The sequence below is a fragment of the Populus alba genome, chromosome 3, assembly GCF_005239225.2.
Source record: "Populus alba chromosome 3, ASM523922v2, whole genome shotgun sequence".
In the NCBI taxonomy this organism is placed as follows: domain Eukaryota; kingdom Viridiplantae; phylum Streptophyta; class Magnoliopsida; order Malpighiales; family Salicaceae; genus Populus; species Populus alba.
In genome coordinates, this window is record NC_133286.1 from 15,761,787 (window position 1) to 15,900,139 (window position 138,353).

A 138,353-nucleotide genomic window follows, 5' to 3' on the forward strand; every position below is an offset into this window, starting at 1 on the left:
AAAGAATTTATTTCTAGGAATCCGATTTTTTAAAGGGAAGAAAACCGAAAAATATATATCATATTATAAAATCTTCAATGAATGGGAGTTGGGGAAAAGAGGAATGAATTTTCTAGGGGTGAATATTTTTGGTTCGGTTTGATTTTTTATAAAAAAAAAGTCAAATCAAATTTTTTTTAAAAAAAAAACAACCGAAATCAGTTCAAACCAACCAATTTCAGTTCGGTTTTTTTTAGAAAAAACCGGTTCATACCGGTTTGGCTTGTTTTTTTTTGTTTTTTTCAGTTTCAAACTTATAAAACTAAAACTGAACCGATTAATTTCTTTTTAATTCTAATCGGTTGAATTGGTTTTTTTCGCAATTCTATTTTTTTAGTTTTTTTTTTCTGGTGTTTTTGGTTTAATCAGTTTTTTGTTTTTTTGTTCACCCTCAGAATTTTCCATTCCTAGACCTTGGGGTGGTTAAATATGTGTAAGAAAAATCAATAAGAGAAAAAAAATCACGTCCGTGAGGATCAAACTAGAATTATTTTAAAGTGGAGATAGAAAACAAATTATATTACAAATTTACGAGGCAGGATTTTCATGCTTAGGAGGGCTCTTATAATTTTTTAAAAAGAAAAAAATTAATTTCATTAATACTAAAATATCGGTTCCGTCTCCAGAGAATCCCACACATTTATTATGACCATTATAAAATGATAACTTACTCTCGTACATTAGAGTAAGTGACATTTTGCCTATTGTTTTAATTTAATGGCACTTGATTGCTTTACTTTCAATGATAATTAAAGCAAGGTTTCTATACAATAAAAGGTAGTGTCTTCAATTATATGTTTTTTTTTATTAATATACATATCCGAACTAAGTTGCGTGCATCTCAACTTTATATTATATATATATATATGTTACATAATAAAAAAAAGGAGATGAGAAAAGGAATTTGGATGAAAAATTTGTACAGTATTTTTATTTTATTGTTAATTATTTTTTGTTTCGACTAAATGAAAGTTAGTAGTATAAGCTTTCTTCAAAGAATGCGTTTTACTTCAAAGCTAAATAAGGCACTACGTACGTAGTTCTTTAAAAATTAATTGTTTTGAGACAGAAAGTAATGCTTGGTCTGAAAACATGGAACTCCGAGCGCAAGAAATGAAAAACGAAATTGCCTTTTCAATGATGAAATCCTTCGCCTATACATTGCACGTGGCCTTCATCTCATGGCAAATTTCATGAGCATCCCTCTGCTGGAAAACCTTACCATATATATATTTCAACACGGATATCGATTGCTTGCACGAAAGGCAATTACGAGAGTGACTGCAAAATGTTGTGGGAATAATATATATATATATATATTATATATATATATATATATATATATATATATATATATATATATTTGCTTGCCTGGTTGCGTCAATCCTCCAATCCACACGAAATTAACAATTATATATAAGCACCAAGCCACCGAGTAATTAAACCGAGCTTGCCTAACGTCTCAATCTCTCAAAGATTGTCTGATTAATTGGGGCCATGCATGCATATGATCTTACTTTGACATTAAAATTTAAAGATATTCATGCTTCAATAGATGTTCTTGCGGAGGAGGAGTCCAGTCTCTTAAGAAAACCAGATTTATTTATTTATTTGTTGTATCAGGGTCGTGAATCCCAATGATCTTTTAAGGATATTTGTAAAAGTTGAGCAAATTGTGATTTTAATAAAAAGAAGTATCAAAATTCATATGAAATGTTGCGTATGTTAATAAAAAAGAATAAATTACGGAAACCTGCCTCCCCTTATATATATATAATCCCCTTTTATCAGAAATTAACATCCATGATATTTTTTTAAAATCATACCCTTTAATTAATTAAACAATAAGGAAATTCTATAAATGTTAAGGGAATTTTATGTGCTAAGGAGGATCTATAACTAATGCTTTAAGACTCTTAGATGGTGTTTGTAATTTCATAATACTATAAAGGGTTATGGTTGTTGCTACCCAATTTTTGATCCATGTTTTTTATATATTTTTAAAAAATCCAAAAATAGAGAAAAACAAAGAAAATCCAAAAAATATGTTTTTTAATATATTTTCGTCATTTTAGCATTTTCAACGTCGTTTAAAAAGAATTTAATTTCTCAAAAGATTTTCAAACGCGTTCGACTTTTCACGCGTCGTTTTTAAATCATTGATTTTCCTCATCGAGTCGACGTTGATATTGCTCGTTTTTCAAAAAATACAAAAAAACAAGAAAAATCAAATTTTACAAAAAAGAAAGTTAAGGGACCAATTTTGAAAAACTTGGCAATATTTTTTGCCTATAAATACTGGTTTTCCAACACTTACAAAGGGGGGGCAATTTTTGATACATGAGGGCAATTTTGAAATTTGAGGGAGAGGCAGCTGAAACCCTAAAAGCTTAGCTTTTTCTCTCCCTCACCGAAAGGCAGCCGCTAGCCTCCCCCCCCTGAAGTTTTTTTTTCCATCTTCCTCTTCCCCGGCTGGCTTGCCAACAGCCACAGCCTTTTTCCCATCTCCTCGTCATCTCTCTTTTGGCCATTTTCATTTTTCTCAAGGCAACCGCCCCCTACCCTTGACATTTTTTTTTCTTCTTCTTTCGAAACCAGCCAAACAGCCCCTGCCCCCAAACAGCCGCTCATTTTTTTTCTCTTCTTCCCTTTGAGCCCAAACTTCCCCCCCGGATTATTTTTCTTCTACACACCGGTCGTCCCTGCCATTTTTCAGACTCTCCCCAGCACGCCGGAGCCACCACCACTGGACCTTCCACCTCTGCCTCTCCCCCCACAGCCGCCGGTCACCAGAACTCTCTCCCTCTCGGCCGCTCCTTCTTCCCTCAGCAACAGCACCAGCACCAGCAGAGACACCCACCGAAGCCAGCCACCGCCAGATTCGTCCGCCGTCTTCATCCAGCTCCTCCTCCACCACAGAGCAGCCCCATCATCTTCTCAGACCACCACGGATCTGCCCCTAGGCAGCACCGAAGGCATCCCCTTTCTGCAGCAACCTCGCCGCCACCGATCTGTCCATTCCTCCGCCTCAACGCCGCCAGCAACTTCGCCCATCTCCGCAACAACTCCAGGGGCCACGGGCTGCAGAAGACAAAGCCATAGCAAACCGACCCACCTGAAACAGAAAAGGGAAGGGGCAGAGAAACGGAGTGGATCTAAAAAAACCGAAGCCGATTTCAAAGACAATGAAATAAAAAACTAAAATCAATTGTTTGTTGTGGCTTTGGTTATTTTTCAGGTCATCCCCGTAGAAAAACGAAGAGGGGAGGAAGCCACCCAATCCCCCTGCTCCACGTTCTTTATTCTGGGCGGCGCGTGAACCCACGCACCGCCAGTGGCGGCGGTTGCGTGAGGTCCACGCGCCGCCACTGTTCAGATGACACCCAGGGCTGTGCAACACTGTTCCCGAGGATTTCCTTTTTTCCTTTTTTGTAATTTCTAGATGCTGTGTGTATTTAGATTTTATTGTATTTGATTTGTTTTGAATTTTTGTTATTTGTTCTATTGTATAAATGTAATGTAAAAAGAAAAAAGAAAAGAAAAGAAAAGAAAAGAAGAAAAATAAATAATAAAAAGAAGGTTGTGTGTGTGTTTGTTTTTTTATTTTATTTTTATTATGTTATAAAAATAAAAAATATAAAAAGAATTATTTGTTAATTTAAATATGGTTAAATATCTCAAGGACAAATAAAATCAAGTTGTATTTTTTCATGAAAATATGAGGACAAGTTTCTACATATATTCGGGGATTTAATAACTGATTTATTCAAGCCTAAGAATTTAATTAATATTTTAAATTTTCAAATCACATCAGAACACGAAGCAGCTTATCTCAGGTAGGGTGTGTTAGGGGTGCTAATACCTTCCCTAACCACAATCAGTACCTTACTCATGATCTCTGACAAGACCAGTACATCAGGTTTCCTAGTAGCCCTTAATAAATTATTAGGTGGCGACTCCCACGAACAAATTCAAAGCAAACGCTACAACGAGAAAAATCGCCAGCCGATGCCGTGCGCCAGGATTTTTTTTTTTTGGGTGCGACAATGGTGATTTAACTTAATAAAATTATTTGTGGTTGTTTCGAATTAATTTTCAAAAGAAATGCTTGGAGTTACTCGAAATCAAATGTTATCCAAATTCAGAACAAGGAATTAATAAGAGGAGACTAGACGGATCCCTAATTTCTCAGGATCATTAATTTGCTCTTTTTTCTCTCTTTTTATTTTCATAAAATGAGTTAAATATATCATACGTACCAAGTACAAAGACTATGTAACCACAACTTCATTTTATTTATATAAATTAATATATATCATACGTACCAAGTACAAAGACTCGTGTATTTGCCTAGTTAATTGGCAGCTTATATTACATACAGAGTAACTATATATATATAAAACACAAACTCATGATCACTCCGTCGACCCGGCCCATACTAGTAGTAGTACATGCATGTAAGAAACTAGAAAACCTGACAGATATACCAGCGATGATTTCCCAGGACAAACACTCTAAAGTGTCCACGCGGCAAAAATCTGCTGGCCTTTGTAAATCAGTGGTAACATGTATTCACCAATAATTATATTCCTTTAAGAAACAGGAGTGGTCGATTCAATCCCGCAAGCATGATTGCTATTTGTAAGAGCATTTTTGCGTACCCTTTCCAATATAGGCCCCAGGTCCCTTGGGTGCACGTTAACCATCAGACCATACTTCATAAACAATGTCAGTGACATTTTTTGCTCAACACGGTGGCCCGGCACCACTGAGATCCGGTGGCGCAACAACAAAGCTGCCGCGATTGACTTCATTTGCAAATAAGCCAAATCCTTGCCTAAACAAATCCTTGGACCTGCATTAAACGCGACAAACCTATAAGAATCCGGCACCTCGATTTTCTTGCCATCCAAGGACAACCATCTTTCCGGCTTGAATTCTAGGCAATCATCACCCCAGATAAATTCCATCCGACCAATTGCATATATTGAATAGGTTATGGATGATCCTGCCGGAACAAAAGCTCCACTGGGCAAAACATCATCGGCAACTACATGCTTCGAGTCTTGTGGCACAGATGGGTAAAGCCTTAAGGTCTCAGATAATGCTGCCCTGAGGTAGGTCAGTCGGTCAACTTCTTCAAACACTAATGGCTCCTCCAACCACTTGCGCGTATCATTGCCACGTGTCTCCATCAAAACGGCGCAAATTTCAATGAGGATTTTCTCTTCCACTTTTGGATTCTGACTCACAAGCCAGAAGAACCAGCTCAGCGCCGTTGATGACGTGTCACGTCCAGCTAGGATAAAATTCAATGCCACGTGTTGAAGAAACTTGTCCGAGTAGGATTCCTTCTTCTTCATAAACCTAGACAACAAGTCGTCATGTGGGTTCTCATTGCCACCTTTCTGCTGATTAACCAATTCGAGCTTTCGTGTATTGATGATGTCAGACAAGTATGCATCTATGTGCTCAAGGCTTTGGGTCAAGCTCATTTCCATACCAAGCCGAAGACTTTTCCTCAACTTCCACACTATTTCTGGCAAAATGAAGCGCTGCAATGTGGCTTCCGTGGCTGTGTCGAAAGACACTGCAAAGCCATTCTCAGGAAATTCCAGTGACAGTGTTTGTGGATCCTTGCCAAAAGCCAATCCACAAATGTTATCAAAAGTGAGTCTAAGTAGCATGTCTTGAAGATCGACCGGCTTGGCCTGTTGTTGAGCCGACTCGAGTATAGGGCAAAAGCGGTGCTTGATGGCTCGGCTCACCCACCTTGCCATGGCTTGGCGTAGTGTCCGGGTGGTAAATTCAAGCGCGGCCGTCTTACGCTGGAACAACCACGTTTCACCATCTGAGTTGAAGATGCCATCACCAAGCAAATCATGGAACACGGACTGCCAATTGGGTCCTTTTGGGTAATTATCAAACCTGGCTTTCAAGATGTGCTCTAGGTTCTTGGGGTCGCACGTGACTGTCACGAGGCTTTGCTTCCGGGCTACTAAGGGAATCGCAACCACGCATGTCTGGTACGTGCCGCCACACTTGCGGAGGTTGTCTGCGATCCAATCATGCATGCGACTAGAGTGCCATATGAGACCAGGAAGGCTGCCCAATAGAGGCCATACACGTGGACCCTTCATTGACCGCGAGATGAAACTCAGCCAAATCAAGTAAGTCACCACTGCTGTTAGAATCATCAAGGCCGTCGATATATCCATGCCCCAAGACTCAAACAGCTTGAATATATAATAAGACCAAAATCAAACTAGTACGTCACCCAAAAAAAAGAAGCGAAAATGTGGAGTCTGGTGGGGTGCAGCTCTCAAGCTTGGACCAGTAAATTTGAAGCTAAGAATGGAAAACGGGCAAAAAGAAACAAAACCCAGATCAGATATGGAAAAAACAAAAGAAAAGGTTTGTTTCTTGAATCGATCTTTTTTTCAAGAAGTACGTACTCTCAAGAATGGAAGGTACGTAGGGCATGAAGGTATGTGATGCACGGAGGAGGGCAAGGAAACATAGAGTTTATGGAGGAAGGAGAAGGGGAATTAGAAGAAATGAGAGGAAGAAGGAGAGATGTGTGAGTGATGAAAAGGAAAGTGAAATTTTATATAGTGATCAAGAGTGGTTGGAGAAATCAACAGAGAAGCAATAAATAATGCCAGAATATGTTGTTGAATTTCAAATCATTTATCGTCTACCATTCTCTCTCACTAGACCTCATTGGTTCACTATGATATATAAATTATAAATCCGGCCATTAATTGCCAACAGAAGTCGTTGAAGAGTTTTACAAGGCAAAACCACTACCCCTGCTTTCAAAACAAAAAACGACCAACAATCTATATATGGTCATTGATAAGAGCTCTAGAAGAAAGATTTTGATTTTTTTATAGTTTTATGTTGGAGTCTTGAGATCATTAAAATTTACCTGGTTATTAATTATAAAGTACATGAAAATTAATTGAAATAAATACAAATTAACTCAAATAACCTACATAAATTAAAAAAACCCAGATAATATTTAAGACCTCACAAGTTTATTAACCAAAAAAAAAAAAAAACATCCCATGCCATGCACGTTAACACAAATCATGACTAGTCAATATCCTTTTCTTTACTTTAACCTGAAAGGACATTGTTGGATCAAATTTTCAGACTTTAAGATTAAGTTTTTTTTCTTAAGTTCAAAAACAAGTATAAAGAAGGAGAAGATATTTATTCAATATTGAAAATCAATAGTAAGATCTATTTGGAGGACAATAATACGTGATAAAGGGAGGTAGACGGAGGCTGCTTTTATGGCATCCCATGACTTTTGATTGTATAAATCGATACTTCTCCATGTGACTGGTTTAATCGACCGGCTAACATTTAATTCCTGCAAACCCGTTTCAACGGTGTCATTTTATTGCCGAAAACGACTGGTCATTTTTTTTAATCAAAGATGTGTAATGGTGTGCTTGGTAATAAAAAATAGTTTTTCTTTTCCTTTTTCAGTTTTTATTTTCTTAATAAGATTTGAAAAACGTATTCATTTGTTGAAAAAAAAAAAACTGTTTTTTTTTTTCACTGAGAAAATAAGAATTGCATGAAAACTACAGGTATTTTTTATATATATAAAATCAAAAACCATAATTTTTAATAGCCATTCTAATATTTTATATTTGTGACAATCTAATTGTAAAGTATTACTTTTATTTTATTAAAATTAAAAATGAAGGAAAGAATGTCCTTGTGGATGTATTGAAATTTATGATGCTCATAATAAGCCTTACACTGCACTGTAATTGTAAAATGAATCACACTTTTCCATTCAATAACTTGTAATCTTTATACAGTCCTAAGAGCTTAATTGCAGGAATTCAAATGTTTGTAACTGACTAATATTGATTACAGGAATTCAAATGTGTAACTAACTAATATTGATTGCAGGAATTCAAATGTGTAACTGACTAATATTTACATACATAATTAATAGCAATATCTTCAGGAATAACCGACTGATTCTGCAGTTATGAAGAGCACACAATCTGGCATTTCTTCTGGTGACAGCTACGCATCAGTATCCTTGATACGCCCCCGCAAGAACGGGCTACCATCAGATAGACCGATCTTGTTACGTAAGAATTCTGTTCGTTGCCTAGAAAGGGGCTTGGTGAGCAGATCAGCTAGTTGATCAGAGGTGTGGACATGATGAACAACAAGAACATTCTTCGCAACCAAATCACGGACAAAGTGAAGGTCAATCTGTATATGTTTCATCCTAGAATGCTGAACAGGATTAAAACTCAGTTGTGTTGCACCCAAATTGTCACATAACAAGAGTGGTGGTTGAGAAAGAGTGAACTGCAGTTCTTGAAGCAAGGATAACAGCCACACGGATTCAGCTGCAGCCATTGCCAAAGCTCGATACTCTGCTTCAGTTGACGATCGGGCAATGGCACGCTGCTTTTTAGAACTCCAGGAAATGGGTGTGTTGCCAAGAAATAATAGATAGGCTGACGTTGATTTTCTGTCGTCCAAACTACCAGCCCAGTCTGCATCAGAAAAATAAGTCAGTGTTGTCTTAGATTTGTTGCTAATAGTAACACCATGAAAGATGGTGTTCTTCAAGTAGCGCAGCAATCTTTTTGTGGCCGTCCAGTGAGTCTGTGTGGGTTGATGCATAAATTGGGATAATTTGTTGACCGCAAAGCTGATATCAGGTCTTGTGAGAGACAGGTATTGCAAGGCTCCAATGACTTTACAGTATTCTGTAGAATCAGCAGAAGAAGAACCATCATGCAGTTGTAGAGGAGTCAATGTTGAGAGAGGAGTAGTAACATCCCTTGCACCTTCCATACTGGTTTTGGCAAGTAAATCACGGATGTATTTATGCTGACTCAGAAATAACCCAGCTGCAGTAGGGATAACCTCAACACCAAGAAAAAAATGCAGTGATCCCAAGTCCTTGATAGAAAATTTTGTTCCAAGATGATCAATAATACTTGCAACAAAAACTGAATCACTGCCTGTGATAATTAAATCATCAACATATACCAAACAGTAGGCAAGAGTGGCACCAACATGATACACAAACAAAGAGGAATCAGATTTAGAATTGATAAAACCGAACTCTGTTAATGCATTTTTAAGAGCAGAATACCAAGCACGAGGTGCTTGTTTCAGACCATAAATGGCCTTAGTAAGACTGCAAACATAGTCAGGATAGTCTGGATTTCGGAAACCTGGCGGTTGCTGCATATACACTCTGTCAGTGAGATGCCCATGAAGAAACGCATTATTAACATCTAACTGTTTCAAAGACCAACCCTGCATCACAGCAATAGCCAATACAGTTCGAATGGTGACCGATTTAACAACAAGACTAAAGGTCTCCTTATAATCCACTCCGGGTCGTTGATTGAACCCTTTAGCCACTAACCGGGCTTTAAACCGATCAACTGACCCATCAGCATGCCTTTTAACTCTATACACCCACTTACAACCAACAGTATTACAATCGGGCGGAGGGGGAACCAATTGCCAGGTATTGTGACGCATTAAGTGAGTCAATTCTGAGGACATGGCTTCACGCCATCTAGAGTCAGCTAATGCCTGAGTAACACTTGATGGTTCTAATGAGGATGGAAGTGGATGTTTGGTAACAAGAAAGGATTTTTTGGGTTTATAGATGTCATTCATTGACCGGGTGACCATGCGATGAACTCGAGACTCAGTGGTAACAGGATTTGGAAGACTAATTTCAGACATACTAGGAGCATGCAATTCAATTGAGGAATCTGAATTTAAAGGCAGGGGAGGAGGCGAAGTACTTACCTGGTGAGAAGACGGTGCAGAGGGTGATCCATGCTCAGATACTGGTAGGTTAGCAGTACCCACATCCGGAGACTCACTGAGATCAGTAAAGGAAAGTTTTGGCAACGAGATCTGGACTGATGAGTTGTGTCCAGTAGATGAAGCAGGAGTGGAACGGCGATGATCATCTTGATGGAAAGGAAAAGACCCCTCATGAAAAATGACGTGGCGCGAGGTGATCATTTTTTTAGTGGAAATATCAAAACATAAGTATGCATTTTGGGAAAGACTGTAACCCATGAATGAACACGGTTTTGATTTTGGCTCAAGTTTATGCTGATTGTATGGTCGAGTTAACGGGTAATAGAGACATCCAAATTGTTTGAGTTTGAGATAATTAGGCTTTTGATTGAATGATTTTTCAAACGGAGATTGATTATTCAAGGAAGCAGTAGGCATTCGATTAATGAGATAGACAGCAATTTGAAATGCATAAGGCCAATAAAAAAGCGGCATGTGGGCATCAGTGAGTAAAGTCAGACCAGTTTCAACAAGATGACGATGTCGCCGTTCAGACATACCATTTTGTTGAGGAGTGTGGGGAGCAGTGGTGTAGTGACCAATTCCATGAACAGAAAGATAAGTTTTTAGTGCAATGTATTCCCCACCATTATCAGAATAAAGACTTTTAATTTTGGTGTTGAATCGATTTTCCACAAGATTACGAAATTGTGGAAAAATGGTCTGAACATTTGATTTATGAGTCATGGGATAAATCCAAATATATTTGGTATAATGGTCAACAAAAATAACATAATATTTTGAGCCATTAATCCCAATATCGTGAGATGGTCCCCAAACATCTGTATAAATCAATTCAAGTGGAGAATTGCTAGTAAATCCATGAGTGCTGAAAATCTGACGATGGGCTTTATTTTGAGAACATGAAGTGCATAATGAGGAATGACCATTTTTATTGGTAGGTAAAGAAAAAGCATGAATAAGATGATTAACTAATTTGGACGATGGATGACCAAACTGTTTATGCCATCCATCGGGTGTGGTACGTTCATGAACATAGGCAACAATATTTTTCTTGGAAAGTGGTAGATACTCCGGAAATGGGTACACGCCATCTTCACAAGCGCCTTTGAGCATAATCGCCCCCGTGATCCGATCCTTCACCAAAAAATAAGTAGGATGAAATTCAATGGAAACATTGTTATGCTTGGTGAAATTATGAACAGAAATAAGATTTTTATGAATGGTGGGAACACAAAGAGTGTCACGTAAATGAAAAGTATGATTGGACGATTTAAGAGACAAGGACCCAACATGAGACACAGGCAAACCTGTTCCATCACCAATTACCACCTCATCAGTACCATCATATTCAGAGTTAATCATCAGATTAGACAGATCCGTAGTCATATTGTGAGATGCTGCGGAATCAACAAGCCACTTGTGATTTTTTTGTTGAGAAGAGGCGGCATAATTTGCAGTGAAATCAGAATTGGACATTTTTGGGCATTGTTTGGCAGTATGACCCATTTGATCACACCATTGGCATTTCGGTTTGAATCTTTTGTGACCCGAATGAAATGAATTATTTCGGTGAGACCCACTTTGGTCACGAGGAGGACGAGAATTAGCTGGGGGATGCCATTTAGGGTGTCTGAAATTAGGCGAAAATTGAGAGGACTGAGGACTCCACCGATTTGAGTAATTAGCAGTGGGTACAAACGAGGGAGCAGATTGATGATCAAGACGCCGAAGATAGCTTTCATGACTAACAAGAAGATCATGTATTTCTTCAAACTTCAGAGAAGTCTCACGGGCACGAATAGAAGATGCAATTTCTCTGAATTCAATACCCAATCCATTGAGTATGTATAAAGTTAAATCATCATCTGAGATCGGATGATCAATAACTGCTAGTTCATCAGCAATTACTTTGATGCCGTGCAGGAACTCAGTAATAGTGTGAGACCCACGAGTGCTCAAGGTTAAATCTTCTTTGAGCTGCATCACACGAGTTCTAGATTTGCCCGCATATAAACGGGCAAGTGCTGTCCAAGCTTCATAGGAGGTTTTATAGGCAGTAAGAAGAGGAGTAATGGTGGTGGAGGTGGAGGCAAGGATGACGTGTAAGATGAGTTTGTCTTGACGAATCCAGTGGGAATTCGCAGCTTTGGATGCAGTGAAATTCAGAGCATCAATGGCAGGACATTGGTGTATACCCGTGACAAAATCAATAAGGTCATAGCCAATGAGTAAGGCTTCAAATTGAGCCCTCCACTGCGGAAAGGTGGAGGGGATGAGTTTTTCATTGATTGTTGTGGCTGCATTGATTGTGATGATGGGTGAGGTTGGTGATTCGGTGGATGATGAAGGGTGAGTGGTCATGTTGCAGGAAGCAGATAAAGAAGGTAAGAAGGATGAATACTCGTTAGAGTGTTTTAAGCTCTGATACCATAATAAGCCTTACACTGCACTGTAATTGTAAAATGAATCACACTTTTCCATTCAATAACTTGTAATCTTTATACAGTCCTAAGAGCTTAATTGCAGGAATTCAAATGTTTGTAACTGACTAATATTGATTACAGGAATTCAAATGTGTAAGTGACTAATATTTACATACATAATTAATAGCAATATCTTCAGGAATAACCGACTGATTCTGCAGTTATGAAGAGCACACAATCTGGCATTTCTTCTGGTGACAGCTACGCATCAGTATCCTTGATAGCTCATGTTGTTATGATATTAATCAATGACTAATTCATTAATTTTCTTATCCTATGACAAATTAATAATTTAATAATCAAAGATAGACTACATAATTAGCATGAGTACAAATGCATCAACCAAATATTTACATTAATTGATTAAATTAAAATAACTAATTATTTTGCTCCATAATAAAACTATTGCATTTGTCGGTAATTATAATAAATATTCAGGAACTTGTAAATTAAATTGATTTTTTACAGCATAACTAACTAACTAATTAACATTAATATAGATTAATATTAAAAGTCTGACATAAATCACACAAAACACAATAAAATACCATCACTTTTCAACTCCCTGTATCCTAGTTTAAACCAATGCAAATAACACCTACACATACATTTTACCCTCGATTAATATATATTGGAAAGGAGCTCAAAAAAAATTTGTAAACAAAGCTGCAATGTTTACACCCTTTAGGTCTTCCACGATTTCTGTCGCTGGAAAACACCTAAAACTAGCGAAACAAGTATTAAAATCCATAACAATAGCAATGAAAAAGCACTTCTAGGCATTTGACATCTTAAGTTATTTTAATATATAATTTATATTATTTTTTAGTATATTTTTTTAAATAAAAACCATATTATCTTGAGTTATTAATTAATTTTAATTAGAAAAGAGACCAAGAATGATTAAATTTAAACTCATAATCTTTTAGTTAATAAAACTTTGATATAAAGAAATCAATTAAATCTAAAATTTTAAATTATTAAATAATATTTTAATGTATAAGTTATATTATTTTTTAATAGAAATAACAAGAGGAATACGCGTGTACTATGTTGTGAGTTGATTTTTAGAGAAGATAGAGCAGGCTTCGGCCATGAATTTAAAAATTAATGCCAACCGTCTCTCTCCCATCTGTAATATATGTTGATAAATTTGGAATCCCAATAACTTACACAGCAGTATCAACAGCAAAGTGTGATTGGCACAAATAGCTGGTTTAAATTCATAAGCTATTAGAATTTTTAATATATGTTGGTTATTTACTTGCAAGAGCATACGTGCGGTCGATAATATATTAAAACTAAGTACCAACCAATTTATTTTTTTTTTTTTGTCAAGCAATCGCACAATAAAAACTTGTGATATTAAGAAGAAAGAGCCATCAAGTCTACATTCATATTCTAGGTTTTATGAGTATGGATAAATGACACAAGATTGTGTTAATATTTATATTATATACATGTAATAAAAAAGGGTGGCAAGGCCACCACACAACGTCGAAGTTTCCATGCATAAATATTGTATAAAGGCGAGGCCGGTCCCAGCAAAGGACCGATGAAGTACCAGCGTTTCTGGTACCATCGACTTATGATAGCAGCACTGGTTTTTAGGGGGATGATCCTTGAACACATTTACAGGCTCCCAATCGATCAAAGAGAGCAAATTAAATGGAAGCTATGGCTGGCTATATTGATTGTGTTCTTCTTTTCCTGGAAGTTGCTCATTTTTGCAGAAACAGAGGATCGAGGTAATTCAGTTCTAATTAACTGAGAAATGGTGGGAGCCTGGACGTTCATTGAATTGCTAATACAGTGAATGGATTCTAGCTGGTACTTGTTTGTGGCCCTAATCACATTTCTATGAACTAACTAGGTGTGTTGAATGTACATTATGGTGCAGGCACTCAGCTAAGCGGACCCGTTAATCCCTGCCCGTCGTCATGTATGCCTTGTTGTGGAATATTAATGAACCGTCAACCCATAATTTTGGCTATTCCAAGGTTCTTAATTATTTTTCTTTCTTCCCAGCTGTCTATGATCCATTAAATCCATTTACTTTGTTCAATAGGTGGATGGGAGAGAGCCTTCACTTCAAGTCAGAAAAATGCAGGAATCTAATCCTTATCATCTTGGTTCCTGTAGTCATTTGCTACTGTCATGTTATTTTCCTAATATATGTAATAGAAGAGTTAATAATACCTAGTAGATACATAAAACCCGATTAGGTTTGGTGATCGAGTTTCGAGTTTAGATATCAAAAACTTATACTTTTCAGGTATGGATAATAATTTTGAATTCAAATCTAGATACAAATATAGTGTTCAACCCAATCCATAGATATTCTTTGTCATCCTTGTAAACAATACGAAAATATAACAAAATGATGGTGTGAAAAAAAAAAAGATAAAAAAAAAAAAAAGAGATAAACATGGATTTTATAATGATTCATCATCACTAACTGCCTATTCCACTCCCTAAGCAATAAACTTATGCATTGGAACAAGTTCTTTTACCGGTTTAATTTAGAACTTAACCTCTTGCAACAATCATTTTACACCAAGTTCAAGAACAAACTCACCTGGCCTTTTTTCACATGCTCAAGACCAAAACCTACCAATCTTTTCGTGGAATAGAGATTGAAACCTAATCGATCTCTTTGTGAGCTCAAAGTTGAGACTTCTGTGATCTTTTGCACATGGTTGTAGTGCTACCTGCACTTTAGCAATAAGATTTACTAAAAAATAATGAACACAAATACACCCACAAGAATGGATTACAAATTAAGGAATAAGCTCTAAGTTTTCTTTTTTCTTTTAATTTCATCCTTAAGTATTTTATTGACTTTTCATTGATCGTTATAATTTATTTTCGTTTACTTTTAATAAAGTTATCACAATTTTAAATAAATCTCATAGTATTTGATTGATGCTAAATTTTATAAGTGTTTATTTTTATTATTATATAATTAAATAAAAAAAGTTTTTTAAAATAAAAATTTAAAACCCAATGAATTCCAGGATACAGGTCGTGGGTTTTGCAAGTTAAGCCTCAAAGCCTAAGGTTAATTTAATATGTTGTTGTCTCAACATTAAAAAAAATATCTTCTTGATTTTTTAAATATATTTTTTAAAATCAAACCACGCTTTTACCTGGTATCCAAAATGTCTTTGAACCCATCAAATTAACCAGGTCACCTAGACTCAACTTCCTTGCAAGTTAATTTAAACTCAAGTTAAGTAAGAAATTGGGTCGAAAGGTTTCAGGGTTGATTCATGGGGTGAAGTTTAATAACAATGTCAAATATATTTTTTTCTTGTTAATTCTACCTTCCAATTTTTTTTCAACTGATCTTTTTATTAGTTTTTGAAATTAATTTTATCCTTTAAAAATTGGTTGATTTTGAATAAATATTCATAATTTATTTTGAATTGTTTTCTATGAGATTATCTCAATTTCAAACAAATATTCTGACATTTAGTTGATGTTTAATTATGCAAATATATATTTTTGTTATCATATTATTAAGTAGAAAATAAAAGTTGTTAAACTTATTGGAGTCCATGATTCAGATCACGAGTTTTTCAGCTTAAATCGTAAAGTTCAGATTGTCTAATATGTCACCATCATAATATTAAAAAAAAAATTATCTTAAAAAAATTAAGCTATATTTTTTATGATTATTCAAATTATTTTTGAACTTATCAAATTAATTAAATTATATCAATATAACTCTTTTATAATATAATTTAATTTAAAACTCAAGATGATATTTTAAAGTTAAAACTCGGGCTCAGAACAGAGGTAGCCACAGTGAGTTTGTATTGTCGAAATAAAAAAGGATAAGAAACTAGAAAGCATCCCGAGCTCTGTCATTAACTGGACCAGTTAGACCTGACATAATCAGATTCGGGACCATGCACGGATGAGAGTGCGTTGACATCACGGCCAGTTGGGCCTGCGGGTGGGTTGTGTAATCAATTACAGCAACCTATTTACATTCTAGAGTTTGACTTTTCCACACATTCTGATATATCTTGTTAGCTGTCTTATCTTTCGACTAAAATAAATCTGTTCCCACTCCCATCTTTCTATTCCTGCTCTCTCACTGCAAATGCAGTGACGAGGTTTTTTTCTTATTATTTTATTTTCAAAATACTACTTTCCCCCAAAAAGAAATAGTGAGAAAATTAGGAAAGCAGCATTTACTATTTTTTTTCTTTTATGAAAATAACATATTTACTGAATTGCGTCGTTGAAAACAATTATATCATGTTGTTTCCAATAGCACAATAGACATAACCCATTGAAATATATATTTTTTAGTTTAATTTAAAATCTTAAATATTACCTAGGCTTGTATACTTAAAAATATGGTTGTGATTGCTTTTTAAAATATTTTTCACTCAAAAATGCATCATAATAATATTTTTTTTATTTTTTAAAAAATTATTTTTTACATAAGTATATTAAAATGATTTGAAAACACCAAAAAATATTAATTTAAAATAAATAAAAAAATTTAATTTTTTTTAAAATACTTTTTAAAATACAAAAATAAACAGGATTGACTCAGTAGAAATCCATTTAAATATTAATATAATTACATGACTTTTATAGGTTAACTAATAATTATAATAATTATCAATCAGTTGTAGTCAAATTAAGATTCAACGGATGAATAAGACTTTGATAATAAAATGACATTAATAAATAATTTGTTCTGATAACTAAAGACTTTGAAAAAAAAAATCTAATAGAGAACTAAAAATCATTAACATGTGAAAAAATAATTTTTTTTATAAAAGGTAAGGATGGGATTTGAATTTATATTTATCTAATATATCATTAATTTTAATGACATAACTAAAAATTAAGAAAAAAAATTTATATTTTTTTTTAGAAAATTAAGTTGAGCTGATAGAGCAAGATAGTGTTGTTTCTAACAACCGTGCAAAACCCATTTAGTATAGTGTTTTGACAGAAATTACTGCATTAAAAAGAAAAGAGAGAGAACTTTCTAACCAATCAGACAACTCCGACGAGTGCATTCCATGCATGGAATCTGAACACATAGTCGAGAATGGCTCGGCACACTTCTTAAAATATGTTTTATAGTAATGATTGTTTTTTCAAATAATTTTTCATGTTAAAATACATGTTAATAATATTTTTTATTTTTTAAAAATTATTTTTAACATCAGCATATCAAAACGATCCAAAACATATAAACCATATTAAATTTCAACAAAAAAAAAATTGAATTTTATGTTCCCAAACGCACTCTTAATCAACCCTTTACAAGTGTTAAGCCAATAGCAGTGTAACTGGGCCGGGCACGAGGAGCCTGTTTGCACACAGTTAGAGGTTTCCAGCAACTGTGCTAACCCATGCCAGGACGAGCCAAGCTTTCTTCTCCTCGTTAGGAGATACTGCAATGGCAGAAGCTGCAACCTTTGCTCCAAGAAAAAAACTAACATTGAGCCTGCATGTTTGAAGCTTTGATCGATCGATGTTATACTCTTGGTGTTAAAAGAAAACAAGTACACATTGCTTTCAAACATTTTCTTCGATTTTTTTCTTCAAAATTCGAGTTGCCTGGGGGGTAAAGAAAACCAGAAATATCGTCTTCACTCCAAAGTCTTGTAAATGGTAACAGGCTTATTTATTTTCCTTTTGAAGCAAGAGACCTGCAGCCAAATTTTCTTAACCATGTTTCAATGGATGATATCTCCTTGAAAGAGTGCATGTTCAAGTTGATTATCTCAATGAATCAGAAATGTTTTAAGGCTGCTCCCTTCTTGAAACCCATTGAACAGGATTTTTCACCCCCACCAAACCCTCTCCTCCAACAACAAAATAAAAAAAAAATAATAATAACAAGCAAGTTTTGTATAAAATGGTTGCTGGCATCTAACCACTAGTTCTAAAACAAGTACCAGATGGAGACCTCAAATGTCTACCATAAGTGATATTAACTGGGAATTACTATTGCGCTTCTATGATGAATTCGGGGAGAAAGACGATTGACCACGAGAGAAAAAACACAGGTCAATGACAAGAAACAAATAAATTCTAAATTACCAGCACAGTGAAATGAAACAAGAAAAGAAAAGGAAAAAAAAAAGGAGAAAAGAAAAGAAAAATCAGGGCATCAACTTACCAGTGGGTACATTTGAAGCAACATCTGAGAGAAGAAGAATTAAAAAGGCCAGCACAGCAATCCCACGAGCATGATTGATTCATGCATGAGGCTCCAATAAGTTCCAGAGACTGCAAGGCATTCTTATTCTATTGAAGCCATGTTCAAGCCCATTAGAAAAGCAACCAGCATTCCAACAGTAACAAGGTAAACACACATCTTCCATGGCGATCTCTTCCATCTTTCCAGCAGGTCTTTCCTTTCCATGTTGCGGCCCAGACTCTATACCAGTCATCATTTCCGTAGTCCCTTGTACCCCATCCCTTGCAAACCTTTACTCCATTTCCTCTACTATTTGAGAAAACATATCATCAGTTGCCTCCTCTTCTGCAACGACTAATTTCTACAGTTCGATTAACCACTGGAATCTCTGCACATATCTAATTCACTCAATCTGTTGTTAAGAGTATTGGAATGACCTCCATCCCTATTTATATCAATGAACTCAGGGAGTTTATAGATTCTGATGGACAGCTGAATCTTCCTCAGCAATCATTTCATCCAAAGCATCCTCCTCCTGAACATCAGAGAACAACCTCCAAAACATGCATATAAGAATTAAAGCATTCACAAAGTAAACAGTCTTATGAGGTGAGGACAATTCAGTTTCTTATCAGTCTTTTGAGAATCTTGATGCGGTCCCAAAAATATTTCCTATCATAAAAAGAAGTGAGAGAGGTACTACTGAGACATTATTTGACAAAGTAAACAGTGTAGGACTTGTGTGTGCAGGTCGGTTTTAGATATTTGGACATTTTATAAACTCAAAGTATCTCGAAATAGTATGCTAAACAGTAAAGTTGACATAATCTCCAGTTCAGAAATACTGCCTTAAAGGCTCTACATACCTGATCCTTGCATGAGCAATCTTCATCCATGTAACATCACCAACACAAATCGATAGTCTGTATTCAAGCAACAGCTCCAGGAAAATAGAGTGCATCACCATAACAGGGTTGTATCATGCGCCTGCTTTTTTATTCATAGATCTATCTATTCATTTATGATTTCATAATAACATCACGCTTATTCACTGATTATCATCCTCCCAGTTTTCCAGATGAGCTTGGCTTATTAAGCTTCCAACTTCTTAACAGGGAGTCTTAAAGCTGCTGCAGGTTCCCACTGAGCTATGTCTTTGGAGCAATTTGACAATAAAATGTATATATGTAAGCTCGCAATTAGCCTGTCAACCTAATTGAGCACTGGGCTCCTGTCTTGCTCCATTGAAACTCAAAATGTAACAAAATGATTTTGAAAGCAAAATGATGATTCATCGAAGCACAAGCTGATGACCCAGTGACTTGACCAAAGGAAAACCAGAATGGTGCCATGCAAACCTGCGAGACTTTCTGTTTCTCAACAGATCTGCTACCGTTCAAATTTAAAATTTAAAGCATTGAAAACACCATATCATACTATGAAGTAATAGAAGGTAACCACAATTAAGATCCATTAATCAACTCAAGAACAGAGCAAGGTGACCAAAAATTAATTCATCTTTCCACAGAATGAAAACATCGAATCAACATTTAACTTAATCCACACTTGAAACAAAGCAAAGTCGTGTGTTGTATGACAACCTAGTTCTTTTTTCAGGTAGAACCTATTCCTGAGAAATGGTACAAGCTAGTCATGAAATAATAAGGATTAATTCAATAGTTTAGCATCATCCCAACTATAGCTCATGTGCCAATTTTGATGTACTCAGCCTCTCAAATGGTGTGCCTAGAGTTTCTGCAAACATGCTACCCTTCACTTTCCCTAGAAACGCATCAAAGAATCTTCAATAAGTAGTTGTGAAACATGCATTAAGAAGTACTACCATAATAGTAAAGTGACTAGGAATCCAAAGCCAATCTGTGGTACTTTAACCAACAAAGTCTCAACATCAAAACTCCTCAAGAAAGATCGAGGAAATACTTTCTACATGTTGAGAACTCCAAACAGAAATGAGAGATACACGAAGAAGGGGAAAAAAAATCAAATTATTGATTTATAAAGCCATATAGACATAGAAAGGTGGACATATTTAGCTATAGAATTATAAGGTGTACAGCCAGAAAAAATTCCTCCAAGGCGATGCTGCTCCATGAAAATGAAACAATGCTAGGTATTGCAATTTTAAATTGATCATTGATGAAATCCTAATGTCAACTTTGATAGAGTGCAGAAATAATGATCACTTCAGATTCTGATATGGTAAAAACAGACATTCAAACTCCAACATTCCAATATTGTGTTGCAGTTCAAACCTAAGGAACTCTGTTAAATATCTTATCAGTGGTGATCTTCTGCATATTAATTTAAGTAAATAAAACAGAAAACAACGAATTGTTTACCCCATACAAATCTCATTCAATTAACCATTTATAAACAATTAGAGGCTTGATAAAATACAAGGCCATTTACAAAAATATCAACTATCAAACAAACTATGCCCTACAGCAACGACAACAAACCCCTAATATACAAAAAAGAAACAAGATACTGCCAACTTTCAAATAGTAACATGCAGTCTTACAATTAATCCAGAAGTGTCAAACCCATTTTTGAAATCAAAATCCCCTGACAGAACTTTGCCAAACCTCAACGGACTGCTGATCCTTCCTCGTCACAAACAATTTGTTCCCTCCAAAAGCTAAATTTGTAACCCTTGAGCCTTCCATGTCCTTCACTCTCCCCATCAAATTCTTCCTAAACACCCTTTCTGGCAATCCCTCTTCTCTCTTCCTCAACGAACCCATCACCACCTCAGACCAAAGCTCAATATCACCACCCTTACTACAGAACACTTGATTCCCATGAGACTCAATCCTACACCCAACCCCTTCTTTCCTCACATTCCCCACCTTCCTATCGTCACCTAAACAAACCCACGAATCATGCCCCTCGCTCCCTAACTTCCTCAAATCTGCATTAAACACCTCTCCAGAATTCACCCCAACTTTAAAAATCGATGACAAACTATCTGAAACAGTAATATCGGAAAAACAATCAACTTTTTCCTTGAATTCCCAAACCACATTTCCACTCCTTATATCCCAGAACTTCACATTCCCTAACACGCCTGACGGTCCACTGTGAGACCCTGCCGCCATTACCACATTGTAACTCTCTACCCACTTCAATTTCGTGGCTGGTATAGCAGAATCCAAATCAGCACCGAATATTTCATAATGACCAATCTCAGTAACTGGAGAAAAAGTCTTTAAATCATAAACCATTATCGAATTCGAGTTTCGCCTACTTGATTCGAAACTCGTAAACAACATATCATTAGATGACCCAATTGCTTGTACTGTTGACCCTGATTTAGTCACATTTTCCCAATTCAATGTCTCCAAGACAAAACCATTTTTCTCAAGATCCAAAATTTGCAACCCCGAGAAGTCAGTAGCCCCAGCAGCCACCAAGTTTGGGGAAATCGCTAACATAGAATCAATTGCAGTGAATTGGGTCAAAGTCGTTGACTTTCTCTGCAATGACCAGTCAAAAGATGTGATCTTGCTACCATGAGACACGTGCAAGGTACCATACGGTGTCGTAGCAACCGTTGACGCCGTGTCCCGGCCTATTCAAGGGCAAAATTAGGGTTTTCTGGAGGTTAAAAGGGTCGAATTGAGATGGGTTTGAGAGGGAATTAACCAATAAAGATTCAATCTTGTAAAACTTTGACTCTTCAATCAAATCTTGGAGATCATAAGACTTGGCCTTTGACGGGAGATTTCCGGTTCTTAAGAGGGATAAGAGGATAGAGAACAACTCGGGGTCTCGGTCTATGAAATGGGGGCCGAGATGAGTCAACTCGGAGAGCTGGGAAAAGAGGGAACTTGGACCTGCTAGAGTTAGAGTTTGATCTGTTGTTTGAAAGATTTGCCCACCGACGTTAATTGTTACTATGCTTGATCCTGTTGATGGATTGAGCATGAGTTTCTGGGGATTTAGGTTGTCGTTTCGAGAGGCCATGGTAGTTGTTGTAAAGGTAGGCATTGCTTTTGTATTTTGTAATTTTTTTCTTCTATGCCTTCAAGAAGAAACTCTAAATCCCAAAAATTGAGAAGGTGATGGTGGGCTAGTGGTGGCGGTGGAGGAGGGGGCGGGGGTGATTGTGTTATACAAGTTCAAGCAAGGTTGGTCTTTGATTTGTTAAAAAATAAGTGGCCATGAAGGTTATTTTGATGGCTAGGGTCTACAAGGGTTTTTTTTCTCAACGTTTAAGGGTTTTATTTGTTTGAAATTAAAATAACGGTGGAGCCATGAAAGATGATAGACCATTTACTTGATTTATCCTGGAAGTGACGACACCAAGCTGAAAGGGCACAAATGCAAAACAAAATCAGACAGAAGATGATCCAAAATATAAAAATTCGTATAATGGTTGTTGAACAGATGAGAATCTACATGTTTGACTATTGTAATCTTGCTGGTGAAATTTGTTTCTGTTAAACAGATCAGGAGAATTGTGTTTTGACCAATACTCTAGCATTTCATGCTAATAAATCTTGTAATTTGTAAAAACAAAAACACAAAATTATATTTTTTATTTTAATGTAACCTTCAGTTATGTATCAATAGGTAACAAAATAATAGGCCTTTTAGCCCAACGAACACAAGTAAATGGGCTTTGTTGGAAGGGCAATATCCAGATATCCTGGATATAAAAATAAATGCTTGCAAACTTACGTGGTAAAATCACATTGTGCTAAAATAAAATATTAAAAAATAAGTCATCAACTCTAATTTTCCAGCATCGCTAAAATACGAGAAAAAATAGGTGATATATCTTTTCACTTTATTCTTTAAAAGAAAATTTGGGGATGAATGTCATGTGTTTTATTATTTCACTTTAATCTTCAACTTAAATAATCATATAAATTATATAATTATGATTTCCTCAAAATTGTTCCCAATTTTCATTTTTGATATGAGATTTATTTTGTTATTTTTGTCCACATTTGCAAAAAACAAGAAAAACATCGCTTGATTCTAGCAAATAAAAAAAGGTTTTTGGATTAAAAGGATATAAACTTTAATTTTTAACCTCCACAATAGCTAGAATATTAGCAAAAAGGTGACACCTTGTTTGCGGCGGCGACGCGTGGTTTATTACGGTGCATGAATGGTTACCAAATCCAAGTCACTTGGTTTTACATTGCTATTAAATATTTTTCAATATTTTTTTTATATTTAAATAATAATAATAACCCAAGCACGGTATAAATATACTAGCATTATAAAAAAACATTGATCCATCTTCAAGTGAGTGAGGAAAAAAAGGCAAAATAGCCAATGAAGAGCGGACTGGAAAGTTTTTACGAAAACGTAGTAGCCTCATCGAGGAGGATCTTCTCCAACGAGGGAAGAACTGGGGTCGATGCAATTGAGGTTTTTTTATCTTTGCGATAGATACCACTTTCGAATCACTTTCTTCCATAAGCAAAAGAAAGAGGACGCTTAAAATTCAAGCCATGAAAGTGAATTTTTGGATTAGAAACATAGCCTCGATCGGAGACCTTTTCCTAAAGTGCATCGAAGAGTTTGCTAGACATTGCTTCTCCAATAATGTCCCTTGGGCAAAAGGGCACCATTCTAGTGAGGTGTTATTTCTTAAACATCGAAACCCTAATTCTTCTCCATAACGAATAGGAAAAATATTTCCATCTAGATATTTGTAAAGGTGAACAACAACCAAATAATAATTTCATAAAACTCAAGTTTAAATTAAATATTTTTACATTTTTTTATGTTTCGTTCTTATTATAAACAGTAATAAGATAAATTAAATTATGTTTTGTCTATCACATTAAATATAAAATAAATCCCATCCTCAATTTCTCATCTCATACGCTTTCATCTTTGTTGCTCACAATTCCATCCAATGCGGCATTCCAAACCCAATCTTAAATCTTTGTGGAAAAATATAATAATTGTTGCATGTCAAATATTTCTTTAGTCATGAAAATGAATCACATAAAAATGACACATTATTTTTGCATGTTAAATCCATATATCCTCAATGAATAATGATATTCTTTTTGGCACTATAATGAGTTATTTTAATTATACTTGTATTTTTCTCAAGTTATATATTCACTTGAAAGTTAAATTATAATCTAGATCGAATCTTATTTAGATCAACCTAAATTTTGAATTGTTTTTTTTTTAACTCGAAATAATATCATTTAAAAAAAAAATACTCAAAAATGTCAGGGCCAAGCGGATCTTTTAACAAGGATTGTGTTTGTTTAAATTAAAGTATTTTCAACATAAAAGAAGAAAGAAAGAAGAAGAAGAAGAAAGGTCTCATTTTCTACATCAACAGCTCTTCGTCCATGCACGGTTTAGTGAGGAAGGGCCAACAAATGATAGAGCTTCTAGCCCAGCGATACCAATAGTTAGAGGGTTAGCTTAGCTGGGCTTGAGATACAATAGTTGCAGGCACAAAATCGTATTTTGACACGACACGAAAAATAACAAAATAAAAGAATTCGTAAATGTAAAATCGTAAGGAATTTTTTTTCCATACATAATTCAAGCACTTTAAAATACATGTTTCAAATAAAAAATCATATATCAAACATTTTTAAATATATAGCTAATAATTTTGGTAAAGGAATGGCTGCGTCGGCTAGAAAATTTATCTGTGTAATTCTATTCTCTTCCTCTTCAAAATGTTGTTTTGTCATCATGAAGCATGCTTTAATGTGTCTATAGGCATCCTAAATCAGCACATTGATCCAGCAGCTTTAACAAGGAAAAAACCCCAATAGTGTTGTCAATAATCACTACAAGAACAAATGTCATTCTTGAAGTGGTGAAAGCGGCCAAAATCTCTAACAACAATCTTGCATCCTACAATCTTTGACAAAAGCTTAATAACAGAGTGACAATCCCTATATACACGAAGATTCTTCATAATTGTTATTGTGCTACCCTCCACAATGCTCACTAGCCCAAACGCAATAACAAGCCCTCTCGTTTGAAAAACAAACATCTCTTCCTTCTGCCCATCCTCGACATATGTAGAGCAAATTTTTTATTGAGAACAACAAAAACCAATTCTTCAAACTTTTTCCCCAACCTATTCCAGCTTCTCATATATTCTCTCACTTAGAGGATGAGATCTGTCTACAAAAAGAAACTCATGTTTATTTCCTCTCAAAACTACCCAACTGGATCCTGGTTGTTTCGCAAGTCCTCCCTATTACATCTTCACTCTCATTCTAGAGACATCAGCCATCTACCAGCAAATGCATATATTATATTAGAGTCTTAATATAATTCTTTTCCACCCAGATAGAAATTGAGAGATGGAAAGAGAGGTAGATTGTACAAAAGTGGAATTTGGAAATTGTAAGTTACGAAGAGATGGAAATTTGAAGAGATTGGAAAGTATGGAACACTGGATGGTAACTTACTTAAATGTTGCAGAGACTTGATTTGTTTTGAATTTGGAAATTGGAAGTTTGGCATTGGAAAACTGAAACCAGACGACATTGAGAAGAGAGAGCGCTAGGGAGACGCAGGTTTTTTTACTTTTTGGGGCTAAATGGATTTACTGTAGTGCAAAACTGCAGTATATATACATTTCTTTTAAACACGTAAAAATAGTGGTTTCAAAAATGTGATTTTAAATGTTTTCATCCGATTTCAATGTTTTTTATACGATTTTGGGTACGATTTTATCATTTTTTCGAGTTTACAAGCCGATTTAACATGATAACATATATACATAACATCGTAAAAATTACAATTTACGACGTTTAAAAACAAGATTTTAATATAACCTTGGTTGCAGGGGTGATGACCGGTCATACCCTTTCTGACTAAGGATTATATAATTTATTAATTATTGTATATGAATACACTATTCATGCTTAAAAAAACCCCCAAAAAACTATCATCTGCCCCTGTTTTTCATGGGTCACTCGAAGGACTCAATTATTATATTTTTTTCAGGTCAATCGACTCATTATTAATTAGTGTTTGTTTCTGCTTAACCCCACAGTGTATAGGGTACTGGTCTACCTTCCTTTCATCGACGGCAGATGGAAAAAATCACTCATAAACTGGCTTCGAGTAAGTTATATGGGCTTTGCTTTTCCGGACGTTTTTTTTACATAAAAATCCTTTCATTTATGGTCAGGTTTTCTACAAGAGTAGGGAGTGAAGAGGTCTATTTATGCAACTACCTAGCTAACATCGACTGCACCACACGAAGAAGGACCAGTTCTTGTTGCTTCACCCTCCTTCTCAATAACACTTCCATCTAGCCACCAGTTCGAAACTACTTGGTTTGTGTGAATCTTCTTCATCAGCATTGTCAAAGTTAAATTCATTAACAGAGCCAAGAGTGATGGGCTGTTGCTTTCGATGCTGTGGTTGCCTTCCCCATCTGTTGAAGGTGTCTCTGGTGTATCACTAGAATGTGTCACCAGATCGACCTCAAAGCTTTTGTATCAATTCACCATAATTCTCTTCTTCTTTAGCTTTTTTTCCATTTTCCACATATTCTAGCACAGTTTTAATGGAACATGCTGGCTTCTCTTCCACACATCTTGAGGCATCTTCGACACTTAACTCGAAAGAGAATCTATGATTAACAACTTGATCATCTTCGTGTCCATTTTCTGAACGAGGATGTGAAGCAACATCAGAAAACTGACGATGCAGGAGAAAGTTGGGCGATCCGTGCCTCACAGAATCTGGAGTCAGAGCCCCTGAATCTTGATAGGATCCCCATTCACGGGTGGAAAGCTTACCAAGGCTCAAGAGCTTTGGAGGTTCACCCATTCCGAATTCAGGAGAATGAGGACCACCAACAGCAAATTCACCATCAGGGAAAGGAGATGATGTGCCTGAGCCTGAAATGCCAGAGCTAGGTGAAATGAGTTGGCCAACTGAGCTTCCAGGATGAAACTGATAAGACTGAAAATCAAATGGGAATCTCAAACCAGTAACACCATTTCGCAGGGTAGGGTCAATGAATTGAGCGAAAGGCACCTCAGGGGAGGAAGGAGTAGTCAAGTGGACAGACTCGGGAGGAGGAGTGAAAGGAGCAGTTGATGGTTCAGTGGTAAAAGTTGAGAACACAGGTGGTGGTGAGACTAACTGGGTTTCATGGGCATAAGGACCAATAGCAAAAATAGAGGCAGGTCCACTGGGAGAGTACATGCTAGCAGATATAGAGGTGCGGGACACTAAACCTGCCGGTGATTGTGTAACAGAAGGGGGTTCTGATTGAAAGAAAGAGGCAGGGGAGGAGGGAGGTGCAACAAAGGGGAACGTGACTTCTGGTGCTTGGGCTGAATTTTCAGCCGCAGGAGCACCGCTTCCAGGAGCTGGTGGTTCAGGAAAAAGGACAGCATGCCCAATTTGCCTTTTGCGCTTCTGATATCCAAAACACCAATATACGCTCCAGCGGCTTCTCCATCTTCGCTTCTGTTACACAAAACTAGCATCAGAAAACTGATATTGAACATGAAATCATACCAAATATCCTCTCCAGCAATTCAGGGTTACTTTTATATTTCTCATGATAAGAGATTCAGAGAAACTCTCATGCACTAACCATGAAGGAAACCATGAATATAATTCCATGTTTTAACACACTGAGCAACTCTATCGATTACGAATCAAAACAAGACATGTTATGTTTGCTTTTGACAGATTGACGAACAATAAATCACTATAGAGAAAAAATAGCTTCCATTTATATATTACTCCGCTGCTGCTGCTACAACTGTAATAAACAGAGCTCATTATGCCTAAACACTTCAAATTTTATTGATCGCTACCCATCACAAGAAAAAAAAAAAAGGAGTTGATAAGTAATGATATAGATACAAATAATAAAAATCATCAAGCATCGAAGAACGATAATAAAGAAATTACTAACCAAGAATCCCTCTTTGAAGCAGCAGGTTAGGCGAAAGAGAAAAAATGAGAAAAACTGTCATCAAGTGCAGGAAATGGCTTAAAGTAAAAGTAATAAGCAACATCTAGTTTGATTCAAATCACATTGGTTGAGTATCGAAACAACTTTATCAAACAGCTCCCCTCTTATCTGGACCATGAAACCGCAAATCCTTTCAGTTGCACGAAATCTCTGCTCTTAATCTATAGATAATCCCAAGTCTATATGATACATTTATAAGAAGAAGAGAGATTAATTTCAACTAAAAAAAGGCACTTTCATATATTCTCTTAGCAAAATCAAACTTGAACCAGATAAACAACAAGTTTTTGCTAAACAAAGCTAGACAAAGAAAACACAACATGTAAAGCAACATTCCTTATCCAACCAAAATTTGCTTTGATTTTGCTTCGGAAAACTTAAATAAATGAAATCAAGATCACAGGAATCACCACTTGATCTTAATTTAAAACTCCTAATCTCAAGCATTATAAAATTATTAAAAACAAAATTAATCACAACTACCTGAACCGTAGCTTGAGGCACACGGTTCTCAGCAGAGGCGATCGCAGTAGCGGCAGCGTTTATAGTCTCTAGAGTATTGTTTGCAGCTCTCGACTCTCCATTCACGTCTCTCATCTCTGCTTATTTTCTTTCCTCTCTCTGCTGTCCCGGAAAATGTTAGCGTTCGGGCGAGAAAACTGAATCGAAGGAGAGAAAATTCGAGTGGAGAGAGAGTGATGAAAAGAAAACTAGAAAACTATCTCTTCCTTTAGTTTTTGGTTATGAAATTTTATTATCTCTCTCTCTGTTATTCTGTATGTAAACAGAGAGAGAGAGAAAGAGTCCGCGTCTGTGTTTTAAGTATTCTCTTGTGGTTTTAGAGGTCAAACACGGCAATTGGGATCAATTAATTTTCTTCGACGATGACCGGACGTTCTGCTTTTCTGGTATTTTGCTAAGGAATAACTATGGTATTTATTAAATCTAATTTTACCATTTTAGCCTTGTGATCCACTCCAATTTTCTCCCCTGATGTTTCCTTTTGGACATTGCACATGGTTTGGAATACAATGGGAAGGAAGGAAAGGGTGTAATTGTTTTGTTATTATTATTATTATTATATAATTGTTAAAATGAATGCACGTGTGGCCATCCCACTTCTAGATGGTGCGCCACCCCGCGGCCCGCCTCCCTCAACAAAACTTGCACGGCTCCCTCCCTCCCTCCCTCCCTGAAGTCTTAACCCCTAAAAATATCTTATTTCTCAATCACCACAACCACAATATATTCTACATTATAGTATAAAGCAAGGCTACAATGGTGGCATCCACATCATTTACCTAGGAAGATGACGTATTTGATTTCTAGATATCATTATTATACCAATTTCTCCCTTTGTATATAATAATTCCATATATATATATATATAAAAGGAGAGCCTGGTGAGCATAATCACTGATCTATACAGTCCTTGATGGTGAATGCATTTATTGTTCGTCGCCCTTTTTTAGCTGTAATTAGGGTTCTATCATCGTCTCAGCACACGCATATTGCAATAAATATCTATACTTTCTTGTCAAAAGTAGTCATCTGCGGATCTAAGAGGGTGTTTGGGAGTGTGGTAGCTGTTCTTTCAAATAGCTTTTCGTGCCGAAAAGTATGACAATAATGTTTTTTTATTTTTTAAAAATCATTTTTGATATTAGCACATCAAAACGATCTAGAAAGTACAAACCGAACTCAATTTTAGCAAAAAAAAAAAAATTTAAAATTGTGCAAAAAACCGTTTGGACCGCAGTACCAAACGGCCCCTTAGAGCCGTTTGATATTAAATATTGTAGTTTTTTTCTTTTTCCATTTTAATTTGTTTTCAGTTTTTAAAAACTAGAAACTTGATTGATGGAACAAGTCTTTTCTATTTTTTACGGGATACTTCTTTGAATATTCAACTATTGAAATAAATACTTTATCCAAAGTCAATGGTATAATTTTACTATCCATTCAATCCTCAACCACACAAATCTTGATACACGGGATGTCTTGAGCCTAGGCTAGTTTGACTCCAAATATCGCGTCTTAACATAGGTGTTCTAAACCCAACGAAATCCTGACTATTTCTGGTAGCCTCCAACATGATCTTAACTTATTATATTGCCATACGAATCAAAATTTATATTTTATTTATTTTTGTATTTTTTTTTAAAAAAAAAATTATTTTTTATTATTTTAAATTAATATTTTATTATTGTTTAAGATAAGTTAATATCAAAAATAATTTTAAACAAAATATTATTTTAATATATTTTAAAGTAGAAAACACTTTAAAAATAATTGTGACTACATTTTCAAACATTTTCTTAATCTCAGTCCAACCCTTGAGCATTTTGACTCTTTAACCTAAATCTTAAATCACAGGTTAAATCATAGGTTAATAATGCAAAAACAAGTTTTGATTTTGCAAGTTTTGAAAATAACCTTTAAGAACCACTTTTATATTTTCTAAAAATTTCAAATGTTGTTGCTTGTTCTTATGTATTGAAAATGAAAAAACAAAAACAAGTTTTCATATATTTTCTTCAATTTCTCAAATACAAAAAAAATCAGAATCAAAACGAAAACAATATCAAATAATTTCTAGTATACACTGTAGGGCTATGAGTATTTACTTTGTTGCTGTAAGTTAGTTGTTTTATCCTACTGTTTTGCTGTCAAAAATCTTCTACTTCATGTAAGAGAAGCCTAAAATCATTTGAAGGTTCTTGGGGTTCTGTCTGTAAGGAAAGGCATTGCCCTCTACATCATCTTTACGAGAGCAGTGATTGATACATATAAAAGGTGATATCCACAATAAGCTTCTAGTAGCTAGGCTTTTTTCGTGACACTTCGTAGCACGTGCATATATAACTAAGGTTAAAATCAAGTAATCATATATAATCCAGAAAAGAAAAAAGGTTGAAGGAGAATTAAACTTAGAAAATCTATTCTAAATCAAACGAACTAGGTCATGTCATGATACCTGACGCCACCAATCACCTTGCATCTTGGAGGCAATGATGATGATATTGGCATCCATCAACCCACAGGGTCAAATGAAGGCAAGATCATCAGTTGAATATCTTTGTAGTATCCCACACTCTTGTCTTGCCTTAATTTTGTCTGTTTCCTTGGATGATGCATGGAGAAACGAGGGGGAAATTAAACAAGAATTCAAAGAGCGATGTGCTTTTTAGGTTGAAAAGGTTGAAAATCTATTTGACCAAAGAGAAAAAAGCAGCAGTGTTCCTTCTACCCTAGGTATGATCCCCCAAGACTCATCTACTTTCTGTACGTAGTTAAAATTAAGAGGATGATCCTAAGAGGTTAGCGTGTATAGGGGGAATAAAGGATTGTCGTACGTAATGGTCAAAGATATGCTGTCGTTTAGGCCATCAGGATTTAGAGAAAATTCTCATAATTCCTTGGTCGTAATATGAAATATCATTTAGTCTTCAGATATCTTTCAAGGTTTCCATTAATGATTCAATAAAGAGTATATTAATGGAGGTCTAAAGCTATCAAAAATGTCCTCGTCTTCTCCTAGCTACTTTTCAACAACCAACGTAACCACAGAAAGGATAACTACTACCCCTTTGACCTTCACAGTGGTCACTAAAACAAAGATTAATGAGCACATTTTCTATTAAATAAAATAGGGTGTTTAAGAGTATCCAGCTTTAAGATAATATTTTTTTTTAATTTGTTTAAAAAATATTTTTAACAACAATATATCAAAACCATCCAAAAACATAAAAAAAATATTTTTAAAAATCATAAGACGCGAATTGCATGGCAAACTCAAATGATCTCGAAATTAACAACAAGATAAAAAGAAATAAACTATAATGTTTATATTTATTTTAATTATTTTATATTTAAATAACAATTAGTCTTTGAGAATCAAGCGATGTAAATTCTAGTTTATCCTATGACTCATCTCCTATTTGCTTGCAATGAGCATGCATGAATATCTTATTGTTATTAAGATTATTACAAACAACTTCATATTTGGATCGAATGGTAATAAGGGAAATACTAAACTCGAAAATACAAAAATATCATTTTCTTTTATATTAAATGATTGGATTCCATTAATTGATCGTGATTTTTCGGATAGTGAATTAGGGAAATATTTTTGGTCAAATTAGGCTGCTCTTCGTGTTATAATCAAATGCCATGATGTTCCACCTCGCTATTCTTGACTGTTGTTGCTGATGGACTCCAGACGATGGGGTTAAAATTTGCATCGGCTGTCATAGACTGTGGCAACAAGCGAAACGTGGGCGTTTTGAGACGTGTCAACTATCTAACCCGCCATGTAAGTATTAAGAACCTTACAAAGGATGCAATGCACGTAATGTAATGTAATGTAATTTCGCAGTACTGAATTAATTTTCTGGCGATAATAAGCATGTAGTGGTTGACTAAAGCTTGGCCCTGCAAAACTTCCTCCCTATCGATGATGATGCAAGTAAATCTTTTCAGACAAGGGGTTTAGGTCAAGATTTAGATTCATTATTGGACCTCTATTTGATGAGGTAGGCATCTCGTAGGTCGGTGCATCAAAGAAAATACACTTATATCTCGGAGGTAATATAACTTATCCCCTAGTGCAAAAGGCAGTAGTAGCATTCAGCTCATCCAACCAAGAAGAAAAAGGGCATCCAGGGGTATTATTTGTGAATTATTTCATGTGAATATGTTTCAAAACTTACTGAATCCTGTCTCTCCTCGACAGAAGAGACATAAAAAGGACAAAACATGGTTATCATGGTGATCTTGCAGATGTGCCGTACTTATTTTCTTATATTACTATAGCAAGCACTGATGGCAAACACCTGCAACCTGCAAATTTTTGGCATTCAAGCAGCTAAGCATTTTGAGGCAATCTCAAATACATTCTCCGACAGACCATTGGCAGACACGATCATCTCCAGCTGTGCCTGCATTAAACCATGCCGATTTAGATATATATTAACAAGAGAACAGATCTGGTATCTCAAAGGCATGCGGCGACAAAACTTGCGGCTGGTTATAAGTGTCATCCACAGCAAATAGGGCACCAGCTGCTTACCTTGGCAAGATTTTGCCGGGTTTCGTCATAACGTCTCCATCTTGAGAAGGCTGACACCATGCGGGAGGCCACCTGACATCCACAGAGGTTAATAAAAAGGCAACAAAAAATTATTAAACCTACGTGCATGGTGATAATAGCAATTAAATTCCTATTTCATGGGTGTAATAAAAACAGACCTGAGGATTAATTTTGTCCAGTTGCACCACAATCTCTCCCAAGAACTTGTACCCTGACCCATCCTTTGCATGGAAATTCACAGGAGAGCTGCAGAATCCTCCAATGAGTGAGTACACCTGTACATCACAGAAAGGTTTAGCTTCAATCAAACCTTTGAAATTTTGACAAATGAAGGTGCAGCCAAACAAGCAACTAAACATAAAATGATATTTGATGATTGCATACCTTGTTTGGATTGCGCAAATCATATGCTGGATGACTTAAGAGGTTGCGAACATTTTCAACATTACCAGGAACATCAGACATGGCTTGAAGAGCAAACCATTTATTCACAACCTGACAGAGAGAGAACAGATTATCCAACAACAAAATAACAAAATTGTTTTTAAGCTCTGTTCCTTGCAATGGCTTCCAAAGACAGTACGCAGAATCCTTGTGGAAGTCATTGTTTACTGAACATGTTCATTCTTTGATGAAACAGGGAGCAACAGAACATGTGAAATGCGTTTCAAGCAATAAAGAGCACCCAATAAGAAACTTACCAAAAAGTCATCCTGCCACTTGGTGTAGAAGTCAGCTAGTACTTCATCATGAATTTTCCCAGGATTCTGGGCTATGGCGGCCAAAGCTGCAAATTGCTCAGTCATATTTGTGGCGGTTTTGTACTCATGCAGTGCAAGCTCGGTTAACTCCTGGTCTTCAAGTGATGCAAGATATGCTGAAAATGGAGGACAGGACAGAAATAACTAGCAAAATCAGTAGTTTTAATACAACAATATAGAAACTTCAAACATTATGATGCCAAGAAACACAGACCAAGAGCAATATTCTTCAGAGCACGCCTGGCCATATTAGGATGGTTAAAGACATACTCTTCTGAGCTCCTATTGTTCTCAACCTGTAAGTATGACACAATCATTCACCCAGTGATTAATCAAGAAGTGAAGACATGAAATGTGAATAAAATTAAACCCCGGGTGACTGGCCATACCAAGCTTAGAAAATCTGCTTTCAGTTCAGAAGCAAGCTGCTTCCTGATGAAAGATCGAACAGCATGAACAGCATCAGGATCTGCAACTTCCATCATGTCCATTATTTCTCCTTCACCTGGTAGAGTTATTGCCTTTGCAATAAATTCCTGGAAAATAAAAGGACCAATATAAGTCCCACTGATACATCTTCTAAGTACCTTCAGTGCACAAATTTTCTACCTCCTCCTTGCACCCCACAAAAGGGAGGAGGTGGATGAGGAAAATACACTGGTTGTACCTTCTCCAAACTTGAGTCACAAAGTATGCTTCTTAGCCCTTGCACAAACTTTGGGTTCAGAACCAAAGGTTTCCCTTGTTGGAAATCAACAACTAAGCTGAGCATCAGCTTCCTTGCTAAGACTTGTCCAGCCTCCCAACTAAGAAAAAAGAAAAAAGAAAAATGTTAGGTATACAAAAACCTCTCCACTAGTCATTTGAATGTAAAAAAAAAATGGTGCAAATGCTTAAAGAAAGTCGAACCGGTTGAAGTCATCTGAATCATGAGCAAGGAGGAAAAACAGATCACTATCGGAAAGATCAGATTCAAGACGGATTGGAGCGCTGAAACCCCGCAATAGAGAAGGTACTGGCCGTTCATGTATATCAGAGAAGACAAATTCTTCCTCTTTCTGCTCAGCACCAGCAGCAAATGCACTTTTTATTATTAAAATTGATGTGGTACAAATTCCTTTTCTTTTCCTTGAGAAATAAAAATTATGATAATTATCATCAATGGGTCATTTCACATCATAAGTTTCTTTCTTTTCTTTTTTTTTTTTTTTTTTTGTGGTGGGGTGAGGTGGTGGCATCTTGTCAACTCTCTGTGAACAACAGGTACTTGTGTTTCTGCTTTCCTATTCTGAAATAGCCTAGAGGATAAACAAAGTGAATATGTACATGATATGTCTTCATTTAGTTTCCTCCATGTGAAAATTAAGATCAGTTTGGCGCACAAAAGAAGTAGAATTGGTGTTGATTAACATGTGGGGGAAACAAGGTCATTCTGAAGTCCATCAAACTCAACTACTAACTAACATCTTAATGGTAGGTCCAGCAACACCGCTATTACATATGAATTACTTGTAACATGTGTCGACCATGGAAAAACTGAAAAGACAATTTTGATTCTCGGCCAAATATGGCAAAACATGTGGATATAGAACATTGAAAAGCAACTACAGTTAACAAGATATCCAAGGAGAAAACAGCTAAAACATACAAAGATAAAGCAAGCATGGGTTCATAACTATGCTCTCACCTTGGTTAGTCTAAGAATTGTACTATAGGCTGGTTCGCTGTTGTTTGCAATAGACCTTAATGCCCCATCATGATACACAGAGGAGAGTGGCATGTCCTTGCCACTTGAATCCAGCAGCCCTGATACCACAGGAATGAACATGGGTTCTTTAACTGGCTGCCCTGGAGTGGGTGGTACTTCTTGACTGTGGAATATCCACATTCAGAGTTGTTAGTCATACCAAAAGACTAATAAATGAAGAATATGACTCTCACATGAAAGTTCTTAGCATGTATACCTGAACTTTAAGGTGAAAGTATGAGCTGCAGCATCATAAGATGAAGTAACTTTCACCAGAGGGGTACCAGCTTGGGAATACCTGTAATTTTATTGCATTCCAAGCTAAGCATAAGGGGAAACAAAGCAGAGGGTAAATCGAACAAAATAAAAGACAGATCAAATACCATTGTAAGAAATTAGCGAAATCTGCATCATTTGCATCTCGCATGGCAGCAAAAAAATCTTCACATGTCACAGCTTGACCATCATGTCTCTTAAAATAAAGATCCATGCCCTGAAACAGGAAATGAATTCATAATAAATTTTTCAGGATGCGCAGTTTAGGGTACAGATGATTGTTGCATGACAATCAGTTTGGGGCTCAGACATATTCTCGTTTCTACCTTTCTGAAACCTTGACTCCCTAATAAGGTCTTGTACATCCTGACAACTTCAGCTCCCTGATACACAAGAATAATAACTCAATGCATAAGTATCGCTTCTTTTCCACACACTGCATGCATAGTTGCCAACACACAAGATGGAAACTTTTCTTACCTTTTCATACACCTGCAAAGAAGAAGGAAAAAAAAAAAACAAAAGATGAACAATTAGGTAACTGACCCAGTGAGAGGAAAACTAAACAAAATTAACAAATTTCCAAACCATACCGTCACTGCAAATCGTAGGCGGCAAAAAGTCCCGTATCCATATGAACCCAAAAGACAGCCACAAAAGTTATAAAAAAAATATGAAATTCAAGTCACTGGAAAGTAAGGTGTTTTCTGAAGCTTTGACTGAATATGTCACACAACAAAAACTTACCAGTGTAGAAGTTGTCCATCTGCAGATTAAAAAGGCAGTGACATAAATACAGTGCATAATAAAACAATTAAGCTTGATAAAGAATTGACAAGAAAGGTATTAGGTAAATTCATACCTTGATATATGAATGTGGTCGCACAGGATGAGCCATAGGACCTGCATCCTGGATGATCACAAAACAGCTTTGTTAGTGCTTGCACATAGCATGCTAAATCAGAATCCTTGTGAAACTAAGCAGAAAGCATAAGCATATGTCAACTTATAGAATGTGCAAGTAATTGAAACACCTGGTAGATTGAAACTTGATCTCGCTTCGAAAATCATGAAAAAGGACAGGAAATAACCTGAGGAAACTGAGAAATTCGAAGCCTTGAAACATCAGCAATCCTCTTAACAGTACGGCTCCCCATGTCAGATGAAAACTCCTAGCAATATTGAAACATTTTCACAAATAAAACAACAAGTTACTATTGTGATTATACAATTGCCACTTACTATACAGAAAAGAAGAGACTTGTACCTGATCACGAAATACAGTGAGACCTTCCTTTAAGCTGAGCTGGAACCAATCACGACAAGTCACTCTGCATTTATTTATATCACTTCATTGAAGTTCCAATGCATAGTACATAGTTTACAATAGAAAATGCATCCATCTCCATGAACAAAAGAACAAAATCCACTACAAACATATTGCAACAATAAAAATTTTACTTCTCTTCATATTAAAGATGAAATGCAATAACACAGGCACAAAGAGAGGATTATCAATTTAGCTTTGATAAAAACTGGAGCACACTCAAAAAAAAAGTAGAGAGAGAGAGAGAGAGAGGACGACTATAATCCAACCTGTTGCCTGTCCAGTTGTGGAAATACTGCAGATTGAAACAAGAAAAAATAAATTCAAGTCAAAACAATACATTCCTTCAAATTAAACAAGAGGTTTAAGATATAAAAAATATGTTCCGTATGTTATAGCATAACCAACCTCATGACCAATAACTCCAAGAATTGCAGCATAATCTGCATCTGAAGCGGTTTCTGGGGATGCCAAGACAAGTTTGGAATTGAAAATCTGTCAAAAGGCAATCCAGATAGATACATAAGATCATCAATTATTGTTTTTCTAATAAGAATTTTAAATAAACAAATATAAATGATGATGAACTCGAGAAAACATCAGATGGCATACATTCAAACTTTTGTTCTCCATGGCTCCCCTGCCAATCAATAAAAAACAAGGTCATGTGAATCATTAAATGTATGAAAACTAAAAGTATTAGTTACCATTATATGGATCGAGCAAGATAAAAGGTTACTATATAAGCATGTTTTACTAAAAAAAGAAAGTAACTTACATGTTAAAGTCGGGGACAGCAACAATGTTAAAGAGATCCAGGTCATATTCAAGACCAAAAACCTGTTTGCAGAGTTACATGACAGCATTGTATGCTTAAATACTAGAACCCAAATAAATTAACTGTGAGGTTATAATCAAAAAACGGGTTAGACAAAGATACTGACATCCTCATCCCATTTCATGGCTGCCTTAAGCGAATACATGGCATGTGCTGTCTTGTGTACATCTTGTGCAGGGGTCCAAATTCTTAGTGACACATTTCGACCAGAACAGGTAACAAATGTATCGTCTCTGCTCTCCAACTGTCCAGCAACCAACGCAAACAAGTAGCAAGGTTTCTTGAAGGGATCCTCCCATAGAGCATAATGCTTACCACCCTGCAACATTCCGGAGAGGCAGTAATAAAACTATTAGATAGTGGATTTTTTTTTTTTTTTTTGGTGGGTGGAGAAGGCTAATCTGCATAGCAGGTGAAGTCACCTCAAGGTCTCCTTGTCCCAAGAGATTTCCATTAGACAGCAATACTGGGTACAAAGATTTATCAGCTTCAATCCGAACAGTGTATTTTGCCATTATATCAGGGCGATCCTGTTAGCAAATTAAAATGAAATAATAAATTCTCGTTGTATAGTAATAAAGCTCAACAGAATTAAAAGGTTTTCCAATGAATTAACCTGATAAAATGTAATTTTGCGGAAACCCTCTGCTTCACATTGAGTGCAAAAGTTCCCAGATGACTTGTAAAGCCCCTAGAGAGAAAAAGGGCAGTGTAACTTCAAATCGCAAAACAGTAACAAGAAGTATCTGTGAAAGGAAGAAATAAAATATGTTGTACCTCCAATGATGTGTTCTTCTGGGGATATATCTCGGTAACAATTTCCAGCGTAAATGTACCAGAAGGTGGTGATGGGATTGTTAAATGGCGTGAATCCAAATGATAATCTCCATTCTGCCAAAAAAAAAGGGGGGGGGGGTCATGTCAAAAAGAAGGAGCCGGATTAAGAGATCACAAAATGGCAAGTAAATATTCTAATTGGGTGTAAGCATTCTAGGACCAGCGAAATGCATAACAAGGAAAGGAATAGCATATTCAAAACCTCCTATAGGACAGCATCCAAAAAGCAAAAAGCTTTGGAATATGGTTTAGTTGCAAAATCCACAAGCCTAAGCCAACATTTGGAACAGTGATATAAAGTGCATACCTTCAGTTCCTCGCCATTGACTTTAACTGAAAGCAACTTCAAGTCTGCTCCATCCAAAACTAGTGGAGAAGAACCTGTTCCACAGTACAGTTTGATTAGTTGGTGCTTTGGTATCAACAACTGCTATTGTAAGAACAACATTTGTAATGTCTCATCAAATTCTATGAAGAAAGGAATGGTCTTAATAATTACCATCAACTCTGGGGAAAACAGTTATTTTTGAACTAACAATCGTTTTCTCCTCGCCCAGCAAAAAACTCAAATCCACCTAACATTGTAAGGACAAAAGCACACGAGGAATGAAAGCCATATACAAGAATTCTCAGTCCTGGCAGTCTAAATTTTAAACTTGACTAAGTTTTTTGCATACTGAATCAAAGTAATAGTCAGGCAACTTGTAATCCTTGAGAAATATTTCTTTTGGAGTGTCCATTTTAGATTCTTCAACTTGCTTGGGTAATGGTTCTGTGGCGACTGCACAAATTAGCCTCCTTCTCCCTTGCTTATCTCTCTGAAAAAAAGTCAAGGAATGCAAAATAAGGTCACATGCATGCATGCAACACCAAGAAGAATAAATCAATCACAAAAAAATCTCAATAATTGTCACGACACTTTGCAGGGTACATATATGTGTGTGCATGACAAATTTAGGGAGGGGGGGCAAATTTATTTAAAAAAAAAGAGAAAAGAAAAGAAAAATTCAAACCCCCCCCCCCCTTGTTTTTAGAAGTTTCTGGAACAATCATGTGAAAATGCCCCTTCCAATCCCCCCTCCCCACAAATGGTAATGTTGCGCTTTAGCCTTCCCTGCCTCAAGAACCAAAGTCTGGTTTTGTCCCTTAGTGTGTAGGGATATGGTGTACATGCTTGGATGAATTGTGTTTAGACATACAAGAAGAAACCAATAGGTGTAACTTACATATAATGCTGGGTATGACAGCCAAGACTTCCTTGAAAAGGCAGCCTGGATAAAAATTATGATTTCAGAATCAGGGCATTAACTGGCAGAACTTAGAATACATGGACGAGATGAAGCCAAAATAATCATAGACAAATTTCCTATCAAAATGCAAGGTCACAAGCGGAATGGAAAAATTATGCAAACCTCTGAACTGAGGAAACCCCTGTGTTTCGAGATATTTCTCACTGAGTTCTGAAAGCAACTACCTTGGCCTATAGTTTGAAGCTGCACAAAATAAACGAACACGGTAAAGGATACATGAGCAAACTACAAAAAAACTATTACACAATCACCAGCTAAAGTTCAAAGCAAGCTAAATCTAAAAATCATATAGAAACAAGGAACTTAAAACACATGTAACACATTACTGGTAAAAGCAAGTCCTTTTAAGGATATAGCATAAATGAAGCTGGTGCAATGATGGCTACAGAAAGAAATAACATTTATGCTCCTTTTAGCTGCTAATAACTCATTGCAATAACAACATAACAGTCTCAGCAAACAAAGCTTTACACTAAATTACCAACACCAGCAAATATAATATACATATGCATGTGTTGCATAAAAATCAATGCGAAAATGGGATAAGGGTAATCACAGGAGCTGAAGTGATCAAACCCAAGAGGCTGGTCTTTGCAAGACAGGAACTTTTGCATGAAAGAATCAATCTAGCCATTTTAAAACTGGCAAGAGGAATAGAGAGAGAGTCCCTGTATGAACTACTATGGTGAATCTATCAGTTAATGATAAAAACTCTTGAAACCCATAAAAGGAGTCAAAGATTGATGAAAATAAAAGATACCCAAATGGCCAAAACCCGCCGAAAGGCCCCTAAAACGTTGTAGGGTTGTTATAGATAAATGGATAATTCAAAACATGGACAGAAAAATTCAGAAGAAAATATAATAAAAAATAAAGATAATAAACATGCTTTAGGCATTAAAATGGGATCTCAATTTGGGTAAAGGAGAAGCTTGATTTACCTCGTTTCGATGATCTGATGAAGAGAAAACAGAAGATTTGTTTTTATGTTGAAAACAAAACCTTTGATAGAACAAAGAGATGATAGATACCTTGCCCCCACAAAAACAAGATATTTTTAAAATATAGTAAAATTCTTTTTGATTTTCAATTAGATAGTGTATGTTTTGACTGTTGTGATGGTTTTTGCTGCTAGAAAAAATTCAGTGTTTTACTGTCAGTTTAAGCCGTTTGAGATTACAATACATTTTGTTTTTTAAATTATTTTTTTTATTTAAAAATATATTAAAATAATATTCTTTTTACTTTTTAAAAATATATTTTTAATATTAATATATTAAAACAATCTAAAAATATTAAAATAAAATAAAAAAATAAAAATAAAAACAAATTTAATTTTTTAAAACATAAAAACAAATAGATTCTAAAAAATATAATTAAAATTTTAATTGAATAAAAAGCAATTTAAATTATTTGATTAAAAATACTCATACTAATAATTAAATAGTTAAAAATAATATGTAATAATTTCATAGCTTTAAATCATATAATAAGAAAATGATTATTAATATTTAAAAAATATAGCAAAACAATATTAAGATCTTATTTTAGCAAAAAAAATATCAACTTTAAAGTTGATTCAAATCATTCATTATTCATATGTTCCATAATATAATTTCATTGCCATTTAAAGTAACTTTAACCTTCATCATGGACATCATCCATTCAGATGATTTATAATTTACATGATCTTGTGAATGTGACACTTTATTGGTTAAGATCTTATAAAAAATAAAATTTAAAAGGCAATTAAATTTTGTAAATACTCGATCATTTAAAAACAAAAAATAATATAGTTATGTAATATTATTGATGCTAAGAATTTGTTTTTTATTAGATAAATATGTATGTTTTGCAAAGTTTTTCATCTATTTTTTCCACAACTTTTAAAGTATATTTAATCACATAACATGTTTATGAATATGTAAGATTAAATACTTTTTTTGTCATTTTAGTTGTTCTCCATATTAAAAATCTAACAGGTAATATATTTCACCTTTATATAAACTTAAAAAACTATAGTTTTTAAACCTGATCTGGTATAATAATTAGATCACGGGTCAAATAGGCTAAAACTCAGGTTAACCTAAAAAAAAAAAAAACTGACGTTATTTCTAAGCAAAATACACAAGTAGCGTAAGGTGGTTATTTGATTCCACAACAATCAAACAAAGTATGTATGAACATGGGGGACGAAACGAAAAAGAAAAGTCTATATATGGTTAGCAGCTGCTATGAAAAGGCATGTTGGTACAAGTAACATCAATTTCATCTATCGCAGATTTGAAATAGTGATCCAGATTTTTTGCTCCTATGTGGTATTTCATGATTGAAATGGTTTTGAAAATTTCTAGGTTTTTTCAATTCTCATTTTTGTCTTCATTGTTAATTGTTTTGGCTTTTTAATTGTAAAAAGCCCAAACAACATCGTTACACACACACACACACACACACACACACACACATATATATATTAAATAAATTAAAAGAGAGAGGGTGTGTGTGTGTGTCAGCTGGATTTATCCAGGTTGAGGTCGACCAGGTTTCATCGAGCCAAATCCTTGATTGTTTTTACTTAGATCCAGTCCAGTCCCATACCCGGATTGGCCAGATTCCGTGTTGATTTGTTGGGCCGAGTCAAGTTTCAAAACTATGTAAAAAATTATTCTTATTGAGATATCCAATATCTACCAAATAATATATTTTTTTAAGAGAATGATTAATGAATTTGCAAGTTGTTACGCAAGAAAGGTTATCTAAAAAAAAATAGTAAAAATAACATGACATTTCTCTCATGTAATTACCTTTGAATGGTTTTGAAAATTTTATTGGGGATGCCTCCAAAAACATATATGTGTGTCATTATAACCATGCCTAATTAAAGGTGAATTACAAGTTAAAGCAACATATAATCATTATATTTTAAGTCAGTATAACTTTTCCGCTTATAAATGTAATTTGATTTCATAATGATACATAAACATGCACATGTATATCATCAATTGCTCATACATAATTCTACATAAAAATACAAGAAACATAAGTTCATAAATTATTTAACAAAGATATCTAAATAAACTATATTTAGCATTAATAATACAAAAGTACATTATTATTAACTTTAAAATGAAACATATATCTTTTATTCATCTCAATTTGAGAGGTGAGGGACGGCGCTGAAAGTTGTTTCCCAAGGATTGCACGGGTTTAAGCTCTGTTGATGCCATTCCAAAGTTTTTTACACTATTGTTTTTTTTATACCTCATTCCTTTTTTTGTCTTTAGTAAAATTTATTTTTACACATGCATATTAACCTAATTACAGCATACCTCCAAACAAAAAGCAATCATTCCACCAGAAGGAAATTACTTTTTTTTTTTTTTTTCATTTCCAAACAAAGAATACACTGAAACTATTTAATACATGCTAACATAACAAGAAAAACAAAATTTCAAAAGAAAACTATATAATTATAAATATAAATAAAAGTAAGTTGATATAAGTTTTGGAGATTTTAAAAAAATAATTTCAACTTTAACTTTAAGTTAATGTTTAATTTAATAAAATAAAAAAATTTTATTGATTAAAAATAATTAGAATTCCAAGAATCAAATTTTAGACTGCAAAAAAAAAATCCAGCCTCTTTCTTTTTTATACAGGAGGCGTGTTCTTAAATATTTTACTCCACAAAGTTTATTTTTCATATAAATAATTACATTTAAAGTATATGTTTGAAAATATATTTATGGTTTTTTTTTAAAAAAAAAAAATTTATGTTGAAATACATTAAAATGATATTTTTTATTTTAAAAAAATTATTTTTAACATTAGCGTATCAAAATAATTTAAAAACATTAAAAATATATTAATTTAAAATAAATTATTATTTTTTTAAAAAAAAAATATTTAAATACTTTTTTAATATTATCACCGTTTTAAAAGGCGGTCTTAAGATTTAGCACATAAATCTGGGTTGAGAAGAAGAGCTCCATCCATTCACGCTCCCTCTCTCTCTCTCTCTGGAGGAATATATTTATCCAGTAATTTTGACCTCTGTTGAGATGGAATGGAACTGGTAATTGAGCCCATAATAAAGATGGGCTAATGGTTCATCAGAGAAATGTCGGGCTAATGGGCTAAGACTTTCTTGTTTGGGTTATTGATGGGCTCAGGTTTCAACTAAAATTCTTGTTTTCTATATATCAAATTCATGTCTTGGATTTGAAATGGATTGCATTGAGAATCAACGTCTCCGGATTTCAAATGTTGCCCGACTCTTCAACCTCAACTAGGACATAGAATTAATAGAAAGTTGGAGAATGGGATTATGACTATTTTTTAAAGTATTTTTTATTTTAAAATAAATTTAAATAATATTTTTTTATTTTTTATTTTTTTAACATCAAATTAATTTGAAAATATAAAAATATATTAATTTAACACGATAATAAAAAAAATTATTTTTTAAAAAATATATTTTTAAAAACGCAATGTAAAAAAAACCTTCAAATGTTAAACCATAAACGTGTGCCTCTTTTTATATGCTCGAAAAAACACGGGAAGCCATCATCCATATTCACATAGGATCATATGCTCCATATTCGGGCGTTTAGCCAGCCACTTCCTCTAACTTTCTCGTGCAGTGAAAATGTAATGCATTTCTGTGCATATAATTGTTTTTTAATTAAAAATATATTAAATTATTATTTTTTTATGATGATTTTGACCATTTCATATTAAAATCACGAGAGAAAAACCCTCAAGAACATCAAGATCAAGATGCACTTTAATAATCACAACGACCACCTACCTAGCAACCAATCGGGGACACAGTCAATTTCTAGCTAGAGATAGGGGGGGTGACTGAAGATTCAATTCGATTCAATTCAATTTCTTTAGGGGTCTAGAATAGTCAACATAAAGCTACTTTTACACCAATCACCGGTTGCTAAATGGCCCTTTCGCAGGCAAGCCGCCCTGGTTTTCAAATGCATTGACAGCTCAGTGCTTGGAATCTCCAACACCTTTTTTCCTCGTTCATCGTGGTAAATAAATCAAATCACTTTAAATTATATGTTTTTGTGATGTTTAAGGTGTTTCTTTTGGGGGATCCTTGTTGCAGTTCTGTTCAGGATATGTTTTTTACTGAGTTCTTCTCACCCGAACATACTATTTCTTTCATGATGGATCAGTAATTATTGTATTAGAATAGTGCTGCCCTAAGAGACAAAAGCTTTGCTATTTCTTGTAACAAAACAATTAAAACGGAAGATTTTTTTTTTTTTTTATGCTAATAGATATAGTTTACTATTCATCTCAATAATATAATGATAATATAATAATGTTGTTGCTCATCAACACTTAAAATTAAATACCTTCTTGTTTTTGAGGTATCATGTTACTTTCATGCCGTCAATTAGTTATTAAAAAATTGATAAAGGTAGATATATTATTTTTTTTCAAATTTTAGAGCATAATAAATTGATCTAATTATCCTCTTAATTAAGATTTTTAAAACTAGCATGCATGGATATTTATATCTTTTTATTTTTTACAAAATATAGTTATATTACAAGTTTACCTTTTAAATATAAAAACTCAAGCCAAGTATAGGACAATTTGGTTTTTATTTTTGTTTCCCTATTATTTCCAAATTCATCGAAGGTGATGTAGGTGCCACCATGCGGGAGGCATCCACGCACTTAGCTTAGCACTTGTAGTGTCTCTTGGTGGCTAGAATTTCTTTGCTATTATGTCATTGAATGCACCACCATGTCATTTTCATGTTAATACGACGCGTGTCAACAGTGGTGAGATGATTTATCACTAATGATGCTTTTTTTTTTCTTTATGTTCCCTTGAAAATTATAGGTTGATTTTTTTTATTGTTGATATTTCAACTTCGGTCCCTATTTTTTTATTTTTATTCTTAATTTTTTTTATAAAAGTTGTCTATTTTTAATTTTTATCATTCAATTCTGATTTTTTATATGCTATCTTTTCAATTTAATCATTATTTTTTAATTCTCTTCAATGGCTACTTTTCATATATCAACGTTTTTTTGCTCTTGAAAAAAAAGTTATTTTTCAAGATACTGTGGTTATTGTTTTTTTTATTTTATTTTAAAATTGTATCTGTTTACTATAATTATTTATTTTTTTCAATTGATTAAAATAAAAAAATTTAAAAATGTTTTTAACTGTACTAGTTTATCAAATATATTTTTTTCACCTATGATATTGAAAAAAAAAAACTCCAAGACAATTGCAGAAAATCTGACCAGTCAGGTATCGCTAACTTTTGTTCATGCTTGAGTGGTCCTTCGCCACGAGGCTTCGATCAAATTCATCGATAAAGCATTCGCGGTAGCTTCATGTTATGTATAAACGTCAAAAGCTGCGATTAAACTAAGGCAAAGGAGCCCTTTTAGTGCATGTGCATCAATGGATTTGTTTATTCAGCTTAGCCACGCGGGTCTTGTTTAGTGTTCAAGGTTACATTGAAAACAATTCAGGCAGCTTCCTGGTTATGGGCCTAATTATGAGCAACGAAGACTGTGCAGCAGCGGCGGCAGCACTCCTTCGAGCACCACCGCTTTCCAGTTGGGTTCATGGGGTATGCTTGGTTTTTGTCGAGACAACACATCTCGCATTCTGGGATTTTGAGGCACCACATAAGACAGCAAAATGCAATCTCTGAGGTTACATCAGCAGAAAGCTACAAGGACTTTTTGTCAGCTTGCAAGCCAACATGTACGAACCCAGTTCTCTCAAGTCCAAATTTGCCCAAGTCATTTTGCACTACTGTCTAGTTGGTTCGGACATGCCACTCAAAAGAAGACAACTATCAATCAGTGTTATGGACTTGATGGCTCCAACTTAGGATGGTGGCAATTTTCTCCGCCGTGGCCCGCATAGATTGCTAACGGACCACGATTTAAAAGTATTTTTAAAAATTTAAAAATTAATTTTTTAAAAAATTAATATATTTTTAATATTTTATGATTATTTTGATATGCTGATATTAAAAATATTATTTTAATATATTTTTAAATAAAAAATATTTCAAAAAATAATCACAACAACACTTTCAAACATAAAAAAAAAAAAAATAATATCTAAGAAATGAGCAAGGTAACCAAATAATTGTTCTCTCACATTATTAAACTTCTGTCCTATAAGCTGCTACGACACACTAGGAGAAAAGAAAAGAAAGGCTTGTGTCTGTTTATCCTTCACATGCTTGTACTCTTAAGTTGTCCACAAGTTGTGGGGGCAATATTTAGGGGGAGGGGGGCAGGTGTGTGGAGATAATTCAACTCCAGTTCAAACTTCAAAACTCCATTAACACCCTCTGCCCTATCTGTCTTGGTGATTACACGTGTTGGCATCCAGGCCATTGATTCGATGCAGAAGTTCGCGAGTGAAAAGATCTTAGCCCTCGATCCCCAGTGGCCTCACATGTACGCATGTGCTCCCAAGTAGCATCAAAAGAGTGTTTTGGACTGGCATGGAAAAAGGCCAAATATCATTGAAGTCAACTTGGAAATCCTTCGGTAGATGGAGGAGAGGATGTTATCTTAATGCATCAATGGTTTTTGGAAGAGAGCAAACTCGATGCCTTTCATGCCCATCACCATTGTTGTCCAGGTAGCAAGAAGCCAATTTATGCTTCCCAACTCACCTCTCACCTACCAAGACTCATAATGCTAATTGGGATACCGCAGAATCTGCCCTCGAATTTTCTAACTATAGCCTCAATCGATAGTTTTTTTTTCCCTTTTCATAACGTGGGACAGTGAACAAAACATTCAAGAAGGCCTAAATGATACTTAAAATGTGCGAGATACTAAATTAGGTTGATAAAAGTTGAGTAAAAAAGTAGATCAAGGTTGTCTCGAAGGAAGAATGGAGTGGAAAGATGGTGGTAGGGTAACTATCCTCTTTAAGCCTCTTCTTGGCAAAAGGAGTCAATTTCCCCCCATGGAAGGTCACTGACTTTTAAACTCCGTTTGGTGCTGAGGTCAAACCCTTTTGGACAAATTTTGAAATTTTTTTTTTTTGCTAAAATTGAGTACGGTTTGTACTTTTTGGATCCATGCTTTTTGGCACGAAAAGCTATTTTTAGCCTGATTTTGTTGAAAGAAGCAGTTGCCATAGAAACAAAAGAAAAAGTCAAGTGAAATTCATCGCAAAGATAAAATAGAATAGTGAAGGTCCATTTAACTGATGAGATTCCGATGACCTGTTTTTTTTTACGGTAGAATTTGCATTTTGATTTTTTTAGCTTGCTTGAAATATCTCAATTTGCCTTGGCACACTGTAAAGATAATTTATGGAAAGATACTTTATTTATTTTATATGAAAAAATATATTTTACGAAAATTTTAATAAAATATATATATATTTTTAAAATTTTAACTAAAAATATATATTTTCTTAAAACCTTAATAACAATGCCCTAAGTCATAAGTTGGTACCGATTTGCTACCAAATAATTGGCGAAACTCCATCTCTATTATCATAGGCAATGCTGTAACAAGTTAAGAGAGACCATCAAGTTTAAGGTTTAACACCTAAAACAACAACCCACAAAAAAACACTGAAAAAACCAATGCGAAAGCACGGTGGATAATCTGAAATTTGACCGCTATAAAAAGAGAGAGGGTCTCCCTGTCTCTCTCGGTGTCTAATGTGGAGCCTACACAACGGTGACCTCTTCAGATCTCTTTACTTGGGACCCATCTTCCTTCTTCACCAGTGATTCTGTTCATTGCACCCCATTTCCCCTCACTCACACATATCAAGGCCCTTTTTAGAGAAGAAATCTTTGAGAGGGAAAAACTAAAAAGAGAGTCTTTTGAGTTGTGCAAATGCAAAAGGAAGAGTGAGGCTTTTGTTGTTCTTGAAGGTGTTGTTGTTAGTTGTTATATTTTCATTGAAAAGGTAACTGAATTTTGATTTTGGTTTTTAACTAGGAATCTTTTTTTAACTTTGTCTAGTCCAGCCTTATTGTTTTCCAAAATGAAAGTCTCTATCAGCATGAAATCTATCTCCTGAATGGTTATAAAACAAAAAAAGCCCCTCCTTTCGAGTCTACTTTGAGATACGGAGAAAGAGAGTGGCACTATCAGAAGCTGTCTGGTTTCTCTTTGTTCCTCCATCTTTCATTGTCAAAACTTGATCTATCTTTGTGATTGAATAACCATCAGTTTTTTTTTTTTTTTTTTTTTCACATGTAGTGATCGAAGCATGCTAAGTCACTATCTCTTATGCAGGTTGGTGGTTAAGTTCATTGTACTGATTATAACTCAACGAGACCTTCTGTCTGGGTTCCTCGAATTTTGAATTCTTTTGAGCTTGGCATTGGATTTGGTAAACTGGGTCCGATTGGTTTTGAAAAAAGATTGAATCTTTGAGACGAAGTTGTAGATTTGAAGCCAAGTAAGTTCTTCGATCTCAATTATCTTAAAATGTTATCTTATTTTAGTCAAATCATAAAACGGGTGTTTTCTTTGAATGATGGAGTCCCTTTTAAATCTCTGAATGGCTAATGAGATCTAGAATGCCCTGAAGTTGAAGCTGTACATGTGACTTCTATGGATTTTTTTAAGGTTCCATTTAAGGAACCGGGTTTGTTTGGTTTAAGTGTATGTTATGGTTGGATTGCTACAGAAAGATCTTTAGAGTCCTAAATTTTCTAAATTTTCTTTGGCATTACTAGTTTTGCGTTTTTAGCTGCTGAAAATTCCAGTTCTGATACTATGTTTTTACCTCTGTTTCTATTTTATAAACTACCTTTTAGCTGCTGAATTTCCAAATTTGTCATTCTTTGCTGGTATTTCTGAGTTTTTTCTTTTCAAGTCACTGGATTTTCTGTTTATGACCATTTCCTGTTGCAGATGACATGCTGCATTTATATTTCCCCATCAGAAAGATTATTCTGTTTTCCCTTGTCCTCTTAGTTATTTAATTTTAGGGCTCGGATGTTCCCATTGAAAGAAAATTTTGGGTTCTGTCATGTAGTTTGTTGTCTTTGAGAAGCTACCTGATTTCGCACTATGAGTTGTAGCAAGTTTATGTATTAAATTGTCTTTTATTGTCTGCTACTAATGTATGCTCAGGTGTAATCTTGCATTTTTATTAGCTTTTAAAACTGATACTGGTAATAGAGCATTCACTTTCGTACTATTATTCAGATGTCTTTATTCCATTTCTTGGGAGTTTTTTACTTATTAAAGCTATCCTATCCATTTCATGATGGCATATTTAGTGAGCATGCATGGGAATTAATGCCCTTGGAGTCAGGAGATTTTGTCAGGATGGATCTCCGTGAGGACAGCTCTAGATTCGGGTTGTTACCGGTGACTACGTCAAGGATTTCATCCTCGTCGTCAGCATTCTTTTCAGCGAATCAGTCACCCTTCTTCTCTCCAAGATCACCAACATGTCAAGTATCGGAATCAACACGTTCGGATGCTCAATATGACAGCACTCATCTTAGTGGCGATCCCCTTAGCTCTAGTTCAGGAATTCCAGATCCTGAATCTCTAGCAAATACCAGAGATGCCTTGGCAGATATGACAAGAGATCCAGTTTCTGGCATTGCAAATGATTTTCAGAAGTTCAATCGTATATCATCTTCAACTGGCATTTCTAGTAGCACTCTATGTATTTACAATTATGCCCATGATAGAGGTTATTCAGGGTTTAGAGAAAAGCCAAGAAAGCATGGGAGAAGCCATGGGATGTCATATACTCCAGTTTCAGTTTCCTCTTGTAAACTCAGGAGTTGTGATGTTTTCATAGGTTTGCATGGTCGTAAACCTTCTTTGATGAGGTTTGCTAATTGGCTCCGTGCTGAGTTGGAGGTTCAAGGGATGAGTTGTTTTGTATCTGACAGAGCTCGATGTAGAAACTCTCGCAAAAATGGAATTGTTGACAGGGCGATGGACGTTTCTTCTTTTGGCATTGTAATATTAACAAAGAAGTCCTTCAGAAACCCATATGCTATTGAGGAGCTGCAATATTTTGAAAGCAAAAAGAATTTGGTCCCGGTATTCTTTGATCTGAGTCCAGATGATTGCCTTGTCAGGGATATCATTGAGAAGAGGGGGGAGTTGTGGGAAAAACATGGGGGCGAGCTATGGCATTTGTATGGTGGTTTGGAGAATGAGTGGAAGGAAGCTGTTAATGGCATCTCTCGGGTTGATGAGTGGAAACTGGAAGCTCAGGAGGGTAACTGGAGAGATTGCATATTGAGAGCTGTCACGCTCCTGGCTTTGAGATTAGGAAGGAGAAGTGTTGTGGAAAGGTTGACAAAGTGGAGAGAGATGGTGGAAAAGGAAGAGTTCCCTTTCCCTCGAAATGAGAACTTTGTTGGCAGGAAGAAAGAATTGTCTGAGCTAGAATTTATACTTTTTGGCGATGTTAGTGGCAATTCTGAAAGAGATTACTTTGAACTGAAGGCTAGACCCAGGAGAAAGAATTTGACAGTCGGACGGAATAAGAGCAGTTCAGTGGAGGAAAAACGACGAGAGCAGCAATGGGACAATAGCAGCGAGAAGGGTAAAGAACCAGTTGTATGGAAGGAGTCAGAAAGGGAGATAGAGATGCAAAGTGGTGATTTCTCTCGAAGGCAGCACCTAGTAAAACCCAAAAGCAGTGGGCGATATGGAAAGAGAAAAAGATCAACAAAGATTTTATATGGAAAAGGAATTGCTTGTGTCTCGGGGGAATCGGGAATCGGCAAGACAGAACTTCTTCTGGAGTTCGCATACAGATATCACCAGAGGTACAAGATGGTTCTGTGGATTGGAGGAGAAAGCAGGTATATCAGGCAAAATTATCTGAACCTCAGGTCATTTTTAGATGTTGATATTGGGGTTGAGAATTACTCAGGGAAAAGCAGGATTAGAAGTTTTGAAGAGCAAGAAGAGGAAGCTATTTCTAAAGTTCGCAAGGAGCTTCTGAGAAACATACCATTTTTGGTTGTGATTGATAACTTGGAAAGCGAGAAGGATTGGTGGGATCACAAAATTGTGATGGATCTTCTTCCCCGTTTTGGTGGAGAGACCCACATCATAATATCCACAAGGCTACCACGTGTGATGAATTTGGAACCTTTGAAACTCTCTTATTTGTCTGCAGTTGAGGCAATGTGTTTAATGCAGGGAAGTGATAAGGATTATTCTATTGCAGAAATTGATGCTCTCAGGGTTATTGAGGAGAAAGTAGGTAGGTTAATTTTGGGCCTCGCAATCGTTGGAGCCATTTTATCTGAGCTTCCAATTAATCCAAGTAGGCTGTTGGACACCATAAATAGAATGCCCTTGAGAGAGATGTCGTGGAGTGGTAGAGAAGCTCATTCAATGAGGAAAAACACTTTCCTTCTGCAACTCTTCGAGGTATGTTTTTCTATATTTGATCATGCGGATGGGCCTAGGAGCCTGGCGACAAGGATGGTCCAGGCCAGTGCTTGGTTTGCACCAGCTGCAATTCCAGTTTCCCTATTAGCCCTAGCTGCACAAAAAATTCCCGAGAAGCACAAGGGAACACACTTATGGAGAAAATTGTTGTCTTCTTTGAGTTGTGGCCTCTCTTCATCATACACCAAAAGATCAGAAGCAGAAGCGTCTTCCATGCTGCTGAGATTTAATATTGCACGAAGTAGTACCAAGCAAGGCTATGTCCATGTCAATGAGCTCATCAAGCTTTATGCTCGCAAGAGAGGAGTCGCTGGGGTTGCACAAGCCATGGTGCATGCTGTCATTAGTCGTGGGTCCGTATCCCATCATTCAGAACACATATGGGCAGCATGCTTCTTGCTATTTGGATTTGGTACTGACCCTAAAGCTGTTGAGCTCAAGGTGTCAGAGTTGCTGTACTTAGTCAAACAAGTCGTTTTGCCTCTTGCCATTCGGACATTCATTACGTTCTCTAGATGCAGTGCTGCTCTGGAACTCCTGCGTCTATGTACTAATGCTTTAGAAGCAGCAGATCAAGCTTTTGTTACTCCAGTTGAGAAATGGATGGACAAATCACTATGCTGGAGACCCATCCAGACTAATGCTCAGTTGAATCCATACCTTTGGCAGGAGCTGGCTCTATCAAGAGCCACTGTGCTGGAAACTAGAGCCAAGTTATTGCTGAGAGGTGGACAGTTTGATATCGGAGATGATCTAATAAGAAAGGCTATTTTTATACGAACTTCAATCTGTGGAGATGACCATCCAGACACTGTATCTGCTCGTGAAACTCTAAGCAAACTCACCAGGCTTCAAGCCAATGTTCAAATTCAGAATTCATCATAGAGCATATTCCTTGTAAGCAAAACTTACGTTAGACTTATACAAAATTCTCAAATAAAACTGTTATAAACATTTTAGAGGAACTCTTTATGCCATTTTTTAACTCTGATAAAGATGCCCTTCATTTTCTCAATTTTTTGTCTTAATTTCTTGTATATATAAACAAATGTGTGGGCTTTCTTTTCGTTGTGCATTTTTTGGCCTTGTGTTGGCTTGGCTTGCAGCTTCCCATGCTCTCCTTATTTCTTTCATACATGAACTTTACGGTTGCTTCGTGGTTGTATAACTCCATTACAATCAGAGCTCAAGGACAGAGATTTAATTAATACTTAATAAGATATGAACAACCTGTTGGTTCACAATGTTATAGATCAGCTGAACAAACAGGACATTGCTGGATTAGAAGTATTCTACTTTCAGTGTTGAAATATTTGGAAACTGTCTAACTAGTGATCCACCCAAGTTTGTCAGCTGGGACGTAACAACATTGCCATGGAAACATGCTGGTGCAAAGCCGGAAACTTGTGACAAGATCTCTCGCCAGGTTAAATTGTATCTTTTTTTCTCTTTCTCATCTTTCGTTGTTTCACTTTATAACCTCTTGCGTCTTGATGAAGATACACAGTATACATTCAAATCACACGTAAGCTAGAACAAGCGATAGATGCTTCTCCGCCCATGCTTGCTAAACCTTCTTTTCTATGCATATTGGTGAAGGTATAAAGTAAAAGGACAGTGACGGAGCACAGGGTTGTCGCTTCCCAATTTTCCCTTCTTTTCTATGCAACCCCTTTCCCCTTTCACACTTCCCAAGTGAATTATTCTCCATTTCCCTGAAGTTCTTTAGCTGAGTAACCCATCACACTCTAATCATTTCATGTGATCAATCATTACTGTATGCCACGTCTAAATTACACAGAACAAAGTTTGTCAAATGTTTAGGGAAATTTCAATTATTTGATGTGCAAGGAAAGACATTTTTTCTGCCTTGCACGACAGCATATGATTTAGAAAAAAAAAAGAACTGCCTTACCTTTTGGCTATTACCCAAACATCATGAAACATCTAGGTGGGAAAATCACTGTACTTTAATTGCTAATCACCGCTGATTATAATAGTAAATTTATGCGTTTGCTCTTAAAAAAAAAAAACATGTTGAACTTTTTTATAAGGATAGATTTAATCATTGGATGGATTGTCTTTGAATTAGTTAAAATAATTCAAATTATATTAAAACAACTCTTAAATAATTTAATTTTAAATTCAAGTTAAATAAAAAATCAAGTTTAAAGATTCCAAGATTAACCCGTTATATCTATTTTAATAATAATATCAAATCCCTCCAACACAGGCCTACAGGTAATGAAAAGGATAAATAAATTCTTTTCATATGTTATACATACATACATATATATCTTTTAATCATTAGGTTAGATGAGTTAGCAAGTTTATTAACATTTGATTATTCATATGTGTAAAATATTTGATCAAAGAAATAGTTTCCACAAACTAAAATGATCAAGCACTATCTCTACTGTTAAAAAAAGAGAGAAGAAATTATATACTCTATGTTGAATAACATTTAGGGATTGCATCAGTATTCACAACGCCCATGATTCTTGTTCCTTCAAAACAATCACCAAAAAAAGTTGAAGATGACATTTTAGCAGTCAATCAAGCCATTGCACACAGATACATAAATTCTTGGATATTCTAGGCTGATGTTACCACTGTGCGTCCAAGTTTTTTTATGGGTTTTTTCCTTCTCCAATCGGAGCCTGAAAAAGGACGACAAAAGAGCATATAATATAAAATACAATATTGGAAATGTAAAATGTTAAGTGCAAGAGCAGGGAGGGGCTGTCCAATTTTTTTCAGTTGGAGAACTAAAAGAGTAAATCTTTTCTCCTGCACCAGTAGTACAACCTGGAACTTTGTGAGCTGACATAACTCATGGAATGAACTGAACTGAGCTGAACTGAAAGCTTTAATGAACCAATCAGAAAAGGACACCACCGTTTGTTTGATCCATTGGATAAAATAATGATGAGCAATTGGTACTTCTTTTCTACCATAAGGAAAAAACAGCTCTAAATCTGGTTCTTGTGTCAGTTCTTGACAGTGTTGTGTCGCTGAAGTTGTTTACAGACTGTACCATCTGCTCTTTTTTTTTTGGTTAGTTATCATGGATGGAATGATGAAAAAGCCTTTTTTTTTTTTTTTAAAAAAAAAGGACAGTAATTAAAAAAATTTGGCAGAATAATATTATTTGATTTTTTTTTTATAAAATAACATATTTTAAATTTTTTACATTTTTAAAAAATAATATTTATTACATATCATGTTTAAAAAATATGTAAACTTAATATATCATGATTAAAAAACACGAAAACTTAACATATGTTTTTTTTAGCCAAAGAACACAACTCTATTCTGTCCGTTTTCCATGGCATAGACATTTACTCTATATCTGGCTTTTCTAAAGGAGTCACTTTTTTTTTTTTTTTTTTAATTTTCTTGGGTAATAAAATAGAGAGAAAAATTTAGTCACAGTCACACTGTCACTTCAGCAGTAGCTCAAGTCCCCACCGATGAACATTCCCCTTCAAGCCAGCAGGAGAACCAAAAGGCCCTACAAGAAAGTGATGAGGTAGAAGGAACGTCTCAAAAACCATGCATCAACTATTGGGGGAAATGCAATAGATAGGAGGAGGAGAAGAAGCCTCGAGGCCTTCAAGTGCTCAGCCTATAATTAATTTCGCAATTATAAATCACTATATTAAAAAATTATTGCAATTTAAATATACAATATTTAATATATATAGCGAGTCTAAATTATGACAATTAAAAATATATTATTTCATCAAAATCTTTTGTTGTGGTGTTAATTCATGTATTTTTTTAAATCTATATGCTAGTTGTCCCATTTATCCAATAGAGAGAGAGAAAGAAATGTTAGGAAGAATATCAAATCAAAGTTTTGGTTTTAGGCTCAAAAGCAAACAAATAAAAAAGATTGAGTTTCAAATTAAAATTATAAATTAATTAGATTCAAACACAACGGATAATAATCAAACAGTATAAGAAAATAAATTAATAAAAACAATAACAAATATTTTCTTCAATATTCTCCCTTCTTTAATTTTCTTATATTTCCTTGTGAAATAGCATTTCTCAAATCTTTCTATAGAACACTAATTAAGAGCTTGTCATGAAATTCATATTACTTTATCATTGGCCATCTATATGAACAATAGAGTTTAATAACTTGTCAACTCTTCCCTATTGAAAAAGAGAAAGGTACTTGTATCTTTTTTGCATGATTATTGTTAGAAGCTTATATATTTGTTAATTTTAGAATTTATAGAATTAGTTGAAGTATCATTCCATTTATAACTTGATACAAACAAGTTAATCAATAGCAACTGAAACCTAAAGTATGGTTCTCCAAAAATCTGATATCATTTTGGTTCAAGCTTCTAAGTGCTCCGAGCTTATCAGAAGCAGATAGAGAGTTACCCTCCATTCACCAGTAGCCAAGCTCTCTCCCAAAATGGTGTGAACTGTAGATTAAAAATTGTCTAAAACAAGGCATCCATGAGTGGAGACCAGACAAGTACCACGAAAAAACGATTGGTGCAAGCACAAGCGAAGGATAAGCAACATGATTTAGTCCCAACAGTAACGAAGATCTGAAACATTGATCCACAGTAAAATAATTTACAAAACATTCATGGCAAATAAAGAGAGAAGGGCAGGAATTTTTCCCGTAGGTGATCGGTTTTGATGAGGGTTTCAAAGTTCCATTTTAAAAGAGTTGAATTTCATGTACAAGAACAGACAATTAGAATACATGAATAAATGTAATCAAGGATCAGCTTTGCCAGCGACTTCGTCATCATCAGAGTGGTAATCATCTTCACTCAGTTCTTCATCACTGGATTTTTCTTCTGGTCTCGCCCCTATATCCTCTGGCTTCGCATATTTTTCACAGTATTCTGGAAATAAAAAAACATTTGCATAACTTCAAGAAATAATATAGAAACAAGACGGATAGATGAAGAAAGAGAGAATAGTCAACGATGTAATGAGGTCAGCTTAGGAGTTAAATGCAAAGTAAAGTTCAAGACTATAAGGGCTGATAAAATGCTGGATTGACAATCTTTAACATTATACAAATCATAGAAAAACTGAGGTTGATGTCCGTATGCACAACAGGTACACTCTATGACTATTGCCAGCTTAGGTTTGTTTAACTTTTGACAATCCATCATCAACAAGACACAAACCTATTCCAGATTTTTATATTTCACATAACATAAAGTCCACTTTATGTGAACCCAATTCAGTAACAACTCTTCATTTCTTATTCCAATCACACAAACTTGTAATTTCTTATATAATCTCCAAGTTCCAAAACCAAATTAGTAGCCGTTGTGAAACCAGAGGACTGATCAAACCAGCAATTAACTATCCTTACTCTTTGGGCAGCCATGTATTCTTGATGGGGGTCCAATTGTTTAAATCCGAAATTCTTGTGTAGGAAACTGAGACCATCCTCACGTAATTGCTATCATTTCATAGTTACTGAATCGTTCAACAAATGACAAAATTGTTTTTTGGGTTTTTGGATCTAGTTAAGAGATGATAAATGATTGCCTGACACCAGCTCTCCCACAGTCATGTTTAGAAAGGGCCGTAAACGTACATCTTAATGTGTCAGGTGTTGCTGATCAGATATTATAGATAAAAAATGGAAACAAACAAGTGACAAGTGTGCAACTTCAAAGATGGACATCCAAAATAAAAAACCGATGATTATTTAATTATACTGGAATTAGATAAAAGCAGCTAAAGCCATCAACTTAACACACTAAGTGCTAATATACTGGAACTGAAATTGATTATCAAGTTTAAGGTTAAAACTATGAAGCCTTTTTCAATAATAAGCACTGAAACCTCCCAAAAGTGGCCAATGAGACATAAATGAGCACGGTTAATGCTGTCCTCAACATGCAACATAACCCCAAATTCATGAATTTCTATATGCATTTTGGAGTGGAAAAATCTACAGATTTGAGGATAAAAATAAGAGAACAGTAAAATAAAGTATCTTAAACTCTGTTTTGACTAGCTAAGCAGAAGTAAAACTTAAGTTCACAAACTATGTTTGGACTTGCTACCTTTCACTCTTTGATCATAAGCAGTGCCATCACGCATCATTAAAGCAGCAGCTTCTCCATTCAATGGATCTAATGCGTTGGGATACAAAAGAAGCTGAGGAAGAAACACTTCAAATACGTTTACCAGATCTGTAATTTTCATTAAAATGGAAATTGTCAATGTCTAACATGACAAGAAATGAAGGAAGAATCTAGGATGGATGAAACAAATTTACAAGATCAGCACATAGCATATAAATTGTCCGTATATAAATAATAACAATGGAGCAGGTTTACCAAACATGGGGCTCCAATTTTGATTGATAACATCCAAACACACTGAACCAGACCTGAAACTCAAAAAGAACCCACATTTCCATTAAAATACGTGATCTGGCAACCCATATAAGCTAACACAAACTTCAAACAAGCTAAGTAGTCAAATTTTAGCATCCACTAACTCACATTTCATCGACATTTGGGTGATAGATCTTGTTGATAAAGCCAATTGATGGAGATTTGTAAGGATAAGCATCTGGTAATTCAACTCTTATCTTCCACACACCTCCTTGATAAAGACCTGCCATGTTCCCACAAACAAAAAAGAAAAGAAGAGATAATAATCTGACTGTATCCATAATTAAAAAAAAACCCAAAGAAACTTATGCTTTATCTTCACTGAAGAAAATCAACAACAAACCTGCAACTAATATAAGAACTAAAAACAGCAATGCAATTCATTAAATTTTCATTCTACTTCACAGTAAAAGCAAAACAACAAGTTTCTTCTCATGCATCAGTAGTAAAAAAAATCTGCTTAAAATTCAACTTCAAAGAAAAATAGCTCCGGCAAAAGAAAAATAAAAGGTTCAATTCATAAAAAAGAAAATATAACTTCTTATTGACAGCAATCTTGAAGATCAATTCCATGAACCAAAGTATCTAAATGGGTCAACAAGAATATATAAAAAATCATCTGAAAAACAGAAAAGAACCCGCTAAGAAAAACATTAAAGAAAGAAGAAGAGCAGAATCAAAGAAAGAAAACAGTAAAAAGGAAAAAAAAAAAGAGGGGGGGGGTACTGAAGATTTTTGATTACTTACTTTCTTTAGGTCCATTGAATTCCACATAAAACTCTTGCATGCCATCATTGATCATTTCCACTTTGTAATCACTCATCATCCTAGTCAATCAAAACCCATAAAAAATCAAGAAAAAACCAAAAAAACCCAATCAAATAAAGAACGAAACTCTGTCAAAAAAAGATATTTTTACAGTTTCATCAAATCCATCTCCCTCCGTTTGCTTGGTGAAGACATATTTGCTTTCTTTTTCTATTTTTCTTCTTCTTCCTCTTGGTTTGTTGAGAGAGAGGAAAGGAGGTCTTTTTAGCTAAAATGGTTTCAGACATGAATGACAGAAGGGAGGAATTGTATTTATAAAATTATTTGGCACACACTCTCATGGTCATGGCCATGTGGAGTCGGCTTCACTATTTCACTGTAATTTCCCTCTCCATGTACTGTATAAATATCAAAGTTCTTTTCTTTTCTGTTTTTTCTTTTTTAAATAATATGCTTTCCTTTTCTTTCCTTGTTTGAATTTTCCCCTTCTCATCACAAATCTTAGTCAGTTATTTTTTTAATTGTTACAACATATTTTTTTAATTAAATAATTAAAGATATTCGGGTCTAACTATCATCTATTAGAGAGGAACTACCTTAAGTAAGCGATATTAACTTAAATATTCAGGAAAATTTTTTAATGTTAGGTATTTCTCTGCATTCAATTCTAAGATAATAATGGTTTTCACTAATATTTAATCATAGTGGTAATGCTACTTTAATGACGTGTCATCATATAATGATCCAAGTCATCACTAGCACCAACATGGCATATTTTAATTGGTATGTCATCGATCTTATGGTGTATTAGACACAACATATCAACACAGAAGCTAATGTACGTATGTATATATGTATCCACTTTAGAAGATACAAACACGTATGGATATTGATTATAGAACCGATCATGATTTAATCATGATTTTTATGCGAGAGACATGATTGAATGGTTTTCCTTGTAATTATTCCCTTAAAAACATTGGGAAAAAACGTGTTTGTATTTGTTGCTCGTCAATAAGAATTTACCCAAATTTTTTAGATGAACTAAAAAAAACCATATGGAAAAGAAAACCAGTTGTGTATATATTATATACGTTCCCTGCCTCAGGTTTTATTGCAAAATACTCTCAGCAGCCATTCTTGACTTCCTCTAGCAAATTGAAAGAGAAAAAAGTCTTAAACATGCAGAACAGACTCCAGACTAGCAGCAGCAGCATAAAGGCCACAGGAAGAATCCATTGCCGTCCCACGATGAACTCGTTGCTCATTACTGCGTAGTACTCACCATGCAAAGCTCGCCATAAAAACGCTTTTACACGCCCTGGACTCTGTCAATTCCAAATAGTACTATATTAAAAGTATAAAAGAATATTTTTTTTTTTTACCAAATGAGTTTTTTTAACATTATGAAAGAAAATGGATATCATTATCTAAAAATTAATTTAATAATTAATATATATATATATAATAAAAATAAATGAAAATTGATCATGCTCTCAAATAAATTGAATTTAATGATGGAGATGGAAGATTGATAACAAAAAATTAATGTGTATTTGAGATCATGATAGCTTTCAACTAAATTAGATTTTAATTTTATATTAGAGCAAATATTTTATTTCACATATGATTATTTTAATCATTTATTGTATTGTTAAATATATTTTAAGAAATGATTTAATGCTTATTTAAATTATAATTTAACTATATTATCAATATCTCAGCAATAAATGATCTTTTTCTTACAACAACTCTCATAGAACTAAAAACAATTAATTCTCTTCATCTTTTTTCTCTTTTCTTCTCTCTCGTATATCTAAAAACATTATGGTAATAATTTTTTTTTTTTAAAAAAAAAAAAACAACTCTCACTCTCCTCAGTCATTGCTTTCGTGGATCTCTCTCCCTTTCAATCGCCAAATCAAACCAAGGCCTTGTTTGTTTCCTGGAAAGTAGTTTCTGGGAAACAATTTTCCAAACTTTCCTGTGTTTGTTTGTCATTAGGAAAGTTGGTCAACGGAAAACAATTTCCGGTCAGCGGAAAACACTTTCTAGTCAACGGAAAACACTTTCCGGTCAACGGAAAACACTTTCCAGTCAATTTTAGTCAAAAAAAAATTAACTTGGTTTTCAGGAAAGTGTTTTCCTTTTAGCTGTGTTTGTTTTCCGGAAAGTGGTTTCCGGGAAAGCACTTTCCAAACTTTCTTGTGTTTGTTTGCTAGTAGGAAAGTTGGTCAATGGAAAACACTTTCCAGTAAAAGGAAAATTTGGCTTGGTTTTCAGAAAAGTGTTTTCCTGAAAAATTTGAGGGGAAAACACTTTCCGGAAGTTGTGAAAAATTTATAAATGTCATTATTTGCTGATTATATCAAATTTGATCCTCAAACTTTTGATTACTATATATATTTTGTTTTGAATATTTATTTTTCGATTTCATCTCTTAAAATTTTATTTTTATATTAACTTTGGTCCTTATTTTTATAATTGCTATTTGCTTTTTTCTTATCATTTTTTTTATTGAAATTTTTTATTTATCAAATTTGATCCTCATTCTTTTGATTGTTACTTATTTATTTGAAATAATTTATGAAATGTTGATTATTATTATTTTAATTTCTTCATTTTTCATTTTTTTTTAATTTTTAGATTTGATCCCTATTATTTTGATTATTATTTGTTTTATTTGAGATAATTTATGAAATTATATATTTTTTTCAATTTCATTATCATTCAACTTTTTAATTTGTAAGATTTGTTCCTCATTATTTTAATAAACTTGAAAAAAAATAAAATATTAATAAGTTATTTTCCAGCTCATTTTCCATGACATAACCAAACACTGGAAAGTGTTTTCCAGTTCATTTTCCATAACACTACCAAACATCGGAAAATACTTTCCCGGAATTCACTTTCCAGGAATTCACTTTCCCCGGAATTCACTTTCCAAAAGAAATTCACTTTCCTGCAAACAAACGGAGCCCAAGTTTCGGTAGAGTCAAATGTGGTTCAAAAGTAGGTATGAGTCGTATGACCATAGGGTACTAGCTAGAAAAAACACAATTCGATCATTTTCTCCAGCGAGGATATTAAGAAAGACAAGCCGACATCCTTAGAAAGATGCAGCCACTGTCCTGGATTTGTTAATACCAAGTACCAGAAGTTCCCATGACACCACCACTTGTAAAAAAGAATCATAATTTTTGTTAGGTTTGTTTGATTAAGATGGAAGCACGATATTCAAAGTCATGATTATAATACAAATTATCTCCTCAAGCTTTCTAGCTGGCCTCAAGGAGGTCTGGAGCGCAGAGTCCAATTTAGCAGGGTTAAGGATCGGGGAAGGAAGGGAGAAAGATTTGTGAAAGCAGGGATTGAGGGCAGTGATTAGATCTATATGAGAAGAAAAGTAAAAAAAAAAGAGTAGAAGAGAGTTGTTTTATTTTATGAGAGTTGATGATGTGTGATAGTTGTTTTATTTTATGAGAGTTGATGATGTGTGATAAGTTAATGTTATGACATCTTACTTAATGATACTAAGCTTTAACTTATAGGATATAGCATCATAAAATCTCTCGGTTTTCGGCGTTTGGGCAGTGATTAGATCTTTTAGATTTAGAACTTCAAATTCTTACATCTCCCAATCCGATAATAAAATTGTTCCGATTAGATGTCTACGAGCTTCTTACAATGAGTTTTTATTTTATGTTGATCTTGTTAAATAATTTGATCGGGTTTTGTCTTGTTGACATATTTTTTCTCTCGTTTATATTTCTTATTTTTTTAATGGTTTTTCATTTTTTTCATTTTCTAGTTTTCAGATCTAATGGTGAAATTGAGTTAATTAAAATCAATTATCTATATTTGAATGTAAGGACAGTGATTAAAATTATGAAATTTTTATTGAGATATTTGTAAAAAAATATTTTAATTTGATTGCATCTTTGTCTCTGTACTTCTTCTATAAAAATAAAAAAATTAGCTAAAAATTAATTAAAAAATTAAAACGAGGTGGTGCTTTATTGCAACACCTCACAAAACATTATTTATATAAAAAAAATCTATTTTGCTTTTTTTTTTATAAATATATGTTTTAATATTTTCTAATATCATTTTTCAACATTTGAATTATTAGAGATTGAGTTTTATAATTTATTATGATTTGCTTTCTATAAGGTCATTTTAATTTCATAATCCATATCACGGATTTAATGAGTTAATTAACCCGATTGATCACTCAAGTTTTTTTTTTTTTGAATTGACAATTTATTTATTTATTTTTTTCATTTAATATTTGATTGATTAGAGATTAAACTTCATGATTTGTTTTTTATAAGGATATGTAACCTCATTATGTGAGTTTTGTAAGTTAATCTGGGTATATTCAAGTTTCTTTTATTGTATTCTTTTTTTATACTGAACTTTTTTTAATTTCATCATTTAATAATAAATTGATTAAGAATTAAGTTTCATATTTATAGGGTTATCTCAGTCTCATTTTACAGTTTACTTTCTATAAGGATATTTTGGTCTCATGATGAGGTATATGAGTTTGGCGATATAACCTGAGTTGACTTGAATTGTTTTATTTGTGTTCTATTTTTAATTGATTTTTTTTTAATTTTCATTCTTCAATATTATGTTGATTAGAAATTAAGCTTTATAATTTATTTTTATTTACTTTCCATGAGATTATCTTGATCTTATAACCCAGATCATGGGATTGGCAAGTAACCCAGGGCATTTTTTTGTATTTTATTTTATTTTATTCATATTAAATTGATTAAGAATTGAATTTCATAATTTATTTTGATTTTTTATTATATTGGGTTATTATGATGTTATAACTCAAGCCAAACTATGTATTTTTAAGTCAAACTATGTTTTTATTAATTATTCATGTTATTTTTTGACCTATCAAGTTAACCTTTACATGATTTAATTTTTTTTCTACTAAAAAACATTAACCATGCATGTATATGTTTTTTTTTTTACTTTTAATTAAATCTGATATAACCTGTACGATAGTATAAAGCCAATGATTTTCCACAACCAAATATATTTTTTATTTTTGTATCCTAAAGTAACAATCAAATCACTTTCTTATCTTCATGTACTAGACATTTGTCAAGTAAATACACTTCCCTCTCCGTGTACATTTTTCAAATGCCTAGTCTCACATTCTTTAACTCCATCCATGCCCATCTAGGCCGCACCTAAAATTCTTTATTAGGGTTTTGTTTTTTTGTTTTTTGTTTTTTTTTATCATACGACAGTAACGTTTACTTTATTATTATATAGCTTTGAAGGATTTACAGTAGACAATACCGCTCATAATTCATCTCCAAACCTCCCCGGCACGCAACTTTTTCCTGTTAATTGTTCTTTCTTCAACGAATTCTACAAGAAAATATATCTTTATCTTGGTTAAATTAATAATTTCTTTCTGGTATTAAAGAAACGACCTCATGGCTTAAATTTTCTTTTGGTTTATTATATAAGTAAGATGGTAGAAACCTTATCCTAAAGCGTAATGCTTTATAACTTTTTAAAAAAAAAAAATTCAAAACCCATATGAGAATCTTGGAGACTTGACTAATATAAGGTAATCAATTTGTTATCTCTCCATATTACCATCCGAAGTTTAAATCATAGAAGAGCCTGTAAAAATAGACAATGCCACCAGAGAATTAAAATTGTCTGTGAAGATTCTGTCCGCATTGAAAAATGCTGACAGAATATGCAATGAAATAACATTCTCATAAACTTTTTTATGAAAAATATTTCATCAACAATTCCATCAAATTTTTTTTTTATAATCTTCTATCCAATAATTATTCATAATAAACGTAACAAAAATTTAAGATTACATATAAATAGTACTAAATAGATTACATAGTGCTATGATTTTTCACAATTGAAAGATTTGAGTAGCAATCAAATTTCCAACTTAACCATAAAATATATAACAAAATAATTATTACCCGTCAAATTACTCATCATTTCTTCAATTTTAAAACATCTAAGTCATAAAATCACATTTAATTTCATCAAGTGACAAATTAAATTAATTTCCTTCCAATCTCAAACAAACTCTAAAATACAACCCATGTATTAATATAACAAAATTATCATTATAAAATAATCAAAACACTTAAATATACAAGTAAATTATAAAAAATACAAATAAATTTTAATAAATTAACTTTAAATATAAATAAATAGATTTTTTTATTTGATGAAGTGAAGCTCGACAAGAAATGAAATAAAAAAAGGGAAATTGGGTAGGCATAGTTGGGGCGGCCAGACTTTAAAGGGGAGCTTTCAGAAATTTGAAAAAATAGGATTACGGTTTGGATTGAAATCTAAGAAGAGGTTGGGTTTTTAAGTCCTTTTAAAATCACCAACAAAATTTCCATTGATTATTTAACACAAAATTTCCATTGATTATTTTTTAAGTCCTTTTAATATCAATAAAATTGCCGACTAATTTTTTTTATTTTGTTGACTTTTCTGTTAGAAATAATTAACAAAAATTCTTCATTGCAATCTTCATTCTAGTATTGATAAAAACATGGTATTCTCTCTTATTACACCAAATCATCCCCCCTTTTTTTTTCAATAGGTGTCTCTTGGTGTCACTAACAAATTCCGCTGCGAAAGGATGCTGGCAAAAACATAAAGGTAAGTTAAATCTGATGCAATCAGTTATAAACAAAGAGACATCTTTGAGATCAGATTGAGAAAAACTGAGATGGTACAACTTCCTATGAAACGGTACTGGCAGTTTGAACATCAATCTTCAAACTGCCAGTAATACACGTAACTACTAGAGGAATATTTAACATCATCGAAAGGGTAAGGGTCTATGAAACGGTACGTAGTAGAAGGAAAGTTACCATTGCAGAGACAACCACTGCGACGTCCACCACAACCTTGAACAATGGTTTAAAGAATTCACACGGGCAGGCATGCAACCATATACAACACTTTGAACACACAAAAAAACTTGAATCCAAAGAAACACCACTATCTGCAACTCTCTTTCGTTCCTAAAATTTCCTTCATCCCAGATACAGTAGCTGGTATGGGATGATGGTCTAGATAATGCTGCTGTTTTAATTAGTAACGCGGCTCCTGAAAATCGATATGCACAAATGCATAATTCGAGTTACTTGAGAAGTAGCGTGACGGAACTTTTAGCATATCATGCAATTTCTTTCTCCCTAGTTTATCAAGAAAACTCCGCCTGCAATAGTAGTGTTCACAACTGCATCTCGACCACCTGGTCCAATCAAAATTGTTGGGAGCATTGAGTTATGTTGTGGTGTTATGGAAAGGGATTCAATTTTCTGATCTGAGGCGCTGTTCTGAAACTGAATTCCTGTCTATGTGAAATCGGTGCATTGTTTATTCTCAGAACAGATCAACATGTTGGCACCAGGAATCGTGAGTGCTTCATGACCATAAGCATCACTCAGAGATCCAAACTTTGTTTCATCATCATCACTATCAATATATTTTGGAGTTACACGGTTCTGATAACTTCTGCGCTGAACAAGATATGCGTTGAAGTAATAGCTTATCAATTCTTCCCTGGTCTTTCTAGGAAAATACTTAAGTTTGTTGTCCCAGAAGCACTTGCCTGCAGATTGAGGGTTAAACCTGACCATATCCTTGAATCTCTTTTCTTCTTCAGTGGTCCATCTAAGTGAAACTTCTTCACCCATGTGATCAAACCGCCAATGATAGAACAAAGGACCCAGCTCGAGCTTCAATTTCATTCTTTTTTCAGCAATATGAAATCTAACACATCCAACTGAACCTGGAAGCTGACAGCCACATAAACTGATCCCTCCCTTTCCGATTGGATCCATTGCAACTGGAGCATTATGGTTTTCACATTCCAAAGGCCATAGTCGTGTGCCCAGCCATTTAGAGGCACTCTCAGAAACCACGCCAGTCCACTCAGGGACTTCAGCTTGGAAGAGAGGACCCACAGCCACGTGTCTACGGACATGCTTATCCCCAGATCCACTGAGTGTTGTGTGTTTGGATGATAAATCATCAATGACAAGTTCTTGCTCCTTACAGGCGTTCTCACACTTGAGAAGACTTGCTGATTTACTTTGATGGGCTGAACATGATTTACAACAATAGCATAAATGAGGTTTCACTATAGCAGGAAGCCGCTTGCTGCATCTTGACCTCTCGGCAGACTGCTCACTTAGAAAACTAACATCCTCAAACATGGATGGATGCATCTTTTGATTGTTCTGTAAGTTCATATTGCATACCTATAAGAAAACAAGTAAAATCATTTAGCTACAAACAAACTTCCATTTTCCAATGAACCACAACAAGCATAACATAAATCTTCACAATTATTGCCCTTTTGAGATAGTTTAGAACAAAAAAAAAATACATTACATTTTGAATCATTAATCTGCAATAACAGTTCAGGGAGACAGGAAAATCAAATAACTTCACAAGGCCATTAGTTGGCCATTTGTATTTGTCTCTGAAATATGCATGCCACCCCCCCCCCCCCAAAAAAAAAAAATAATAATAATAATAAATAAACTCTGATTTGTAAGCAATTACTAGAACTATAGGCATATACCACAACTTTGTCCATACCAAATTCATAATTATCTTTTAAAAGCCCAAGTGCATTAAAATATATGATCTCTCATAGGCTATCAAGTGATTTAGCCCAATATCAACAGCAAAGAACAGATAAAGCTTCAGATTTAAATTATCTGGAAAGGTTGCTATAAAGTTACTATAAAAAAACGACATCTTATAGGGAATTTTAGTTTTATGCATCTTGACTAGGATAATAGTCATTGTGATGTTGACTTACATCATGATATCTAATTTTGTTGAGAGGTCACGTGGTAGTTTGAAGAGGATGGGCTTTTAAGCTTTTAGATCCTGCAAAACAAAGGTTCCTTCCTCGGAGGTGCTCTCTAGTGCTTGGGCCCATCTAGCTACCATGTGACCTTTCTGTAACATTAGATTTGTGATGATGTCAATATCTCATATTGATTAGGAGTCGAATGTGTAAATTAGCTATAAGGATTAGGTGCAATCTCTGCCCCTAATAGGCAGAAGCCAAGTGCAAGGCCTAAAATGACAAGACCATTTGGGGAGCTAACAATATAGCAGATTTGGGCTAACATCATTAATATTAATTAGAAGAGATTTCATTCTAGTTTTCTTCTTAATTTCAAGTTTTCCTTTTTCGAAAGAAAATTGCAAGATGCATTCATGTGCTAAAAAAAATAACAAACAAAAGAAATAAAGTTTCTATCAAGAAAATAAAATCTGTCCGCATTATAATTATTTTCTTCGTAGAAAAATGCAAGAATATTCTATTGTATTCATCTTAATGTTTGGCATTTATGATAATTTAAACGAAATCTTTGCATATTAATTTTTATTTTTACTCAACTAAAAATTTATCAAAGAAAAAAAATCTAATTAACTCTTAAAAAATTATTAGATTTTTATAGAAAATGTTAAATATACAATATCAACTAAACATATATAGAAAAACAATCTAGTAATTTTATATCCATTAAAGCATGTGTATAAAGGGGGTGAAATTATATGTTTTTAATTTTAGTTTGGAAACTAATGTTTTCCATCATGAAAATTGTCAATAATTTACACATGAAACTATGAAAAATAAGTCAAGTGTATTTTTCAAACCCAGTACAAATTTGATGAAGAAATATAACATTTGAATAGAAATTCTTGTACCATGTTCTTTGTGAACATATCCATAACAATTATCTTGTGCATTTTAAAATTAGCAATCGGTCGATAATCTATTCAAAAATCAAAAACCTTGCATGGAGATTTGAGTGAGCCTGAATATATATTAGTATTTAAAACAGTGAAAAAAATAGAAACTATGTCTTAAGTATAGAATTTACCTGCACGAGTGATTGTTCGATGTTAGGATTGACATGCCTTCTTTGCAAGAGAGCTTCTCGTGCCCTTATTGCTTGGGACCACAACTCATCACCTCTATGAATTACTCGAATAGAAGGATCATCAGGACATTTTGCAATTTGGATTACCCAGTTAAGCATTCTTGTTAGAGATTCTCGTTTTCTCTTGCGGGAATTGAATTCTTTCTTAGCAATACTTGGATCCAAGATCACAACATCATCATCGCTATCGTTACAGTAATTCTCCTTTCCACCATGAAACTTTTCATCATCATCACCATTCCTATCTCCAACATCATTGTGTATTCGATGTACATCTTTGGTGCCTAACAAACCTATTTTTCTCTTCCCAGTGTCCGTTTCAATGTATCTGCCATTCACCTTATATCCTATTGAAGCAAATTTACCATCCCCCTGCTTTCTATCACATCTAAGCGATAACAAACTTCTAAACTGCATCTCTAGCTCCAACAACGAAAAACTCAAATTCCCATCACATTGATGCATCTCCTTTCTTAACTTCTCATCGCTACAAATCTTCATACATTTTTCCAACTCATACAAATACTTAATATAAATCAATTTAACAGAGGGCGAAAATCGAAGATCCAACCCTAATTCTTTAGCCACAAAGCTCCAAAAACCATTTACCAAATCAAACCCACCTCTCTTTCTCACAACCCAAAAGAGTTTGAACAAATCTAACGATTGCCCATCACCGAGCAATGCTGGAATAGGCCTAATACACCCTCCATCTGCAGCCTCATTCAAAAAAATCGAAACCACTTCATCAAACAAGCATACTACTTTATCCTCACAATCACAATCATCCTCATCGGAATCATCAACAACAATACACTCCTCAATCTCATCCTTCATAGGATGATTGGTATCTGGACACCCACCACCACCACCCTTGTATCTATAAATAATATCATCAGGACAATCTAAAGCAGACCCATTTGTTAAAATTAACCATCCTGCCATGAACCTTATTCTATTTTTTATTTTTATTTTCTATCTCCTCCTTAAACCTCGTAAATCAAAAATCAACAAAAGAAAAAAAAATACATAAAAATGATAGCAACAAAACTCTCTTTTTATTTGCTCTGTTTTCATAAGTTAGTGCAGACAACAAATCAAGAATTTAAGAGACACAAATCTGATAAGAGAACTAAAAGTAGACATAAATCTTGAAAATGATAAAAAAATATTACAGGACAAGAGCAGGTGTAAGGCAACCTTAACTCTACTCTGTTTTTCAAGATATTACCTCATTTCTTGGTCTTGAATTGGATTTCCTGTTCTGGGTTTTTTTCTTTCAAAGCAGCCAAATATGTCCAGCACAACAAAGTTGGAAAAGGGACAAGAGGGACAAGAAGATCGAGGTTTGGAGAGTTCGAAGAAAAAAATGACCAGTGGCTGCCAGCACACACTAATCCAATTGGAAAGTTTTGGACATTTGGGATCTAATTGAACAGACAGAGATTTTATTATTTGGGTGGATGATAATTAAGATTAGTATCAAGAAAGGATCCGTAATTAAGGGAAAAAATCTAAACTTCGAAACAAATTAAAGCAAAATCCAATAAAAATAAACCTTTTTTTTTCTTTGCCAATATTTTGTGGAAGGGATAAATACTAATAATTTGTTCAAATGATGTATATGTTTATCACACAAAGTATTGCATTTTTCAAGTTTTTTTATTTGTTTTTTTATGAGATTTTAAATTTTAATTTTATTATTGTTAATATGATAATTACTGAAAATTTATATAATTGTTAATTTTAAGACTTGTAAAATTAATTAAAATATGCATAAATTAGCTTAAATATTTATATTATAAAAAAAAAAAGAGAAAAAGAGAAAAAAAGCGTTAAGCTTTATATATATATAAGATAGCAATGATAAAAACTTGGATGAGTTTTCTCTCTTTACGACACCTATCCTTTGAAGGGCTGGATGTAATTAACATTTCATATACTTTAAACTGCATGCTGTTTTTTACTTGTAAAATATAAGGTAGTGATAGATATATTTTATTGTGAATTATTAAAATAAAATTATTTATTTATTCTTGAGTGGAAAAAAATTAGGCCTTGAGATTAGAGTTTTTTTTGGTTTTTTTTATTGTTCTATTGATTATTAAAAAATTATTTTAGGGTGTATATATCTTTTTTATCTTTTAAAATAATAAAAATACTCATTTACTTTTAAAATTAATAAAATTTAAAACTATTAACTTAGAGTTTCCTTGATTTTATAGAAGATTATTAAAAATAAAAATATTACTTTTCCTCCAAGATCAAAATATTATCGAGCTACTGAACAATGTTTTTTTGGTTTTTTATTGTTCATGTATAGTACAAGTACGAATTTAACCTTGGATTAGACAAAACAATAGCTTTGCACTTAGGATATTTTTACACTTTCATATGGTATTTTGGTATTTTTCATGTTTACTTTTGAGTATTTAAATCAAAAAACTATTGGTGCATGTTGATAACACGACAACGAGGGGGTGGTGTCCACGTCATTCAGGCAACGTGTGTGACGCCACCTAATGATCAAATCTGGCCTTCCCTTCCATCATACCCTTTGATGTGCAACTATGTTCTCTTCTACTCAAGGTGGCGCATGTTAGCATATGGATGTCGGATTTTACCATCAATCCTTTTTTTTTTTCTCTCTGCTGACAGATAAAATATATATTTATCCTTTTTATTTTTTATTTTTCAATTTTAGTCCCCATTCTTTTAATTTTTTTATTATGTTTTTATTCTTTTTATAGATGTTTTTTTGCTTTGCAATTGAATCATTCGATTATACTTTCTCATATGTTTTATTTTTAATTTCAGCCCTTATTCTTTTAATTTCTTATTTCATTCTTGTTCCTTTTAAAGAAGTTTTACTTTTCAATTTAACCCTTCAATTAGAATTTATCATTTTGTTTTATTTTTAATTTTAGCCCTCATTGTTTCAAATTCTTATTTTGTTCTTATTTTTTTTTTATAGAATTTTTTTTTAATTTAGTCTTTCAATTATAATTTTTTAAATGTTTTGTTTTTCATTTCAGTCCTTATTTTTTTAATGTTTTGCCTTGGCCTTTCTGTTGAATTGTTTTTTTTTGCTTTTAATTTCATCTTTCAATCAAAGTTTTTTTTTCAATTTAACTCTCATTCTTTTGATTTTTTTTTCTTTTATTAAAGCTATTTTTCAGTTCAATTTAACCCTCCAACTAAAAAATTTAATTTGCCCTCTAATTAATGCTTTTTTTTCACCCTTAAATTTTTTAGATCCTTTTATGTAATTGACTTTTTTTCTGGTTTCATCTTTCGATAATTGTTTTGTTAGGGTTTCGGCTATATGTAATTTTATTATTCTTCATTAGTTTTTTTTTTAAATGATTTTGTGATTATCTTAAAAAAAAAAATTCATCACGGTCTCATAACCTAAATCACGGGTTTCGCATGCTATTTTTTAATAGAAGTTTTTTGAGAATTGTTTTGTTTATATTTGACTTTTCAAGATATTATTTCTAAAAATAAAAAATATTTATTTTAAAATAATATTATTGATGTGTTGGGCCTTGCATGATATTTTTTTTAAGGGTTTGAGTTATTCAATCAGTTTAATTTGCGATTATCTTTTAGATCATGAGTTTTTTAGGGTGTGAATTTATTTTTTATTGATTTAAATAAACAAGTTCAATAAACACAATCAAATGAATGTCTCATTTTGTTTGATTGAATATCTTAATCTATATTTATTTTTTATTTATTTAAATTTTCTTTTGGTTATTGTTAATTATCTTTTTTGTTTATTAACATAAATAATTATCAATTTATTTCATTAGATGCTTGTATAGATTTTTTGATTTACATTTTAAATTTTTTAATGTAAAAAAACATATTAAAGCCATCTGAATACTTGGTATTTTTTTTATAAAAAAAACCTGCAGCAAAACAAACGCCGTTAAATAACTAGTAATAATTAAAACATTAGCAGGTTTATAATGGTTTGGAAGCAGTAAGGGGTGGTTAGTCGGGAAAGAAAAAAAAGGTAGAATATCTTAATTTTACTAGAGAAACAATTTTTGAAAATCTTTTCCTGAAATGCTTCGAACCAATTGTTGGATTTTATAGATCTAACAGTTGAGATTTCTGGGTGGTGATTTCGAAAACAACCATTAGATAAAATTAGTCTTATTAATAATTTTTAATAATTCCAACCGCTATACTATGATCTATCAATTAACCTCGCTCGTCATGATTAAAATATTCTTTAAAGTAGTTTCGAAACTACAAAAAGAAGAAATTAAGATTTTCATTTTAGAGTTTTATTTGAACCCATTGAAGAATTAAATGAATTTTCATTTATTTTCATTTTTTTATTGGGTTGAATCGGAAATCTAAATAGATTCCTATTAAAATAATATTGATTTCATAGAAAAATATCTATTTATGGTTAGGTATAATCCTTAAACCAACTTGAATGTATTAGAAAACGTGTTGAAGCGTTGATAGCGAACTTAATAAAAAAACAAATGTCCCACCAAACCTAAGTATTGCGAATTGACTTTTCTTCTGTTTTTTTTTTTTTTTCTTTTTCTTATCACAAATTTTCCACAATAGATCTTTTTTTTCCTTGCCATGAACATTTCTTTTGGCTGCCGCTCAAGTAGTTAACTTTGGTTATTTTTTTTTTTTTTTTTAAAAAGAAGCACACCAGAGTTTTTATTTGTATGTGCTGGAGGTCAATACCATCACAAATAGCTTGAATTTGATTGATTTTAAATTTTACTCGAAAAACTTAATCTTTATCATGGATGCTTCATTCTTAATTTTATTTATTATGTTTTTTAAATTTCTGTATTCTATATGAATATTATGCTTTTAGCAATAATCAACATATTAAATAAGATATCAAATTAAAGTGGTTATTTAAAAACAATTTTAAAAAAGAGACTCATTGAAAAAAAAAAAAAAAAACTCTTGCAAAAATAAACTAACATAAACTCTAGCACAAGAAAGAGAAAAAAAAATAACAACATTTACTAGCCACATTCCTAACCCTAGGTGCGTGCAACGAAGCTTCATAAGCTGACCTATTAATCAATGCGTGTAGTCCTCACATCAAGTTAAAAATCAAGTTGACTTCAACGTGATCAACTCAAGGCCTTATCAAAACTAACCCTTATTTTATTGACTTTTTTTTATATATATATTTTTTTTATTAAAAACATCGTTTTCATCATTTAAAAAATATCTAAGCTCATCTCAAGTTAATTCTTAATTTATGACCCAAATCTTACTCTGAATTAACCTCTAAATTAAGTTTTATAACTATAATAATAATTTTAATAATGATTAGTTGTTGTGTTTTGTTGAATAATCATGGTTGAAATAAATATTCCGGTAACAAAAAGGATAGAAGACATGAATAATCCGGGATTTTTGCCACCAGTACTATTTAAGAATAAAAAAACCCAGAAAGTATATACCATCAAAAAGAAAAACGTCCGAAAGCATGTTATGATGGTTGCTTTGCAACGCATCTACAAGAGTATATACACCATTTCGCCAGCTAACAATACAGTAAACTTTCCGTTTCTTCTTGATTAGAAAGAAAGCATAATGCGTTCTATAGAAAGGCATCCTAGTTGATTCTAAGCGATTAAAAAAAAAAAAGAAGCAAAATTCAATGTTAGGATTTAAATAGAGTAAAAATCAAAATTAAGTTGAAATCATGGTAGATTCACAACCATTTGATGAGTAAACAAAACTAAACTAAAAAAACCAAACATAAATTTTCTGAAGGGCAAGTACTTAGCCACGCTCTTAACTTTACCTGTACCCATAATTGACCTACACCATCATCACAGGTTCCAGTATCGATCGATAAAAACTAGCAGATCCTGTTGCTAATCTAAATCAGCCAATGAATACGAGTAAAGTTTGTATAGATACACCCTCTTGAAACAGTCAAGAACAATAGTGATCAGCACAAAACCTAAGACTCAAAAATGATTGATCAAATAGACAAAATCAAACCTTGAAGTGTATATTAGACTGCGTGTTATTTACATGAATCATCTAAAACAAAAAGCCCCTTCTTTTGATCCTTCCCCAACTTTCCTTAAACCGATCAATTCCCCCCCACTATCAATCAAACTCACAAACAGATGAACTTAAGACAAAAACAACTATATACGATTTACAGACCAATTTAATTGGTAGAAGGAAAAGGAAAGCAACTGCTAAGAGTATTTCAGAGCATGAATTGCAGTAAAGCTATACTGGGAGAAGGAGAAGGAAAGAAAGAGCCCACCTGTGTTCTATTATAACCACCAAGTGATGGACATCAGTAGTGGTGTAGGACCAACCTCTGTCCTCTCTTCTCATCTTCTTCCTCACCGCCCCAACCCCCCCCCCCCCCCCCATTTCCTTTAAGATTTTTAAGGTTTGACAAAGAGAGGATACAATAACATGGCATTCAAGCAAGGACCGACTCTTCAAAGAAAAGAAAAAGAAATAGCTACAGCCAAATCTATGGCAACCACCAAATAGTGGGCACAGAAAAGAAAAACTCAAAACTCTTGTGCATTTGTAACTTCTGCTTTGCAAACTTGATATGAAACAGCTAAGAAAAGTTGACCTTCAACAAATTTTCTGCACAGCTACTAATCAATAGGAGGGTCAAATATCATTTCCTGCAATGTGAAAAAAAAAAAAACAAAGAACCATGTGGATATCATGCATATTAAGAAAATCCCATAAAAGCAAATGATCAAAATATAGTTGGGCAAACCTTGTCGCAAACAGGACAACTTTCACTTCTTTCCATCCATTCAAGAATGCACGAAAGATGAAAGTGATGCTCGCATTTTGTGGTAAGTTTTGGATTCTCTAAATCATACTCTGCACAAGAGAAAGTAGAGGGCAGCTAAAACAGCCAAATAGGCGAAGCAATTTCACTGCCATAAGCCACAAGCATACGATTAAAGAAAGAATTTAGTAAGGAAATTATACCTTCCAGACAGATAGGACAATCCTCCTCCTCCTCCTCTGTTGCTGAAACAAGAGGCTCAACTGGCTTTGAAAGCTCAATTTCTAACTCCTTCGCGGAACCAGGTTCTGAATTGATTTGCACTTTGCAGTCTAAGTCCTTCGCATCTTCACACTTAGCCAAAGTTTCCCGAGTATTCAAGGCAGTGTTTTCTTGTCCAGAAGCAGAAGTTGTGGTCTGCAAAGCTCCATGGTTCTTGTCACCACGAACCTCTCTCAACCTTCCCGGGGTTTGAGGACGTCCTACAGCCGCATCAAATGGGGTAGGTGCAGGAGGCGGTCTATAGGCATCAGGCACTGACGTGTCCAGGTTTGTATCAACCAAGAGCCCGGTGGATTGGAGGACAGACCCCGGTGCTTGGTGTGATGACAATGAGACATGCTCTTCTGATGTTCTGGAGTACTGCAGAGAAAACGAGTTGCGATAAATATAAGAAAATAGTAAACCTGGAACTGAGTCTAGTATCCAAGCAAAATCTGGCAAGTAATATCCAATTGAAAATCAGCAACATGAATATCTATCTATCTATAAACGATCTCACATGAAGCACAACAAGAACAGTCAATTCCAATAAATTAATAACGTAATTTCCAGAAGATTAAAAGCAAATGACATCGGCATCAGTTTTCAATTAGACAAAAACGAAGGAAAGGCAAGGGATGGATATTGAACTAACATAATAAAAAGGCGGTGCGTTATCAAATTGATCAGCAGCTCCTTTAGCGGAACCACAGCAACAACCTCCCATACTATTTTCTATCTCCTCCACTGCTTCATCATCATCGTATGATTCTTCTCTCTTTATCCTCCAATCACCAACACTGTTTTCCACAATCAACAAATACAGACATCGCAATAATAGTATTAACAAACAACTCAACAATAAAATTCTCCAAAACCCTAAACAAAATCAAAATCACCGAATCAGAAAGTATTTGATTCACACAATCTGTAGCTCTTTGAGCTCAAGCAGTTTACCTGAATCACTGGATTGAAAAAGAGAAGTTTATGGATTGGAATTACGGTGGCCTGTCTTGAGGCAAGCCAACGGCTTTACGGAATTGGCTTTGTTTTTTCTTTTTTGGCAGGGAGGGAGGGGCCGGGGGGTGTACTTTCGTGTCCGAGAACGACTTTCACTGAAAAACAAGCACATTATTATCTTTTTAAAATAAATAAATAAATAGTTAGTATCATTGACCAGTTTATACGGGAGAATATTATTTTTTTAAGCCATGAGATAATTAATTGCGTAGAATAAGAAAAAATAGATGTTGATGGTGGGATTTGGTCTAACGCTCCTGGTAAACGGCGTGGAACCCTACTCGCTTTGATTTTTAGACGCCTAACCAAGTAAAATGCCTCTTGTATTTCTCTTTCACATTTCACATCTTCTTCGAAAATCAAATAGTTAGGTGCAACTCTCGTTCTTCAAGCTTCTTTGAATTTTCTCTTTCGTGAGAATCTGACAATCCTTTGTTTATATAAAAATCATTTTGACTTGCTTGCAATATAATCATGGATTCTCACTTTATACGTTAAAATTAGTCTTAGGTTCAATAGCATCTTGAACTTACACTTAGGCAACAAAATAATAACAAAATATTTAACCTGTATATTGCTTTTGTCGTGTAATGTGTGTTTTGTTTAAATTATAGATTTAAAAATGCATCACACTTAATCATATGGGATTTTCAGATAATTAATTTCGTAAAGTTTTTATTTATTTGGTTTGATCAGAGGTTTAATGGACTTTATATTACATGACGTTGGAAGTCTCCCACAACCTTAATCTAAAATTGCAAGCGAAGATTGCTGAAATCTTAACTGTTGAGCTTTGATGATTAGCTAAACACAGATGATAAGAAATCAAAGAAGATCAAGTTTTTCCTGCAAGCTAATAGCCATCTAAATGCTAATTGATATTCCCATGCCTGCCAAATTTGCATTAGATCAGATATTTAGTCCTTGAAAAAGAGAAGAAAAAAACAAGGTTTTCCTTTTCCATAACTATAACCAAGTAAATTGGTTGCAGTCAGCTGCATTGTGTGTGTCGAAACGAGGGATCTTCCTTGTATAATAAACCAGGAAAGAACAGTTTTTTTTATCATCTTCAACCTCAAATATGGGGCAAGCCTTCAAAATGAATATTTCAGAATCTAGATATCAGCAGGAATACGTAACCCTGTATGTTTAATTTCACGAATGGATGAATTTCCATCTGCTAAAACCATAAAATAGAGTGCTAAGAGTAGTGGTATCATACGATTTGATTTTAGACAAGATCTGTAAAAGAAAGATAAATAAGTAATGTATAGCCAATGTATTTTATTCTTGCATGTACATCTTCCTAGTTCTGAATATCTTACAAGATATGGATCAGAAACTAAATCACATTTCTTTCAACCTGATCTAACGGTAATCCAATCTCCCGAGGATACAGAATCATTGTCAGCATGCTGCCTCATCGCTACTATTTTAGGTTTTCCGCAATTCCTCATCGAAAAAGGATTCCAACGCAGGTGTTCATCAGGATTCCGTGATTCATCTGAATCATAATCCTCCTCGTAAGTTCCAATATTGTCCAGAACACTTGCAGGAGAGCATACGTATTTCTTCTGCGAATTTCCTGCAATGAAAGGGTGATCCAGCAATTCTTCTGCTGTCCACCTACTTTCGGGATTCCTCTCGAGACATTTATCCAAGAAATCCATCCCTTCTTCAGAGAAATGAACTGGAAAATTAGGCCTCTCATTGCTACATGCAATCTTCAATACAACCGCCATTGGATTCGATGCCTTACAACCCCAAGGAGGCCTCCCTGTTGCCATTTCAATAACTGCGCATCCCAAGGACCAAATATCTGAAGCAAAATCTAAGCCTTCCTTTCTTAAAACTTCAGGGGCCATCCACAATGGAGTCCCCCCTACAGATTGCCAGGAATAGGCGAACTTTCCATTTCTATCCAGGTCTTTCAGCCTCTTAGCACATCCGAAATCTGCTAACTTAATGTTTCCTGACAAGCCTAGCAGCACATTCTTGCACTTGAGATCACAATGAACGATCCCATTTTCATGAAGATACTTCAGACCATTAAGTATCTGTTTGGTATATAAACGAATTACTTCCTCTTCTAGTGCCCCACCAAATTTCTCAGCTATATCTGACAGGCTCCCTCCAGCCATATACTCTATGAAAACATTAAGTTTAGCACCACCATCTGATCCTTTTTGCCAGCCCTTCCCCATACACCGAATCATATAAGGCGAATCCAAGCTCTCAAGAATGTTAGCCTCATGCTCTAAATATTTACTATCAACCCCAGAAAGTGCACTTTTTGCCACAAAGAGTCCACCAGTGACCTTATTGATGGCTAAATGAACAGTTCCCTGTGACCCAGATCCAATAACTTTACCCTTCACCCATTTACAAGGCTGTTGAAGAGATGAAAACTGGTTAGTTGCAGCCATCTCTTTTGCAGCTTTTGATTATGGATAAAATAGGAATGAAAAGGTTCCTGCTGATAAGAAAGTATTCAACCTTTTATGAAGAGCGGTTTGTCATTCAGAAAGAAACAATGTTAGATTTACTTAGAGTGGAACAAAATTCGATATGAAGAGCGGTTTCCGGCGAATTGGAAACCGCCCTCAGAAGAATATATCCTCTACTAAATCAGAAAAAAACGTAGAAGAGATGAATGATGGGACTGCAGAAGTAGTTTCTGTACTTTTAGGATCTATTTATAAATATGTTATTACTAACTTGGACATTTATGAAACCGTAAATGGTTGGTGCTCCAAGCCTTGTGGAACTGTTATTGTATGATCGGATATAACTTTTCTTCATGGATAAAGCTCTTTTGCGGTCATCGCATTTTCTCTAGTTCAAAAACATCAAATATAAATATAGAAACGAGAATATCCTCGCCTTAAAAATAAAAAGATGAGGACAGCCAATGATCTATTTAATATATATGAAGTTTCTTTTATGGGGGAATTCGAAGCCAAAATAGTAACAGGGACAGAAAATTAAAAATATAAAATAAATTTATTTTTATAATAATTTTAAAATGAATTTTTATGTTTTTTTAAAAAAATAAAAGATATATTTTATCTGTGTTTTTTATCCAAGAAAGTAGCTGCTTAAAACTTTTCGATAAACTTTATCTAAATCATCCATGTTTAGGGTGACAAGAAATTGCTCAATTACTCAGCTCATCAGGTCTTGTCATTTTCAATCACATGAATTTAAATTTTTATTTTTTGTTTAAAAATAATTTTTTTGTGTTTTTTTTTAATATCAAAAATAAATTTTAAAAAATAAAAAATAAATATTATTAAAAAAAACCTAAACCGTCAATCAATTTTTTAATTTCTAATGGCTGTAAAAAAAAACTCAAATACCCCACCCGAACACCAAGACATTTAATTATTTTTTTGGGAATGACAACGATAAATAACATAGCAGGGGTTAATAGTAAAATGTGTGAAACAAAACTTGACTATTCTTCTATAATCACCCTTCCACAGCTAAGATTTTACAAAACTACTGTTCAAATAAAATCCAATTGCTCACAATAAGCATTCATGATTTAATTTCAAACCTGAAATTCACAATTTCTTGCAACTTGACCCTTGATTTAACAGCTACTTTGAGGCCCAATGATCAGAGACATTTGCAAAATCATAATCCATTCCAAGTACCAGTGATCATGGTTTCCAATTTCTGCTCCACAAATCCACAATATATTATATAATTTAACTAAGGAAAGTGATTCTAACTAATAGACTTCGAAACATCTAACTAGGGGATCTGCCGGCATCACATGGTTAGAATTCAGGGGAGGAAGAAAATGGTTTTCCATGCCAATATATAATTAGGATCTGAACTAAAGGTTAGGGTTATTATATTATACAAGGCCTTGTACATACAGATTTCTCACTCAGATGGTTTGTCCTTCTCTTTCAGTCTCTTTGCCACACGGGTGAATTCTGCAACCTCTTGCATCTCATCCAATGGTCGCTACATCAATAAAAAAAAATGTTAAATTTATGGGCAAGAGGAGGAGAATCAAGGACAGGGCGAGTTGAGAGGCAAACCAGTGAAAGAAAATGAATTTGTGCAGCATTAAGCATCTGTTCCCTTGATGACTGAGAGTTGACACCCGGCTAATTTAAAATTGCAGAACCCTGAGTTAAAAGAATTTCTAGGAATTCTTGTGGTTGATAGAAAGAATCAAGTAGGATAATAAGACTCACAAGTTCGAATTCCTTGCAATATCTCCGCAATGATTCAGTTCCCAGTCTTGCCAAGTTCACCGTCTAAAGCATCAACAAGAGTTAATAGCAGTTTTTGCAAAGCTATAAATCTTTGTGCATAATGTTTGATGAACGAGGCCACAAAATCAAACATGGCAAGCAATTCAATGAAGTGGTTCAAATATCTCTTACCAGTACAGGCATGTGAATAATGGATTGAACATCTCTGTTACTGCTCTCACTTGTTGACTTTGCAGGTGCAGATGGAACCCATGGCCTGGTTGGTCTAACCCTTGGCTTGCTAATTTTTTGGAGCCCGCTGCCTCTATCTGCCCAAGGGAAAACAATATCAGAGAAGATACAAGTTTCAAATAACCACCAACGAAAGTGACAATCAAACTCGACTTCGTTTATCAGAGGCATACAGAAATCATGTTCGCCAATGTCAGAGCCGCTGCTGGTATCATAATTGTTATCATCATCCACTTCATTCCCCGTAGGATGTTCCAGCACACTCAATGCATTCCTTTGAAGCTTAACTTCAGATCCGTTTTTCAAAACCTTGACCATCCAAGCATTTGAGACTTATAAGTACGCCTCACATAAACCGCAATGGATACAGAATACAGAAAATACAGCAGAGCTCAATATAGAAATAGAAGGACAATCCCCAGACAATAGTAACTAAAAGGAAAGATTGCAAAGGCCTCTCACTAGAAATATGTCAGAAGAGTAGGGCATCCCAAAAATTACAAAACCATCAATCATCATTTTACCTTCCTAGACAATATTTAAAATCTCACGTAATTAAGAAAACTCGACTTGGTTTAGAAAACACAGCCACGAGAAAATATAATAAATCTGAGTGTGCTTTTTGTAACCAGTTCAAAAGGTGTGTTTAAAGTTATAACTTCCAAAACCAAATCATACAAATTTACTAAACTAAAAAGAAAAACAATTTTATAGTTAAAGAGAACTTTCTTGGAGAAATTCAAAAGTAAAAAATCAAATCAAATCTCCGAACAAGCCTTGTGCGCTACAGAATATGTGAACTCAAAACCTATACTCTTTAATAAATTTGAACCACAAAAAGTAAATAAAGAGGTTAAAATACTAGACAGAGACAGCATATCACTATTCAAAATTCAGCAGCTGTGTCATAACAGCGACTTATGCTAGTGCCTGAAGAGCGTTTATAACAAGTGTTTACTAACATCAGACATGGGAGGTTTCACCAAGGAATAAGATCAAGTTTTGTACTTTCTGCAGAAGAATTAAGATCTAGACTGCTTTTTTGTAAGAGGGGAATTGATATTTAAACCTATAAACGAAATTTATGAATGTACCATTAGCATGCCCTGCCTCAAATAAGGAAAGCACAAAACCAAACACGGATTCTCGAAAAAGGAAAATAAAACCAAGCATGGAAGAGTTGGATAAGAGATATAACTTCACAAATCTAGACCACGATTAAATTTGGTAAGAAAATTTAAGGACATGAAAACATAAGATGAGCGAAATAAATGACAAGCATGGTTTTTTTCTTCCATTTGATCCTTTGGTTTAAGAACTTAAAACCAGATAAATTTGCATACAAGAATAAAACAGAGACAAACCAAAAATAATACATCCTTTTCAACAGCCAAAAATTAAAATCCTATTGATCGCTGCACTAGTGAATAATAAGCTCAAGTATCCATGATTGAAAAGAAAATAAAACCAGATCAAATTAACATTGAATTAGCGGACAATACGTATACATGAAAGACTAATTAGGAATAGAAAAGGTGAATGGGAAGAAGGAAAAGGAAGAAGCAAATATACCAACCAATGCCAACCACCAAGACCAAGAGCCTTCTTGACCACGCCTTGTAAACCAACCAACACAGACTTTGTTCTATTATTTCCAGTCACAACGACTTTAGTGTGCCTAGGAAGCACAGACAGCTCTTCATCACCACTTTCCTCTCTGAAAGGTGAAAGAATCCTAGAAGAACACAGCTCAGTCCCAAACATCTTCTCACTCGCAAATATTCTTGATCAAAACCCAGAATTTTAACCAAGTTAAAACTAACAATAAATAGCCCAAAATCCTAAATTTTGCGTAAACTAGCCGTAAACCAATCTGATCTCTCCCTCCTAAAAGCAATCTATCCTTTTCTTTATCAGAAGGTTAATGTGGTATAAATTTTAAATTTCATAATTTAAAAGAATTCTATCACCCAAAAGATGTCATTCCAAACATAAGAATTCTTTAACCAAATCAAATCAAATCTATTACTTAGGAATCAACTCAATTCTACAAAGAATTGATTCCAAACAGCCTTATAAAGTACCTATTACATCAGCTTGAATCAATATTTAACTAATTTAGAAGAATCAAAGTTGAATTAAATGTAAACAATCTTACTCAACCAGATTTAAGCGCAGTATACAGACACAGAAAAAAAAAAGAGAACATAATTCAACTAATAGTGAAGCAGAGTGGCCCTTTGAAGAATTTGAATTGTACCTGAGAAAATAAAAGAAAGCAAAAAAAAAAAAAAAATCAAACTTGGAAATCACCTTCAGTTAACAATAAAAAATAAAAACAAAAACTTCATTATATGTTATTTATGTTTCCTTCTTTTCAAACAGGCAAAAATAAAAAAGAAGACGGAACTCCTCGTTGCTTAAAAACTCTGTAGCTCTACATAATTAGGCTCTAAAAAGAGAGTGTGTGTCACAATACTAGTACCGTTAAAAAGCAATTTTTTAATCGAAATAAACAAAGCTAAATTTGGATAGAAGAAACTGAGAGCACAAAAGAGAGCATTAGGGAAAGGAAGAGAGAAGCTTCATGGGGTTGAGCTAAGAAACCAGACAGCACAAGTTTAAATGCAAATACAAGCATTTCATTACCTTAGTCAATTAAAATGCTATCCAAACTGAGTGTTTTCAGTTTTTTTTTTTTTTTTTTTTTTTTTGAAGATCAATAAAAGAATTTGGAGAGACAAAGAGAATTTTAAAATCCAGAGGTTGTTAAAGAGAGAGTGTGATCAGTAAGAAAGAGAAGGCAAACTTAATGCTTCCCAACTGGCAACTGCCATGGGACCTGTCATGTGCCGTATTGTCACCGGCTTTACTTGTTTTACCTGCTATATCCTGTACTTTCTTTTTTTTTTTATTTTTATTTTTATTTTTATTTTATGGCTAATTTACATTTAGCTGCCTACATCTTTGCTAATGTTTCATTTCGGCTCCTATAATTTATGTTTTTTTTTATATCAATCTAATTTGAAACTTTAGCTCCTCATACATTGGTTGACATAGTTGTTTTTTTAAACCATGAATATTTTATTTAGTTATTTTTTTTTATAATGATGTCCAGAATTTCACATGCTTATTTATAATAATACGTTGCCATGTATTTGTTAAACATTTTACTCTTAATTATGATGTTCTCGATATTTGAGAAAACATTATAAAAAAGATTGTGAAGAAGTTATATATTTTATGTTATATATAAAATAAAGCTTTTTATTTTTTTTATTTGCCTATAATGTCTGAATACTCATCAACAAGCCTTTTTTAAACATAAATTAAATTAATAAAAGCTTATTATTTATTATTTAATATATTTTAAAAGTTTACCTTAACTTATGTATTTAAAGAAATTCATTAAAAATCTTTTTAAATTTCTTAATTTTAAGCCTTGTTTTTAAATAAACTGAAATCTCTGGTGAAATTTTTTATATTCCTTCCATTGAATTAATAACATTTAGATATTTTTTTTTATGTTAAGTTAAGCTATAAGATCAAACAATATTTTTTTCTTTATTTTAACTACAAATCGAAGTGGGAATTGAATCACAAACTAGCATTGAATGTTAGATTTTATTTCCGACAACAATATTTCAACGGCTAGGATTAATTTGATCATACCTTCTACAACAATATCAGAACAGAGGCTTTTTTGTCTTGCACAAAATCTAATGTAATTAAAAGCCAAGCAAGTTAGTGCTCGTTTGGAGCTGAGCTGCGGTTCAACTTGCAAGAAAATTTAAATTTTTTTGCTTTAATTTTTTTTTTCTGAATTGTTTTGACCATATTAAAAATGATTTTTAAAAAATAAAAAATAAATTATTTTAATATATATTTTTAAAAAAATAATAATTTGAAAAGTAACCTGCTCTGTACTCTTAAACATCCTTTTAGAAAGTTTAAAATGAGCTGTTGGTGGGTTGTGATTGGTAACTTAAAAAGAGAAGAAAATGAGAAAGTACAGGTGTCAAAGACCAACGGATCTTGTCCATGCAAGTAAGAGTCGTCTTAAAATATGTCAAAGACAGTGATAAGATCCTGACCAAGAGGTTTGTTCCTTTTATGATCTCAGGTTTGAGCTCTAGGTTGTTTATATAATGATCACTAGAGATTTACATGGTCGTTAACTTTAGGGACCGTAGGATTAGTCGAGATACATGCAAGCTGGCCCGAACACCCACATTGTATATAATATATATATATATATATATATCATAGACAAACACAAATAGAGACAAATTGGGCAATCAGCATATAAATTTTTTTAAAAATAGATGAATTAACATCACAATAAAAGGATGTGATGAAATAGCATATTTTTATTTTTATTTGTTACAGTTCAAAACCTTTACATATATTTAAATATCATGCTTTTAAACCACAATATTAATTAAAAATTAAGGAAGCACTTTAGGGCCTCGAGGCTATCTTTCTTCTCCTTCTAGCATTAACTCTGTTGCATTCCCCCCCAATAGTTCCTGCATGGTTCTTGAGGCATTCCCCCTCAATTGGTGGGGACTTGAGCTGTTGCATTTACTAAAGTTTACAGTGTGTCTGTGGCTAAAAGTTTCTCTTTATTTTATTTCCCAGGAAAACGGAAAGAAAAAACAAGCTACTCGTTTAGATAAAAGATAATTCTTATTTGTTTTTGTGTCTTTAATTATTATTTTTTAAAATTTTTATTTATTTATTTTTTATATTAAATTAATATTTTTTTAATGTTTTTAGATATTTTAATATGTTGATTTTAAAAATAATTTTTTAAAAATAAAAAAATATATTATTTTAATATATTTTTTAACAAAAAAATATTTTAAAAATCAATTGCAAAGTATACTTTGAACCAAACATAAAAAGACAAAAGTGAGTAAATGCACGTGTCATCATGCATGGAAAACTGATCGACTATGTTATTTGGCTGCAGAGAGGAGAAGGGCATCTGTGCATAGATTTAATTACAAGCACGACAATTATTTTACGCGCTTTCCAAGCGTGAGGAAAGCGTGTCATTTATTAAATATGTTGCTTTTTTGAAAGTGTGATATTTATTAAATTTTATGTTTTATTAAAAAAATTTAAATAGTATTATTCTGTAAAATTCTCTTAATTACTATGCCAATGAAGTAATGAAGTTTTTTTTTTTAAATATATATAAGATTTTTTTTTTTTAAAAAAAGGGGTAAATTTGAAATTTGATTTCAAGTCCGCCCTTGCAGCTGGAGCGCACTCTCCTTCCTGTTCAAAGTGTGGCCCCCCCTCCACACGCTCTCTTATTGTTTATATCCTACTTTTTTTTCGTCCACTCATTTTTTCTCCTCCTCGTCCTCCTATTTATTTATTTATTTAAGTATCTTTCAAACCCATGACACGTGATTTTTCTTGGTTTTGTCATGGCTATTTTGATTGCTACTCTTGAAATAGGAATCGAAGGTCATTTCTTGATACATAATATTCTCCATGTAATTTTATTAGTGAGAAAAATTCTATTATTGGTCACTCCGTTCAATCTCATCTGTTCATCAAATATAATTTCGAGTACATTTTTGTTGAAAATAAACAGTGTATTTCCATATTTAGAATTTAGACTCCGTTTCCTTTTAAAGTGAATTTTATGAAAAATTATTTTTTTAAAAAATGGATTCCTTTCTAATATATTTTTTAAATTTTTTAAAATGCTTTTTTTTCTATTTGAAGGGAATATTTTTCTTAATTTATTTTTTTTATTTAGTATTATTAAATTTTTCTATTTTTTACTATATAAAATATTGAAATAGTTTTTTTGGCAAGTGAAGACGTAAATGAATAAAGGTTAAATTATTGAAAACCAATAAAACTTTAACAAAAGAGGTAAGGGTCAAAATAAAAAATTTTAAGAATAATAATCGACTTCGTAAATTCAATATATGACAAATTATAATTTAATAACTGAATTAAAATCATAAAAAGCTTTTGTAAAATGATGAAAGACAAAATTAAGCCATCCAAAATATAAGGATTGGAATTCAAGAAACAAAAAAAAAAAAAAAAAAGGACATACATGAAGTTACTCTTGGAGAGAGAAAAGAAGGAAGGACAAATAAAAAAAAAACACCAACCAAAAATAAATAGTTCATTAATTGCCGTCACACACTACACCAGAAGAAAGGGGATGTGATGGTGTTTTTAAGGACACAATGGATAACCAAATTTGAACAACTAGTGAAATCACAAACATAGCTGAAAGAGCACAGACACCACAAACACGTTGGCACATAGCCACGTGTGCCGTAACCTTTTCAAATAAAAAAAAAATCATTGTAAAATTACTAAAACACCCCTCATTAACCAAAAAATAACAAATAAACCAATATGAAAATACCAAAACACCTCTCAATACATAACTGATTTTTTATCCTTTTTAAAGGTTCATGCGATATTTTTCATGTAGCTTAAGAAATGAAAACCTCGAAATGCTCTTAATCAACAACTCAATTATTTTCTGATCTTTTGGGTAAAAAAAGTATAAGTGTATGGAATATAAAAAAAAACTCTTAATCAACAACTCTAATTTTTATTGATACTAGGGATATAACAGTTTTTTTTATTGTATAATTAAAATTAAAAAGACTAACATACCACCTTTTAAACTTTTAATTATCAATGGGCACATGTAAAAGACTAAAATATCCCAACAGGTTTTTATTTTTTTCAATCAAAGGGCATAATATAATGCCAACCTCCACCCTCGTGATTGTATCTAGACATACAGTGGACACGCCCCCCCCAATGATTTAGAGTTTTCTGTAATTATTGTTAGTCATCATCACAATAAGATATACAGCAAGTTGCTGTAGTGGTTAGCAGGTCAATTATAATGACTCGCCTAGACTACTGGTGTTTTACAATAGAGAAAAGTCAACAAACCTTATTAATCAACAAAGGATATATATATAAAAAAGAAATACATGCAATGTTGGATTGCAGATGGTGCATCTAAAATTTGAAATGCTGCAGAGTTCTCTCTCCTGGGACAGAATGTTTGTGCCACGCAATGCTATAGGTTTGGTTCCAAAAAGTGGAGGATAAAAAAGGATGGCACTCTGTGCTCAGGAAAGTAGGCATACGGTGGCAGAACAGTGTTCCGGGCTACAAAGTTCTCTTTGCTCCTCTCCTAAGAAATCAAAGCACAGGCATGTTACACCAAACTCGAACATACGCACGTAAAGCAGAGAAGAAATTCTGTGAGAGCATAAAAAGCTTTTGCTTCTGGTCTGAAGTGTTTATGACCATAGAGAAGTACAATACTCATCATTACACTGAGAATTCCAATAGTACCAATCAGTGTCTCGTCCATTGATGGGGCAGGTTTCCATACAGCTAGGCTGCATTTAATTGGAAATGGGCCAAGACTGATACCAGATTCATTGACATTAATGCATATCATCTATGGGGGGTCATTCCCTATCCAAACTTCCATCAAGTTTATAGAGCATCAAAGGCATTTGTTGGTTCTAGCTGTATGGAATTTGTTGGGTCCACCGTATGGGGATTATCCACGTCCAACAGTCATTATTACTAGAAATCAAAAGAAAATGATAAATGGTTCATATCCTACAACCGTTTTTTTAACAACATTTCAGTATGTTCATGCGTCACTTATGGAAAACAAGTTACCATTAAATGTAAACAGTACATGAAGTTGCAAGCAAACCAGGAAAGATGGAACAGGGATGGGTGGCTGACACAATGAGTTGATGCTTCCATGAGAATCAAAATCAAGCTTCAATAACCATGGGCAAAAGGGGTTAATACTGGCTACCAAATAACTTGCCCTATCTGCGGTGGCCGCGGTCAGCTGACAAAGAGCGATCCCTGCGCCTCTTATATGAATCATAATAACCATCTCCCCGCCTACTATAAGGAGAGCGTGATCTTCCCCTTCGATCCCTTGAATAAGGCTCTCTATCTTTGTCATCCCATCGGCGAGGTGAGTAGCTGCGGGACCGTCTGTGGCCATGACCATGACCTGCATGTTTTTAAACCCAATAGTTATACAAGAATAATAATAGGATGAAACAGTTGATCACAATAAAGTAGAAACAATTGCAGTGTCTTTGGTCTTTGATGAAAAATTACAAGATCTTGCCAAGGGTAAAAAATAAAAGCACTCAAATAAATAAAAAAGTTCATTTTCTTCATAATTGAACTAGTGAGCTTGCATGCCTCTAAAAATAGGAGTGGGACTTGGTTTAACCATGCGAATTTCTGAAGGAAAATGACATAGCTTTCTTAAATCTAAGATTGTCAATCTGCTGGAATGATGATCATAGGGACTGAAAGATAAGAAGCAATTCCAAGTTCGGAACATGTTCAATCTGTTTTGAACCTACCACAGAAAATGCTGAGTGAAATGCAACACCCATGAGTATAAGTTAAAGGAGACCAAATAGCCTCAGCTTTCCAGGTCAGGCACAATCATACAGTGAAATGCATATCTAGGACTGGAATGGCAAGAAAAATAAGCTGCATAACCCTTATACAAATGTCATGCTAGATTAGCAGGTAAGAAAAACAGAAGTCAAGGTATCAACAAGAACCCAAGATTCAAAGAAAGCTATTCAATTCTGACCCAAGTATTCTCTAGTAAACATCAAATTGACCCGACATTCGCATATGATATTCCATGTTCAGTTGATAAAAGAATTGCCACACATGCATAACACTGATACATACCTCGCTTATCTCTCAGTCCCTGATACCTGCCAGGCGTTGGTGTCCTACCACGCTTTCTTTTTGCCTGCATTAAAAGCAGAAGCAAACAGAATTGTATCAAGGAAGACTGGTGAATGAAGAGAAGAGGTTGATTAACTGAAATGAGCTACAATGCCTCCCATGTACTGCCCTTCGAAACTCATTTGTATTAAAGGTGACTAGGAATTTTCATCTGGAACAGCCATAATAATCCTTGAAAACAATGTCTGGACCACTGCAAGTATTTTATTTTTTAGAGTGTTGCCTTGCTACTCTCGCCATCATGGCTCATGTTGACTAGCACTTAGGACATGGAGTCATTATTCATCATTATCTGTTTAGTAAACATGACAGCAGCTTTCACTAGAATATACATGAAAAGAGGAAACTAATACACTGGGAGTAGTATACTTGTCCAGCACAGGCTATTTCAACATAGGAAAATTAAAAATAAGCAACCAACCAGGTCAGGTATTTTTATTAGTGATGTATAGGAATATAGGGCATACAACCCTCCACAAAATAGTCGGATTTGAATCGATGAGATTGAAATGTTGATGCAGAACTCATGTCGTGGTTCGTGAAGGAATAGGTTCAACTGTTAAGACCTTAGACTGTGAAGTCGATGGAGTTACATATACCAGACCTGCTCGCAAAACTTATCAGGTAACATTTTCGGAAGAAATAACTTCAAAAAAAAATGATAGGTAAAACAATTCAGTCGCCCTACATGTTTCCCTTCAAAATCCATTGATGGGAACAGTACCTTTTCCACAGTAATCACTCGTCCTTCAAGCACCGAACGATTCAAATACTTGACACAACGGTTAGCATCCTCAACGGTTTCCATCGTAACAAAAGCAAATCCACGAGATTCTCTAGTTCGAGGATCTGTCACCAAATGGCACTCCAAAACCTGAAACCATAACTTAGAATAATGTTTTTTTTTTTTTGTATAAAAAATCTTGGATAACGCACTTCAACATAATATGGTTTCTTATTGTAAATGAGAACTAGTGGTAGGTCCTAAGTTGTTTCTCCTTCAAACTGGAAACTTGCTACATGGAAAGAGGAGCCAAAATAAATAAACTCTAGAAATTGAACAGGATGAAGCAAACGGTGGAATATCAGATAATGAATTGCATGCATGACCACCACATCATGATACAATATCACATCAGCATCTTCAAAATCCATAACCACAGAATTTAAAATTTCCTTTCCAAATCCAGAAATGTAACTCCTCCCTAGAGAGTTTTCGACTCTGCAACACATGCATCAATGCCAGCCTGTACAACTACAGTCATGTTTCAGAATTCCGCAAACAAGATTACTTGATTATAGCATGTCACGATAACTCAATCAGGACACACACGATAAAAGATTTTGCCACAATTATACCTTCCCTTCACTGCTAAAATACTTCTCAAGATCACTGCTCGTGACCCTGGTTGATAATCCAGTTACATATAAGTTGTTTCCAGGGTTAGATGCATCACCAGAATCATTGCTCCTGAAGTACCAAAATCAACCAACCACAACTCAAAATCTCACAAAAACACACTCACATGCAGACACACACAAACACACAACAAGGAAGAAGAAGAGGAGGAAGAAAAAGAAAAGGTCGACCAATTACCTGGAGCGACTTCTGCGGGACCGTGACAAGGATCTTGACCGCCTGCCTCTACCAGGTGAACCCGAATTGCGTGGTGAAACAGACCTAAGGTAAACAACTCAATTCTAACATAATACTAATACTCACAACAATAACAATAATAGTAGTAAATTATTAAGAGAGAGAGAGAATTAAGATAAAGACTCACCTTCCTTCTCTTGAGTAAGCCATCTACAAATATTACCGAATAGAAAAGGAAAACACAAATATAAGAAACCATTCATTAATTTACACACACAAAAAGGCATGTTAATTATATGATACAGAGTTAGCTAGTGCGAGGAAGTAAAAAACCATATTTGTTAAGTTCTACATAAGAATAGAAACAGAGATCCATCAACGTTACATACAGGAAGAAATAAACTTGAAATTCGAAAAGGAAACCCTAGATCTCGAGTTTGATTACCTGTGTTATTGGCTGAGTCAACTAGGATGAACTTACACACAGGTTTTATGGGTCCTCCTCTCTCTCTCTCTCTCTCTCTCCGTGCTAAAACACGAGGAGCAACAGCTTCTCCATGCGCTCTCAACTCAATCACTATTACGGTGATTACGCTCCAATAATATTTTAAAAAAAAGTTATTTTTTTTAAAATCAATCTTTTTTATATCTTTAAATAATATATTAATATTAAAAATTAAAATATATTATTTTAATATAAATTTTATACTCCACGGCTGCATGTTTGTTTCCTGAAAACTAATTTTCAGGAAGCTATTTTTTAAATTTTCTTGTGTTTATTTATCATTAACAAAGTTGATCAACGAAAAATACTTTTCAATAAACAGAAAACACTTTCGAGTCAAAGTATAATTTAGCTTGGTTTTCAGAAAAGTATTTTCTTTTTATTTTTGGCAAAAAACATTTTTTGAAAGTTGTGAAAAATTTAGAAATGTCATATTATTTGCTAATTATATCAAATTTGATCCTCAAACTTTTGATTGTTAATATATATATATATATATATATATATATATATATTATTTTGAATATTTGCTTTTCAATTTCATCCCTTAGAATTTAATTTTATATTAATTTTAGCTTTTATTTTTATAATTGTTATTTGATTTTACCTTATCATTTTTAATTAAAATATTTTATTTATCAAATTTGGTTCTTATTTTTTTTATTGTTACTTATTTTATTTGAAATAATTTATGAAATGTTTATTATTATTATTTTAATTTTTTCAGTTTTAATTTTTTTATTTTTTAAATTTAATCTCTATTATTGTGATTACTATTTATTTTATTTGAGATAATTTATAAAATTATATATATTTTTTAATTTTATTCTCATCCAACCTTTTGATTTGTAAGATTTGTTTCTTATTATTTAATAAACTTGAAAAAAAAATATTAATAAGTTATTTTTCAGTTTATTTTCTATGACATAACCAAATATTTAAAAAATATTTTTCAATTTACTTTTTATTATATTATCAAACATTAAAAAATATTTAAAAAAAAAATTGTTTTTTTTTTAAAATTATTTTCTAGTAAATAAACAAGCGAAAGAGTAACTGAACTGTGAAAGTTAGAACGTGATTTACACGTGCAAGAAGCCCTTTCTTTTTAAGAAGTGACTCCCTTTTTTTTCGATTTGGGTACAGATTCTCTTTCTTTTGAGCACCCCGGATTGGTACTCGAATCCCGCTGTGGTTTATGAATGACATGACTTATCATTAATTCGGTTTCGCACTCAATATTACAAGTGCGATGAGATGCCGCGTGATCATTGCGTTTTTTTTCTTTTCTTTCTTCAAAACTAGAAGTGTGCCCACAAAAGTTCCTAAAAATCATTAATAAAACAAAACACCTTTCGCACTCTTTCCTTAATTTGTCTCGAGTTTAATTATTGTCTTTAGAAATTGGGAGAGTAAACGTAGTTTTCTGAGAGTAATGGATTTTCTTTACCCTTTTCCATATTATCTCTCCTTCCCAGCAGGCCTGAATTACCCTTCGTTTCAGGAAAATTATAACCTGTAATTACGACGACAAAACGTTGGAGGACAGGTCTTCCTCCTTGAATCCTTGAAGGGTGCTTGCTACAAATGATCAGATAAAACCTGAAAAGTAATCTAGCACACAGAGTTCATAATATGAGAGCATGTGGGAGTCTTTTGCAAAATGGTAATGAGAAAAGTATGAATATATCAATCTTCCATCCAGTACAAAGCTCTCACTGATTTTATGCCTTCTTCGTCGATTGCGAAACACAAGCCTATGTAAAAGTTAAAATATCAAATGGTAATTAAAAGCATTTCTCCCAACCTGGCAACTCTGACCAGAGAAAAACCCCTCAAAAATCTTTTTCCGCTGTGGCAATTACACTCAAGTTTTCAGGGATGATTAAAAATTACACAAGTTTGAGTCCCCCTGGCGATATAACAGATTCAATACAACCAAAGAATAGAGTGCGAAATAATACAAGGTGGAGTGAAGAAACAAACTAAGGCGGCCAGAATGATCAATCAAAACCTCACTAAACAATACGGATTTTACAACTATAAACCAAAAATTGTAAATATTTAAGAAAAGAAAAGAAAAAAGATGAAGACGCAGAACCTTGAATCAACCCTTAAGGAGGGTCTCAATGGCTTCAAAGAAAAGATTTGCCATCTCAGGGTTTGGAGTCTTGATGGCACACTTGATCCCGGGGATGCCAACAACTGTTGTGAGTTCGGTTAAGAAAGGAATTCCTCTAGGCATTTTAGCTGAGAAGTAGAATACATCCTGGTTTGCATGCTTTCGCTTTGCAATAAAAAACATGTTTGATGCAGCAAGCCGGTCTAAAGTAGCTTCTACACCATTCACGGTAATGTCTGGGAAGTCCTTTGAGACCTCATTTGAATCAGGAAGGGACCTCCATGTCTGAAATGGGAACAAAAACATATGATATTAGGTTCCAATAGCTACAGCGAAAATAGCTAATGAAATGATATCTGCTTGTGAGGTCTCTGAATTTCTTCCCTGAAAAGTTTCAGGCTATAGATAAATTACTAATTTGCTCATCAACCCAATCTACCCCATATCCCACAAGAGTTTTATTAGAATCAGACACGTGAATACCCAACTAATCCCAAGTCCTAAGATAGCATTTCCCTACCACAAATTTCTTTCCGGTCTTTCCTTTTCTGAATTTAAAAGGGGAAGACATGTCACAACTAAAACGCAATCTCACAACACTGCAAATAAAATAGACTTCAGTAGAATGACTAGTCGCTCGATATTTCATTAACATTTCCTACACTAGCAGGCAGGCTATAAAGAGAATGATTTTTAACTAAGTCTCCAATGATCAAATGTCCCAAATTTAAGTATTTCATCAACTTTTTTAGCACAAAAATAAAAGCCGGTCCAAGAAAAATTGGTCAAGCCTTTCTCTTTTTACCTCAAGAAAACTTCCACGTTCCATCCTCCCATCTTCTGTAAAGAATACATGCAATGAGATTTTGTCATTGAAATACCATACAGGTTGTTGATTATTTTTCACGGCAACTTGCAAAAGCGAGCTTGGAGGACCAGCAGACATATTCTGAAACAAAGCCACAGGCAGCAGAGTTGCTGCTGATGTCCCAGGTTGCAATTGGGGAACCTAATCAATAACAGTTTGTCAATTACACACTAAATGAGGAAAAATTCCATCTTGAAACAAATCAAGGTTAAGCATTACCTGCAAAGGTCCAGCAGCTGCAAGACCGAACGAGTTCTTGTTAAACTGGATCATGAATCCATCCAGGGGAATCTGTGAGTTGTTCTCAAACAATAAACTGTAAAAGATCTGACCATCTCGGCTAGTAAGCTGTGCACTGATTTGTAAACCCTGACCAGTGGCTGCTGGCAGTAAAACAGGCAAAGGAAGGCTGCAACATTGTCACAAGATTCAGTAAGTACCATTTATAGCCTAACAGTTGGGATGTTGTGAATCATGAGAAACTCATTATTAGATAAATCTGCTTCAAGTTCTCAACAAAGCTATGCAAATCAGCATTGCAGCCGAATGACCCCATACCAGTCTCAACAAATTGAAAAAAGGTCGATAAGACAGTTTGCACAGTCAAGAAGCTTACCTAGCAGGAGTAGAAGGCTGGTCAACAGGGACCATAGCACTATTATCCATGTCCAACAGATCACCCATCAAATCCGGCAGAGGAGCAGCAGGTGGACTTGTAGATGGTGCAGGTGCTGGTTGCCTTGCTCCAGCATATGGAACATTACTTGCACTAGTAGGTGGCGATGCAGCACCATCAGCAGTATGGGCAGATGATTCAGAATACCCTGCTTCACTACCTTCAGCATATTCATCATCTTCAGTTCTCTGTGCTGCAGTCTTTACACGGGTTACAAATGCTTCTGGGGGCTTGTGATACACAGACGACAAAGTTGAAATGTTGGCAAGAAGCTCATCAAGAAGAGATGGATCGAGCTGGTTTGAATCGTCACTGATCACAGGCTTCTCAGCTAACACAACATCTTTAGCTGCCTGGAACGTCAAAGCACACCCATCGCACTTGACATAAAACTTACAAGCAGTACATCCAAAATAGACATGCAATCATACATTTAATCTAACAAAACAGAAAATATGTTCGTAAATAGCAAAATCACACCTCAGGATCAGTTGATAGCAGACGCCAATATATGTATGCACGATCCCTTAGATCAGGATTGTCAGTTTCCATGGTGGCATTATTCAAAACCACCTGTAAGAGAATTCCTGAGGTGAGAATTGACTCAAAGACATTTCTGCAAGTGTAGCTGAGTTACATTAGTTATGAACAACCAAAGGACAGATCATGTTCGAGTCACGTCAAAGGTGCCAAATAAAGGACTGAAAATTCTTGAGGACAATGAAAACTCAAATGAATATGGAATAAAGATCCACTTTGTATCAGATATAAAGAACACGTGAGTAGACACAAGACCAAAACCTGAATCATCTGTTGGGGTCCTTCAGTTGGCTTCTTAAGGAAGAGCTTGACAGTTGCAGTCAGTAATTGCAACTGGACTTGCGCAGGCTCTTCAGGAAAACTCTCCAAGAAGCTCTCCAGTAGCTCATCAGCATTGTCAATTCTTTCAGCATATTCACCAATAATCCAGATCATTGAAGCCTTAAAGGGGAGAGAAAAAAATGGGGTAGAATATAAGGCACATAAAGTATGAGTTCAGACAATAAAACATGAACGGAAAGCCTGGAGTAGAAACACATGTACCTTAGCTTCAGGTTCATCAAGAGTGTCCAAGCTCTCACAGAGGGTTGCAATGATTGACTCATAACTGCAAAGGAAATTCATATTTAGGTATGGACGGGGGAAAGAAAAACAGAACTTCACCTTTATAAGGCATCAAGGGAACAGAAGCTGTATCTTACGTGTTAGGGTATCTTCTAAAGATGTCTTTGATAACTATGATAGCCTCTTGAACCACATAATTTACTTTAATCTTGATCAGCTCTAGGAGAACACTGATACAGCGCTCAGCAGCTCTCTCTAACTTAATTGCACAACGGCCAATGGCACGAACAGCCTTTCTAACAAAATCTACATCTACTTCTGTGGCATACTCTTTGAACTCCAATAGAACCTGGAAATTGCTCAGCACAAGGACAGCACAACCTACATGATTTCTCATCAACTCATAAATGAAAAAGATGCATGTGTGCTTAGTTTTCCCCACCCCACACACACATACATACATACATATATATAGTACCTGGTCTATATTGCGGTCTGAAGCAAGTTTTATCATGATCTCTAGCTTTTCCATCTTCACATAAATTGGGTCATTGTACTTGCAGAAAAAAACCTGACATAATAGAACAATTGATAAGCATCTCTCCTCAATCACAAAATAACAAATGTGATGCATGCCTAGGAATTTCCCATATGCACGCGAGTCTGCAAATTTATATCAAGCAGGCAGGATATTTCCATTTACCTTAATCTCATGGGCAAGGATCGTAGGACGTCTTTGTACAATTAGGTTGATGTTACGCAAAGCAACATACTGTATCTCCGGTTCTGCAGAGAGTAATGTCACGAGAGGAGGAGCCATCTTCTTGCAAAGATTTCGAACCACATCGGTGCTGGTTATAATTTCCATTTGTTGGAGAATCATCTATTAGGAGAAAGAGGAAACAGAAATGTGAGAAATGATTGAATTATGACCAGTAGATAGCTAACAAAGGCATTCACAATAAAAATACATGAAGTGAACACCAACAATGGCAGCTTGTCACCTTAACAGCTGAAAGTACAACTGCACAATTAGCATGTTGAAGCCGTGGAGTAACTCGTTCCACTATATTTTCAGCCTCACGAGCATCAGCTGCTTTGTATCTAGATAGTGCATCCAATATAAAAACTTGGCCCCACCTGGAAAGGCATACATCAGACGAGGTAGTCCAAGCAAAGAACTTCCAAAAGAATACACAACAATCAAAGTAATAAAAGCACAGTAATCCTAGAGCATGGAGGTATTCGATTTCCAGTTAAATCCTATCATGTACTTCACCTCATATGTAGCTCTTAGCATCCCAAGTGGCAGACATTCCAGGAAATACATAAAACTTGCAGCACAAGGACCAGGGAGGCCAGAATCCATTGGTCATAAAAGTACTGGGTTACTTTTGGAAAAGTATGTGATGACAGAGAATAAGGGGGTGGTGGTCACACTTTCAGACAACTATGAGTTGGTATAATATACAGACCATATTTTAAAATCCAGCTTGGACTTCCTTGACTTTCAATCATATTCCAGACAATAGCTATCACAAGATGTTCAAAGTACTTGAAAGAAACAGTACATTCTGATCACATTACATCGCGATGACTGTTGAGGGCAAAAAATCAGTTTCGCATAAATGATGGATCTTGCCAGATACATACTCATGAGTAGTATTCATTCAGAGCACATCAAGATCAAAAGGCTAAAACCTATGAATGCTAAAATCTACAAGTATAGGTACACATTAATGGCTCAGAAAGTCTACATAGTCCAACACTTTCTTTAAGATTGAAAGCTAGAACAAAAATACAGAGTTAGAAAAATATTGTTGGCTTACTCTGTGCACTCATTAAGAGCAGTAAGCAGCTTTGAGAGTGTGTGACTAGTAATCTCAAAGACGGGCCTGACACTATTGTCTTGAATTTCTGCAAGCGCTGCCACAGCATTAGCTACAACCATGGGATTGTTGTCAGAAATCAAATCCTTGAGAGATTCCAAAAAGCCCCTATCCTCGACAAGCTCAGCATTTATGTCATAAAGTTTGGCTACACAAATGGCTGCTGTCTTGCGAACATAAGGATCATCATCCTATAATTACCAAAAATATGGATTAAGAAGATGACAGAGAACTAGAAACCAAAAAAAAAAAGAAATTGCATGTTTCTTAAGAATATAATGAATGCATACAACCTAGTAAACCAGACCACTGAATTCCATCTAGCAGCATCCATGAAAATTATAGCAACCCTTAAAACCAACCTTAAGACACCTCTGAAGTGGATCACATAGATACTCTGTTATTTTGTCAACACGAATGCACCCCATTGTCCGTACAGCCAGAGCTCGAATTAAGGGATTTGGATCTTGCGAATCCTGGATAAATGACCATGAATACAAGTACCTTGGAGATACAAAGAAGCAATATCGTAATGTTAAACAAATTGAAGACAGCAAGTTCCTCTTCTAGTTCTTACCTTAACAAATGTATTTACTGCAAGTATCGCCAAATCTGGTTGGCTTTTAGCATAATTTATAAGATATAAATAAACTAGCTTCTTGAGCTCCAAATTTTCTGTCTGCATGCAGTTCACTACATCTGTGAACAATGATGATACATCTTTTCCAACAGTCATTGCGGCAATCACCTTCTTAACAGCATCTTTTCTCTTATCCTGCTTGATAAGATAGCAATGAGGAGAAGCTTCACTCTGATTCTAGTGAAAAACTGCTGGGCTATAGTTATTAAAATAAGAGAATGAAATGAACCCATTATCCAATAAACCAAAGGAACATCACAATACTCCAATATTGCAACTAATTTCAAGTCCAAGAACCACATGAAATGATTACTAGCAACAAAAAAAAAAAAAAAACTCCTTGCTAGTATTGCATGGAATGCTGTTATAACATTCATTATTATTACAAAACCCTGTAGAATATGTTCAAGATCCATTAAGCTAAAAACCCAAACATCCTAGTGAGATATTCAAAATCATTCAGTATATTCCTGTGCTTAGGTAAGAACCTAGCTCGATAAAGCACTTTATTAGTCACGAGATCTTCACATTTCATGACTTGACGTTTTTAAATGCATTCTTGCTGGATAGCAGTTCTTCCAAACCGCACCTGAATTCCTAAAATCCATAATGCCAAACATGAATACTACACAATAGATTTCCTTCACGAAAGGATATTTTGCATCACATGATCCCTAATAGCTCCATTTCAATTCTCACTATATAATAATAAACAAAAAACCAAACCTAAGGAAATCCCAGCTTAATTTTATACGATTTCTCAGCAACATGAACATAACTAATAAATAAGTAAATCCTCCAATGAAATTCTAGTTGCAGAAGAAAGTTCAACGAAATCAATCAGTCAAAATCAGACAGATCTAACAACGCGATCAAAATGAAAAGAAGAAGGACGACGAACGGACCTTGTACTGAGAATTGAGCTCTTCTTTTAGCTCAGGGATTTCACCCTTCTTGGTCGTCGAGAAATACTTTGAATCGTGACCGCTCATGCCTGCCTACTTGTTTGGCTCTGCAAATTTGCAAATGGTGAAAGAAAGACGTGCGAGAGAGAGAGAGAACAGAGACCGAAACGTTTTTTTTTTTTTGAGAGAGATAGGGGTAGAACGAGGTGAGATGAATCAAAATCAATACTCCGTTTAAGAAATGAGTTATTGGTGAATATGGTCCCCTCATTATCAGATTTATTTTACTTTGGTCCTCCATATTTTGTCCTCAAATCACCCCTGACAACGGTTCTTTAAGATGGATTCATTTAATTATATAATTATAGTTTTAAAAAATTATAATGTCAACAATCAAATTTGACAAATCAATCATAATTCTCTCATGTATACTAAATAAAAAAATAAAATAAAAATTCTCTTTTAAAGCACAATTTCTCTTTTCTTAACATTATTTTCTCTCTTTTTAAAAATATATTTTTTGAGATTTTAGCCAAATCAAAACTAAAATCTTAATAACTAGTGTCCTGACTTCAACTTCAAACCTATTAATATTAACAATAAAAATCTTAAGGGATATAATTTAATTAGTCAAATTATATATTTGTTTTTTAGAAATTATCAGTTTAAGTTTCACAAACCTCATGGCTGCTAGATGCTTACTTGGTCGTTAACTTCAGAACCTATAGAATTAGTCGAAATACACACAAACTAGTCCGAATACTCACACTAATCAAAATAAAAATTAACAATAAATACCCGAAGTAAACCAACATAACAAGAGAAATACCTAGCCACGCTCCCATGGCCATATTGTTATGAATGAGCACACCAAATCCAGCCCTTCCTTGAATTACTGATAGAACTCCCATCAATGTTCATCCTTTGTAGTATTTCCTGGTAGAAGGAATTAGATTCCCCTTGAATAACCTCGTCATTTTGAATTTTCCATACGGTCAAGCTCGAGCATATATCAGATTATGGAGTAAACATGTGGTCATGTGTTTTTATCAAGTCTTAGTGGTATTGTCTCTATTTGGAACAGCAGAAACAGGCTGTGCACTTGCAAGTACCTTTGAGTTGCTCTTGATTATCGGAATGGAAAAAAAGAAAAGAAAAGGATTTTGCTGCATTTGGTCAAGGTTGGAGATTCATGAAGTGGTAATTGAATCCCACATCAATCTTTTACATGGAGAGTCCAGCCTTTATCATTTAGCGGAGAGCATAACATATAAAAGGGTGTTGGATTCGATAGTAATGGAAGCCCTCAGGTTCCCTTAGAAATTAGGTTGCAGCTTATCAAATGGTCGCCATTTACCACCTCTCTTCTCGACGCTGTAGGTATTTTAACATTATTTGGTGCTAATTGTGGGTGGATATGAAGTTTACTGGCTTTGATTTAATGGGTATTATGAAATTGGGTTGATTTTGTATTGCAACAAGGTATTTGATGAAATGCTACGATAAAAGTTTTAGCTTTAGAGAAGGTTTTAATATTAGTTTGATGGCAAAGTAATGATTATTTGTTTGATTTTAAAGTTATAATATTAATATTGTAAGGGCTCTTTAATTATTAAATAGATTATAACGGTAATTCTGTAAATAGTATTTTTTTTTTTTAGAATATTAAATGTTTACGCATATAAAATTTATATTGTAAATCATAATTTGTCAAAACCTCTTGTGATAGAAATTGATGCTAACTTGTGCTAAAGAAGGAGTTTTTGGCCATCTTGTTAACTTTTTATATGTGGAGAAACTATTTGGAACATGTTTAATTTATCGTTAAAAGAATCATAAATCCTGAAATATATACTGGAGCGGGGAATTCATTCAATAATTTTTTTCAAAAAAAATCTTGACTAAATTGCTTGTGCTACATTATGAGATTCTTTGTAGAAATGACAAGGAGAATGCAGTAGCTGATACTTCATCAAGAAGAGAGGATTTATGATGCTTGGCTGTAAGCATAGCAGTGGCTGAACAAACTCAACAAGTGCTAACATATTATGAAAAGATGAGAAGGTGCAAGGATGGTGTTCTTCGATGTGATGGCAAAATTTAAATATTTGGGAGGTCGACATCAGTTAGAGCAACATTGTTGCAAAAGTTCATGGTAGTTCTGCTAAAGAGCGTATATAGAAGGGCCAAACCTCTTTTCTGTTGGTCAGATCTCAAACAACAAGTTGAAGATACGGTTGTTTCTTGTGATGTTTGTGCGAGGAACAAGTGTGAAAATATGGTTGCCGATGACCGGTGTTGTTGTAGCCCCATTACTTCTTAATCCTAAACTGATATTCCCGTGGATTTTGTAGAAGGATTATCAGAATCCGAAAAGAAAGAACTGATACCGGCGATTGTAGATAGCCCTATCTCATCCTTTCACGGCAGTGCAACTCACAAAGTTAATTTTGCATCAGGTACTTTACAGGTTGCACCGGATGCCCCCCGGCCAGCCAGGATAGTTTCTGATCAGTACAGGGTTTTCACCGGTCAGTTTTGGCAGAGGGAGTTCTTTCAGTTAATGGGGGAACTCAACTCCACCTCGATTTGACATATCGTCCCCAATCTTAATTGATTGATGCATGGGGCTTTCTTTATCCAGTAACAAGAGCGCAAATGAAATTTCTTTTGTTTGTTTTTCTATATATACAAGTAGCCCAAGCCCATGACTTGAGCCATTCCGAAGTCCATGGGTCATATCTTGACCCGCCAGCAGATAATCAAACAGCAACTCGGTCTCATAGACCTTGCAAAGTGGAACAAATTCAATATATATAAACATCCGAACAAAACATGTAAAGATCAGGAAAAAAAAGGTTTAATGACCAAATTGTTAAAAAAAAAACTAAGAAAAAAAAAAAGAAAAAAAACGCCACCAACAATGACGTAAATAGGAACATGTGCATAGTAAAAAACATAGATATTTTAGTTTATTTTGTAATTATAATGTAATTGTAATAGGTTTATAAGCTTGTGCCAAAGCTACAAATTAATAATCAGTGAAACTTATGCTTAAAAATTAAAGTAATACAGGAAAGATTCTTTGTCAAAACGAGTGAAACCCCACAATTTAAAACCTATTTGTTTTTATATTGGGAAAATATTTTTTTTAAAAAAAAATAAATTTTCAATTAATTTTTTAGTGTTTTATATCATTTTAATATGCTGATACTAAAAATATATTTTTAAAAAATAAAAAATATATTATTTTAATATTTTTTTAAATAAAAAACTTTAAAAACACAATCATTATTACTTTTATACAAGCTAACTAACTCGTGAGGTGTTAAATCATGAATTTACCTTTTTTATCTTCAACTTTTTTTTTTTCAATTTTTGTTAACCATGGAAGTAGCATCTAGGACCTGTACTTGACTTCTTTGGTATAGTATTTGTCTAGAATGTATGATACTTACTTTAATTGGTTGTTTAAATCCAGTACTTGATACAAATCTGCTTTATGTGGAACATATTCCATGAAAGATGCTTAATTCATGATCATGTTGCTTTAATCTCGATGGACACAGACACTTTGCATTCTGTGGTCATAACTTCATGTTGATCTGATGCCAAGACCACAGCAGGGAAGGACGCCGTACACAACAACACTCTTCAACTATACATATATAGCTTTTTTCGATTTATATTCCCTTTTTTTATTATTATTATTATTATTTCACTCCCTGAATTATAAGATGCTTAACCATCCTAGTCGAACTCCATCCATTTCCCCATTAAATAACTGATTAAGGCTACATAGTTTTCTAATAATTAAATTACCAAAAACTAATGAAAAGTATCAGAAGAAAATAAAATCCAAGATTTAATTTCTTGATGAAGCTTTTTTCACAAAATAGACGGAGGCTGATTTCTTGATGAATATTTTGGTTTTTTTCTTGACGATTATTGAAAATTCATCGCCTGCACATGCTATAATTTACAGCAAAAAGTGGACCAGATCCTATAATATTTCAGTAGATGCCAATCAAAGCAACTGATAACTCTAACGGAGTTTCGCCGGCCGGCCTGATTAACCCAACAGGCATAACTTTTTTTCCCCGACCAGTCATCATTTGAGATGTTTTTATGTTAGGCCTAAAACCAACCATGCTGAAACTCGAAAGAGAAAAGGTTGATGATACAGATGAATCTAGACACCAAGGTGGCGGTATTCTTCACAAGTGGTGCTGTGAATTGTAACTGAGGTGTACCTGACAAGTGTCATCTTCGGATAATAATTTTATATTATTTTTTAATATATTTTTTTTAAATTAATTAATTAGGTGAGATCTAAAAATTTTTAGGTAAAATCTCAAAAATAACTTTATATTAATCTTTACATGCATTTATAAAATTGACTATTATTGATATTTGTTTATATTTAGAGCTAGTTTGGTTTCATATTTCAAAAATATTTTTTTAAAAAATATATTTTTATTATTTTAGCTTTACTTCAAATTATTTTTTTTGTATTTTCAGTTTATTTCAATGTGTAAATATTAAAAATAAATAAATATTATTTTAATATATTTTCAAAAATAAATTACTTTGAAAAGATTAACAAACGGCTTTCGGTACAATATTTGCAGCCCCGTCCACTAAAAGTTAATAATGAATATTGATCTCTAATCAGTTTAATTACTCACAAGTTGTGTTTGGTATTGTATTAAAGATGTCCACAGGCACATTCTTGATGCATGAAGGACAGAAGGAGCAGACTTGTTTAGCTGTCGCTATCTTGAAGTTGGTAGGAGCCCCCACAAAAACACACTTTTGAGAGAAAGAGAGTAGATAGATGGATGCCTTTATGGATTGTTCACACGATGGAGAATTTCGCTTTACCTAGCGAAGACCTAGGGACTTTACCATTTGACTGCTCCTGAGACATTCCTTGTGCCTTCCTCCTGCCTTGTACAAATTGCACTTTGATTATGAATGTGCTTTCTCTATGCAAACAGACCCCATTGCATCTATTGGCCGTTGCATAGAGAAAGGAGAAAGGAGAAAGGAGAAAGGAGAGGAAAACCCCACTTCCTCCTCCAGCCATAGATTCACCTCACCAAGCCATAGCTGGTAGACCCTGACTGCTTGCGAAAGTGAGATACAGATCGATTAAAATATAACATTTTCAGCTTAACGATCGATCCTTCTCAGGTAATGGAGACGGAATTAACAGAGTAAACAACTATTAGCAGAAAAGGACTGAATACTCGAACGAACTAAAAAGAAAGTTTTGATCATATATAGAAGTTGATTGCATTACTAAATATTATCATGTAGCCTTCTTTAGGGTTTGGCCAATCATAGCTAGCTGGAGCGCACATTAACGTGAATGCTAGCAGAAGCTGTGGGTTCAACTGCTTCAATCAAGCCTACTTGCAGAATTCGTTTATGGAGATAAATAGGAAGATATCGAAGAACATTTTAGCTCAAACTCGTACGTAGATATCACAACTAATTAGGGTAGAAAATAATGATAAAGCATATATATTCTATAAATTTCGTTCCTATATACACCCATACCCCTTTTCTGTTTGGAATATCGAGCTTTTTTCTCGAATAAATAATCAGATTCACTTGGTCGACTACTGAATGCCCTGGAACAGTTCGAGCCAGACGGTCTCGGGAATTAGAACCTTCAACCTAGCCCCAGAGCCAGACCCCTTTTTTAGTGTATGACTGCTCCCTTCTGCAGACTTTTCTTGCCCGCATTATTCCCACTTGTATAACCACAAGCTGTTTCGTTATATTTGTGTAAAATGTTAGCTGTTATGTGACTGTACTCTCGGACAGGATGCCTAGCTAAGTAAAGGGAAATAGCTCGGAATGTTTTCCCCCTTTTTCTTTCTTTCTTTCTTTCTTTCTTAGCTTTCATGATTCCTTTCTTGCCCTAACCAAAAGTTTCATCATCCATGACATATAGCTAGCTAGGTATAAGTTTTCTCTTGTCTGCTATATTTTAAATGATGCAGTCGGTCCACTTAACAATCATTTAGCATTCGTGCACACAGGTAAACAATAGTTAATAATTACGAGAGGAATCAATTAAAATATTTTAAAGGGCTTGGAATTTTTATGTACCAGCAAGAATCCGTTTGTTGGACTAAGCAAAAGGGACACATGGAGTCGACAATAACTTTCTTCATCTCTACACTTGCATTTTCCTGAGGGTATCTTTCAAATAAGCCTCAATATTATAATCATCTCCTGATCTATAGCTACGCAATGATAGGATATATTGAAGTAATTTATAATATGATTTCTTCTCATATTATTTTGGTCAAAAAGTAAGTGTTTGGAATCATTTTGGGTGCTTATATTATCAAATAATAAAATAAGTATTCTTTTCTTACTGCTCTCTCCATTAACCGTGTCTCCCATTGGAAGATTGTTTGCTGCCTAGTGATCAAGTAATCATACACCCACCCGCGTATTATAATTATAATAAACTATAAAGCCTGTGGCTTTTTTACTATTGACACTTTACTGTTCATTCTCTTATATTTTATTAATGAGACTTTTAAAAAAAATTTGATTTAATTCTTAATTTTTTAATATTGAAATAAGCTCTTTTGAACTCAAATTGGAATCTCATTACATGTTTGTTTGGGTGAGAATTGAATTGAAAAAAAAAAGGATCTAAGTGAAAAACATGATTAATATTGATGATGGCTCTGTAATTTCTTTAAAAAGTTCATTTTAGTTCCTCATCTTTTTAAGCTATCAAATTTAATCGATTATTATAGTCTTAAATATTATATTTTGGTATCATGTTTTATTTTTCTTTTTATTTATTATTTTTTTAGTAGGGAAAAGAGAAAAGGTTGCCGGATTCCAACTTAGAAAAAGAAAATTGTTATTGACAATGATTCCGACCATTTAAACAATTAATTCTTATATCAATGATTCTATATGATAGAGGAGTTAAGATTAAGTATTTTTTTTACCTTAAAAACACTTAAAAATAGATATAAGCTCTAAAATATTTTTTATTTTGGGTTGATTATAGGTTTTTGGGCGGTTTTTTATGTTTTTGGAGGCCATGAATTGGTTAGATAAGATTTCAAAGGTATTTTTTTAAGTGTTTTGCATCAAAAATAGGTTGAAAATAGATTTTTAGATTGAAAAAAACAAAAACCTTATTTTTATGGTCACCACAACAGCCGGGTCCTAAGTATTTATAAATGATAAATTGTCTTTTTTTCTTTTTGCAAAGAATAGGGTGTATGACGCCGTATCCATCCTATTAACTTCAAAAAATAATAATTAAAGGCCAAAGCGTGAACTCTTTCGTTGTAGGCCAAGTGCTAGGCTTGGCTTACAAGACCCACAATGCCTATCCTCATTCTTTTTTTTATTTGTTTAATAATTTTTTTTCTTATAAAAAATAATACTTTTTTATATGTATTTTTTAAAATAATTTTTTTTCATATATGTTTTGATTAACATCTTTTCTCTGTGATTTTTTCGGCTTATTTAGCCTTTTCAAAATAATGATTTTTTTTATTATTATATTGATCGCGTATAATATTTTTATGAGGCTAGTGTTATTTATCTATAATTTTTTAATATTTTATATAGATTAAACTTATTTTTAAAATAAAAAATTATTTTTTCATAATATCTTTAATATGAACAACCTTACATGAAATGTTTTTTCTTTGTTATTATTCAATAAATTTTATATGTCATTTATGTTATATATTAATTTTTAGAAATAAATTCATTAAACACAGCTGGTTAAATAACCCGCATTAAATATCTTTACCTACATTCATCTCTTAGTTTTTCAGTTTTATTTTAGTTATTCTTAATAATTTTTATTTATTTATTTATATAATTGGTTTATTTAATTAGATACTTGTATAAAATATTTAATTTATATTTTAATTTTTTTTAGATAACCTACATATTCATAGTTTTTTTTGGAAAAAACAAATTATGATGCACGGCGGCGGGGTCAAGTGCGGGTCAAGTGATAGAATATTTTCGCAGTGGGGTATTTAAACTAGTGACATATGTCACGATCATCCATCTTGTTAGTCCACAGGAAGTGATTTTTGAGTTACTCAAAGATCTTTTACCTCAACATTAAATATTCCAAGTTCAGTATTAATTAATCACATCATAACTGGTTGGGAAAATAAAAAGAAGTGTATGTATTGTGTTCTACTGTATTTTTTAAAGTTTTTATTTTTTTTAGTTTTAAATTAATTATGTATATATATATTTAGAATGTTTTATTGTGTTGATATCAAAAATAAATTTTTAAAAATAAAAAATATTTTAATTTATTTTACGTAAAATACACTTTAAAAAATAATTTTTTCCACACTTTCAAGTACAGTATAATTGAGAAAATTGTTAAAAATACTAAAGTATTGAACTTTCATGATATTATTTATTGATATTTAACATAATCATACATGAAATTTTAAATAGATGATTTTTATATTTATATAGGAAGATCATAGAATAAAAATAAGCTAAAATTATCATATTTCAAAAATAACTCTAAAATGCTAGTTCAATAATATTCTAATTAATTATTTAAAGAAGTACGCTAAACAAAAAAAAAATTTGATGAAGAAAACTTTTTCATATCTCATCAATCTTTTTTTATAAGTGTTTGGAAACGTAGTTATAGCTGTATTTCTAAAAAAAATAATTTTTTTTATTAAAAATTAACTTTTTATATATATTTTGGATTGTTTTGATGCGCTGATCTAAAAAATAATTTTAAAAAAATAAAACATTATCATTTTGATGTATTTCGATACAAAAAATACTTTAAAAAATAATTACAACTACTCTCTCAAACATATCCGATCTCAAGAATTCTCTCTAAGCTGATGTTTTTTCTACTTCAACTTGAGTTTGTTTGTTGACTACAGTGATTGTAGATTTCAATATAGTGAATCAGAGTTCATTTTTGCCTATAAACAAATAAGGAATTAATTTTAGCATTTTTTTGACCTTGTCGACTCTTTGTTCGCCTCTAAAAAAACTATTAATATTTATTTGCTCCTAAAATAAATATCACACTATTTTATTTAAGATCTTTGACATCCCTTTGTTAAGATTGGTTCTAGGAGAAAAAGTTGTTTTGGCAGTATGTATAAAGAATAAAGACTTGGTAATTATGGAGTCCTCTTACCAAATTTTAATATCATTTTAATATTGATCCTGAAACAATCATTCAATAACATGTGATTGAATAAAGTATCAATTGTTGAAAACACGAAAACACTCGAAGTATTTTGATTTTTCAAGATCTTATTCATTGACAGTACTTAACACATTCACACTTTCAATTTGGTCAAATACATGTCTTTTATATTTATAAAAAAATTATAAGATAAAGATAAACTTAATTTTTTTTTTTTGTTCTTATCTAGATATCCTTATACCTTTTTAAAGAATGAAACTAATTCTGTTCGGGGTTTAGGGTTCATGGTTGTCCTTCCCTATAAGTACATTTTCTAAAAATTAAAATTATGTTCTCATCTTTGTAAGCATATAATAATGTTTTAATCGCTAGACCAATACTTTATTGATACTCAAGTTATTATATGATAACTAAAATTATAAAAATACTAGTTGAATAAAAATTTTAATTAATTATTTAAACAAAAATTCCTTTTATCAGAGACCTTTTCCTATCTCAACAATCCTTCTATATATTGCCTCAATATATAGAGATTCGGTCACTGCATTTCCATCAGTAACTCTGATTAGATGCTAATTGTTCCTTTTAGGGTTTCCACCATTAGATGCTAATTGTTCCTTTTAGGGTTTCCACCATTAGATGCTAATTGTTCCTTTTAGGGTTTCCACCGGGACCTTTTATTGATCGATCTCTTATTTATTGGCTACCAATACAAAAAAGGAAACTAGCTAGGGTCTGGGTTTCTTTATACGATTGAGAAGAAAATGTTCATGTCTTTCCACGAAGAATGGTGCTCAATTATTGATATAATGGTTGTACTGAAGATGCCGATATGTTGATGAGAGTTGCGACTTAAAATATATATTTCATATAAAGCATCTATCTCTCTGTTGCCATATATATAAAATACACTTATAATTAATTAGATGATGCCTCCCTTTGCCACGATTCAAGAAAGAAAAATTAATGTTTCAATAAACATGAAATCTACTATGTTAGAGAGATGCTATGCTAAATGATAATCATTCCAATCTTTCTATTTGAAGTGATAGCATCCTGTAGATATAGGTTCCTTCCAGCATCAACTTAACCTAAACATTTCATATTTATCCTAGGCAGACGACAGTTTACAACGCCAGTGCTGATAATGTTTTTTCCAGTTGTAAAGCTTACCTTTCTTTCTTCTCTTCTCTCCTCTTTTCTTTTCTATTATTCACTTAGAAGACTTTTCTAGTTCTAAATCCAAGTCCAGATCTTATTACTTTACAGATCTTTGCAAGAAGAATTACAGATTGTTTTTGCTATCGATCGTCTTAGGTGCAAAATGCAAATTTTGCTGCAATTACGGGACAAAAAAACTTTCAAGCGTGCACATGATAACTTGGACGAAAAATCATTGCTTCCCTGGGAGAGAGTGGCTTGTGCCTTAAATACTCTATGGAGCATCGACAATTGAAAATCATTTTTGATGAGTCATCATCAAGACCATGGATTTGACAACACTAAAGAGGGTTGACATGTTCATCATATATAATTAAACCAGACTCCTGCTTGGGAATTCCTTGACTGCTCTTTGATTGGAACGTAGAGGCCTCTTTCCTTTTTCTATAAAAGGACAATTTATTTGCCTTTTATTTGTGATATTCTTTCTAATCAGATTTCAAGATGAATATCTTTCAGATCAAAAAAGGTAAAAAAAAACTCCCCAAGACCATGGTCAAATTAACCACTTAGATCACAAATTCTGAGTGCAGCATTAAAACAAATGTTTCTTAGTCAAACCGTTGTCGGCTAACAAGTGTGATGCAACTTCTCGTGGCTTTAATTGATTTGCTCCAAGGCAAAGAGAAGAACAAGTGTTACTTCCCTAGTGTTGGATCCAAGCACAATGTTTTAAGAATCATTTTGTGCAGTATCCATACTTTTTATGAGCGCATCAAATAGCACTTGACTGGCTAAAAAGTTGGGAAAATGCTAGCAATTTATTTAGTTATTTATTATTAGGGGAGGGTCATTAATAATGTAGTTTATGACAACTTTCAAGGGAAGCAAGATCACCCGAACTATACTTTTGTACATAACTTGATGTTCAAATAATTAGGGTTAAATTTTTCACACTGAAATTCAACCCAATATATAATCAGTTTAGTCCCAATTAGATTAAATCTTCTCTCATCTTTACACTCATGTTTTCTTATGGTTATATGTTTCACTCATCCAAATTTATTTTTATAATTGTCTCATCGTAAACAAAGAACAAACATAATATTTTATTAAAACAAATTTACTTTCTCTATACAATAAACTAATTTATTATTATTTTATGATGTTAAACTTGGATGTTTTCTTTGATTATTTAATATCTTGTAATTGATGTGTCTTAATTTTATTAAATTTAGTTATTTATTATATAAATTTATGAGGTGCTTATGATTTAATTAGATGCCTTCTAAAAATATTATCTTATAAAAATCGATGATTTTTTTATTTTATTTTTTTAAAAAAATACATCCAAACTCATAAATTGAACACGAGACAACCCAATCCGATTCAATTGCCAGCTCTATTTCTTGCTTATAGCTGCATAAACATGGGTATGTATCGGGAGTGGGAGAGGGAGGAGAAGAAAAAACAACTCAATTTAATGTTCATTGGATTTCGCCGATAATTCGTATGCAGTGACTGTGAAAGAAGAAGAAAAGGAACGACGCGTGTGTTTTTTCAATTATAATTGTCTGTACACCCGTCAGCCATCTTGCCTGTTCAACCAAAATTCAAACGACCTTACCCTCACCCTCCTTAAACGGGCTGCTCGCCATTGTGTTTTTGGAGTCTCGATCCCGCCGTGTATACATTTTAATATAATTTGTTTTTTTTTTAAAAAAAAAATATATATTAAAAATAATATTTTTTTAAATAATTATATTTAACATTAACATATTAAAATAATCTAAATATATTTTAAAAAAATTAATTTAAAACTCATACACCAAGATGTTAAAACACTGTCGAGTACTATCTATTAACACACCAAATTTTCATTGCACCTAAACCAAATTTTCATTGCATAGTAAAGACACTTTTTTTTATTAATAATTATTTTCTACCCACATGCCATTTCAAATAGCATTATCAATTAACAACTCCTTCTCCACTAATGACACAACAAAGCACCAAAACTAATCAACAACCCATAGTAAGGTACTTACAACTCCAATTACCATGAAATACCTTAAATACCATTTTATACTTTCCATAAAATGAACAAAAATAATCAAAATTTATAAATATTTTGAGTTACTACATAAATATTTAAGTCATTCAAATGCTTCAGGCTAGTTCAACAAGCACACACTTTATATTTTTTCTTTCATTTTCTTTCTCTATCTTACATGTTCTTCCTCCTACATTTATTGAATTAAGTATAGGATGGTTATAGAAAATTTATTTTGTAGTAAAATTCATGAAAGTTACCCATTAACCCACAAGATCAATAGTCAAGCACAACTAATCTTGAAGAATGTAGCTCAACTAATCAAATTTTAGGTTTATTTTCTAGAAGTTACTAGTTCGAGTGCCACAAATCTTAGAATCACTAAAAGTTTACATGATCGTTAACTTCAAGATCTCGAATGATTAGTCGAGGTACACATAAATTGACCCGAACACCTACAGTTAAAAAAAATATTCAAGCACAGCCACTCCACAAACTCACATTTGAAAAAGCCAATTCAATATTGAAGTTTTCATGATATGATTTAAATTTGAATAGATTTAATTTTACTTATCTATTTTATTATTTTAAATTTGAATTTGAGATAGGGTAATCAAAAAGTAATTCATTGCGAGCTTATCAATACGAGTGTGAAGATCCATCTAAGATCTGCCGTGAAAGAATTTAGTTTTGATGTTAATAATAATAATAATAATAATAGTAATAATAATAATAAGAAAGAAAGAAAAGATGCTCTAGGCTATAAATTAATATGGAAAAGTTACTACTCGATATGTGTTAGTTCATTGTTACTACAACATGCGAAATACATAAAGAGATCGATAACGATGAGAGTTGTCTGAAATGGTTTGGTTACATACCGAACGAAATGTAGAGTATATCACAAGTAAAGTTTTATTTTATTTGATATTATTATTAAATTCAATCTAGTTAGTTACTTATAAAATTTTTAATTTAGTTCAGTTTAGAATGTAAGAGTGTAAAAATTATTTTTGTAAAATTTATTTTTGTATCATCTAGTTAACTTTATTAGTTCAAAAACAATTTAAATAATTATTAAAAGAAATATAAGGATAAAATTGAAAAACAAATAAAATTAAAAGAAGGAAAAAGAAAGGAGGTCCGGAATTGAAAAGGAAAAGGTGAAGGGGTAAATACAACAACAAGAGAGAGCCAGTGCCCAATCATTCTCCCGGTACAACTGTATTCATGAACTAACTGCTAAGCATGGTTGGAAGTTAATTTTCTTGGTAATTTCAAAAGACAAATTTTATGCCAGAAAATCATTAGAAATGTTCAGATTTGAACATTAATGGCAAAGGTATTAGCGTTTCCACTTAACATCAAACTAATCCCATCAACCTGAGTGCTTAGAACTGGTCAATTTCCTCGCTTGTTAAATCCTGTATTCTGGCCGACAAAAATAATCACTACGGGAGACTAATTGCGCATCAGAAAACCTAATAAACTCCCCCTCCAGAGGAACAAGAAGATTATTCAATGTATTTAAATAACAATCAGAACATGCAAAAGTCAAAATAGAGTCTTTGATTATTGAACACCATATACAAAAAGCAAAAGAAAACACAAATTTACTGACAAATTGAGCCACCCTGTGTGTATATTAATTGAACAATGATTTATTTCAAAAGCCACTTTGAATTTCCTTTCCTTTGTTCTAAACGACCTTTTCCCTCACAGCTTTTTGGTCCTAATAATTAAACATCGTAGCACTGAAAAGAGTTTCTCCAGAAGCAAAAAGCTTCATTGTTGTCGATCAGTAACCATAGTACTGAAACTGAGGCTGAAGATAACTGTTAACGAAGCCTCCCGATGATCCTCTAATTGCCCCTTCATCTCCCTCTTCGTGTAACCCATCAAACTACAAATCTCAAAACAAAACAACATTGCATAGTTTTAATACATTTTCTGCGTTTCCTTAATGGCTTCCACTCATAAAGTACGAAATAAAAACAATACCCATAGCTCCTCTTCGTCTTCATCTCTGGTAGAGCATGCAACCTTGGGAATCTCGCCAGTTTCATCGTTTCGTGCGAATCTGCCACGTATACGTGGTCTGTTGTCCGCTAGTGTTTTGCGGCAGGCGTACTTGTAGCATGAAGGGAAAATAAAATAAAATTAATTAGCCAACATTAATTGATAATAGAGCAAACTATAAAAATAGAAAAATCATGTAAAAAAACTGCAAAACATTCTTAGTTTATACATTATTAAATACTCGATTGGACAAAAGTTTATGTTTTGTGTCTCTGACCATGACCTGATTCATCTCTACTCTCTAGCAAGAGCTTAGACTGGCGATCTATACTCGAATCGGTCTATTTTCTCAAACTGAACCCGAACCCGAATTATCATTTCGACAAGTAATAATGTTTTACCTTTGCTACTCTTATGCGTATAGCAGGTGGATTAAATTAAATGGTTGTTTAATACTAACTAAACAAGCTCTGTCTTACCTTAATTGTCTTGGTGAAGTTTCTTTGGGTACGTTTGGCTCTATACTTTGAGATTCTCTCCTTCCTTTCTTCAGCACTATAACGTCCTACTTTGAAGTTTGATTCTTCTATAAACGAGCTCTCTGTAGCTAAAGGACTTGAAAGGGACCTCTCTGTTGCATGCGCTGTTCTATTAATATTCTAAAACAAAGACAAAACAGTATTCCATTAGCAATTGATGATAGAGAAACGGGACAAAAAAGAGCAAAAACAGGGGACTGGAATAGATTAGTGAGCGGTTTTACTTGTAAATCACCAGTGCTGTAAACCCTCCTCAATTGACCAGCAAGAAAGTTGTTTTCAGGTGAGCTTAAGGCTTGACTTTGATAATTTGGAGACTCCAAGAGAGTATCAAAGCGAGCTTGAAAGAGAAAGCCAGGCTTGCCTTCAAAAGAATTGCTACTGTAGCTTCTTTGCATCATCTTTGCCGCATTCTCTACGCTACTATAACTATGAGGCATAAAAGAGTGTTGATTGTAAGTGGACTTAAAACTCAGTTGACATTCCTCGGTTTTCACCTCCAAAGCATCCAAGCCAGGGAAATTACTATACCCACTGGCCAGATTTTCACCATTTGCTAAAGCCTGCAAATGGTTTGTCTGGTAAAGTGACAAATTCTCTAGTTGGTGACTTGGAGGTGAAGAGGAGAGAATACTTGGGCTAAAACTGCCTACGGAGTTAGAGTTTTCGAGTGGGCATTGATTGTTTTGGTTGTTTGAGGATTCTTGAAGAATATCAATGGAAGAGTCACAAAAAGGAGAAAAAGGGTCAGAGAAGAAAAGATCACCACCATCTGGAGAGACTATTTCTGGAAATGAATGGTGGTAGAAAGAGGCATCAAGAACATAAGGATCAGAAGACATATTTTTGAGTCCAATTCTTTTAGAATTGAACTCAAAATATTAGAAAACTAGGACAAGAAACTTGAGATAAGTTGTTGTCGTTGTGGTTGCCGTTGTCGTTGCCGTTGTCGCCGCCGCTGCAATTGCTTATTATTTTCGTGTTGAGCTGCTTCTTTTTGGTAATAGAACTGCCACACGGCAGCGCAGATGACGCTTGGGCTCTGATTAGTTTAATCGAGGCATGACATTGCTATAACACCAAGTTTCTGCTCTCTCTCAACTCAAGGTTCAAACAAACGCAAAGACCAGTCCAGCTCACCTATGTGATTTATAAAGCAGTTCACTTTGCTAAAATACACCTGTACTTTATCATAACTAAAAGAACACCCCAAATAAAAAGAACAATAGAAGGTAACTTATTGTAAATTTGTAATAATTCCTCACCCTACAATTACAAACACCTTATGTAGATTTTTTTGCGTGGATACACATGCGAAAGATACCTTTCACGTGGATTAAACGTGGAAATATTAATTGTTTATGATCAAAGTTGGACTCGTGATTCAATGGTGCAGATTTTTTGATTGGAAGTATTAATGTTTATTTTTATGTAAAACGTGTATGTGCTAATATTAAAGCGAAATCTCAAATATCTTCTCGAAGACAAGACAAGCTTCTTCTTAACATCTTTTAAATCATTTTTATTGGTGATTTTTTTTTGTCTATTCATTTGGTGATATTTTTATAATAATGTAAATGATATTTTTTTTATAATATTAATAGAGGATTTTATTATTATTTTAGATCCGATTATTTTATATATTTTACAAAATAATGTGTACGACTCATATATTATTAAGAGTTAATTATAAACTAAACGTTTAGAAAGAAGAAGAGAGTTCTCGATAATTCTCTGTGGTGAATAAAAACACTTTAGATTTTTATAGTGTTTTTAATTTTTTTATCCTTAAATTCTATTTTTATTTTTATTTTTTTTCATTTTATCATTTTACATTATATTAATTGGGCTTGATGATTTATTTCATACTTATTTCTTAAGTTTTCATGGTCTAAAAAAAATCTCAATTAATCCAATTCTTAATTTTACAAAGAAGAAAGAAATAAAAATGAGGGGATTGAAAAGTGAGGTGAAATGCCAACCCTTTATTTAAAAAGAAAATATTTTTTATTTTATGGTTCTTTATTTATTTATTTTTTTTTACAGTTCAACCATCATGATTTTCTTTTAAAAAAAATATCATTCTACATTGTGTTTATTGGTGATTCAACTTGATAATTTTGATCGTGTTATTTCTTTGAGTTATCACAGCCTAAAAAAAATATCTTGATATTGAGTCGATTTTTTTATTTTTAAAAAATAATTAAATTTTATTTTTTGTAAAAAAATAAAAATGAAAGGACTAAAATTAAACTCTTGATAGAATGGAAACCCTTTTTAAAAAAAAAATTTCAAAGCATTTTTTTTATAAATTCATTGTTGGTCTATTTAGTTTGAAAATTATATGATTTGGTCTAAGATTTTATTTTATTCACATTCAAGTCTTTGAATTTTAGAAAGGGAAGAGAAAAGTACTAGATTACAACAAATAAAAGAGGAAAAGTTTTTGGTTGGCTATATTTTAACAATAAAAAAACTTGATCTTGATGTCGGTAGGCTCCATTCGACAAGAGAAGTCATATTGAAGTCTCAAAAACATTAATCTTGTTTGAAAAAGATAGCTCGAAGATAAGAGATAATTGCTTTCCTCAATAATTTTTTGACCATTTAAGATGTGTTTTTAGTTGATTAATTGGTTTTAAAAGGTTTTAGGAATGTTTTTAGGTGAAAAATGGTATGTGAAAATAGGTTAAAAATATATTTTTTTAAGAAAAAATTACCTTTGATTTCATGATCATTTTTTGCAATGATCAAGTTCAAGGTAGGACAGAACATGCTGTCTGTTTTCTTTTTTTTTTTTTTTAAAAAAAAAAAACAACAATAACAACAAATAAATGGATAGATGATGTGTCATCAACCCATTTAAATAATTAAAAAAAATAGGTCCAAATACTTAGGCCCATGCTGCTAGGCTCATATGTTAAGCTTTATTATAAGCATTTTAGAACTTTCATATATTTTTTTTACCCTTTTTATCTTTTAAGTTTATTTAGTTATAAATTAAATGATACCATAAGACTTTCCTATTATATATTGCTTTAATATTTTTTAATTTAATTAAAAATATTTTTGAGTTATTATTTTTTGAAAATACTATTTCAATTTGTTTTCAAATAATATTTTAGTTGTTTTTTTTTTTTTTGAAAAAAACAACTAGCAAGAATTGTTTTCCACTATATGTCATATTGGTTTTATTTTCTTGAAAAAAAAATATATTTGATGATTTCTATGTGATAGCCTATTTCTATTAGTTGAACCAAACACTTAAACATCTAATTTTTGAGTGAATTCAGATTCACTCGTGTAAATTCAATATATAATTTTTTTAATATTAAAAAACAATTGAGAGCATTTTGAGGGGATTGGGTTTTTCCTACGGAGTGAAAGAGGATTAAAGGATCAATGTTATTACTGAGAAAACAGGCATTATACAACATAGTTGTCATATGAGGCTCTCCTCGTGAGTTAATTTAAGAATTCGATGATTTAGGGTTTAAACTGAATTTGTTTTGTAAACGAACTATTCAAGAACCAAATCAAAATGCAATTGAAAAAGACATGAGTTCTCCTTTCTCTCTTCCTGTTGTTGTCGACCTTTACCCTAACCCTAATTAAGAAACCAATTAGACCACCATACAAGCCTCCGGACACTATTATTGATGACTTCTCTCTTCCTGCTGTCTTATCAGTTATTGTTCATTCTAACCCCATTATGAAACTCTGGTCTGAACAAAGCCTTTACCTAAACAATTAGTTGATTCGCATGAGTCCTTTCATCCAACTCTGTCACTCAATTTGAATGATATTGTTTAGGTACGTACGTGAAGGGTTTAGTTTGGACTAGAATTTTGTAGAGGCGTTAGAATGAGCAAGAACTGATAGTACAGGGGCATGAGGTGATTTTCACCCTATGATTTGATTTCTGATGTCGAGAACTTGAAAGGTCTAGAGGATGGTGGTAATGGCTCCGTTACATCCCTTAGGGATGCGTTAGTGGGTGTTGACAGTTCTGCTGCTAAGGAGATTGGTCCATCCTTCACTACCGATTCTCCAAAGATCTTTGTTGAATTTAAGATTTGTAATCGCCTACTTCCTCATATCAAGATAGCTCCAGAAGTGGTTGTAGAGCTAAGTAAGCCATGACAGAGGGCGGTGATAGTTAAATTGTTAGGGGAGTCCATTGGCTATGGATTTTCTTGCTTTGATTACCCAGTTGTGGAAGGCCTAGGTGTGAATTATATGTTATGGATCTTGGTAATGGATTTTTTAATGGTGAAATTCGCAGTTGATGAGGATCGTGAGGTCGCTATCTTTTAATTGGATGATGATGATCGGATTGTGCTAAATTTTTTTATTTTTATTTTAAAAGTATATAAATTTATTATGAAATGTATTCATATGCATCCTCAAAACGACTTTGTAGCTAGTTGATTGTTGCTATTAGTGATCATTTTTAATTGTAGTAGTGTTTTGTTATTGTATGGAAAAGACAAAAACATTTGGGACATATTCATGTACTTTAAGAATTTATTTAAAATATATATTTATTTTATGTGTTCAACGAAACACTTTTCCTTTTCTTCTACATAAATTCCTTCTATATATCCCAATAAACTAACCAAACATAATTAAACTGCCCAGCCCTTCCTCCAATAAAGACGTTAGTGTTGTTGATGTCAAGTGTTGTGGATAATTCGAGGGGTGATTATGATATTGTGAACGCAAGGGGTCGCAGTCCTTGCGGTCCTAATGTCACAAATTCTAGTGTTGAACGGGATGGAGTTGGTTCTCGAACTAGGTTTGGTTTCGATGCAATTTGATTGGGCGCTGGTTCTTACTCTTTTCTCAGTTTATTATCCATGTCTAGTTATTATACTCCTAATTTGAGAACCTCTCTTGAAATATTCGTAGTGCTGGTAATAGTGATGCATATATATAGACAATTACATGATCCATGTTGCGGTCACCGTCTTCGCTTGTTATTTTTTCTGGAGATTCATGTGCCTTTGGATCCTGTCTGGAACAATTAGAGGTTGCTGGGTTATTATTCGGTAGACTATGTGGATCCTAATTGTTTTTCAGGGGGTGTTTGGGCAGCAGAGAAGTATTTCTGTTAATATTGTCTCAATTATTTCTCATTGTTTTTTTTTTTTAATATATAGTCTACTTTCAGAACGAGCCCCTGTATCCAGTGGTTTATGATAGTCCAAGCGCTACGGTTAGGGAGCTTTGGCGGAAGTATCTGAGGGAAATTGCCTCTTCATGTCAATTTCCTCGGCTAGTTATGGGTGACTTCAATGATGTTTCAAGTCTTGTAGAGAAACTTGGAGGTAGATTTTGTTTTCGGAAAGCAGAGATTTCTCGCCAAAAAGGGGATCAGGTTCGCTTTATTAGCCATTTATCTTGCACTAATGATCTGGGGAAGTATCCAGGTATCCCTCCTATTCACTCTCAGGTCAGTAGGAGTGCTATTTGTTAGAGAAAATTTCAGCTAAGTTGTCTTCTTAGAAAGCGAAGCTTCTTAATCTGGCGGGTAAAACTACTATAGCGTGGACTACCCTGTCAGCAATTCCCGTCTATGCTATGCAAACTGCATGGTTACCCCAGTCAATCTGTGATGCTATTGATAAAGTTGTCAGGACTTCAATCTGTGATTTCCGGTATTCAGGTGTTAATTCTTCAGCTTACTTCATCTGGAAGTCTATCCATTAGAGTTCTTACGAGCTTTAAGACGGCTATGTCTGGCAGATTTGTATTCTCATAAGTGGAATCTTAATGCTCTTCGATCGAAGCTTCTAAAGCACTAATAGGGTACCAATAAGGTAATCCCCAACAAGACTTTGAATCGTGAGATTGGGGTATAGGATGGGTTCTTTCCTTCGGAATAGAGAAATCCTGAGAGATTTATTCAGAGAAGAGATCCCTTCCTCAACAAGTTATTGGTACCATTTATGCTTATCCCTTATCTCGCCTTTGTCAGGGTTCAGACCATCTTGCTCGGGGAAATCTGCGTATCATCACTGGTTTTCCCATAAGCCTCTCCTTCAACTGTAGCTCCTTCTATTAGTTGGGTTTAACATCATAAATCAAAATCTATGTCTGAACGATGGTGTTTCAATGTGTTCCATGTAGGATTGTTTTTAATTCAATATCCTCTCCAGGTTGATGAGGGTAGTTCTAAAACAGGATTAAATTGCAGACTGGTTGAAGGATAAGAGCAATTATCTTGCTGGACTTGATTTGAGTTGAATTACAGCAATTATCTTGCTGGAACCACGATAAAAACTAAAATAAGAACCTTGCTATAAAGAAAAAAAGCATGAAAAAAGCATTGCCAAGAAACTCAATGACAAGTATTTCATCTACAATAATACTGGACATCAAGTCAGATTGCAAAAAAAAATCTTAAGACACTAAGAAATGTTAAAGTCAATATCATCGAGGTTGATAACCTCTAAAATAAAGTGTCGGAGATGAGTTTGTATGTGGCTATCTTAGAAATCAACCTGATGAATAATCTTGAGCAATGTTGAGTTGATACTAGTACTGCATAATATAGCGCTAAGAAGAACAGGATATCCCCCACTTGCCAAAAAAAAAAAAAAAAACAGAGAGAGAAATGACAAATAGTTTCACATGAAAAAGTCGTCAACCTATAGAATTCACTTGTTGAACTGAGAAGTTGTGGATCGGGATTGAGGGCGGCAAGCTTTTCTGGTTGAATATTGTTTCTGATAGTAAGCGTTGGGTTAAGATGATGGAGGCCAGAAACTAAAAGAGTCTCTAATCTTTTAACGTATACTCCCAAGGTTAATATCTCCACAACCTGGCGGGCCATCTTGAAAGCTTTTCATTTCTTGAGAGAGTTTTTCTTGGCGGATTGGTGATGGCAGCAGTGTTTTCCCTTGGTCTGATCATTGTGTTGGGGGTTTTCCTCTTAATCGTCTGGTGCATGATAATCATCCACAAGATTTATCCATGAAGATGGCTGACCTTTTTTCAACTCAGCAAACTTGAGATTTTTCAGTTCTTCAAACTCAGTACCTAGATTATTTTGAAGACATAATCACAGCAGTTCCTGTTCCTAGATGGGCCAACATTAAGGATTGTTTGAAGTGGGAGGAGTCTTCATCTGGTAAATATCATCTATCAAGTCAGGGGATACTTACTTGACTAGGGTTCCTTGTCCATGTAATAAAAATTTGAATTGGAGATGCATTTTGGAAGCTAAATCTACACCAGAAGCATACATTTTTTCTCTGGTTAATAGCTTGGCAGTGCTAGATGTGGACATGGACGTGAAGATATGTTGCTTTTGCTGCGTGATTGTCAGTGGGCTAGGAGTGTGTGGCTTGGGAGTGATGTCTTCATCACCCTTGTCAAAAGAATATGTCTGTTCATGTGCGCACTTGCTGGGTTATCCGGCGAGCGCATGACAGCGAAGGAAAACCAGAGTAAAAAGAAGGAAAATGCTTGGACAACGCTTTCAAAGATCTTGGACAATGCTTTCAAAGATCTCATCGTGGCTTGTGACATGATTTTTATTTTTTAAAATCACAGGGTAAAAAGAAGGAAAATTATAATCCAAGGTGGATTGTTTGGAATAAACCACCCTCGCGTTTTGTTAAACTGAACACGGATAGAACCTTAACCATTCATTTTATTGTCTTATAATTATTCTCTAGTTGTCTAACTCTTTAAAGAAAATTTAAATCCTTTAAATTCAGAAACTGACCTCAAAAGGAAAAAAAAATCAAGATTTTTATAAGAAAAATATTTTTTTAAAAAAATAAAACTCAAAAATCAATATTAAATAGGAAATCCATAAAACAAAATATTTTAAATGTATTCCTATAAAGCGAATCTATGGGGAACGTTGGCTTCCCTATAGAATAAAGCTTGTAGAATATATTGATCTAATTTAAATGTAATATAACGATTAAATAAAAAATTATAAGTTTTTTTTTATCATATAAATCATTTGACACAATCAAATATTTTTTTAGGTTTGGATTTATCTAACATAGATCCATAAATATATCTATAAGCTTTCCACATAATTCAATTCTATTATATCCTTATCAGACAATTCAAAACTTCTACATCACTTAAAATTGCTCTGGTCCTCGGATTATAGAAAGGATATTGTTGAGACCGATTTCTAGGAGGCCATTAGGGCAAATTTTGGATGTTTCCAATGTCTATGCTATCACTAAGGGTATTATATGCTTCTTAAACAAGAATGGGAGTGTCGAGTTTCTCATATTTTAAATGAAAGTAATGATACAGTGATATATATATATATATATATATATATATATATATATATATATATATATTTGCATTTCACGTGCAGAGTAAGATAGAGGGCAATGCACTCGAAGGCATTACATGGGTAGAAGAGAAACGCGAGAGAAGGAGAAAAAGGTAGCACAAAAACCAAAGTCAAGGAAGACAAGAGGAAAAAAAAGAGAGGAATAAGTTGACGAAGATATACTTAACTTTATTACAATATCCTAGCTTCATGTTTGTTTCTTGGTTTTTAAAAATATTTTTAAAAAATTTAAAATTATTTTATTATTTTATTTATTTAAAATTAATATATTTTTAGTATTTTTAAATTATTTTAATGTGATGATATTAAAAATAATTTTTAAAAAATAAAAAAATATCATTGACATGTATTTTAATACAAAAAATTATTAAAAAAATAATCTCAATCATACTAAAAAAAAAACTATAATAAAAATATCATCACAAGATAAATCTATTAATATCTTGGAAAACCACCGCCCTTGTTGTTCAAAAATGACAGGCGACTTACCCACCTAAATTATGCATTGCTGCTGTTACACATAAAATGATGGTCATTTAGGCATGACCTAAACAGCCATAATTTTTCTCTTTTTTCTCCCTCACTCGCACACTATCTCTCTCTCCTAGTCATAGATAGGTTCTCCAATAGTATACTCCACCTCAATGTACTTTTTAATTTCGAGAAGTTAAAATAAAGCCACGCTCACCACTCTCAAAAACATAAATTTTTTCTATGCAGGGCACACATCTCCTTTTTTAATAAATGATTATTTTTTATTTATGCGTTACTTCATATGCATTAACTATCATTAATCTATTCACTAATAACATAGTTGAACACTACAATTGATGGTAAGTACTAACTTTTACATCAATCAATTATACTATAACTCCATTCATCATGATGTACGTAATGCAACTCTATTTTTATAGAAGTAATTGTAACATTAGTCTTTATATTCTATAACATAAACTGATATAATCAATGTTTATAAATATTTTGAATTACCAGATAAACATGAAGATTGAACAATTTTATCATTCGCTAATTCGTTCTCCACTAATTCAAGACCGCATAAATTTTTTGTCATCTCTATATTTTATTATTTATCTTTTTATACTTGCTAATTTAAGTATAGATGATTTCTTTTTTTATAATGAACTTATTTTTTCGGAACAATCACTCTCTAATACAAAGTTTATATTCAAGCCCACACCCTTCAGCTTAAGATCGCAACCCATAGAAAACTCAATTTTTGTCCTAAGTTTTGTCTCAATATCATCCAAACAAAAACAGTTTGTGCATCTTTAACTAATTTAAGAGCTTAGAATTAGGAGAAGTGATCAGTTTGGGCATTCTTCTTATCGAGGCATGAAAGCAATTCAAGAGGGTGATTTTATGCGTGTTGCTTTTGGTAAAACTAGTTTTTTTGTGTGCGATGTCACGAAATAGTTTTAAAAATCTATTTTTATTTATTTACGTTGCAATTAAAATATATATAAAAAGATAAAAGATTAATTAATCTAGGAAATTATGTACAAATATTATATTAAAAACAAAAAAAAAGATATTTTGCTATTGTTGAATATTCATGAGCAGATTTGTTTTTAAATTTTTTATATTAGGTTTATATATAATAATTTACGAAGTAATTGTTAAAACTATCATTACAAGTTATAACTTTATCTTAAAACTACGGTGAATTTATATAATATTTTAAATATTATATAAAATATTTTTTTTACATTAGATTTTATTTTAAAATTAAAAAATAAACTAAAATAAAAAAAAAAGAAACATAAATAGAAGACAAATGCCTAGGTCTAAAAGGATGGGCCAGCAAGCTTTTATTTATATATATATATATATATATATATATATATATATATATATATATATATATAAAAAGCCTATGCATGCAAGGCTAGGTCATGCATGCCTAAAATTTATTTTTTAAAGGATCAGTAACATGTTATTTATTATAATTTTTTAAAATAAAATAAATATCATATTATTTACTAGATTAAATTTTAGTCATGTGAGGTGGTTAGAAAGATATGGTTCAAGCTTTTAAACTTTAAAAAATCTATATTTTTAACTTATTTTCACTTGTAAATTCTTTAAAAGCAACATAGAAACCCTAGCAAATCCATTTTAATTCAAAAACTCTTTATATTCAGTCTAGAAATATAAAATTAAACTGAGTAAAAATAACCTTCCCAAGCATCAATCTATTTTTTTAGACAAGTTAAGAAAATTCAAACCATTTCAATGGAATTTCTCTTCACAAAACGAAGTTATTAATACTAAGATCAGTTTTTTTTTTTTTTTTTTTTTTATGATTGAAATATATTGATCGACTGCTTTTTCTTTCCTTTAATTTTCCTACTATTTTTTTTTCTTATCTCTCAACACTTCAACACTAAAACATGAAAAAAAAAATAGAATCAAAACATAAAATCTTTAAACTAAGGATAAAATATGTGTAAATTGAGATGTAATTAAGAACCAATGTTTTTTTGCTGTCTTTTGAACAATATACTTTCTTTCCCTTTCTTGTTTGATTCCTTTTCTTTTATTTTTCTTAATTAATTTATAATTGAATGTTAGAATATTCTCAAACATTTTGCATATGGAAGAGCACATGAAAAAAAATCTCAATAAATAAAACACTTTCAACATAACAAAAAAAACAAATAAAATTTGATGGTTAAAATAAAAGGAAAACAGTGATATCGACAGAGGTAAGGGAACAATATTCCTTAATAAAGTGCCTATTGTTATGGTTTATATTGTAATCGTTGATGTAACTTGCAATGTACGTTTTCTGTTTATGTGCTAAATAATAATACAAAACAAATTTAGTTTTTGAGTATGTTCTGTATTGCAGTAGCTGTGATTTGAAAAAAATTATTTTATAAAAAGTATTTTTAGTTGAGGATGATTTGAAAAAATAAATATTTAGTTAAAACTGTTATTGAAATTGAGGTTGAAGAAAAAATAGTTTAATATGTTTTGTTAAAAATGCTTTTAAAATTGATGTTATAAAATAATTTTTAAAAATATATATTAATATTGATAATTTTTAATTTAAATATTGTGAATTTAACTATTGCTATTACATCATGAGATAAATCATACTTAATATAAAATATTTTTTATTATTCCATGAAACCATCTATAATTCCATTACATACGAAAAACATCTGACAATAACTATAGTTTTCATAATTTTTTTAGCATGTAATAAAATTAGATAAAATATTATCAAGTATAAAATTCTCTTTAAACTATTTTAAAAAAAAGTATTAAAAAAATTAATACACTAAAAAAAAAGTTTATGCAGTGTAAATGAAGAGTGCAAGTGAATTGTATAATTCACTATTTTTTAAGTGAACAATGCAAATTTACATAAACATTGTATTAATATACACTGTTCATGTTAATTGTATTATTCATTAAATAGTATAATTAACATAAACAATACAAGAAAAACATATAAACACTGCTTTTTCCGATCCTGCATTGTAAACACAGAAAATAATAGGTCTATAAACAGTAATTAGTATTATTTTTTTTACCAAATACTTGATTTCTGTGTTTTGCTTTAACCGTAATCTTCACTGCGTAAACAAACAGCCTTAAGTAATGGAGTCGGGTTGCAGTTAATTGTTTTTTTTTTTTTTTCCTGTTAAATAAAATAATCAAGCAAGTTCATTTATAGACAACGCGGGGCTGAGATCATTCCAAATCTAGCCAGCAAACCAATCAAATGATACCATGTTTTATTATTTACGCTTTTTTAAATTTCCACCAAGTGGACAAATGGGCGTGGCCGCGTGGGTCTCCACTTGAAGTCATCGTTTCTTCTCTCTTATTCAAACTTCAAATTGAAAGGACAACAAGAAAGAAGCTTCCTTGAAAAAAGAAACATCCTCTTCCATTAAAAGAAGAAGAAGAAGAAGAAGAAGAGGCTTTCATTTTGGTTGGATTCCTGTGTCTAAAACAAGAATTAAATTGGTGTCTTTGAGAGAGATCTTAGAACACCATGGCTTCTCAGGAACACTTGGACAAGATGCAGTTGCGGCAGAACTATAGAAATCTCTGGCACACTGATTTAATGGGCACCATTAAAGTTGATGCCCCATGTAAGAATTTAGAATTTTTGCAATCTTATTTTGTAAAAAGTTGTGAGCTTTGTGTTAGGTTTTCGGGGGTCTGATGCTGATTTTTTGTTTGTCTAATGCTCAGATTGCTGCTTGGCTTTTTGGTGGTGAGTGCTCCTTGATCTAATTATTTATTTGCTTTGAAATTTAGATCTGCTTGTTCTTTCATTTACACTCCTTTAAGTTTCGTAGGGTTTTTGTGGTTTCTTGACTTGGGATAATATGGCATCGATTCTGATTCAGTGCTATTGCTTTGTTCAAAATTGGGTGATTTTGATCCTTTGGCAGGATAGCTTTATATGCTTTAGTTCTACTGTTTTTTTCCTAGTTGTGATCTTCTTTAAGTCTGCAATTTATATCTTCTTTTTCACTCTTTAGTGTTTTTTCACTGTATCGAAGTATTAAATTTAATCTTGTACTCATTCTCCTTTGTTAACTCAAGTTACTATTCCCATTTCCGAGATTTTTTCAGATTTTAATAAATCGACATGGATTGCTTGGAATTTGATTGTCCACATCGTAGCATTTTAACTGTTTTTGATTGAATGGTGCTTGCAAAATACATGCTCTCATTAGATGGTGCCTTCCACCCATGTCCAGGAATTGTAGTTTCAAAAAATTTAGCTCTGCGAGGCTTTATTTCAATCAATCCAAAAGTTGCCATGCCTTTCACTTTGATTCATACCCACATTCTGTTGTCCTTTTATTGTCGTCTTGGTTTTATTTCATGTCCCAGAGATTCTTTTTTCATGGACATATGCATCGATCTATCCATGTTATGAATGCTCTGATATCTTATGCTCCTTTTCCTTTTCTTCTCACGCATCTATATTACATGTATGTCTTTTGTGGCCTATGCTTGCCATATGCTTTGCAACGATTCTTAGTGGGAGAATTCTCATCAGGACATGGGAAGGAAGAGGGGGGCAAAAATGTTAGGTGGGTTAGGTGAGAGGGATTTGTTGTGGCGTTGTTAGATAGCACAAGTTAATGAGGTGGGCAGGATTGCAGGTCTTTTTATAGAGTTGTTCCTTCTTAACATGTTTTGCCTCTATACTTTATCAGTTCATTGGATTGTTTGCCTAAAAATAGTATAGTCTTTGGCTGTAGCTATGTGAGATGTTATTTTACCATAGAAAGAATTCTTGAAATTCAATAATAAGCATCAAAATGGATTTTCAAGATTGAAATGTCAACATTAACATTTTTTGGTCTGTTCTTTTGTGTTCCCTCAAAACTGTAGCATGAAATTCACTTCCTCTCCTGATTGAAGAAAAGCAAATTGGTTGTTTCAAAATATATTTTTTAGATATGAAGCTTGAAAAGGTATTCTATTCCAGATTGCTGCTTATGTTTCTTGTAACATATAGGTCTGTGAGGTGATTGGGTACTGTTGAAACATTGTTATATTATTATTTTGGATGACAATTTCACCTAATCCGATGGATATTCGGTGTCACCTGATCAGTCCGGATGGATTTTATCTGGTATGATCCAATTCAGATAAAATTCAATCTAATTTGATCGGATTCGAAGTTGGGGGCTGGTGAGGGCTCCTAGACCCGACCCTGACCTAGTTTGTTTACTGTTTTTTTTTTTATATAAAAAACATATAGTTATTTTTTTTTAATTATTTTAAATTTCAATGTAATGCATGGAATATTATTTTTATGGAGGATTTTAATGATTTTATTTATGGATTTGAAGTTTAAACTATATTTGATGGTTTTATGATTTTATCTTTAAAAAATTGATTTTAAAAAAAAAAAAATGGATCGACTTGGGTCGAGTACCTGCTAGGTGGAAAATTTTCCTCTCAACCTTATCTGATCTGGTTGGAGTCGGAGTTGGGTGATAGATGTTCTGATTCAGAGATGGGTGGGGCAAAATCTGACTCATCAATCCATTGCCACCCCTGAAATTGCACATTCAATTCTGATGTAATTTTTTTACTTGTTTTTGTACTCTTTTAAAAGTGCTGTTCTTGATAGCACCTTTTTCATTCATGATATATTTATGAATTGTAATGTTGTCATAGTATGCACACATTTTCAACTTTAAATAATTTCTGGATTTTCTTAAATCACAATGCAGCTAATTCTCCTCCATTCTTTTGTAGTGGGCCTTGTGTATCATACTTGCTCCGCAAACGAGCACTTTACAATGACATGTCAAGGTAATCAATGCTTTTGATTCTCATACAATGTTTAAGAGAGATTGTTATGTTCTGTTTAAATGATCTGTCATCTTGTTGGTCACAGGTACGTTTGTTGTGCTGGTTACATGCCTTGTAGTGGCAGGTGTGGTGAAAGTCGGTGCCCTGAAGTTTGTCTTGCCACAGAGGTAGGGAGTAGTTTGTTTTTAAGAGAGATTGTTATATTCTGTTTATATCGAAATAGGACTTGGACTCATCTCTAGAAGTTTTATAGCAGAATGCAGTCCTGAATGTTACAGGCTAATTGTTTTTTTTCTGAACTTAGCTAGCATGTGGTGGCATGCTAGATTCATTTCCTCTTGACATTTGGGGTGATTTCAGATTAAGATGTACATCAATTGTATAGGTATACCCCAATATATGGGTATCTTTCATCTAAAATTCTTTTGTTGATTCCTGATAATCAGAAAAATGTTTATCTTCCTCCATTTAGTTTGGTCAAATTACTGTAGAATATGCTTCTTCTTGGATAGTAACTCTAGATGATTCTTGACATGGTCTTATACTCACAACAGTGGGACATATTTTAGCATAAAACTGCCAGATATTGTATTGAAATTATCTACAAAGAAAGTGGATCATCAGTTTTAGTTGGTTTTATGGCTTTAAATAGTAACATATGACATACGTTATGCCTGGCAGTAAAACACATTCCTGTAGTTATTTTATTACTAAGCCCAGTTTGTTTTGAATTCCCAGGTATTCCTTTGCTTTGGAAATTCAGTGGCCTCCACTCGCTTTATGTTGCAAGATGAATTCAACATTCAAACTACAAAGTGCGATAATTGCATTATTGTATGCTCGTGCTCCTCCCTGTCTCTCTCTCTCAAATAAGCATACATAATATCCTTGCTTATCTGCAATTTGGTTAAACATGTTGCCTGTTCCTATTCAGGGTTTTATGTTCTGCCTCCAACAAATTGCATGCATATTTTCTATAGTTGCAATGATTGTTGGGAGTGAAGAAATTCAAGAGGCTTCCCAGTTGCTATCTTGTTTGGCTGATATGGTGTACTGCACGTAAGTATTTACACCCATATCTTAATATTGAATGATTGGCTTACAAGTTTCTCACTGATTCTGCTGTTTCATCCTTTTTCCCTCTGGCCAGGGTTTGTGCTTGTATGCAGGTATGTTGTTGATCCACAAAACACCTCATAAAATACTGGTTTTTGAATGACGTCAAATCAACTATGCTAACTGGGTAAGTTTTTCAGACACAACACAAGATTGAAATGGACAAAAGAGACGGCATGTTTGGGCCACAACCGGTGATGGCAGTGCCCCCTGTTCAGCAGATGTCACGCATTGATCAGCCAATTCCTCCCTCCGTTGGATATGCACCTCAAACATACGGACAGCCCTATGGACAACCCTATGGTTATCCACCGCAGCCCCACCAAGGCTACCCCGTAGCAGGTTATCCTCCATCCAACTACCCACCCCCTGCTTATCCACCATCTGGCTATGGCTATCCAAAGTGATCTTTTCACTGCGATAAATGTTGTCGTGCAATCTCAGACAAACGTTTCATTGTGGCTAGTACTGGTTTGGAGGTGATGAAAAGTTCGAACCTCTGAGTTGTGTCTCTGGGAAACAAGTGTCTTTTATTAATTATATATTAATTAGTATATAATATAACTTTATTGAATATGAGAATGATTGTTATAATAATTCTATATATAACCAAACTCGTATTTGTTATTGTTCTTCGTGCACCATGTTAGTACCATCCTAGTTGGAAAATTCCGTTCTTTATTTATCATGTTCCTGCACCAAAAATGGAAATGAGAAAATTTGAGTTAGTACGTACCAAAGCCTTCCAAGACGTGTGACAAAAATTTCAATATTTTGATTCGTAGCAGGAAATTAATAAGGTATATATCTTATTAATTTCAATATATATATTTTCCATCATGATTGATTAAATGTTTAAATAATTGTTCAAAACGTTATGTGCTATTAGGAATAAAAAGTATACCAAACTTTAAGGTTAATTTGTGTGAATGGAAAACACCATTTATAAGACTTGTTATTGACTTTGAGGAGAGCCTGCGGTTTCATTTGATCTTGTTCGATTAATTTGAGAGAAAGAGTGAGTTATCAATTTGTATATATGACATTTTGAGAGAAAGTGGAGAAATTGGTTGATCTTCTCTTCTCAATTTGTAAGAATATTGTATTTAAACATAAATTCATATTATTTTTTTCTATTTTTCTTGTTAAAATAAAGTAATACTACCGAACACATTCTTAAATCTCTTTGAGAATATTTTTCTCTTCCTCTAAGCTCACGCCAAGTATAGATAAATGAGGTAAATAGTTCAAGGGCAAATGTTCACCCCCATCACCCTCCTATCAAATATGCTCTTATTAAAAACAATATGAATATATATTACAAAATTAAAAAAGTTATTATTTTAATATATTTTTAAATAAAAAAATACTTTAAAAAATAACCATTATCATAATATAAAAAAAACTATTCATATGATTTGTAAACGTCATGAATGGTTGTCACACAAAGATACGATCTCTTTAGTCACTTGACACAAAATTTTAATAACTTAGGGTTCAACTAATCAATAATATTCCATCATTAATTAATATAAAACTAATTTCTCAACAGTTTTTAATTAATTCCTAGTAACTTGTGATTCAACTAATTAATCAACAATACTCGATCACTGATTAATTTAAAACTAATTATTCAACATCATCAACTAATTCTTAGAAACTTCGATTGGATGTCTGGTTGATTTAAAAATCTATTGGAACCTAGAGAAACTAGTAAGCTAAGTATGTAACAATGTGCCACTATCTAAGGTTAAAACTTTCTTTTATAATAAAAAAAAGTCATAAAAGTATTGGTGTTTGATGTTGCATCGATCGGCAAGAAAATATATACAATTGAAGAGGAAGAGGTTTCAATCTGCACAGACCGTATCTTAAGTGTCCATGGATTAAAATTTGTTTTACCTCTACTGGTGCTTTAAAAATTCCTTCTCTTATCTTTCATGAGGAGATCCACCATGAATTGCACAAGGAATAAGAACTCCCTCCTGCACTTGAACATTGCAAGTTATGTCATAAATCTGCAGTTATTTATCTCAGCACTTGGACAGTAAAAGTCACAAAAACAATTGTTAAAAAAAAAACCAATGCACACAATTCTTCAAGACTTTAGCTTGGAAAGCTCCTTGGAGCTTTTGAGAGGGTTTCTCAAATGGCCTCTTTAAAAAGAGGATAAGAAAGAAAAGAAACCAGGGTAAAGAGAGACAAAAGGAAAGAAAAGAAGAAAGCAACTGCCCACCAGAAATATCCTAGGAAAAAGAAAAATGCTGAAAAGGATCCTTAAAACATGGTTTGAAAAGGTTCCTTAAGGCACACATAATCATTTTCATGCTTGTGTTCTATTAGGGATTGGATAAGATCAAGATATATATAAATGGTACTGTGCTTAAACGCACACTTACTTGGTTGGCCTGTGAAGGTGACTCTAAACTTACCTTTCAAGAAATGCAAAGCGAAAGACAGTAGGATACAGTGATAATTGATGTCAATATCTAGCTAGTCCTAATTACAGTGGCTCGATCTTTGAAACTTAAGACTCCAAATCCAATGCAAATTGCACGAACAACAAAAATAATATTAACGTCTAGTTCTACCCTCTATTTTGTCTACTTGTAGCAAAAATCAATAATGCAGCATCCAAGACTTGTTTTTTATGGTTGAAAAACCTAGCTGATACGCAAAAAAGAAACCAAAACATTTCCACATCCACGCATAATAATACCCAAGATATGTACAGAATGTCATGAATTACCTGCCCAATAAACCAAGATTGATAGAAAGAAGACATCACATTACCACAAGAAAAAATAAAATTAAAAGAGAACGCAAACCTCTACGGCCAGTTAACCTAGCTAGTGGTGGAAGTCTGCACTTGAAATGTGTGGTCAGGATACACATCTCAATCGGAATACAAATTAAAAGCAGCTGTTAATTAGAGACCATATATATTATAAGAAGGAAGTAAATGAAAACATATGGAGGAAAGCATGGGACTGCCAATATTGAAGCTCGTCAACCATTAGATAGGGAAACAAAATCTATATGTACAGAAAACCTAATTCTAACACCTGGATTTTCTCTCTGTTTTTTTGTTTTTTTTTTATACCCAACCACTTGTATATTTACAAACCATACCCACCTCAACCCAAGAAAAAAAAAAAAAAAAGAGGCAAAACAGAAAGAAAAAAAATAAATCTCTGTTCCTTATCTTTTCTTCTTAAAATAAAATCTACTACAAGCCAGGGATTTGTGAATACTCCCCATAAAAATCAGTAATAGCAGAAGCAGCCCATAGCCTTTCATTGAAACTCTCTTGCATATCATCGGGAATAACTTGTGTCCTACAAAGTGGACAAGTTATCTGATCATACCCCATCCAACGGTCCATACAGCATTTGTGGAATATATGGCGACAGTTTGCAAGCCGTCTGATCTCGTCGGACTCTTCGAACTCGTACAGACAAACAGCACAGCTATCAGCAGAAGGATCAACAAGCTCCGAAAACTTGACAACAGGAAGGATCTCGCGTATCAGAAGGGCAGAAACAGAGTGACCGTGAAAGTCAGGGACCCGAAATGGGGGGGTGTTTTCAGTTGAAGAAGAGGAAGAAATGCCCGGTTCAAGAAAGTCAGGGAGACCTATGCAGTGAAAGAGAGTGTTTATCAGTTTTCTAATGAAACCCAGGAAAGAAAGTGTCTGGAGGAGGAGTTTTGGGAGAACTATTTCTGAATAGCCTATAGGAAAACCCATGCTGCTCTACTTGTGTTTCTTCTTATGTCAGAGAGAGAGAGAGAGAGAGAGGAGAGAGATTGCGTTAGATAAAGAGAGATGTGGAGGGAGAGGAGGCTGCTGGGTTTTATAGGAGTTCTTGTGTGACTTTAGATTTTACTACAGGTACACACATATACAAGTAATAAGAAATTATTTCACTTGTGTCTTATCCTCGGGTCTTTTTAAAGGTAGGTAAGGTTAGAGTTTGGTGCAGTGTAAAAGGGAAATGTCAGGATAGCTAGCCGTGTCTGTCGCCAATGCTTTTTCGTCGTTAACCTCGCACACCTCTCTTTTGGGATTTATCGCTATGTGCAAGCCATGAACATTGCATAATTAGAAGGGGCATTAGATACGAACACTCTTCCGTCAACGAGAGGAAACATATTAACTATATATATATATATTATGTCACATGGAATGGTTTTGATTTAGGAATATTAAGTTAATTAATGACCGTATGGAGTTAATTTACGGTAATTAATCTAGTTATATATAAGGATATGCATGACGTGGTGATTAGGATCATTTATATATATACTCTCCTCCCACGATGATTGTCATCATAATCCAAAAACGCACTAAGAAGCTTGTAGTTTGAATAAATAAGCATTTCACCAACAAATTTAGGACCCACATTTGAAAATGTTGAAAAGTAATGGCTGATGGCTCTATCCAATGGCTAAACATGAGCCTTCGTTGACAATTACATTTCACCTTGATAAGATTAACTAATTCAACTCTTGGATAGATTAGGGGGGAGGAAAATTTATCAGGAATCTTCAATAATCAAGTAATGGGCCAAAACGGGAGGAGTGAGACACACATTGATGAAATGTCCTAGACATGAAGTGGGCAATGGCTCCACCATTCGTCCACAAAACAAACTAGATATGCATTAAAGGAACACCAAATCAATTGGAAATATCAAGTAGTCATGGCGCCTTGTGGGGGTCATATTTGGTGCCCTCGACGCATCATGGTGTCATTGTCCCCTTCATGGATGGGTTCACCACCATTAACACTAGATGGCCTTGTTTCGACTGATTTGACACAAATTTTGGTGCATTCATCTCTCTTTTGGTTGTTATTTGGATTAAGGATAGTTTGACTTTGCAGTCCAATTATATTTTAAAAAAAAAAATAAATTTTTAGTTTTAAATAATTTTTGTGTGTTTTTAGATCGTTTTGATGTACTGATATTAAAAATAAACTTTTTAAAATAAAAAAAAATTATCTTTGTATATTTTTAAACAAAAAACATTTTGAAAAGTAATTATTTTTAATAAAAATATCTTTTAACACAAAAACAAACAAATAATTTACGTTCAATATTAGCGACCTCCATGTTAACCACATATTAATGAGTGGAGAATAATTTCATCTCGGATAGAAAAGTTGAATCCTAGCTAGCTAGAGCTTTCATTAATCACCAAACTAAAAGTAAAACCATAATTTCAATGCATTTTGGATCGACTTTTAAGAATCTAGATAACCTCCTTCTTTTTCAGCAGAACCCCTTATTTAATGAGATTTCCATGAAACCCTAGCTCAAGGGCAAAACATTGTCGCCGTAATTAATGGCTTGCATTTATATGGAAAACTTTTCAAAGGGCACCTGTCCCTTTGCTGGATTTGAGATTTTTATTTGAAATATTCAAGTTTGAATTTCAGAAGAAAAAAAAAAGAGAGACAGAGAAAAAGACGGATTTCAAAACACTGAACTCTCTATTATATATATATATATATATAATTCAAAACCTTCTACATCAATTGGTGAACCAAAAGTAAAAATGGAGTAATTAAAACGTCGCATCAATGATTACAAGGAAGTTAGTATGATTACCTTAAG

At 33.5% G+C, this 138,353-nt stretch overlaps 15 protein-coding genes across 22 annotated transcripts; 2 read left to right on the forward strand and 13 right to left on the reverse strand.

The window, feature by feature from the left end:
• Positions 1–4,315: 4,315 nt before the first annotated feature.
• On the reverse strand, positions 4,316–6,675 carry LOC118028456 (cytochrome P450 86A22). Its single transcript, XM_035032032.2, has one exon. The coding sequence runs from the start codon at positions 6,255–6,257 to the stop codon at positions 4,632–4,634; it is 1,626 nt and encodes a 541-aa protein (XP_034887923.1). The 5' UTR covers positions 6,258–6,675; the 3' UTR covers positions 4,316–4,631.
• A 14,246-nt stretch (positions 6,676–20,921) lies between these two features.
• LOC118028454 (BTB/POZ domain-containing protein At5g41330) lies at positions 20,922–22,994 on the reverse strand. Its single transcript, XM_035032031.2, is given in 2 exon segments — positions 20,922–22,142; positions 22,144–22,994. Coding segments are annotated over 2 exon segments (1,434 nt in total). The 5' UTR covers positions 22,561–22,994; the 3' UTR covers positions 20,922–21,125.
• Positions 22,995–26,793: 3,799 nt separating this feature from the next.
• LOC118028453 (uncharacterized protein At1g76660) lies at positions 26,794–29,420 on the reverse strand. 2 transcript variants are annotated; one of them, XM_073407967.1, is made up of 2 exons: positions 29,009–29,420; positions 26,794–28,011 (listed from the first exon to the last, which is right to left on the reverse strand). In XM_073407967.1, the coding sequence occupies exons 1-2, from the start codon at positions 29,123–29,125 to the stop codon at positions 27,016–27,018; spliced, it is 1,113 nt and encodes a 370-aa protein (XP_073264068.1). In that variant the 5' UTR covers positions 29,126–29,420; the 3' UTR covers positions 26,794–27,015. The 2 variants fall into 2 exon arrangements, with proteins under 2 accessions (XP_073264068.1, XP_034887921.1); XM_035032030.2 differs by having other exon boundaries at positions 29,012–29,418.
• A 3,752-nt stretch (positions 29,421–33,172) lies between these two features.
• Positions 33,173–41,543, reverse strand: LOC118028452 (puromycin-sensitive aminopeptidase). The gene is made up of 33 exons (XM_035032025.2): positions 41,273–41,543; positions 40,819–40,899; positions 40,633–40,677; positions 40,084–40,224; positions 39,906–39,981; positions 39,714–39,787; positions 39,347–39,460; positions 39,186–39,260; positions 38,992–39,099; positions 38,676–38,888; positions 38,510–38,571; positions 38,344–38,371; positions 38,140–38,226; positions 38,001–38,026; positions 37,672–37,735; positions 37,496–37,576; positions 37,267–37,314; positions 37,152–37,170; positions 36,998–37,002; positions 36,885–36,896; positions 36,731–36,787; positions 36,512–36,621; positions 36,346–36,426; positions 36,069–36,252; positions 35,291–35,439; positions 35,049–35,187; positions 34,771–34,917; positions 34,596–34,677; positions 34,322–34,497; positions 34,005–34,115; positions 33,779–33,895; positions 33,600–33,671; positions 33,173–33,468 (listed from the first exon to the last, which is right to left on the reverse strand). The coding sequence occupies exons 1-33, from the start codon at positions 41,348–41,350 to the stop codon at positions 33,388–33,390; spliced, it is 2,943 nt and encodes a 980-aa protein (XP_034887916.1). The 5' UTR covers positions 41,351–41,543; the 3' UTR covers positions 33,173–33,387.
• Positions 41,544–49,272: 7,729 nt separating this feature from the next.
• LOC118028451 (uncharacterized) lies at positions 49,273–54,159 on the forward strand. The gene is made up of 3 exons (XM_035032024.2): positions 49,273–49,662; positions 49,995–50,160; positions 50,990–54,159. The coding sequence occupies exon 3, from the start codon at positions 51,009–51,011 to the stop codon at positions 54,027–54,029; it is 3,021 nt and encodes a 1,006-aa protein (XP_034887915.1). The 5' UTR covers positions 49,273–49,662; positions 49,995–50,160; positions 50,990–51,008; the 3' UTR covers positions 54,030–54,159.
• A 3,518-nt stretch (positions 54,160–57,677) lies between these two features.
• Positions 57,678–60,656, reverse strand: LOC118028450 (ubiquitin-conjugating enzyme E2 5). Its single transcript, XM_035032022.2, has 6 exons — positions 60,465–60,656; positions 60,293–60,372; positions 59,654–59,768; positions 59,486–59,538; positions 59,210–59,338; positions 57,678–58,024 (listed from the first exon to the last, which is right to left on the reverse strand). The coding sequence occupies exons 1-6, from the start codon at positions 60,506–60,508 to the stop codon at positions 57,894–57,896; spliced, it is 552 nt and encodes a 183-aa protein (XP_034887913.1). The 5' UTR covers positions 60,509–60,656; the 3' UTR covers positions 57,678–57,893.
• A 6,362-nt stretch (positions 60,657–67,018) lies between these two features.
• Positions 67,019–71,781, reverse strand: LOC118028449 (AT-rich interactive domain-containing protein 2). Its single transcript, XM_035032021.2, has 2 exons — positions 70,255–71,781; positions 67,019–68,607 (listed from the first exon to the last, which is right to left on the reverse strand). The coding sequence occupies exons 1-2, from the start codon at positions 71,257–71,259 to the stop codon at positions 67,699–67,701; spliced, it is 1,914 nt and encodes a 637-aa protein (XP_034887912.1). The 5' UTR covers positions 71,260–71,781; the 3' UTR covers positions 67,019–67,698.
• Positions 71,782–76,286: 4,505 nt separating this feature from the next.
• Positions 76,287–78,479, reverse strand: LOC118028448 (probable E3 ubiquitin-protein ligase RHB1A). The gene is made up of 5 exons (XM_035032020.2): positions 78,320–78,479; positions 78,018–78,162; positions 77,305–77,743; positions 77,084–77,193; positions 76,287–76,985 (listed from the first exon to the last, which is right to left on the reverse strand). The coding sequence occupies exons 2-5, from the start codon at positions 78,087–78,089 to the stop codon at positions 76,956–76,958; spliced, it is 651 nt and encodes a 216-aa protein (XP_034887911.1). The 5' UTR covers positions 78,090–78,162; positions 78,320–78,479; the 3' UTR covers positions 76,287–76,955.
• Positions 78,480–79,587: 1,108 nt separating this feature from the next.
• Positions 79,588–82,063, reverse strand: LOC140954127 (mitogen-activated protein kinase kinase kinase 17-like). Of its 2 annotated transcripts, none has more exons than XM_073408275.1 (2): positions 81,942–82,063; positions 79,588–80,772 (listed from the first exon to the last, which is right to left on the reverse strand). In XM_073408275.1, exon 2 carries the CDS (start codon positions 80,596–80,598, stop codon positions 79,741–79,743), a length of 858 nt encoding a protein of 285 aa, XP_073264376.1. In that variant the 5' UTR covers positions 80,599–80,772; positions 81,942–82,063; the 3' UTR covers positions 79,588–79,740. The 2 variants fall into 2 exon arrangements, with proteins under 2 accessions (XP_073264376.1, XP_034887908.1); XM_035032017.2 differs by having other exon boundaries at positions 79,588–80,855; positions 81,942–82,038.
• On the reverse strand, positions 82,013–85,647 carry LOC118028447 (uncharacterized). 2 transcript variants are annotated; one of them, XM_035032018.2, is made up of 7 exons: positions 85,498–85,647; positions 84,421–85,108; positions 83,022–83,157; positions 82,789–82,925; positions 82,597–82,659; positions 82,438–82,506; positions 82,013–82,360 (listed from the first exon to the last, which is right to left on the reverse strand). In XM_035032018.2, the coding sequence occupies exons 2-7, from the start codon at positions 84,610–84,612 to the stop codon at positions 82,277–82,279; spliced, it is 681 nt and encodes a 226-aa protein (XP_034887909.1). In that variant the 5' UTR covers positions 84,613–85,108; positions 85,498–85,647; the 3' UTR covers positions 82,013–82,276. The 2 variants fall into 2 exon arrangements, with proteins under 2 accessions (XP_034887909.1, XP_034887910.1); XM_035032019.2 differs by having other exon boundaries at positions 84,421–84,631; positions 85,498–85,643.
• Positions 85,648–89,789: 4,142 nt separating this feature from the next.
• LOC118028446 (serine/arginine-rich splicing factor SR45a) lies at positions 89,790–93,862 on the reverse strand. 4 transcript variants are annotated; one of them, XR_012169445.1, is made up of 8 exons: positions 93,714–93,858; positions 93,456–93,478; positions 93,269–93,352; positions 93,031–93,142; positions 92,396–92,545; positions 91,612–91,675; positions 90,553–90,904; positions 89,790–90,049 (listed from the first exon to the last, which is right to left on the reverse strand). XR_012169445.1 is itself a non-coding variant. In XM_035032013.2 (7 exons), the coding sequence occupies exons 2-7, from the start codon at positions 93,476–93,478 to the stop codon at positions 90,711–90,713; spliced, it is 627 nt and encodes a 208-aa protein (XP_034887904.1). In that variant the 5' UTR covers positions 93,714–93,858; the 3' UTR covers positions 90,463–90,710. The 4 variants fall into 4 exon arrangements, 1 of the variants encoding a protein (XP_034887904.1); XM_035032013.2 differs by lacking the exon at positions 89,790–90,049 and having other exon boundaries at positions 90,463–90,904; XR_012169446.1 differs by lacking the exon at positions 89,790–90,049 and having other exon boundaries at positions 90,819–90,904; positions 91,612–91,963; positions 92,093–92,545; positions 93,714–93,862.
• Positions 93,863–95,569: 1,707 nt separating this feature from the next.
• LOC118028445 (beta-adaptin-like protein C) lies at positions 95,570–102,191 on the reverse strand. Of its 2 annotated transcripts, none has more exons than XM_035032012.2 (15): positions 101,978–102,191; positions 101,010–101,207; positions 100,795–100,908; positions 100,373–100,623; positions 99,548–99,683; positions 99,247–99,426; positions 99,022–99,114; positions 98,681–98,892; positions 98,523–98,586; positions 98,241–98,420; positions 97,920–98,012; positions 97,380–97,792; positions 96,983–97,172; positions 96,701–96,904; positions 95,570–96,180 (listed from the first exon to the last, which is right to left on the reverse strand). In XM_035032012.2, the coding sequence occupies exons 1-15, from the start codon at positions 102,062–102,064 to the stop codon at positions 95,881–95,883; spliced, it is 2,715 nt and encodes a 904-aa protein (XP_034887903.1). In that variant the 5' UTR covers positions 102,065–102,191; the 3' UTR covers positions 95,570–95,880. The 2 variants fall into 2 exon arrangements, with proteins under 2 accessions (XP_034887903.1, XP_073264331.1); XM_073408230.1 differs by having other exon boundaries at positions 101,010–101,268; positions 101,978–102,128.
• Positions 102,192–115,948: 13,757 nt separating this feature from the next.
• LOC118028444 (uncharacterized) lies at positions 115,949–118,084 on the reverse strand. The gene is made up of 4 exons (XM_035032011.1): positions 117,185–118,084; positions 116,901–117,080; positions 116,404–116,532; positions 115,949–116,305 (listed from the first exon to the last, which is right to left on the reverse strand). The coding sequence occupies exons 1-4, from the start codon at positions 117,800–117,802 to the stop codon at positions 116,201–116,203; spliced, it is 1,032 nt and encodes a 343-aa protein (XP_034887902.1). The 5' UTR covers positions 117,803–118,084; the 3' UTR covers positions 115,949–116,200.
• Positions 118,085–129,153: 11,069 nt separating this feature from the next.
• Positions 129,154–133,370, forward strand: LOC118028441 (uncharacterized). Its single transcript, XM_035032009.2, has 8 exons — positions 129,154–129,425; positions 129,529–129,550; positions 131,563–131,619; positions 131,705–131,786; positions 132,358–132,453; positions 132,554–132,678; positions 132,770–132,788; positions 132,876–133,370. The coding sequence occupies exons 1-8, from the start codon at positions 129,326–129,328 to the stop codon at positions 133,140–133,142; spliced, it is 768 nt and encodes a 255-aa protein (XP_034887900.1). The 5' UTR covers positions 129,154–129,325; the 3' UTR covers positions 133,143–133,370.
• Positions 133,371–135,732: 2,362 nt separating this feature from the next.
• On the reverse strand, positions 135,733–136,569 carry LOC118028442 (brassinosteroid-responsive RING protein 1). Its single transcript, XM_035032010.2, has one exon. The coding sequence runs from the start codon at positions 136,481–136,483 to the stop codon at positions 135,965–135,967; it is 519 nt and encodes a 172-aa protein (XP_034887901.1). The 5' UTR covers positions 136,484–136,569; the 3' UTR covers positions 135,733–135,964.
• Between the last annotated feature and the right edge of the window lie 1,784 nt (positions 136,570–138,353).

Bases quoted from the DNA above. Each gene is read 5' to 3' on its own strand.
- LOC118028447 (XM_035032018.2), bottom strand. From the start codon at position 84,612: ATGTTTGGGACTGAGCTGTGTTCTTCTAGGATTCTTTCACCTTTCAGA. The intron at 82,926-83,021 runs GTATGCCTCTGA...TCCCTTGGGCAG, and splicing joins CATTGGCGAACATGATTTCT to ATAGAGGCAGCGGGCTCCAA. The intron at 82,361-82,437 runs GTTTGCCTCTCA...TTATTGATGTAG, and splicing joins AAATTCATTTTCTTTCACTG to CGACCATTGGATGAGATGCA.
- LOC118028449 (XM_035032021.2), bottom strand. From the start codon at position 71,259: ATGGCAGGATGGTTAATTTTAACAAATGGGTCTGCTTTAGATTGTCCT. The intron at 68,608-70,254 runs GTAAATTCTATA...GTTTTCTTATAG, and splicing joins TCGAACAATCACTCGTGCAG to GTATGCAATATGAACTTACA.
- LOC118028453 (XM_073407967.1), bottom strand. From the start codon at position 29,125: ATGAGAGACGTGAATGGAGAGTCGAGAGCTGCAAACAATACTCTAGAG. The intron at 28,012-29,008 runs GTTGTGATTAAT...TTTGTGTAACAG, and splicing joins CTCAAGCTACGGTTCAGGTA to AAGCGAAGATGGAGAAGCCG.
- LOC118028450 (XM_035032022.2), bottom strand. From the start codon at position 60,508: ATGTCTTCACCAAGCAAACGGAGGGAGATGGATTTGATGAAACT. The intron at 59,769-60,292 runs GTAAGTAATCAA...GGAACATGGCAG, and splicing joins ATTCAATGGACCTAAAGAAA to GTCTTTATCAAGGAGGTGTG. The intron at 58,025-59,209 runs GTAGCAAGTCCA...TTTTATTTCCAG, and splicing joins TTATGATCAAAGAGTGAAAG to AATACTGTGAAAAATATGCG.
- LOC140954127 (XM_035032017.2), bottom strand. From the start codon at position 80,808: ATGGCTGCAACTAACCAGTTTTCATCTCTTCAACAGCCTTGTAAATGG.
- LOC118028451 (XM_035032024.2), top strand. From the start codon at position 51,009: ATGCCCTTGGAGTCAGGAGATTTTGTCAGGATGGATCTCCGTGAGGAC.
- LOC118028444 (XM_035032011.1), bottom strand. From the start codon at position 117,802: ATGTCTTCTGATCCTTATGTTCTTGATGCCTCTTTCTACCACCATTCA. The intron at 116,533-116,900 runs GTAAGACAGAGC...TCATGCTACAAG, and splicing joins ACTTCACCAAGACAATTAAG to TACGCCTGCCGCAAAACACT. The intron at 116,306-116,403 runs GTATTGTTTTTA...TGAGATTTGTAG, and splicing joins AAGACGAAGAGGAGCTATGG to TTTGATGGGTTACACGAAGA.
- LOC118028441 (XM_035032009.2), top strand. From the start codon at position 129,326: ATGGCTTCTCAGGAACACTTGGACAAGATGCAGTTGCGGCAGAACTAT. The intron at 129,426-129,528 runs GTAAGAATTTAG...TCTAATGCTCAG, and splicing joins CATTAAAGTTGATGCCCCAT to ATTGCTGCTTGGCTTTTTGG. The intron at 131,620-131,704 runs GTAATCAATGCT...TGTTGGTCACAG, and splicing joins CTTTACAATGACATGTCAAG to GTACGTTTGTTGTGCTGGTT.
- LOC118028452 (XM_035032025.2), bottom strand. From the start codon at position 41,350: ATGGCTAGATTGATTCTTTCATGCAAAAGTTCCTGTCTTGCAAAGACC. The intron at 36,253-36,345 runs GTATACATGCTA...GATATTCCACAG, and splicing joins ACTTTCACCTTAAAGTTCAG to TCAAGAAGTACCACCCACTC. The intron at 33,672-33,778 runs GTCTGTTTTTAT...TGTGGATGTCAG, and splicing joins TGGACAAAATTAATCCTCAG to GTGGCCTCCCGCATGGTGTC.
- LOC118028456 (XM_035032032.2), bottom strand. From the start codon at position 6,257: ATGGATATATCGACGGCCTTGATGATTCTAACAGCAGTGGTGACTTAC.
- LOC118028445 (XM_035032012.2), bottom strand. From the start codon at position 102,064: ATGAGCGGTCACGATTCAAAGTATTTCTCGACGACCAAGAAGGGTGAA. The intron at 101,208-101,977 runs GTCCGTTCGTCG...CTTATCAAGCAG, and splicing joins AGCTCAATTCTCAGTACAAG to GATAAGAGAAAAGATGCTGT. The intron at 98,013-98,240 runs GTTTTGGTCTTG...ATTCTCTTACAG, and splicing joins GACCCCAACAGATGATTCAG to GTGGTTTTGAATAATGCCAC.
- LOC118028446 (XM_035032013.2), bottom strand. From the start codon at position 93,478: ATGGCTTACTCAAGAGAAGGAAG. The intron at 93,353-93,455 runs GTGAGTCTTTAT...TGTTTACCTTAG, and splicing joins GCTTACTCAAGAGAAGGAAG to GTCTGTTTCACCACGCAATT. The intron at 91,676-92,395 runs GTACTGTTCCCA...CTTTTAATGCAG, and splicing joins GAGTGATTACTGTGGAAAAG to GCAAAAAGAAAGCGTGGTAG.
- LOC118028448 (XM_035032020.2), bottom strand. From the start codon at position 78,089: ATGGGAGGTTGTTGCTGTGGTTCCGCTAAAGGAGCTGCTGATCAATTT. The intron at 77,744-78,017 runs GTTAGTTCAATA...TTTTCTCTGCAG, and splicing joins ACGCACCGCCTTTTTATTAT to TACTCCAGAACATCAGAAGA. The intron at 76,986-77,083 runs GTTTGCCCAACT...TTCACATTGCAG, and splicing joins GTTGTCCTGTTTGCGACAAG to GAAATGATATTTGACCCTCC.
- LOC118028442 (XM_035032010.2), bottom strand. From the start codon at position 136,483: ATGGGTTTTCCTATAGGCTATTCAGAAATAGTTCTCCCAAAACTCCTC.